At 38.7% G+C, this 144,179-nt stretch overlaps 1 protein-coding gene across 1 annotated transcript; it reads left to right on the forward strand.

The window, feature by feature from the left end:
* Positions 1 to 21,765: 21,765 nt before the first annotated feature.
* SLC26A7 (solute carrier family 26 member 7) lies at positions 21,766 to 91,401 on the forward strand. Its single transcript, XM_074145261.1, has 18 exons — positions 21,766 to 21,958; positions 36,973 to 37,083; positions 41,176 to 41,348; positions 49,713 to 49,877; positions 57,469 to 57,621; positions 58,999 to 59,081; positions 60,701 to 60,848; positions 62,947 to 63,060; positions 66,099 to 66,176; positions 67,668 to 67,763; positions 75,455 to 75,561; positions 77,810 to 77,876; positions 82,515 to 82,652; positions 84,443 to 84,491; positions 87,102 to 87,202; positions 89,013 to 89,067; positions 89,157 to 89,260; positions 91,366 to 91,401. The coding sequence occupies exons 1-18, from the start codon at positions 21,766 to 21,768 to the stop codon at positions 91,399 to 91,401; spliced, it is 1,971 nt and encodes a 656-aa protein (XP_074001362.1).
* The last annotated feature ends 52,778 nt before the right edge of the window (positions 91,402 to 144,179 follow it).

A 144,179-nucleotide genomic window follows, 5' to 3' on the forward strand; every position in this document is an offset into this window, starting at 1 on the left:
CAGATTGCTTTCTGGAATTAGGCGATAATTGAACTGAGACGTTTGGGCGCCACGTGGGTGTATTGAGAAAAATGTGCATTTAAAATCTGTGTGCCAATGTATCTTCTACATTGTAGGTTATGTGTTGACTTGTCCCACATGGTAGCCCCTTTGGAAAAAACTTCTTCGCTACAGAGTTTTGGCGCTGGAGCTGGAAGTCTGTTGGCCATGGCAGATCTAGGGCATCACTGGGAATAGGGAGAAATGTGGAATATCTTGTGTGATTGAAGCGGTACGTTGGATGGATACAGGCTCTTTAGGAAGAGCAGGAGGGGAGGTGAGAGGAGAGGTTTGGTTTAGCGCTCGGCTGTGGGACAGGTGACAGGTCTGTTCATAGCTTAAGGGTCAGGATCAGAGGGGTGGCCTACGTGAGGCACATTGTGGTGGGTGCCTGCCACACACCGACCAACATATTTTTACTAATTTAAATAATGGTGGGGGTTTTGCACAGTTTGAGTTCCCTGGCCAACTCCAGAGCGCTAATCTGAAAATAAGACAATGCAGATTAAATTCAAAAACAATGGCTTAGTAAATACATTTGATTACGAAGTCTCCATTAAATCCTATGTATGAAACTCGGTGTCTTTTCCCTGCAAGATTTATTTATGTATTTTAAGAAGAACACACAAAATAGCCTATTTATGCAGCAGGTGAAACCAAATGTCAGTAGAGGCTTTCTTGCATTCTTGCTTACTTCACCCAATGTATGGTACATATCACAGTGGTGCGTGTAACATCAGAGTTTGTCAGGTGCACAAATTAAGCTGTTGCCTTCAAAGACTGGGCTTTCCAAAACTGGTAACAAATATTACATGATTTAAGAGTCTTGAAATAGTCTTTATAAATTTCAGCTGTACTGGTATCCAACATTATCCAGATCACAGCATGTAGAAAAAGATAATTTCAAGGACTGTCATCACATAAGCATTTTAGTAAGGGGAAAAAAATCCAATCCCGTGCTGTGCACTGTAAAAAGAGGAGAGCAGCTGATTACTATTCTAATAGAAGGTAAGTAAACAGGCCAAGAGAACAAACACGGATATCTGGTAAATGCGTAAGCTTAATTTTTTTTTTTTAGCAGAATTTCTTATGCATAATTACTTATGCATAAGATGCATATGTAAAATACATTTTGTGGGCTAAAATTTAGTTTAGCTAATTAAAGCCATGACCTTAAATAGGAAGGCATAATTAGGATAGAATATTAAATAGAAAAGTAATTAATGAAGTTTCTATAATTAAATTTTAAAAGAAGTTTAGCAAAGATCTCTAAAGCCATTTGCTCGTCTCAGAACTTATTCTTTGCTTCTCACAAAGCACTGGCTGACATAAGATCTTTGATTTCATTTACATCAATAGGTTTAAAAAAAAAAATCAGTACTGACAACAGTATGTTTAAAATTTATACAAAACGCACCCTTAGAATGATGAAAAAATGAACCTTTAGCCAGGTATCTGCACACATCTCTGCTCTATTCGTGGGTGTGTTCCTAGTAATCCAGGTGAGTGAACATCGTTCAAAAAAACGGCACAGAAGTACACCAGTATAAAAGATAATCTGAAGTTTCTTTAAATGCTTTGTGTTATTGAAGAGTTGTTTTAAATAGTTGGGTTTGAATTACTTTAGTTGTAGCATATGGGCTATTTAAATTATCTCATTACTAGTCTTCAGAGGACCAACCTCTGCTTTCAAAATTATACTGATGGGTTGTTTCTAAAGCAGTGTGTTATTCTTAACACTGCAACTCCCTTAACCTAAGGTCCTCTCTTTGTTTCAACAGAAAAGTTTACAACAGTGCATAACTAAGCAGTTTTGCTGCTTCCATTTACATCGTTTTACAAATTAAAAAGTAATTCAAGGATAAAGAAGTACTGCTCCATGCAGTCCTGAAGTTAAAGCTCATCTTCCTTTGAAAAAAAATCAGGAGTACATAGTCCCCTTGTCCTTCTAATAAATAACTCTCATATTTTAATCAGACAGCTAATCCTCATTTGCTCTACTAGATTAATCTTGCCACTTGAGTGACAGTGTACTGGAGAGCTAGAAATTGTCAAACTCAGCCCATTTAAGACCCAGAAAATGATCAGAATATCTGAGATTAACACATAAAAATGTTTTCTACTTGACTGATTTTAGATGTACTTTAATTTTGTTGTCTATTAAGTTTCAGTGCGAATCACAGAGCAGTTTTAATAGTAGACTCTCTTAGTAGTGAAACACTTCTTGCTTTCAATTTTTCAAATGGAATTTTACAAATTATTTATCAAAGCACTGTACTAACTATTTGCTTATTGTTATTATCAAGGACAAAACTGTTAGTAAATCTTAATTGAAGAGCCTTAAAAATTATAGAAGCACATTCACTTCTAATTCTGCATATAGTTCATCTCACAAATGTTTGCTTTTGATGTATAGAAGTTTGGGAACAGATAAATTATGAAACTGTGATTCTGCATGTCGCTCATCTGCCCATGAACATATATCTATATATAAACATATTAAAAAAATATTCCACATATTTGGTACTTCTGGTTTTTGGGGTTTATTTTCTGAAGTAAAACAACAGTTAAACAAATTTCTGGAGTCAGTGCTGAACATATTACTGGTACACAAAACACCTGTTCATTCAATTAATGGCTTCAAGGACAGCACCTTCCAGCAGGTGGTTTGCAAAATGTCAAAATTTGATCATACTTTTCTAAAATGCAGTGATTGCATGATGAGTAAATATCAAGCATGATTTTTGTAGAATATTTCAGTTTTGAAGGGATCTCTGGTGGTCCTCCAGCTGGGTGTTTCCACCTCAAAGCAGCACTGACCAGATAGATCAGATTATTCCATCTTTCGCTTTATGAGCACTGTCCTTCTGTATGTAAAAAAGGGGAGGAAGGGCGACTGAGACGTAGACAGAAGAGAAACGCTTGTACTGTGTGATTGCTTCAGGCTGCTGGGCTGGTCAAAGGGACCACACTTCTCAGAAATTCTTCAGCTGAGGCTTTCCTTGGTTTGAGCTGAGTTTTACAGCCTCTTCAGGTTCAGCCTCCTAGGTCATAGGGAGGGAGATATCTGTTTGGGGGTTTCTGCTCACTTTGTCTCTGATTTGATAGAGCCAGCTGACAGGCTAGAATGGCTTTAAAGGTTAATTTCTGATTATTCAGCTTATTTACGATCCTGGCAGGTTGTATTCAGTAGGATTAACTCACAGAATGATACGGAGTTGGAAGGGACCTCTGGAGATCATCTAGTCCAACCCCCTGCCAGAGCAGGGTCACCCAGAGCAGGTTGCACAGGAACGTGTCCAGGCGGGTTTTGAATGTCTCCAGAGAAGGAGACTCCACCACCTCTCTGGGCAGCCTGTTTCAGGGCTCTGCCACCCTCAAAGTAAAGAAGTTCCTCCTCATGTTTAGATGGAACTTCTTATATTCAAGTTTGTGCCCATTTCCTCTTGTCCTGTCACTGGGCACCACTGAAAAAAGACTGGCCCCATCCTCTTGACACCCACCCTTTAACTCACCTGATGCTTGTTCCTTTAGGCAAGTCTTCCATTCCATTCTTATCCTTAGCTGTGCATTTCTCCTATGAGCTATCATACTTAGGACTTATCAGATAAATCATCTTATTGGACAATAGCATTGTGGTGCCATGCTGTAGTCTCTTTCTGCTGAGGTTGGGGACCATTGAAGTTGTTACTGAAGAACACCCATTTGACCTCAGTCCTTGCTTCAGACTCCTGGAGCTCTCACCTGTATACCACGGAGGCTGTGAACATGTCCCGTGCAAAGAGGTCTTCTTGACACATTTGGGTAGGTGGTGAGTAACGCACCCCTCGTTTTCCACTTGAATTTCAGCTTGTTATTTTGCTTTTGTATTTCCAATGATCTTTCTGTGATTGCACCTCCCTCCAATTTAGCAGCCGCTGTACATCTCATTAAAACATTTCCTACCTCTTGCACCCCATTAAACGAAGGTTTATATAGGACTGGACTCGTCAGGAGTAATGTACTTTGTCACACCGCATTAGCTATCTTACACAGCAGGTGCCTTGTCCTTTTCCAGGGGTTGTTCAGCCTGGAGAAGAGAAGGCTCCGGGGAGACCTCATAGCAGCCTTCCAATATCTGAAGGGAGCCTACAGGAGAGCCGGAGAGGGACTCTTTGTCAGGAAGTGTAGTGACAGGACAAGGGGTAATGGTTTTAAATTGGAAGAGGGGAGATTGAGATTAGATACCAGAAAAAAATTCTTTACTGTGAGGGTGGTGAGGCACTGGAACAGGTTGCCCAGGGAAGCTGTGGATGCCCCATCCCTGGAAGTGTTTAAGGCCAGGCTGGATGGGGCTTTGAGCAACCTGCTCTAGTGGAGGTGTCCCTGCCCATGGCAGGGGGGTTGGAACTGGATGATCTTTAAGGTCCCTTCCAACTCTAACCATTCTATGATTCTATGATTTTGTAACTCGCCCTCCATCTATCTATGTCACGGGGCACCAGTCCCAGCAAATGTGGAGTGTTTCTGGCAGGTTTTGTTAAGTGGTATCAAATATCCTGCTGTCTGTTTGGGCTCAAACTACACCAACTATTACACAGAAGTCACTTTCATATCACATTTCGTGAGCTTTTCACCTCTTTTGAAGGGACTTCTCCATCTCGAAGTAGGTAATGATTTCTCTGCACGTGCAGACCTTGCTGCCTCTGCTGTGACTGCCAGTAAGAGTCCCAACCCTACAATGATTTTTTTTAAAATCTGGACTTCATCCCTGAGTACCTGGATTCAGACCAGGGAGCTAATATCATATAGTTTGTAGTAACAACTCTCAATTATTACTCACAGAGTACATAATGAAAGGAGTGACTTGGACATAGAAGGTCCTAAATTCCGCTGCCATCTCCCTCAGCCATCCAGTCCTCAAGACACACTTTCATATACATTTACTTTCCATAGTGCTGATAGATCCTAGCTTTTCCCTAGATCCTCTTAAAGTTAGGGAGTTTGGGGAGTAAACGATTTGTGTGTTGGATAATGAACTTTCAACCCCATATTAAATGATGTAATGCAGTTAAAAACTGCTTTTGAAAGAGCCGGAGGTGGACATGCCTCCTTCCAAATGTGTGTGAATGTGTGGATCCCATTATGGGAAACTAAATGCAGCTTCATAGCCATAATTACTTTAGCTGACATGTTTAGCTGAGCAGCAGTAAAACATACATCATCTTAATATGGATTGTTAATCTTGCCAATGATTTATACCATGCAAGCTAAAATTACCTCACCAGGTTAGATAGAACGAAGTCAGTGAAAAGCAGCTAAGCTTCGTAATTAAGTAGTAAGTAGGTTTTTTACTGCTTAACATATGTTATTGTAATTTATTTAAGTACTAAAACCTAAATTCCTTTCTTTTAGCTATGACCGGTCCTGTTGTGGATGTGTTCAAACAAAACAGGTATTTCAGATATTTCGTAACAGTAAATACACAGTGTTGGTTTTTTTTTATTTCATTTGGAGAGCTGCATTGGAATGTGTTCAGATTTTAGGTTAAGAAGTACCTCCAGCCTTGAAATTCTTCTGATAACTCAGGGAAGCAAAGCAACAATAAGAGCACTTTGCTGTTTGTCAGGGTTTGTTTTTTTTTTTTAATATGTTCCTGTCTGTACTGCTTGGGAGCGGACATTTTTGTTTAGGTGTTTTTCTTGCTGTCTGCCTGAGGGAAGTCAACATGGTGGTGACAGGTACCAGGGACCTTTGTAATAACAGAAAAATCAGATTATGTATTCATCGCCTTTTCCATTTGAAGTTAATTATTATTTAGATAAAATGCACAGCATTTATACTTATCAGAATATTTTCAAGCACTCCAGTGTAAAATGAGATAATTATAATTCATCATCCAACAATATCTTTCTTTTCAATTTGGCTTTCGGGACAGTTTTTGTAGCATCATTGTGCGAGATGGGCTTCTCAGTTTTGCTGTATGTTTTTAAATTTTGTTGTTGTTGTTGTTGTTGTTGTTGTTGCTTGACATTCTGTAGCAACTTGGAGCAATATCTTAGTCCCAGATCTCAAACAGAACACAATTGGCTTTTTAGTTGTGGCTACACCATCACTTAAGGGCACTAGCACTTGTGTTCTGTGTGCCAATGCAGGCAGGAAAAGACAAATCTCTTCAAAATAAAGGCCTGATTTGATAACCTATTTGCAGTTCCTAAGAGTTTTTGGTTATGACTGAGTTGTAAAGGACGTGCTCTTACGCAAGCCTAATGTTTATGAGGGGTTGGGAATTAATGGTTGCTCTTTCCATGCTATCGGTTGAACACAGGTGCAGCTTGGTGCTCGTTATACAGGCCACCGATTTGCTATGGTAGATAAGGTCATAGAGGTTAAATGGTTTGTCTGTAATACAATGAATCTTACAACAGGAAAGAAAATTGTGTTACAAGGGGATGTGGGATGAGAAATTGAGGTGGAATTGTGTATCTCGAGGAAGCATTCCTGAGAAACAAGCAATCCTGAGCGTGTACTGTTCAGTATAAGCATACATTTCTTTGGAAGTAAATGGATTTTAAAGTGTCTGAAGTATTAGGATTTTAAAGCTCCTTGTTTATCTGGTTCTGGATGATACTAGATAAGATGACTTACAGTACTTTTCATTGGAGGACTTAATATGTGGTTGGTTTTCTTTTACAGCTGCCTAATCAAAGGCTTTATTCTGTTTTATAATTTATAGGTTTATAAAGAAATTTTAAGACCTCCAATATGAATGTCTTTTGGGTCCCATTGTAGGTGATGAGGGTCGAAGATGGTCAACACCTTGGAAAACCAAGTCTCTTAAGAGCCATTTGAAAGTGGAAGTGCTCCCAACCAACTGTTGTGGATTTTACAACTTCAACTTCCCAGCTGGATGTTGCTTCTGCTCCCAGTTCTTTGGACACAGGTAACATTAATTAGAAAGAAAGTGAGAAACTTGAGGATCTGCTTACCACATTTGTATAATGCTTACCTTGTGATTACCAGCAAGTCATCCATTTCATGGAGCTGGAGAATTGCAGAATTGGCTCAGTTGGAATGGATCTCCTGAGACGGTTTAGTGTAACCCCCTGCCTGGGAAATGGAAACCTCTTAGTTTGTTTAGCTATGGATAAAAATGGATTTAGGTTTTTAAAGATCCTAAACTGAATGTTGGATAGAGAGTAATATTAACAGTATCTTGAAGTTTGAAGTGAGGAGTTACAAATCTGCTGGATGCGTCACACAGCTGGACCTCGATGGGGAAAACAGGGCAGAAGGCTGCTGCAGCCCACTGCCAGGAGTCAAGGTGGCCTTTCTCCGTGGCCACTTGGTGTGTCTCTCCATCCTGTCTCTTTAGCCTGTTTAGGATCAAAACCACCCCTCGTATGAGTAGTCAGCCCCTGGCCATGAAGGGGTCATGAAGCCAAGGGGCACAGGCTGGCAGGTGTCTGTGTTGCTCTTCACAACAGCCTGTCCTACGCTGTGTGGCTCAGCAGTTGGCTTTGCCTCTCTGATGGAGCCCACGTGGTGTGCCCGTGGCTCTAGGAAACGGCCAGTACTCTTTGTGCGCTACTCTCGTTTTATAGTCTCTGAAAGAAATTGAGAAGAGTTTGTCCAGCTCAGCAGGGTGATGCTTTTGTAGGATGGAAGTGAAGGTATGGACGCACGTTTTAGGGTGCAGCATGAGGATTTTAAGGGGTTTATGAGGATGGAAAAACTTTTAGGATATAGTGTTGAAGGACTGGGTATGTGGAAAAAGACAGAACTGCTGTAACCTTATCCATACTGCCTTTTGACCACGTCTTTTTGGAGTGAACGCGCCTCCGAACTTTGCTCAGTTACTTGGAGCAGCCCAAAAGATCTCGGGAGTGAGCAAAGCATGAGGCAGTATGGATGCTGAAGAATCCAATGTGTAAGTTCATTTCCTGGCCCTCAGCTATTTAATGGTGGGGATGTTTTCCATGAAGTCCAGTCCCAGTTAACACAGCACTGCCGTACAAATAATAAATTAATTTCTTCTTCCCAAATTAAAAAAAAAAAAAAACCAAACAAACAAACAAAAAAAAACCAACAAAGTAGCTTTTGTGGTCTCAGGAAACATCAGTTTTCTGCGGCAACGTTACTGTTCACTCCTCACTTGGTGTTGCATATGACACAGAAGATAAGAGTGCTCCCTGTCCTAGGGATCTTTACATTTAAATATTAGTCTTGAAGACAAAATTTGGGTTTAAATTGTGCCCTTGGAACCTTTGTGCCTTCTAAACTGTTTGGAGAAAAACTAACACTTTACAGAGCGTTTGACAGAGCAAGAGTTCGGCAGTATTTGTGGTGCAGATTTTTGGAAAGTAATTTTGAAATATTGATGTTACAGCTTTTCCTCAAAAAGTACATACAATGTCTCTAGCTTGCAGAAGAAAATGAAAATAAGCTGAAATGTACATTTGCTACCTATAGGGATGGTGCTGTGCTCCTACCCAGCGTGGTCACGAGCTGCTGCTGTGCCATAGAGCAAGCAAGGAACGCACTCAGTAGATCAATCAGATTGCTCTCTTTGGTATTGTTTACAATAATTGTTAATTAGTTTCCTAGGATAGTACCTCATTTGTGGTCAAAATAAAATGTACACCAGATGGAGGGAAAATTAATTCCGAAGTAGTAATCTATTCATATACGTAATTATTCCTTGTAACTCTGTAATGGTGGTGGTTTTGGCTGTTTAAACTCCAGAAATGGATAGATCAAGCAGATGACATTGCTTAAACATTATTCAGGGTTTTATTAGGTAAAGCATAAACAATTGATATATGATTGCTTTTTGAACTGGCTTCTTCCCTGTGTTGTAATGTGATACTGTGATTAACATTTTTTCATGTAGAGACTTTGAGTTCAAATTTTAAAGTTGCAGAAAATGTTTGGATGTGGATAACGTGATACTTCTAACATATTTCAGCATTTTCATTACAAGTCTTACTCCTTAGTTTTGAATTTGGTCTTTAAAATTTGGTGTATAGATGTCTTAATATAGAAACAGATACATTCTTAACAATGGAGAAAAAATATCAGCTTTTAAATGTTTGGAGGTTCTGTGTTTTGGTTTTTTTTTTTCCTGGAACAACTTTAAACTTAAAGAAGCTCTTATACCTCATGGAAAACATTGAGAAAGCATGAATTACTTTATCTTTAGAAGTTCTATATTTATACTCTGCCTTTGTTTTTATTTCTATGGATGATTTCATATGGAAGCAAGATTATTGTTACTTTTATGCTAAGAATCTGATTATTCATGTCATTTATCTCTCCCCTGAAATTAGTTGTTTGTTATTTCTCACCCTTTTGAAATGATTGTGATGTTACAAAGTTCAGTGGGATTCTCAAGGTGCTTGAATTTAAAGATGTGCTTAGTAAGCTTCTTCAGTCATCCAAAGTTACTTCTTTTAAAATAATTCTACTAAATCTACTATTCCTATAGCAGATACTTATCAGGCTCAAGAATAAGTAAATAAAAGTTCCATAACGAGGTGCAGAGTTTTTTTCTACAGGTTTTCTGTTTGGAATAAAGAATTGCTGGAATGCACACATTTCTGGAGACTTTTGGTTTCGTGACAGAGCCAATGGAGACTTTCGGCATGATCTTTTCACTTTGAACAATGAGAACAGGTTTTATTGTTAGATGGATTCTAATTCACACTGAAATGTTTGTCCCATTTTCTTTTTCAAAACCAGCTTCATTACAGCATCATTTCATAGTGTTTCCTGTGTGATGTTATATTGACATTGTTTTAAGTTGTCGTCTCTTTAAATAGCCCACTTTACAAATAAACATACAAATGCAATCGACAAAATGGTAGGTATTAATTATACATGCAGATAAAATAAGTCTTTGATGGCAGATAGGGCCCTTATTTATCAGACACTGGGGACTAAGATGGCTCGAAGCAGCAGCGGGTAAAAGAATAGTTGGAAAATGAAGTCGTGGTGTGGCCAAGTGGGTACCGGCTCTAACAGCTGCGTAAACCTTTGTTCTCTGAGTGTAGATTCCCTTCACTTCTTTTTAGTTCCTTCCAGCCTGTGCAAAGGAAGGTCATCAGACCTCTCACTGCTTTCCCTTCTCATTAACTTCTCTGTAACATTTCCTCCTTCCCTTTACGGGTGGCCAGAGGGCATCTGAAATGTAGAAGAGGAGCGTGCTCAGAGCTCTTCTGTCTGTGGAGACTGAAATGGGATTCAATGTGGCAAATTGGTGTCAGTACATGTAGGTGAAATTAGTCTTGTTTCTCATTCAAAATGTATAAGTAAGCACACCAGACTTCTTTGAAGTCTGAAAAGACCCCCTCTGAATTAGTCTAAGTTTCTCTCTCATTCCCATAACGAGGTTTTCTGTAGATATTGTCCCAAAATGCGTTTTAAAGCAAGGTATTTTTTTTAAATTATTGTATCTTGGAGAAAGCTTCCCCTCTCTCTAGTGAAATCCTATTGCAATTTTGACTTGGGCAAAACTAACTCAAAGTAATTACAGTTTGAAACAACAAATCTGTGCTATATGCCTTATGCACTGTTCTGTCTAATGTGTAATTTACAAATACTGCAAATTTATGAATAAAAGATTCATTTGAAGGAAGTAATTCTAAGCTGGTAAAGTGCAAAACTGATCTGTGATAAAAAAAAAAAAAACAATTAATAATTGCATCACACACTTGAGCACAAGGGAGAGGTTTTAATGTAGTGGAAGGGAAATGCCTGTACAGAGCATGACAGTCAGAACTTGGAAATCTTGCACAGGAGGAGGAGGAAAATGAATTGTAAACCAGTGGAAGAGAAGGCAAAATCAACACTAGAGCTAAAAAGTCTGCATTTCAAAAGTAGCAATAGAAAAGGAACTATGAGGGGAAAAGGCAAAAGAAAATGGTTTGTGTCATTTGTGAAAATAAGGTACTAAACAAAAGCACCTGAATCAGCAAACTATCCAGCCATATACGCAAGTGCATTTTCATTTAACAAAGCACTCCACAGGCAATTAAGCAATCACTGGGGTCAGTAGCAATCTTTCCTTAACTGCTATGAGAGGTAGTTTAATCTCTTAGAATTCTTTTTTTTTTTTTTTAAACTCAGTAAGACATAGGTTTTGTGTACCCATTTTTTATGGGATTACAGAAAATGAGGCTGAGAAAATGATGGAAATAGATTCTTAAATTTGTATGTAAAATTTTAAATGCATATACAGTGAAAAGCAGTCTTCCTGATTACTGATTACGACTGAAGTTCCGCAACAGTTGTCCAGTAGCAGTGGTGTATTTCTTGCCCTGATAAGCACGTTTCAAACAAACTTTTCAAACATCTTAAAAGCGTGATCTAATTAAAGTTTGCACAATTCAGTCATGATAATGAATCAACCATTTCTCTTTAGCGGACCATGGCTGAAGGTCTTCTCCTTTCTCTCCGCTCCCTCAAACAGGATGGAACGCTGTACACCGCCGCCACGCCAAGCACATAGTCCCCTCTTCATCATCTGTTCTCCATGGTCTAGTTGGTGCCATTTTCATATTCCAAGGAAAAATGAGACATACTGTGTTGTGCAATGTAGATCATTTCCCTGGAACTCCAGGAAAGGGATCATGTTTCAAAGCCATAAGGCATTTATGGATACTACCTAATTTACTAGTAATTTTAAATTGTCTAATCTGAGTAACAGATGATACTTAAGAAAGCAGGAAAATGACAGCCTTTTCTTCATCAATGAGGTCGTTAGCAATCACATAAGAAGAGAACAGGAGTATATTTTAATTAGCTTGCGAAGCAGAGGTATAAAGATAGAATGTGTTGCTCAAGATCACCTGGAAGACATTTCTCTGCAGTAATTATAGACCAGTAACAACTGGGGCAAAAATATCCAGAGTCCGGGCTGTGCAAGTCACATCATACACAGAATTAATTTCTTACATGATGAGTTGTGTAAAATGTACACAGTTGCATAAAATGTGCAAGTAGCTGCATTTGGTTGGGTTGTTATCTCAATTATTCTGTATTTTTTATGCAATTTAAAACGGACTGTGGCTTGGGTATCAGGAAATATGCATCTCTGCAGTGGGAACTCTGAATAAAATATATGGTCTCGTCTGGATGGTGTCTTTGAATGAGCAGTCTCTCTTCTTTTTTTTTTTTTTTTGTGGGTTTTTTTTTGTTTGTTTTTGTTTTATAAATGTTCATGGCTTCTTAAGGACCTGGCATGCAGAGTCACAGCGTTCTGAGCTACCGTACACAGACTGGGTTGTTTTTGTTCCTGGCACTTTGGAAGAAAGTACTGGGCAAATAACAACAAGGTTCCTGATTTCGGAGCAGTTGGCAAGTATATCGGGGGATTTAGTGTGATTTATTCCTAAACTGTTGGAATTTGGAATTTATTATTATGAATTATTTACTTTATAAGCTGTGGGTGCATGTATGGGGTAGTTTAAAATACTTTCTTTCAAATTTAGGCGTTTTGTGTGTGTCTAGTCCACTAGGTCCCAATCAAGGCTGAGACTTTTTATTGAAGTAAGCAAGATAGTTCAGTACAGCTGTTGGTTGTGTGACTTTTCTGAGGTTACTATCCCTTTTAGCAGTAAAGTTGTTTAGAAAAAAATAATGTTCTTATGCCTCTATATATCTTTCAGGCTTATTTCTGGAACCAGTTCAGATTATTAGCAGCACAGAACTTTTTGTCTTCTCTCTAACTTCTTAGCCACAAGGGTAGGATTGTGTACAACACACTGGATTTTTCACATTAGTTGCTGACGGTTATTAAGTCAGTTTGGCAAACAACGATTTTGGGGAGGGAAAGCATTTAAGTCTTTTTGGGCTCATATTTGAAAACTAACCCCTGTTTTATTCAGTACACACTATGCATTCTTTACATGAAACTTTCTGTAAAGTATGCAGACTAGAAGGTAGTAGTCTCATAAAATACTTTTTCAGATATTTTAAATTAAAATAAGGGAAAAAAGGTCTATGCGAATTTTTTAATGCTCTTAGTTCGGGTTTTTCGAGAACTGTTTTAGCTGTCCCACAGGCTTCATGGATTTCACTTGGCTCTGGCCCTGGAATTCTATCAGTTTGCTGTCTCTGAGGGCAGGAAGATACTAGCTATTTAAATACTAAATTTTAATTATTATATTTCACAGACTTTTCGAATGGCTATATTTTCTGTCATATGTTGTAAAATCTATGAGCACTGTGATTCGTACTATGGCAACCTACAGATCTGGATTAATTTGCTGCCTTATAAATACACTTTTAGCTTAGTTTCCTTAGTGAGGTGATTAAGTATCCATTTCAGCTGGTTCAATAAGCCAATGAGTAACGTATATGGACACTTTAAAACAGCGGGGTTTTCTAACTAACAGTAGCGCTGAATGGCGTGACTCTGTAAAATGGTTAGCAGCAGCCCAGTGCATAGTAAGAGGGGGTAGAAACAATGCATTTGGAAGCTTTCACACAGAGGAAATGGGCTATGGTAGGATTATCTTGGGATGCAAAAGAAGGGATTCTATCTGCTGAAGAGTCTGGAGGCAATGTGAGGTGTTGCTGATGATTCAGATAGTGGTATCTTCTCTCTACAACAGAGTGCCAGAGCAAAAACTTACTATTGAAGGAAGGCTACTTTAATTGGGATAATCTTCAATTTTGTACCTGTTCCTCTGTCATAAGATGATGGAACACTCAAGAGAGAATGTGAAAAACTTTCTACGTTGCCTACAGTGTTTAATGTAGTGTATGATTTTGGGAAGAAATGGTAACCCAGAAGATGCTACAGGAAAGTGATTTTTTCTGCCTCACTTTAGAAGCAAAGGGACAGTGATATCACATTCCAGCATTCTTTTCCTCTCACTTGAAATTTGTTTTATTGATCTATTATATGGCTATTAAAGCTATTCATTTTCATGATCTTGATGGTAGCTAAGGTTTTCCTGTTTTCAACATACCCACAGGCAGTAGTTACTGTGGCCCAGGGGCAGCTTTCTTTTTTGAAAAAGAATTTTTCAAAACACATTGCTACCACTCCACCAAAGTGAAGTTTGTTGCGCTTACCTTTAATATACTTCTTGTGTCTGGAGGCTTGGAATCAACCTGTGTTGTCTATTGATAAAAGAGACCATTAGCGTTTTGATTAGCTTTGTGTGTGATCATTTTTGTAATAAGACTGCCTTATTTTTTGAGTCCCCTTGAAAGCAAACTGAAGCAAGGCACTCTCGTGTCTGAGGAAGAAGTAAAGGAAGGTAATGGAGGAGACAGAACCAGCCTGTTGTCAGTTGTGTAGCAGAAGGACAAGAGGCAATGCTCACAAGCAGCAGCAAGGGAAATTCTGATTTGAATACATGGAGGGGGGGAGAGGGGAATGTGGCGGGGGGAGGTAAGCACAAGAACTGTTTGTCCCCAGGGCCTGTGGAATCCCCATCCTTGGAGATTTGCAAAATGCTCCTGAGCAATGTCCCGAGCAACTTGGTCTGGCTTTGATGTTATCCCTTCTTTGAGAAAGTCTTTGGATGAGATGACCTTCAGAGGTCCCTCCTTTTATAAATCGTTCTATGATTCTAAGGATATCTGGAGATAAAATTCTTGAGGAATGCTTGTTTCATGGTAGTTGTTCCCAAACAATTATCTGATTAAACAAACCATAATCAGTGAGCACCTAAATGTTATGTGATTAATGAGAACATTGTGTTAATTTGGGTAAAAAGTAACTGTATGTGTGAACTCTTTGGTGGCTTGGGAACATGGGGTTCCACTTTTTGAACACAGTTACATTTTAGACTTATCTGCTGTTTATCTAACTTGCAAGGCAGTTGCACCTGAATTCCAGGAAAAATAGAGCCCTGTCACGGGTGTTCAGGTTTGGTCTTGCCAGCTGCATCAGCACCTCAATGTCCCACAGCCTTTGGTGGGCCAGGTCTCAGCACCACCATTTACAGATTAGGTCTCAGACTTGCTGATGGATATTTCTCTAAGGTGTATTTAAATGCTCAGTACTCGCCGATTTGAAATCGTGGAGATTTGGAGCAGGCAGAGGTTTTGAACCTAATTCTCCTGTGGTCGAGGCTAAAACCAAAACCAACAAAGAGCTTCTTCAGTGTAGCTGCTCCACAGGCTGCTGAGCACCCACCAGCCCATAAGATACTTGGATCTGTTGGTTGCCAAAGTTAAAATTGTCTCCTTTCGTTGCATGGCTTATAGGCTAGTTTGTGCACTTAATAGTCAGAAAATCTGATTTATGCAGTTTGACAACATTTGGAAAAGCAAAAAAGCAAAATAATACGAAGAAGCCAAAGCTTGTGATTTAAGCATTTTTTTTTCAATATGCATTTTTGATGTTGAGACCTTAAACAGCATCTCCTTTGGACAGATGAGTCTGTGTCAAGGCTAATGGCTGCCACAAAATATTTCCGTGTTTAATGTCAGTGTATCTGTATATATTTTTATGTATTTTGGCTGTGAAGATGCATTCTCAAATGTATGAATTCATAAGTCTCAGTTTCCAGCCCATTCTGTGACACTTATCCTTAGTTTTAAAAGAAAAAAAAAAAAACAACACTTTTTTTTTTTTACTAATTAGAAGGCAAGTTGACTTTTAAACAGTTGCTAGAAACAATCTTAAAAAGAGAATGAAAAATGAGATTTTCTTTACAGATGTTTTCCCTAAGAGACAGACACCATTAGGTTTCCTATGCTCATTTTAGGTGTGGTAAAATAATATAATTTCCCAATAATTTTAATGTTTTTATATTCTTTAGCAACTGTGTGGCTAATAACTTGTGGACAGCTGTAAGTATCACAACAGGAATGGAGTGTAATAAGATGGTTGCATTATCAGATATCTTTTTTGGTCTATTCTGCACTTGTATTTCTCATTCATTGGATGAGCTGAGAGCAGAGTGTACCTGAGCATCAGGAGCTCCCGTGGTTCAGTACCTTGCTAATCTATCAGTCCACCTCCTGTCTTGAATCTCTGACCAGTAAATACATCTGAAATACAGCGAATAAAGCTTTTATTGGCATTACATATCTGCAATAACTGAAGAAAAATACCAAGCTATGCCACTGGATGTCATTGTTGCTTCACACAGTTTTGTGCAGCACAACCTCATCAGTGGCACTGAAAACCCCATTTAAAGAGATGTTAAATTCAAGCCCAAGCCATTTGGGTCAGGGCCTGACTTCTGCGTTGCCCGAGTTTTTCACCTTTATCTTGTGATAATTCTGATTACTCCGTGGCAAAGAAGCTATTAGTGTCAAGCCATAATGGCCCCTAAATGTCCTGTATGATGAAGGGATGGAGATTTTAGCTTAGTCTGTTTTGTGCAGGGCAAGAATCATATCTTGTTCAATTCAGGTCCACACTTAGGTATTTGATGATTGAAATCAGGATTACTTTTGCAGTTGGGTATTACTGAAAATAAATGCAATGCATCCAACTTTGAAAGATGTATTAGGAAGCTTCAGAGTTTGAGAGTTATGTTTGGTTTTGAATTTCAGAATTTCAGAGGGGCAAGTTCCTTCGGTTTCAACAGTAAATAATTTGCATCCTTAAATGTATGCAGCTTCTGTGGTGTAGTTTAATATTTTATGTAATACATGTGTATAATAACTTGCTGTCTTACAAATTCTTGAAATTCGGGAATGTTTTGTTGAAGGTATGGATTTTTGTCACTGTTTTTGCGTTGCTCCATTTTCTGTCACCCTCTTATCATTCTAGTAGCTTGTATAATATTCTCACGTGCTGTGTTCTGTGATGTGTGGACTGAAAAGATTCATCTGTTTGCAGTAGTACCTGGTTCAATGCGACTTTCCTTCCCATTCAGCTGTTTTTTGTCTAACACACTTGGAATTTTTCATATGATTTCTCTTGGAATTTTAGCCATCTTTCCTAAAGACACAATCTTTCTGTGACTAAGTCTTTTGCCTGTCTTTTTTTCTCAAGTCTGTCATCTGGTATCCTCTGAATCCTTTAGCCATTTGTATCTGCATTTGGCAGAAAACAGCAGTATCAAAACCGAGTTCATAGAAATTGTTGGTCAGCATAGAAGACAAGGTTGAATAGAAATTTTTTACACCACTGAAGAAAAGTTGAGAAGAGCTCAATCGTTATATATTCAGTTGTGCAGCAGCCAGTGAGCCAGAAAGATGCAGAAAGCTTTGGATTAATGATGGCATGTGTTTTCCCTTGCCCAGTCAGGGTAGATGAGAGAACATGGGGAAGTGACTTGGATGAACTGGATGTTCTTGGGGAACAAATGATGTAAATCAGCTGGAATACATCAGGATGACTCCAAGCTGAGTGGTGCGGTTGATACTGTAGAGGGGAGGGATGCCATCCAGAGGGGCCTGGACAGGCTTGAGAGATGGCCTGTGCAAAGCTCATGAAGTTCAACTAGGCCAAGTGCAAGGCCCTGCACCTGGGTCAGGGTTATCCCAAGCACAGATACAGGCTGGGCGATGAGCAGATTGAGAGCAGCCCTGCAGAGAAGGATTTTGGGGTGTTGGACAAAAGCTGGACATGAGCTGACAATGTGTGCTGGCAGCCCAGAAAGCCAACCATATCCTGGGCTGCATCAAAAGAAGGGTGGCCAACAGGTCAAGGAAGGTGATTCTCCCCGCTCTACTCTGCTCTTGCGAGACTCCACCTGGAGTACTGCGTCCAACTCCAGGGACCCCAACATGAGAAGGACATGAACCTGTTAGAGTGAGTCCAGAGGAGGGCCATGAAGATGATCAATGAGTTGGAGCACTTCTCCTATGAGGACAGGCTGAGAGAGTTTGGGTTGTTCAGACTGGAGAAGAGAAGGCTCTGGGGAGAGCCTATAGCGGCCCTCCAGTACCTAAAGGGGGCCTACAGGAAAGATGAGGAGGGGCTCTTTATCAGGGAGTGTAGTGATAGGATGAGCGGTAACAATTTAAAACTAAAGGAGGGTAGATTTAGATGAGATATTAGGAAGAAACTCTTTGCTGTGAGGGTGGTGAGACACTAGAACGGGTTGCCCAGAGAAGTTGTGGCTTTGAGCAGTCTGATCTAGTGGAAGGTGTCCCTTCCCATGGCAGAGGGTTGGAACTAGATGACCTTTAAAGATCTTTTCCAACCCAAACCATTCTATGATTCTGTGATTCTATGAATACAGGTTTAGTTAGTCCAAATCGGTTTAATATTGAATGTTTGCAGATCTTTAAGTGATCCGTTTTCTTGAGTAACGTTACAAAGAGCAAGTCACATTATTTCCATCGTGGCATCCATGTCTGCCTAAGGCATGAATAACTTAACCTTAACTGTGAGCATTATTGTTCTTGAACTTTCCTGTCAATTTATGTGAAGTCTAAAAGGAGTTCTCGTGCAAGAGTCCAGTGACTTCCTGCAAAAGCTGCTTCCATATGAAGTGAGGATTAGGACTTCTATCTCAGAGTTTGCCAGAAATTTTTCTTTTTGAGGTCTAGGTTGGAGTAAAATGTTAGATTTATTTATTTTTTTATCCTTTGAGGCCAGAGCCAGAGAATCAAACCTCCTAACTCCATGTATCCAACATGTGTACAAATATCCAATGTATGTCAATGTTAGAGGAGCTGATGAAAACATAGACTGTCCCCACAGAGGTTACCTCATTTTTCAGTGAAGCTATTATAAGCCAAGTTTGAAAAGCCCACCAGATCTGATCTATGATGCAAACATTCTTTCCTTTTATGTACTGTGTTCTAAATTTTTTGACTTACGTTACTAACTTTTTTAGCATCATACTTATGTACACTATTAGAACTATATTATTGGGTATTTTCTGGAAAAAAAAAAAACAACAAACCAACAAATAGGCTTTATTTCTATAAGTTCATCAAAAGAGATAATTTAAGAGATAACATCCAGCTCTGGGTGTGAATACACTGACTTAAATGCATGAAAACTGAGGTTCCTCACACTTATCATTTGTTGTTCCAAAACCAAAGTTTTATACGCTTTTTTCAGGAAAGGAGAGGGTCTGACAGTCCTGGTAGCTTGTGTACATCGTGATACAGTTTGAAGTATGACAAGCCTGCATAGTTTGGGGGGTTTATAGATTGTAGGTTTATAGGCTAATGAAAGCCACCTGATGGGAAAAAGTTTAAACATCAAGTGTGTGATACAGTATGTGTTTCAGTTAGGATACCAATGTGTTTTAGGAAAGTGTTTTCTGGCGTTTCTTTAAGGTTCAAATGTCGGACTACTGCATAGCGAGATGTAGGTTTGCTGTTATGTGTACCTGTACCTCTGTTTTCCCTTAAAATTTTTGGTTTCTTTGTCTGGGGGGCTGTAAATGATATGCTGCTTTGTGTCATTGTTAACTAAGAGTAGTTTATTAATTCCAAAGTCACAACGAGGAACACTGTTTTTCAAGTCTAGTGGCGATCTTTATCAACTCCAGATTTAATGATGATGCGATTTTTTCACTCATCAAAGCAATTATTGGAGTAAAAGATTTCTACACAAATTCCATGTCAGCACGGACATCCCAAGGACTTTGCATGGTGCAGCTCTGTCTGTGTCTAACTAGCAGGGCTTATTTTCAAGTATTAGTTGTAAGATATTTGCATTCATGCATGCACACACCCATAGAGAGAAACCATCCCTTGTTATTCATGGTGGACAAAAGTCTGTTGATACGGATAATCCTAGGAGTTCAGATACTAATCTGGGATTGATGACAACTGTCTCAATTTACTGACTCTGCAAATATGAGGTGGGAAAATCTCAATTACAGACTTTTTCAAAAGCATTTTGGTGCTTGAAGTTTGAAGAATGGAGAGTATGTTCTTGTGTGTTTAGTGATGGTTCTTTGGTTTCATAATGTGTTTTTTTTTTTACTGTTTCAGAATATTCAGAGCTTCTAGTGAACCATGATTTTTTTAAAAGAATTGGGATTAGTCTCTATTACACAAGTACCTGAATTTGGGTACAATTATATATACATACCTATATAGAGAGATGTTTTTTTTCCAGTAATTCCTATTAAAGCTAGAGGTACCGAACACTTTATTGAAACTAAGCAAGCCCTGACATCTGAGTAACTCACTGTAGCTCAAAGGATTCCTGTCCACTTCTGATCATTGAAAGTAGGGAAAGGTCTGTGTCGTGAAAAACTTGGCAGCCATAAAAGCCTTGATTATGAAGTCCTTGAACAGCACTTTCAAGCTAAAAACATGGACACAGACACACACACACAAAACAACACCAAAACAAAAACAGAAAAGAAAGAAGGAATCGATGCTTAGATGTTTATTCCAGTGAGCGGAAGTAAGGTAAACATGTCTTGTGTGTTTCTTCTGTTATTTAAAAGGTGGACATGGTTAAAGGATGAGCAGGGCAAAAAATGAGTATGCCTGGAGTAGCTAAAAGTGAAGGTCTGCCTGAAGCAACCTTTTCTTGCCTTTTTTTTTTTCCTTTGCACTTAGGGTCACAACAGTGGACACCACCGGAGTGAACTGTGGCGCATTTACCCTTGTGCTTTTCTCCCTGTTGCATTTGGAAACAAAGTCTCATTTTTCCAAAGTTGTTTTGAGTGATCAATGCTTCATTTTTGTTCATCTTAATCTAAACAATAATATGTAAATTAATTTATATAAATGAAATGGGAATATGTAAAAACATAATTGTTTATATTGACTAGTGCAGAACAGTGATTGGGAAGACACTTCAGCCATGTGATGGCTCTTACACTTTAACTTAAATTTCTTTGCCACCCAGAGATAAAAAAATCTTAGAGGAATGCCACTGTGTCCTTGTTCCATATCGGACAAGGCATTTAGATGTGTTGACATTTAAGCCTCTTCCATGCTCTTATCACTTTGTGTCTGAGTGCTTTGTATCATGCACAAGGTGCATGAAGTTGTTACAAGATCGGAAGTCACTTGGTGAGCTCTCTTCACTGAGACAGCCTTTGCTGGGTGGACTACTAAGAGCAGAAAGGAGTAGCTTTGGAGAAGAATGATCGTCACGAGCGTTTTTGGCAGTTCCCACGTGGAGCTGATAGCTTGCAGCCATTCGCTGCTCTTTGAGCTTGCTACAATTTAGTCTGAGACTTCTGCCTCCGGAGAAAATCTGTATATGTTTTCAGCAGGATTTATTGCTACCTGATGTTCTGAATTTTCTACATAAATAAGCTTGTAACTGTCATTTAGAAGGCAAAGCAGTGATGGAGTAAAACAAGTTTGCTAGCACCGGGGTTACTGAGGACTTCATGCCCCCTGACCGCGGCCAGACAAGCTTCCCCTGGGAGAGCCAAGGCTGCTCCTCCTGGGCTTGGCAGGGAGATGCCTGCTCCGCTGGGCACTTCCCGCTCCTATTAGCATAGCCCAGCCTATAGTGTACACACACCCAGTAATACCTCATTTTGCCACTGGACCGAGGCCAAAAGCACAAGCATTACAGGGAATATAAAGCGGGAGGTTACTGGAAAGAATCACAAACTAACGTGAGACTTGACCAAATTTTTGCAAAGAGCAGAAAATGTGATCTTTGCATTTCATGTAGCTGTTTATATGATTGAAGCATTTAATAAGTATTTTTATTGAGTATAGTTAGAGAGCAGCTGCAGAAATCTTAAGTGCTTCTGTTAATATTTCTTTTTCTCTGTAGTTTTGAAACTGCAAAAATCTCAGAAGAAAACTGGAGACTGACACAGATCAGGGTGATCCCTCAACTGTTCACTCTTCTGGAAGAAGAACTGCTTCTGGGGAGTAGGGATGATGACAGGGGCAAAAAGGAAAAGAAGTGCAGTCTGGAGGAAGATCCAGGCTGTTCGCTTTGAAGATATCAAACTCTGGTGCATGAGAAGGCTGCCCATCTTGACATGGGTGCCTGTCTATAATTGGAAGGAAAACTTGATTCCTGATATGGTTTCTGGAATGATGCTAGCCATCCAACAGGTGACTCAAGGTACAGTTAACTCATTTCAGATTCATATTTTGAAATCTGGTCATGCTGAATGGGTCTGATCTTCTTTTTCCTTTTTTTTTTTTTTTTAATTTTTATTTTCTTTCTTGTTTAATATTAATCTTAAAGCTTTGGTTAAAACAAAAGACATGCTTGTATATCTACTGTTGATTTAATCTAAATAAAAATATAAGGAAAAAAGTATAGTCTTAACTCTTATGTGTGTACAGTGGATGTGCAAATGTGAATAGAAATGCCCTGTTATTGTAGCTAATTTCTGTGATCTGGAACTTTACTACATATCCCATCCCTTTGACAATTTTTCAAAGACTTAATATAGAAAATAAGAAAGCAGTAACCCTATTCACACAGTGTATGGTTATAGATAATGTTTTATCAGTTAAATGACCACCTCTCCATATTTCAGTGGGAAGCAGAATATATCTACATGATAATTGCATTGTAAGACATAATGTTCTGGAGTAAACATTGGCATTAAACTGTTACCTGTGGAAGCCTGTGAGTGCAGCAGGAAAAATTAACAACTTTCTGTGCATAAAGGGTGCTTCTGTCAGAGACATGCATTGCCCGCGGCGAGAATCTGCCTGCATCTGCAGCTTGCATACTTCAGCTTCTGTGTTGATTTAATGCTGTATCACTTTACCTACCACATCTCTTTTCAGGCAGCAATATAAAGTAGAGGTGGAGCTAGACTCCATTTGGCAACTTAAAAAAAAAAAAAAAAAACAACCACCAAAAAAAAAAAAACCCCTCCTGAAACCAAAAGCCTGCACAATGACCTGAAGAAACCTAAAATCCCAGTAATGCAAGTTTATAAAGTGATTGCTACTGGGAAATACATGATTTTGTTGAGTTTTGATGGGTCTCTGATAGTGTCACCTTCTTTTGGCAATATTTTATATTTGCCTCAGGCAAATCAGCTTCTTATCTGCCTCAGAAGGACTTTAACTCCTTCCCTTATGTGAACTATATATATTAATTCTTAACAATTTCCCATATTAGCTATACTTAACTATCATTCGTGTTGTTAAATTATAAGCATTCCTTTAATTCAATTATGCTTGAGCTGGAAACAACCAGTTTGTGTAAGTATTTGTGCTTTTAAAGTAATTAGGAACATCTGCATTGGCATGATTTAACTTTAAGAACCTTAATACCGTAACGCTGTAAAGTATCTAATTTCACTGATATGTACATATACAACAACAGTAACTAAAATGCTGCTAATAATAGTATGTTGAAATTCATTAAAAATATTAAATTAAACAGAAGTTCTGCACTGCTGGTAGTTTTAGCCAGGATTTTCTTATTTGAGTCTTGTAGCAAGAAGTAATTTAATGTAACACATAAATTTAAGAAAATCCAGTGAAGACAGAAAGTATTTGTTTTGTTTTTGTAGATTATTTTTATGTAATCTAGAAATAATTTTATCTTTATTTTATGCTGTTTAAAAACAAATGCATTGAAACTCCTCCCTCCTGCTGACCTGTTTTTCCTTCCTCTCTCCTCACTACATTTCAAGATTTCAAAAAGATTTTAGGGGATGGAAAAGGAGGAGAGTTAGATACCAAAGCATTTTATCATGTTTGTGGTGCTTTTACTTGAACACAACTAATTTTTTTAGGCTCTGCTTGCATTAGCTCTTTTCCTAGCGTTCAAAGCCTTCCAGTTACCTGGACTATCCTTTAATGTTTTCACAGAGAGAATCATGCAAGAAAGTTAAAAGTCCCATTTGTTATATAGCATGAAGGGAAAAGACCCCAAATTTTCTGAGGTCTTATTTTGTCTGTTTCCTTCCACCCACAAAATAAAACAAGCATTTTTGTAGTAAAATGAAAGGCAGAAATTCTAACAATGGTAGGAAAAAATTAGTAACCAGTGATAATTGACATGCACAGCACAGTGTAATTTGGTGTTCCAGCAACATGTTTAAGTAAATTCAAGTATATGGAAATAAACTTGAGTTATGGAAATATATGGAAAAAACTGCAGTTGTATTCGTAGGTAACAGTTTTCTGAGTGATGAAATGTGCATACTCCAGGGTAGAGAGCAGTCCAGTAGCTTAAGAATAATTAAGAAAGACATTCCAACTGAGCTATGTTTTTCACAATTTCCTACTGTGGGATTTCTTACTCATCTGGCATTGGCCATGTCCAGACTATTCAGGCTGGCAGCTGGTCTCATCTGGTGTAATAAGTCTGTTTTCCAACATCTAATCTAAATTTTAGATGACATAGCTGGATTCCCTTTGTAAAGGAGGGAAGGAAAGAAGAAAGTCACTGTCCTTAATGTGTCGTAGTGAATGCAACAAAGATAATGCTCATAACTATTCCTCACAGAATTTTCAGAAATTGTTTCTGGAGAATTCCTATGCAATAGCAGGTTCTGGTGTCTGCCTTGTAAGGGAGAAAAATAAAAGAGAAAATTTAATAGAAATCCTAACAATCAATGTATGTGGATAACGTTTGCTCGCAAAAAGTCTTTTATAAAGGTATAGGATGGTTCAGAATAGCTGTTCTTACGCCATCTATTATTTTGCATAAGTTTTAAAGATCTACTACCATTAATATTCTGATTTTCAGGTCAAAATTATTAGTTTCTAAATGTGATTTAAGCCTTCAAACTCCTGTAAGATACCTTGGATTCAGGTACTTGAAAACTGAAAAACTTGAGCTCATATATAAGTTTAGGTTTAAGTATCTTCCATCATGACACACACAAACTAGAAACTATGTCCTGTGGTGACAATCTAAGAATGGTGTACTAGAAAATCATGCTACCTGTGTATTTAATTGTCTTTACTTCCTTGAACAGTGTGGAAGAAATGAATGATTAGAAGGTAAGGTGTTACTTTGCCTAACACTGATCTAAGGTAAAACCATATGGCTCTAAGGTGTTATCCTTATTCTCTCACAATGTTACCCAATAAAGAATATAATAATTATCAAATAATCCATAAGAAATTATGTAATAACTTATCCAGAGAGTGAATCTTCTGACTCTGCTTTTCAAATACTTTTGAAAACTGTTTAAAACATGCCCAAGTCATATTTGACCGTCCAGAAGGAATCCATTGATTGATAGCATTCAGTGTAACTGATGGATCCAGTACTGGGGTGGGGGAGAGACGACTGAGGAATGTAGGGAGATGGGAAGGAAAGTCATGGGATTATCATGATGTGCTACTCGGCATTTGTGATGAGTCGTTGCTGAAACCAGTCATTCTCCAAGTGTTCTTATTGTTCTTTCATTGTCTGCTAAATATGCCAAGTTGATCTTAATTCATGAGTCCCAAAATTCCCTGCTGGACTTTTCTGTCCTATTTGCCTACTGAAACAATATTACTTGGTCTCTGTGTATGTCCTCTAATTTTAGAGTCCCTTAGCTAGTTACAACAAGATGGAGAAAGAAGTGCCAAACATATAATTATGTTTCTACAAATTGTATGAAAATGGCCAGTGGAAACAGACCCTACAAGTTCTAAAAACTGCTAATAGAAACTCATATCTCGTTAGGCATTAGATAATCTGCGTAGCACGGGGGTGTGGGGAAATGTCCTTTCAAACACACTGATTGCTGGAAAGATTCAGCTGGAGCTTGCACTGTCTCAGACTGCAAAGTCAGTCCACTGCAAATCAAAACCAGTAAAAGCAACTAGGCTTCATTTGTTCCAGCACAGAAAACTATCATTTAATAATAGCTTAACACTTTATTTTTCAGGCATAGAATCCTTATCCTTACTCTGATACCTAAGATTGAAACATAACCTTTGAATCTAAAATGAACTTTTCCATCCAGTCATGGGGCTTGCCAAATACTTTCGCAGACGGTTAAGACATTTGAGCTTTCATGTTTTGGTAATCACCACCTAATTTTCCCATGTTTATCAGAAATCTGGTTTTTATAGACTAGAGCAAGATGTCTTTAAAGTAACAAAGAAATCCTTAATTTGGTTCTTGAAATAGCACTTAATTCCTCTCTTCCCTTTCCCTTTAAAATTAATTAATGCCCCATCAACAGTCATCATATGAAGGCGTTTCTTTCTGTTTCATTTTGTGTTGCTCACCCAGACACACAAATTCAGTTACTAGGTCCATGCAGATGTCTCTTAAGTGCCTGATCTGGGTTTTTCTCTCCAAATTGAAATTGTTCTAATAAACCAAATGTTCTGCAGTGTAGGTATCTAGTTCTCAGGAAGCTGCCTTTTCATTCTTTACTAGTCAATTGAGACCTATTTGATAAGAGTCAGTGAAATTTTTGGTGTTCAATCTGCTTGTGGGAGGTGGTGAATGACTGCCTTTGCATTGCTATTTTTTTTCTTTTTCTTTTCTTCACTTATTAAACTGTCTTTATCTTGACCCATAAGTTTTCTTGCTTTTGCTTTTCTGATTATCTCTCCTGTCCTTTGAGGGGGGGTGAGTGAGTGGCTGGGTAGGTGCTTAGCTGCTGGCCAGGATCAGCCCACCACAGGTGTGATTCATCTGACTAAATCTAATCTTCTACTTTGTTAAGGTTGATTGGTAAGATTTCCATTGAGTGTAACTGGCTCAGTGTGTAGACACTGATGGTATAGACATCAAAATTTAGGTGAGATGTGTCTTAGCCATTTTATCTGTGGCATTCTGTGTAATAAACAGTTCATGTTCAACATGGTTAAAGGCAGGTCTTACTTGCTTTCCTGTAACTCGTCCATTGACCTGTCACAATAATATCAGAATCCTTTTTGTGGCTTTTTCATGTGACATGGACACTACCTACCTGCATGAGAAGATAATTTGATCATAGAATCATTTAGGTTCAATTGGACCTTTAAGATCATTGAGTCCAACCGTTAACCCAACACTGCCAAATCCACCACTAAACCATGTCCCTCAGCACCACACCTACATGTCTTTTAAATACCTCCAGGGATGACAATTCAACCACTTCCCTGGGCAGCCTGTTCCAATGCTTGACAACCCTTTCAGTGAAGAAATTTTTCCTAATATCTAATCTAAACCTCCCTTGGCACAACTTGAGGCTGTTTCCTCTTGTCCTATCACGTGTTATTTGGGAGAAGAGACCAACCCCCACCTCTCTACAACCTCCTTTCAGATAGTATAGAGACCAATAAAGTCTCCCTTCAGCCGCCTTTTCTCCAGGCTAAATGGCCCCAGTTCCCTCAGCTGCTCCTCACAAGACTTGTGCTCTAGACCCCTCACCAGCTTCAAGCTGTGTCCGAATATTTCTCAGTTTCCTTGCATGATAATATTAAGATGTGTTATGATGCAGTCTTTCCATGTAGCCCATAAAGCTGTCATCGTGTTTTTTCTGTAGCCTTCTGAACATGTGCTATAGCCCCTTCACATCCCTTCAGAATGCAGCTGCTTAGCTCATTTTCACAGTCTGTGGTAACTTTTTATTGCACCAAGCAAATTATTCATCTTTACTTTCAAGGCCTTTCATAAGTGATCTTTCCTGGCATCATTTATTCATTACCAAGCTGTTGATCTGCCTCTGTTTAGTCTATTTTGCTGGCCTCCTCCATCCAGTCATGTCTTTTCAAGCAAATAGCTTTGCACTTCTCTCAGGATTCAAATTATGCAATGTATGTTGGTTGGTACATCACATCTCAATATTTACTTTTGGATTGTTATTTAGAATGTGTTTATTTGTGGTTTGGGTTTTTTGTTTGTTTGTATGTTTTGGTGTGTTTTTTTTCCTGGGCAGAACTATGCGTACTGTCCACAAAGGCTGGCATCTAGAAGCCATGTAGATAATGATGCAACCCATCCATAAGCTTCTCTGACTGTCACGAACTGTAAAAAAAAAAAATAAGTCTGAGTCTGAAAAAGTCTATAAAAATATGCCCTCTGTTGTGCAACTGAGTTCATCACAAGAGAAATTATCCCCAAACTTAGTCTGCTTAAGTATGTATGTTAGTGTACATAACTTATTTATGTACAACAGTTCTCTATGTAGTTAGGAGACACAAATGTATCTGAAGTATTTTGGTTAGGACAATATATGATGTGGAAATTAAGTGCTCTGCTTAACACCTGAAGTTGCCTTACTCTTTATGGATGTAAATTCCTAATGTAGGTACCTAACTTCAGACAATGTCAACCCTTCCCACCAAGCTTCTTCCAAGATCTTGCTTGAGGTTTTCGTAATTATAATCCTCTTCTGCAATTAACGACTGGAGAAACTCCTACTTAGACAAATACATGATTTAATTTCTGTTTTGTCATTCACTGAGTGATCACAATACTTGCACCCTGCTTTTTTCATTATATCATCTTGGAACTCTTTACACTGTCCATAAATAGGAAAGTATATGGGGAGGGAAATTAGAAACACACAAGTGCTTTTGCTTGAAACAGAAATGACTCATGCAATACTGTATTGACAGTTCATGGTGCAAAGAATTACAGGTTCCAATTGTTTGCTATTAATATGAATGTCCAACATTACAACTGAGTTAGATCCTTCCAAAACAACCCAAAATCACAAATGTTTTTTCAACCTTAGGAAAAAAGAGGACAAAACAAAGAGATGGTACTTTCTTCTGAAGTATTTGGTCTAAACTGAAGCCTCAGTACAAAATTAGTTTTCCTGAAGGATGATGACTTTGCCTGTGTGTGGGGTGGTCAATTTGTAACTGACTAATGGTAGTATGTAACTGAGATTAAACACAGCAAATGAAACGCACTTAGATCAAGGACTGAGATGGGTAATCGTCATCTCAGAATTCTTGAAAGAATCGGTAAGTGACACTGCAGATCCGGTAACAAGTACCTTTGACAAATTTGGAATGATATTCCATGATTAGATCATAGTGGGTATAGTGTTGTATCCAAGTTACCAACCAGATGAGGGACAGGACTGGATGCAAGAAATAGAGGTGCATTTCCCTTTAATGATAATAAAATAATATCTACATGTATAACATCAAAGTGATTGACTCTGCTATCCAGTTCTGAAGCGGGGCTCTAGGACAGCTAGTGGGTTGCTTCAGATTTATATATGTATTCTAAAGACAGTTCTGCTGATGCTCTCAGGGATATTTTTAATAATCTGCTGGAAAATAATTAGAAAAAAGTGGGTTGTTAGGTGGATTAGGAGCTGGAAAGAAGCTGATGACCACAGGTAATGCTGACTGTTTGTCCATTATGTGAAATACAGTGTGTAATTTGGGTTGACTGTTCATGGAAGATGTTTTCAAACTTCAGTAGGAGAAGAAAAGGAGAAGGATCAGAAAAACAAAGATTATGTTAGGGAGAAGACTGAAATGAGTTGTACAGGTTAATTGAAACCTGAGAAGGTTTTTCCTTACCGGGAAGAGCATTTAAAGTAAAAGGCAGTTGCAGCATACAAACAGATGACTATAAAGGAGTATGAATATGTTTAGACTTAAAATTGGAAGTAGTTCTGAAAATATTCCATTAAAATATTGGGATAAGAAGATGTATCTCCTTATCACATAATTTCATTCATAGATATATTAAATGACGTGTGCTTGTCATAAAAGGGAACAGAACACAGGGCACAAGGGGGTTCCCTCACAAGATTACGTTTCCTTTCAATATCTGCTGCTGCTCAAAAAAACCTGGGAATTTTTCAACTGAGTGTATCCATAAAAATGTTAAGACAAATATGTGGTTTTTTTCAAACTAAAATTCTGTCACTGTATTTCTGGATTCAATCTTTATCTTGCTAAGTTCCTGGTATTCTTCTGGATTCGTTGTGTTATTTGTTTTGAAATAAACATCTGTCCATGTGCTATACGGCATATACTCAAAAGTTGTCCATGTGGAAGCATGTAAGTATAAGATTTGGACTTTCAAATTTGACAGATTTGGGACTATGAGAGTGTTTGTAATTTTTTTCAAATATATTTTTTGTAGTCCGCTAACACATGGATACACTTCATATAGAATTTATATGTAGTCTTATATATTGCTGCCTTTTCTATGACCTATCATGAACAAGAAATGCTTTGGCTCAAAGGGGTTTTTGTGGGCTGTTTTTGGGGGCGGTGGAGGGCCCTTGAGACATATTTCCTTTAAGACTGAAATATGTAGATGGCATCTGATGAAATCAGTATTGTTATTCCTGCCAACTTCTTTTTTCATTCTGCAAGCCCAATAATAACTCACTGAGGATTGGTGCATTTTGTATGTTTTAATTAAAGCTAATTTAATCTTGGGCTGGATTTATTGCTGAACAACTAATTCCTTAACACTGGCTGGAGACCTTGCCATTAAAAAAAATGAACTATACTGCTTTCATGCATTCCAGAACTGGTGCCCAGTGTTTTGGAAGGCGTGATGCCAAATACGTATATGGTTTTTTTTTTTGCTTTTTTTTTTTTTGCTTTTCACGGAGGAACCCCAGATGTGTCTTCTCAAGAGTGATGGTTGCCGGGGTTTTCTTCAGGCTCTGACCATAAATGTAGACATAAATACACTCTGAGCAGACTAACTGGAGCTAATAATTTTATTAAAGGGTAGATCTGTCTTGTAAATATACATCTGGCATACAAATAGCATGTGTAGATGAAATTGAATAAGCACATTTGGAAACAGAGCCAGAAAAATCTCCTAGAGAATACATTGGAGAATCCATGTAGTTCATAAATGATTTGTGGAAGAGAGTGTCCAGCTGAACTCTGTTATAGTTCTCCCATACAAAGAATAATGATGTAAGCTGATCATGAAATGTAACATGTTAGTAAGTAAATGTAGGGCAATGTTTTGTATTTATACAACTTTCCAGCAGAGGAGAAAAGCACTGATGCTGCTGCGCATGCAATATTTCATTTCTAATGTCTGTTAAAATTCTTCCACCTTACACATGTGCTAATACAGATCTGTCTGGCAGACTACTAGAAATGTGAATTCAGCATCTGAACGACCTCTGACTCCTTTGGAACCAAATATCCAGGTACACTTGTCTCAGTGCGATGAGATAAGCGGCGCGGATGTCCCACCCCTGTGCCTGGGGTGGGGTGGGGCTGAGCACCATGGACAGAGACTGGGAAACCCGGAAAAGGCTGATTCCCTGAAGGAAGAAGGCGAAATGACTTCACCTATAGTCTTCCAGGTTAGGGAAATCAGGAAAACTCTGAGTTCTGACATCCTTGGCCACCAATTTGTCAAAATGGATGCCCTTTTCATGGATTTAAAAAAGTCCAGTTCATCTTGATTAAGGCCTGTCGTCAGTCATGATTGGTCTTTGTTTCTCTACCTCATTGACGCTTCCCCAAAGACTACCTTATAGTTACCTATTTGCCAGAAAACCATTATAGATTTCATTCTCTGTTTATTCTTACTGAGATGCAGAGGAATTTCCCTATCATCCACTTTCAAAATGCCCGTTTAATTTCATTTTGTGCATAGCCAAAATCTTCAGGTGTTATAGCTGAGCAGTGTATAATAGCTCATAGAATTCTCTATATAATAATTTGTAAGATCTCTGTGGTGTTCAGATATTGTGTCAAATTCATCCTAAAGAGGTCTAAACATTTAATCTCTGATTGTCAAGAGTCATGATTTTTTTTTTTCCCAGGATCTCCATGAAAAGAATACAGTAGGTATATTTTTTTTCTGTCTGATTTTAGGTGTATCCAAACTTCTTTATGTACAGTAGGGTCAAGCTATCTCAAATAGAGAATTCATAAACGGGTTATGCCATCTACTTTTTTTTTTTTCTACCATAATACTCACATCTCCTTTATTTGGAACATCGAGATATAAGTGTTATTATCTGGAGATCTGCTATGTGGCAGAGTAGAACAGTGCTTTCTCAAATACACGTTTGATGTAGATGCATTTCAGATATGTGTAATACTATGTACTATGACTAATACAGCTGAGATGCTTAATTCTCATCAGACTGAAGGAGACAGTTACATGGCCACAAAACAGTTAGGGCCATGAAAATGATCAGGGGGTTGGAACACCTCTGCTATGAGGACAGGCTGAGGGAGCTAGCATTGTTCAGCCTGGAGAAGAGGAGGCTCCAGGGAGCCCTCACAGCAGCCTTCCAGTACCTGAAGGGGGCCTACAGGAAGGCTGGGGAGAGTCTGTTTACAAAGGCCGGTGATGACAGAACAAGGGGTAATGGCTTTAAACTGGAAAAAAGCAGATTTAGATTAGACATTAGGAATAAGTTCTTTACTCTGAGGGTGGTGGCACACTGGAACAGGTTGCCCAGGGAGGTGGTTGAGGCCCCTTCCCTGGAGACATTCAAGGTGAGGCTCGACGAGGCCCTGGGCAACCTGGTCTAGTTGGGGGTGTCCCTGCTGACTGCAGGGAGGTCGGACTAGATGACCTTTGGAGGTCCTTTCTGGCCCGGACCATTCTATGATTCTATGGGAAGGAACTGCACTGAAGCATCCTTCAAAAAAGAGAAGGTGGTTGCTAACTCAACATTGTGTGGTCTCTGAAAGATTTACCGTACGCTTTTCAGAATCTGTCCTTCCATCTTGCTTTTACACTCTTCATTTGCCTCAGGGTTTGGCATGACAGAAGAACTAAGGAATTATTTTAAGCTCTTTGTACTTTGTTTTTAAATAAGTCAGAGAGAAGGTACAATCCACATGTGTAGCCCCAGCAAATGGTGTCATTAGGAAACATCTTGCAAGCATGAGGCGTATGTGTGCACCATTGAGAGAACTGGTGCTGAGCTTTCCAGGTTTTGGAGGTATGGAGGTAAATGACACTATTTCCAAAGGATTATTTTGTGTTAATAGCTTTTAACAAGTCAGTGTCAAAGAATCTTCCAGAACTGTAGGTGTGTATAGGAAAATAATTATGAAATATAATATTAGACATGTTTTCTGTGGTTGCGTTGTTTTATTTTTTTTTTCTTCAGTAAAAGTTAGCTATCCTGGAGTTAGGAATTAAAGCCTACGATATGAATCATTGCGTGTCTGTTTTGTTGGTTCTCCAAGAGAGATTAATAGGACACTCATTAAATATGTGTTAATTCTACATTTTAGGGGATCTACGGGAAGTACCTTTCTTACTACCTAATTCAGCTTTGTGAACAAAGGGAGAAATTGTCTTTTTCTGAAGCATCAGGGAGTGACCACAACTGCAGATAGCATTTTGAGTGGGATAAGATCTATTTTGGGTTCCCTAAGCTTGAGGTCTGACCATCTTAATACAGTCACACTTAAGAATAAAAGGTTACAATAACAAAAAAAGATATTTGAATATATACACTACCAGAAAAACTTTTATATTTATAGTTTTTCCCAATAAATAGTAAATGATCCAAATTTTGAAACTTCTCCATTTAATTATAGACTTACTACTTTTCCTGCTTCTTCGTTTAAATTTCTGGTTCGCGTATTATATTTCTAAAAGACATGGTATACCTTTCCTCAGAACATATGCATCTATCATATGCATTTCCAGATTGCATATCCATATGCATCCAGATTTCCAACGTATTTCCAGATGCAGAAAATGGTTAACTGGTTGACCATACACTGATGATTCATAGCTTTTTCTATGGAAAATATTTTTAATTGTTGTAATTTTGGCACTGATCTGATTAGCAGAAAGTATCAGTTTAACAATCGGAGACCTTTCTCCTGTGGTAGGACATGGCCTTGTTTCTGGTTGTATCACGCTTGGTTTTTTTGTAGTCAGCTGCATTTGACATTTACCAACAGTGCTGCAACATGTCCTGCGTTTCAGTGCAGCACGCCAGAGGATTGTTACGTGTCTGGTGCTAGTCAGCGAGCACGGTTTTCAATGAAGCTGTGTCGCACAATGTTATCTCATGATAAGGAGGTAGTTAAAACAAAGAACCACAATATTAATCTACTGTATCTGAACTTACTGTTCATTCTTTGTTTGGTTTTCTTTCCATGGAATTTATATTCTTATTTGAAAACCTTAATGTCACTGCCATGGAGGCTTCTCCATATTACCAGTGAAGATTATGTGGGATCCTTATTTTATGATCTGTTTCTTTTGAGTATTATTACTGTTCGGAATGAAAAAATTAAAATAATGTTTCCTGTCTTTTGACTAGTTCTTGAGCATATGGAATGCATTGTAGTGCAGTTCAATATGAAAATTAATGAAGTGAGCTGAAATATACTACTGATTATATCTTTTAAAGTATTTGAACCTTTAGAACATTATATGCCTAATCAGAAAGCCTGAAGTCTTTAGTAATTCTGTTTTATAATGCCCCTCTGCTCTTGTACAATTGACATGCTTCAGTAATGGGAGCAAAAAGCTAACAAACAGAACCAGAGCTAGAGTCAAAGGCTGGTAATTTTATCTCTGTCCTGACTGCCATGACCTCACCATGAAAAAACACGAGACGTGGTTTCTAAAAACTCAATACAAAAAGACTGTGAAAGGTCTATGTGTGAAAGGGAAAATCAGGGGCTAGATTTATGTTTAGATTATCTGCCTGTAAACAAGAGATATTTCTCAGCAGTAAGTCTATGAGTAAAGCAAAATTCCCATTAAATGTGGGGGTTTATTGGACAAGGTAGCCCTTTTTCCACAGTTTTACAGGCCAGATTTCTGTTAGCCAGTTCTTCTGGCCATGAGAGTTCATTCAGGTTGTGCCACTGTGTTCCCCTCAGCCCTGTTCAGAGAGCTGAACTGAGATGTTGACACAGTTTCTGTGTGCATGACCTAGGGCTGGGTTGAGCTTCTTGTCCTCTACCCACAACATGTACAGTTTATGCTGGATCAAACACAGTCGGGCCATAATTGTCCAATGTTTCAGATTCAGAAAGTCTTAGGAAACATAAAAACAAAGTAAACACATGTAGAGGGGCGAGAATTGGCCAGATGGTGACAGAATATTTTGCGGTAGCTGAATCCTTGTTTTCCATGCAAATGTTGAGAGGAAAGAACAATGTATACTGTTCTTAATCCTGGATTAATTGGAAATATTGAATAGTAAAAGAGCTAGTAGTCCCTCTTCTGGAAATATTTTAACTTAGCCTGTGGTGTATTAGTGTACCCTTCAGTTTTGTTTTGTACGGCTTCTGAGCTGACCTCCTCTTGAACTGAGTGATGAAGTTACTTAGGGTGAAAGCCTATTCAAAGTGAACAGTGCAAATTTTATAAGGAAAACTTCAAGATCCAAAATTAACACAATTCAAACACAAACTTGAGAATAATATGAACATAATGTGTTTTCTGCAAAATGAGCTTGATACTTTTTAAAAAGTATCTTTCAAAACTGTTAACCTTTCCTAGCAAAGAGGGAGTTTTTGTACTTTCCTTGTAACAACTGATGGAGTCCAAACGTTTGAAAAAAAAACATGCGAAGAGGAGAGCATGCAAAGGAACTCACCAAGGTGAGTTCTGCATACATCATGAAGCTGTTCTGTAGTGGGTGAATAGCAGTTGTTGGAAATAGGAATGTTTTCAGATGAAAATGTTCTGTATTTGTAATTTTCTGGTTTAGTGTTAGAGAATTCCTTTCATTTAATGAATGAATCTCTTAAATATAGAAAATTTTGTAGATCATCTTACCCAGGGTCTATAGACCTCTTCCCAATAGTGCCTGTAAAGAACATTCCTGGTTCAGCATTCAGTACTGACTCTTGTGTATTTCCCTTTTGCTTGTCCACACAGAGAGGTCACTTCATTTCATTTATATTGTTATAGTTGAAGCTTGTCTGAAGTTATATTGATTTTGTTGGTTCTTTTACTTTTTAGAGAGCAAAATAAATTATCCTTGCATAATGCTTTTTTGCAAGACTGGAATATCATGTGAGTAGTAGTCTGTTCATGAGTTAATTACAAAGTTTTTGTTTCTTTTTGGTTTTATTCATAAAATGGTTATAATGGAAGAGCTTTCGAGTATTTAACAAGCCTTAAAAACCTCCCTCCTTTTCTGTACCTTTTTTTTTTCCCCCCATGGATTCCCTTTTGGATAGGGTCATGCAGTTCTCTCCTGTGCTGTTTTTATTCTACTCAGGCACATCCTTCTGCGTTGCTCTTTGGTCAGTATCTTCTTTTATATCTATTGATCATGTGAACATGGATGTAGAACTACAATTTCCTTCCAAAGATCTTCTTGGTTCGTGATAATGGTGTGCTAAGAGAACAAAGCAGAAGAAATGATCAGCAGATGCGCTAATTAAAAGGCAAAAGAGCAATGCTGTCCATTTCTGTCTAAAAGAAGGCATCAGAATTTTCAAATAGACATATTTTAAAATCTCTCCTCTTCCCTCTCCCTTTTCCTCCCCTCTGTCTCTGTTGAAAGATGATTTCTTGACATATTCTGAGACTTTCTAAGGAAAAGATGGATGCTGTCTTCTATAGCTAAGCAATAAGGTATCCAGTAAGTCTGTAAAGTTAAATCCTAACCAATTTACTTCATTCTGCATCTCAACATGAAAGTCAAATACTTTCCATTTCTGGCCTGACAGCTTTATGTAACAACAAAAATGTTAATATCTAAAGGATTATAAAACCCAGGCACCTAAAGACAATGAACTCTAGAATATTTTTTTTTGTTTGGTTGAGAAAGTAGAAGAAAGCAGACTGAAGGGGCTCCATCCAAACCAAAATTATAGGTTTTGAGATGCTTGTAAGAAATAACCATCTGATTGCCTGGAGCCGTGGCAATCTCAAACCCATCTTTGTGAGGGTGGGGGTGAAACAGTGGTGCCTCCTCCTGTGAGGACTAGCAATTAAAAATATGTTTGGAACCACTGATGGTAACAACGTGGAAACATGGTAGTTGGTGCCATAGATTGTATCTGTTACCCATTTATTTCTGCTGGTGACCAAGACTCAGAAGAAAGTGTGAGGATTTTCATGCGACAATAGATGAAAAATCTTCCACAGTTCTTCCTGATACTCATTGTACAGTAGTAGGCTTATACTCTAGGTTTTTGTAAATGAAGGTGTTTTTTTCCTTACTCTTAATAAAATTGTAGACTTTTCCTCATAAAAAAAATGAATGCAGAACAGTTTTATCCTCATATAGTGAAGTAATTCCATTTAACTTTCTATAGGGCTGGCCTTTGCGGTTTTATCTTCAGTCCATCCAGTTTTTGGTTTATATGGCTCTTTCTTTCCTGTCATTATTTATGCCATATTTGGAATGGGACATCATGTTGCAACAGGTAAGTGTCTATTTGCTAAAAACATTTTCAGAAATAAGGAATTGGAAGCTGAACCTTTTCTTTTTTGTTATAAGATCAATGGAAGGAAAATGATCTAAGACTAAACAGAAATAAAATGGGTTTGTGCTTCTTTTTACAACTATTTTTTGCGAGTCTAAGCGCTTTAAAGAGCCTCATTAAGAATATATTGGAGTTACTCCTGGCATTATAATTTAATATTGCATTGACACTTCCTTTGTAAATGTAATTTACTAAGGCCTTTTTTATTTTAACTCTAGTTTAGAAATCTGCTTTAGGCTAAGATTTTAACAAAGGGCTCAGCCAGCAAGATACATGCAAACAGGTGTCATGGTTTGGGCCAGGTTGGCCGAGGACACAGGAATGAAAAAGGCTCGACTTCTATAGTGTTAATGCTAGAAATTCTCCTAATGGCTTCAGCACAACTCCTGTCCACTTGCAGAGTAATTAGGTAGGCAGTAAAAGGTGTTCCCTGGCTACAAGGCTAGTAGTTACTTGTTTACCCTTGGCAGGGCCAACAGCAGCTGCAAGAGTTGAATGACTTTGATCTCCTGATAGGTTGGCGAATGCTCTGACTCCAAAGAACCCAAGTTATAGACTAAAGTTGTAAATAATACTCATGAGATTGAACTGCAAACTCATTATTCTGCAGAAGTGGGCACTTGGTGTCCTCTGAAGTTTGCAGGAAGGATGAAACAAGCCCAGTATTAAAGCACACTAGGTCTGGATGAAGGGTAGCAGCATCTGTGGTCATCAGAAGATTTAAGCAGGGAGGAGGTATGTTTTCCTCACGGAGGAGAAAAAATCCTGAAAGGAGGAAAGATGGTTCTGGGTACTCACGCAAAAAATGAACTCTGCAGAATCTGATTGCTCAAGTGTATGCACCGACAAATGTTTTAGTAAGAAGTTAACCACTATTTTGAGCACCTCTTTTGTTCAAAAATATTCAATTAAATTATTAAAAATTGCTGAACAGCTGTAACTTGTCTTACAGCAAAAGGACAGCTGAAAGATTATTTTTCATAAAGGCACAGAAAGTATTGGAGCCTTTTGATGCCTGAGAAGGATCTGTGGATGCTGTTACTGACTTGATGCTGTAATGACCAATGGGGTGTACTCAGCTCATATAAAAAAAACCTGAAAATTTAGAAGTTGGAAAATAATTTTGACACTTGAGTAGAGATAGATTAATACACTTTTTTTGAACTTTTTTGTTAAATGTATTAAAACATGAACCTATATAAAAATTACTAATTTGCCAGTGTATTGTCAGCAGTTTGTTGGTGTAAGATTATTAGGAAGACAAGAATCCATGATATGATCATAAGTAGGAAAGTAAATAAGTAAGTATCTGGCTGACACAAATTCTAGTGATGAAAACAGATGATAAAATGGGTAAGTACAAGCATCTAGGTCTGATGTTTTGTCCTTGGGAGTGAATATTATTCAGAGAACAATTTGCTGGGTGTCCCACAACTACTTGGCCACAGAGTCCTGCACAGTCCCTGGTGTGGAAACCTGTGCCTTTCACAGGTGTCTGTTCCAGAATTTAATCTTAAGAAAAAAAGGAAACAAAGGAGTTCTCTTGCTACTGTGAAGATTTTTTTAAAGAAATGTGTGTGACATGTGCTGTTGATCCTTTCAGTAGAAATCGCTCATGCACTCATCCCACCAGCCTCGGTTAAGGAATTACGGTGTGCGGGCTGAACTGGAGCTATACCACCTGCCACAAATCCCCAAATACTCTCAAATTCCTCACGTACATTGGTGACAATCTCTTCACCTACCAGCATTTAACGGGGAGGGGAGGGGAAGGGGAGAGGTGAGGAGAGAAGAGAAGAGGAGATAATTTTTCAGTTGGAAGGCACCTACAACGGTCATCTAGTCCAACCACCAGACCAATTCAGGGCCAACCAAAATTTAGAGCCTGTTAAGGGCATTGTCCAAATGCCTCTTAAACACTGACAGGCTTGGGGCATTGACCACCTCTCTAGGAAGCCTGTTCCAGTGTTTGACCTGTCTCGCGGTAAAGAAGTGCTTCCTAATGTCCAGTCTAAACCTCCCCTGGTGCAGCTTTGAACTGTTTCCACACATCCTGTCACTGGATACCCGGGAGAAGAGATCAGCACCTCCCTCTCCACTTCCCCGCCTCAGGAAGCTGTAGAAAGCAATGATGTCTCCCCTCAGTCTCTTTGCTCCAAACTAGACAAACCCAAAGTCCTCAGCCATTGCTCATAGGACATTCTTTCCAGCCCTTTCACCAACTTTGCTGCACTCCTCTGGATGCATTCAAGTACCTTCACATCCTTCTTAAGTTGTTGGCCCAGAACTTTAGGCACAGGCAAAATGTGTGTTGTGATTCAAAAAAGAAAAAGTCATCCAAAAAAACCCTTCATGGCTCAACAGGAAAATTAAGGGGACTGTCATAGGGAAGAGTATGGCACTTGAAAAACAGAAAGCTTGACCAAATGAGGTGAGCAGGAAAGCCGTGAAATGTGGTAGGTGAAACACACGCAGGACATTTAGGAGGCTAAAAGAAGGAATTTGAAGAGTGCCATAGAGAGGATAATCAAACTGATAGTTTAAGGTTCTTTAAATACATCAAAATCAGGACACTGGAAAGGAAACTGGTGGACACTTTTCTGACAAAGGTATAACAAGGACATAGGAGTGTCAAGTTATCAGTGTAATTTCACAGTCAGAAGTACTCTGGATGGAATCCTGGGAACTGCAGACCTGTCTTTCACCCCTATTATAGTCTATAATAAAAAATATGAATACTGAAATTATGTTATAATGAGAGTCTGTTGGAGAGAAGTTAATGTGACTCTTATAAAGGAAAATCTTACCTCACTGATGTCCTAGAGTACTGTATGGGTGTCAGTACACACGTGGGAAAAGGAAATACTTTGAATATAAGGTATCAGAATGGTCAAATAGCTACTGATAAGGTTCTACACCAAAGGTTACCAAAGAAACCAAGTTGCCCTTGTGATAAAAGAAAAGTCCTTTAATTAATTATTAGTGAGTTAAAGGAGAAGAAGCCAAAGGTAGGACCTAGTGGTCATTTTTAGAGGCAGAACAGTATTCACTAGGTCCTACAATGGTAGAAATAAGGAGAGCTCAAAGAAACCCGTGAAATGTCACTTTATAAGACTTTTAAAGTATAGATTAAAGAAAATAATACAGCAGATGGTGAACTTCTGGAACCTGTTCCCAGAGGACATTGTGAAGGTAGAAAATACAAGCAGTTTCAAACAGAGATTCAACAAATTCATGAATGCTAGTCTGTAAACAAAATCTAAAAGGACCAGCTAGGATGTACTTGCTAACATTCCTAGTACAACAGCTATGGATGCTGGGGAAATGTCCTGCAGAAAGTGGCCCAGGCTTGTGTGCTTTTCCTGGGTAACACCTCCAATTGCCGCAGCTAGAAGCAGTGTAATGGGCAAGATGGACCATTGGTCTGACATAGTAGGGCATTTCTTGTGCTCTTAGAGCTCTGTATGATGTTTGTGCCTTTTACTATTGCATAATCATCCTTCTTTATCTGTGTGTCATTAAACCTTCTTTACCCCTTTCCTGAAATAAATGTTTCTCTCATATTTTGCCTCTGTTTGTTGGAGTGCACATTGTTTGTTGAGTTTTTGAATGTACACCTCTGCTAACTCTATTGGGCTAGGTACTATGTATATAGTGGGAATTAATTGCCCTAGAAATTTGAACGGTGAACATTTTGGATCCTCAGACAAAAAGCTGTTTCATCACACCCAAGGTGAGTCAAAAGCATTTGTGATAACTTGAAATAATTATGAATTGTTGTGTTCGAACATCTTTTGTGTCTAAATGAGTACGTCCACAAAAGAATTGACATTTAGTTCATCTGTACAAATGGTATTTTACATTAAGAAAAGTGTTATGTAAAAAGATTACCTTAAAAATTATTCTTAGTATAACAGGCATGCACAAAATGGCACTTTCGCTCATAATGGCCAAGTTTTGAAAGAGAATCCAGGAGTGATGGTACAGACAGATACAGAATTATTGGTGACTAACGTGTGGTTCTTTTTATAGGAACTTTTGCTTTAACTTCCTTAATATCTGCCAACGCAGTTGAGCGTCTTGTTCCTTCAGTCAGCACTAATTTCACTACAAACAATAATTCAGGACCCTTGGGCCTATCGGAGTTTGAAATGCAGAGGATTGGAGTTGCAGCAGCAGTTTCATTTCTAGGAGGAATCATTCAGGTGGGTGGTGAACACTTATTCTGTTTGTTACTGATGCATAGCATTTGTGATAGCTATGACTTTTGTAATACTTTTTTTTTTTTTAACTTATCTGAGGAAAACTGACCATGGGTCTGGTCTGATGCTCATGAATGATGAAATTAATGTGTTTTAAGAATTTGCTTCTCCTTTGTCAAGATGTGTTAATTGTCTGTATACATGCTCCTAGGGTGTTGCAATATGAAGTAAAACCACATTCAGTCAGCTCTAATATAATATTCAGTTGCTGTTGATGTTCTCTTTCCTTCTCCTGCAGAAAGAAAACATGAATCAGCTCCTGGTAAGCATTGACGTATTCCTGAGGTTTTCTATTGCTCTTGGCTTGAAGAGAAATACTATACAATATTCAATAATTAAAAACAGTAGGGAAAACATCTTTAAATTCTCTTCAGAGTTCACACACCCACTGTTAAAGTGAAATAAATTAGTAAAACAGATTTATCCAAATGGTCCTCCAAAGCTTATTCAAATTATCAGAGGTCTTTTAAATTTTTTCTCTTTTCCTATTCTGATCACAATCACTGAATTCCTTTATCCCTTGCCAGTTGCTTAGGTCTTCAAAGAAGGTTTCCCTCTTTCCTTGTAAATATTAAAATGGCAGAAATGTTCCAGCACTTGACTGCAACACCTCCTGGGTACCTGGCCTCCCGAAAGAAACTTGGACCCCTGTGCTTTGTGCTTTGAAACCCTCTACCGTGCAGAGGATGAGCAAAGGAGCCCAGAACAGGATCTGCACGCTTGGCAGGAACAGGGGCATACGCTTATGTTAGTCAGTAGGAAATATCAAGAAGCATGGTCATTTCAGTTGCATTTTTTTTCATTCTTTTATTATTTACAGAATTATGACTTGGGGTAGCAGTATGAGGGAAACCCTACGGACAGTGCATGGAGTAGACCTGATGCTGACTGTGCCGGGCTGTTGCACATGCTGCCCCATTGCACCAGTGTGTGCAACACAACACTGCATCATGCGTGAGGTGCCTGTAACAGCAGAATCCTTTGAGCACGCACAGAGCTCTTCACGTGGGAACGCTGTGCTCACAGCCTGACAGTCCCCTCAGCCTGCCTTAAAGGCCAAAATGTCTCAAGCAGGAAGTTGATGCCTGCACTTGACCTAACTTCAAAATCCAATGCAGAAATTTTTTGCTTAGCTGCTGCAGAATCCCATTAGGTGTGTAAATTCTCTGGACCTCTTACTCTTTCATTCCGAAAAGTTCGGCTTTTTCATGTGCCTTCAACCGCAGCAGCTGACTTATCTCAGCCTATGTCCTGCTTAATCCTGATTAGGATGAGAAGAATTAGAAAATCCTCTGCCTGCATCTTCAAAGCAGGTCTGATAGAGAACCATGCCATGTGCATGGGTCCTCTTCCAGGTCAATAATGTCACTTGCATTATAGTCATGCTAATACTGCTGGTGCTTGTAGTGCTGCCACTAGTGTTTCATATGAGTTTCATGGTTAGAGCAGATTAAAATACTTATTTCCCATACCCTAGAGGAGTGCTTTGAAGCTACTGATCCCGTGATATTCAAGTGAAAGTCTGGATCAAGGCTGCGGTTAAACTTTGCCATCATGCCAGGTGCTATTAAGTGTGGGAATCCACATTTCTTATCATCATTCCAGTCTCCCGGCTAACAGTTGCTGCAATTCCCAGATAAGGTAACAGGACACATCTTACTGGTAATGGAGAACTAAGTAAGTGACCTGCTTCTAGTTATCAGACTAAACTAAAAATTAATGAATAGCCTAGATTAGATAAGGTATTCGGGGATAAGAAGAACAATATGACGCGTTTTGGGGCAACAATTTTCTGTTGAAGACATCCTGAAATAGAAAGTAGAATTGTCAGTGTAGTTGGGATGGTACTTCTCTGGGAAGAGAGCAGACCTATGTTATAGTGTCTGCCCATAAAACTGTTTCTTTATACTGAAAAAAAGAAATCAAAATGCAGTGCTCTAGCCTAATTACACAAAAATTACTGGTGCTATGACTGTTCCATACCTTGAGCAGCTTCCACAGCAGGGATGAAATGTCCCTCTCCAAAAACCTGGTTCCTTCTTAGAAAGAGTAGGTAAAGACCTGAGCCTCCTTGGCCAGAAAAGCAATTTGATACTATTTTTCCAGTAGCCTGGCTAAGTACACTAATTAGCAAATAATGTTAAAGAAAAAAAAAGAAAAAAAACATATAAAATAGTGAGTCAGGGAGGGAAGGCAAAGGGAAGAGGTATGTTTTTGAGATGAACTGCTGTTGGCTGCTTTATGTTTTGTGGAGACTATAAAGGTTTTTAGTAATTAATTTCAGATTTCTTAGGGTTCATACAAGAAAGAAGATATTTAGTTGTCTTAAGAGGCATCCTGGTGAAGATAACATAGTATTAAAACAGAAAATAAACAAACATAAAATAAAAACTGTAATTACCAAAAGCATTTAAAATAATGCATTCCCAGAGACTATTTCATTTTTAAAAGCAGAATGGAAAGTATAATGCAGATTTTTTTTTACGTTTATGTAACTTGCTACTCCATAAAGATAAACAGGGCATGGAAAGCTAATCAAGTTAATGGACTTATTCCCTGATAATTAATATCTCGGAGGTAATGATGGGAAGAGGAAATGACAGAATATAACAGACACCTATGGAAAGACTTTGGAATTAGAATTGGATGATGCCTTTACAGCATCAAAAAATCCTCAAAAAAAGCTTTTGGGTAAGATTTTTTTTTTCCTATTAATACATTATATGTGCAAGAATGCTTGCATAAATATATGTGTTTATGAAAAACCCCAACATACTAAACTGAAATTCAACATTAAATTTGCTGAATAGATAGAGGAAAGCTGCTTGCAGTTCAAAGTGAGAAAAAATAATTTTTATCCTAGAAAAAAAGTTGTATTCTCTTAATCTCAGTGCTACAGAATCCAGTTGTGCTACTCCTCTGTAAATGATAAATGGCTGGCTATTACACTCCAGTCTCTACATTTTTACTGGTAAGTTTTTCAGCTACTGTATTTTAAAAACTTACATATAATTAGATACTAATGTACAGCACTGGAGAGAAAAAAATGCTCCTGGTTATCTGGAGAACAAATTTATATGGTCTATTATCGGTTTGCTTAATAACAAAGGAGCACATTTGAATACCAAGTGTGTTTTTGTAAGGCTAATATTCTTGTCCAAAGCTTTATTTCCCCGTGGGGAAAACTGTGCTGCATTATTCTATGTTGTACATAGTTATTCATGAAGTACAAACATGAGTATTATACAGCGATAATCGGGAAAAGAGTTCATTTTTCTTTCACAGTGGAAGTATCATCTTCCAGGCTCATATTCTGTACCTTGAAGAGGACAAGTAGGCTGGATGGGAGTCTTAGTTCCTACAATTACAGCAGAGCATGCTACCTGTTAGTCCGGAAAGACCACAGAAAGAAGTCTTTTTCAGGTCCTGGAGTGAGGAAAGCTCACTCCACATGTCATCAGAAGCTACCAAATACTCTTAAGCCACCCACAATGCACTTAAAAGCTGTAATTCAAAAGACCAAAATCTCCTATACACAATGTCTATTGAAACAGGCCAAAAAATAGTTTTAAATTGGTGACTCAGTCAAGCTGAACTGTCTGTGTCTGACTGTTGGTCTCTAGATGGTCCATAGATGTCTTCACTTTTGCAACCTCTGATTTTGAGGTAACCATTGCAGGGTACTAAATAAAAGGCTCACTCTCTGTACTGTTTCCTTCCAAGAAATATTCCCCATGGCTGACCTTGTCTTCCTAGCCCATGCAGCAAATGATCAGAGAAAGTACCACCACTTCTTTTTTTGGTTTAACAGAGAAAAAAAGCTGCACCTTCCAGAATGTGTAGTTTTGAGGGGTTTAAAGTTCTTTCTCCAAAACTGAATTCATGCAGCAGGTAACATGATATCAGCGTTTCAATTACTGTGGAGAGAAAGCTGGAGATTAGTGATTTCCAAAGTGCCCATTATGTGATAAAAATTTTTACTGGCCATAAAGTTAGATTGACTACACAGTGAGAGTGGAATTTTAACAATAATAAACTGAGCACGTTGTCATGGGAAGAAAGTATTGTAAGTGGACAAGAACCAAAAGGGCTTGAACTGATGAACACGAGGGCTTTGCTTTTCCCAATTATTCATTTCTCTTTTGGCTAAATCCACATTCTCTTCTACTTGTCGGTAAAATTATGGAGCAGTAAAGACAGCTGAATGAAAAGGTTCCCTTTGCATTGTCTTTCTTCCATTCTCATCTTTAGTTTTAATTTTTTTAGAAATATTAGCTGTAATTTTTTTTTTTTTTGAAGTACCACCTTCCACCACTTCTGTCTAATCACTTGGTTTTATAATTTGTTTCCATGGTCTTTTCTCATTTACTGTGCATTAACTCAAGGCTGCTTTCCCTTATATTCCTCCTGTGGTTTTTTTTCCCCTTTCTATGACAGATCTTCATTTCATTCACATGAATTTAATCAAGACTGTATACCTGGTGAAAGCAAAATTCATCTCAAGAATGTTGGTTCTTAAAGAGGCTTTTAACATAGTGTGATGTACTGAAAAAGTTGCACAAAGAAACTGAAGCCATGCACCTTTAAAACCATTTTTTTACTGCAATTGCCCTCTCTCTGAAATACTGCTTCAAACCCTAGGAACTAAATTTCGAAAAATGAAAAATTCTTCAGGCAATCCTAAAATATGGCATTCTCTTTTTTCCTTTTATAGTTTAAGAGAAGCCCAGTATTAGTACAAATAACAAACAGATAAACCTATTTGCATTCTGCTTTTTTTTTGGTACTTTATGTTTTTACTGTTCTGACACTTCGCTGTCAGTTTTCCCTGTAGTTTTTCCTGCATCAAGAAGGAAGAAAAATCATGCAATATATCAGCAAAAAAAGATGGGAAATCTACATCACGACCACAGCAAGGATAAAGTAGATTATTAGAAACTTCTTTAAAAATATTGAACTTTCTACATTTTCTTGCTTACTGGGTGAAAGTTTTTATGACATAACACAAAGTGATGCAGCCATGTGCTGTCAGCTCAGCTTAGTTTCGAGCGGTGTTTATGTAGAAAGCAGTGGCAGCCAAGCTGTGAAACCCCCGTGCAGGGGAGCAGCTATCTGGAGAGTTGATCTGGGCCTGTATAAATGCTAAAAATATGAAGTATATTTGTCAAGAAAACTCACGTGCAACTAGATTTGGGAGGCTTATTTCAAAATAACTTTTTGGACCCTCTTCATCTATCTAAGCAGTTTGTGTACACTACTCATGTTGCAAGACAGCAGGAGTTTCCCATACCAGGTTATGCTGAACATTACACCCTCCTCCTCAGATGTTTTCTGTTCTGTTTGCTTCATTGCTAGGTCTTAACCATGGAAGATATATGAACGCACCTTATATTAATTTAACACTAATGTCAATAAAAAAGTAGGATGCGCATGCTGGTGAAGCATTGCTGTTGTTTCTGGAAGTCCTGAGCTACCCTCTGCAGTACGAGGCAGGGGACAAGCATAGGCTGCTGCTTATTTAACCGAGTGGCTACAGAAATTCTCTACTTGAAACCATAATCATGGTTTGGATGGGTTATTTTACATAACCCACAGTTATAAACAAACAATAAAAAGTATGTTTGAAATATGACCTTCTAGTTACTCCCTGTGAAGCAGGGTCACATCCCCCTAAAACGCTGAAGATTCAAAGTAAAAGAATTAAAGTAAAAAAATATGAGTGATGCTGAAGTTGCTGAATTTCCAATCGTGACACCATTTTCTTGTAATTAACCATAATAATTTTATTGGAAATTCTAATATTAACTAATATTTCTCTGTGATATTATGTACTTCGCAGAATTGTCTCTGTGGTTTTGAATCTGCAGGTAAATAAACATTCATCTCATTCTCCAGAAACTCAGCTATTATACAGTTCAAAATTTTACATCTATAAAATACAAACTGATCTTAGAAAACAAATAAAAATTCACTAGGGAAGGGAGAATTTGTTTCTTATTGAACTTTGCTACTGTGAACGTTGTTTTAAATACATGAATAAGCACACTGTTAGAAAAAACAGCTAAACAAAATATCTGAAGTTAGTAATTATCAGTTTTAGGCTTGACTAAATTACTACTCACTGAGGGTATAACAGTAATTATCATTATTGGGTCCAATCTTGAATGGCAATCAATGTTCTGATTGCTCATAGTACAGAGCCATTCACATGCTATTAGTGGGAAAAAATATCTCAGATTTAATCTCTCAGATGGAAGAGGAAATTGCTCACTAGAGGTTTTTGTGGTAAATTAAAAGCCACTCACTTTGGTATTCTTGTTTCTTTTGTGCTGTTATAGCTCACTGCATACAGGTGAGATTTATGGTGAAAAAATGAATAGTGTTCAAGCATAAAGAATGATAACCTTTGGAAATGATTCTTTTAGATTGAGAACAAAACAAAAGTAAAGCAAAGCAAAGGAGACTGTCATGTATTCCAAATGGGTGATATTTAGTATAGTAAATACAAAATAATCCTCTTAGAAAGTATTGTAACAAACATCTCCGTGCCAAGAGCATGTAACTTTTCAGGCAGAAGAATAGCAAATGCAAAAGATTATGAAGTCAGAAACTGTTTGTGGTTTTTTTTTGTTTTTTTTTTAATCTAATGAATCTGTAGAACTAACCGTAAGGGGAGATGTAACTTAATATCCTGAATACGGATCAGAAAAGGATAAAGTGTTATGCTAACCACAGTAGTATCTGTAGGTATGTAATAACCTTGTTCAAAGAATTAAGAGCTGTCAAATCTCATTCTTCAGAGGAAAAAAGTGATTGCGGTCTGAGATAAGGGGAGAAAGCACAGCAGTAAACATAATACTTTGGGTTTTGTCCTGTATACCTAGGAAGTATCTACAATAGTTGTAGATTCAGCTATAGTCCAGATTCCTGGATTAGGGAGAAATATCATTCTTTCATTATATGCCTGTACTCTGAAATAACTTCTGTAAAAGTTGTAACAAAGCTGAAATAATCTTCAAGGTCAAATATAGCTGAGCCAAAGTCTACTTTTTTTTTCTAGCAGAGAAATCCAGTTTGTATATGGCATTGTGTATGAAATTGGATGTTGAATTTTTCTTCCTGTTTTAAATTTTCTGACTGTATACAAATATTCTACTTAAAGTTAGTTCAAGTGTTTCTCAAATGCACAGGAAGTAGATTTTAAAGGTCTTTAAAGTAGTTTACTTCACTAGAAGTTTATAAAGTTTGTTCGTACAGAACATAACTATATATATCTCTGTTTCTCTGTAAAGAAGGTAAGTATTTTTATATTGTCCATTATCTGAAGCAACTTCTGTTGCTTCTTTACCTGAATACCTGCAAAACCAGAACCCTCAACATATGGTTGCTCAGGGGAGTTGTGGATGCCCCATCCCTAGAAGTGTTCAAGGCCAGGTTGGATGGGGCTTTGAGCAACCTCGTCTAGTGGGAGGTGCCCCCACCCATGGCACGGGAGTTGGAACTAGTTGTTCTTTAAGGTCCCTTCCTACCTAAACCATTCTATGATTCTATGAAGCTGATGTAACTAGAGGTAGTGGACTGGTGATAGTTGACATATTTGATACTATGATATTGTAGCATGAGAGCACCAAGTATAATGTTATATTGAACCCTATGCGTGGGGTCAGTGGGATATCAGGAGGCTACGGCTCTGCTGGAGGAGCAAAGCAGTTGCGTGACTGCGTGGGAAGGGAAATCTGATGGCACAGGAGCCTAGGGCAGGGCAGGGCTCCGCAGGATGATGGAGCTCTTGCCATGAAACTCGTGTTTCTGTAGTTCTAGCACCTAATAAATTTGGTAGCTGTTGTAATTGCTAATATCGGGAAACCTGATATTGTTAAGTTGGCCATCGGTAAACTGGACCAAGATATGGCCCTTTGCTACTCAGGCTGAATATCAGTGGGACAGGTATGAGTCTTTGCACCACCCTCACGTTTTGAGTTGCTTTAATTCATGTTGCTGTGTTGACATGATTTTATTTTTATTGCACTCATGTATTTGAGCAGGAGGCAATAATAAGCATTGCACAAAGACAATTTCTCTGAGCCTGCTAATGTTAGAGTCTGGTAAACTAGTGATGTTAATAAGACAATGCAGGTAAACCCACAGAGCTTCTTCAATGGTTTCTATTTTCAGCTAGGCACATCCTTCAAAGGACTTCTGCTCTTTATCTGATTTAAGTATATTAAAAGGACCCTGGCTCATTGTCCTATCACCAGGAAGCTGCATTTTATTATAATTGCTGATACACATACCTTTCCCTTTCAGGTAGCAATGTTTATGCTGCAGTTGGGCAGTGCCACTTTCTTGTTGACAGAACCAGTGATAAGCGCGATGACAACAGGAGCAGCTACACACGTTGTGACTTCACAAGTGAAGTATCTACTGGGAATGAAAATGCCGTATATATCAGGACCACTGGGATTTTTTCATGTGAGTTCAGTAAAAGAGATGGTTTATTCCATTAGTTAACATCTTCTTAAATAACTACACTATTTGGCTATACATAAGTGTAAGAAATTTGTTATGCGGGCATGTGAATGAATGGAAGATGTAACACCAAAGCATTCATCTTGCTCTATCTGTTTGTAAGAACAGGTTAGGAAAACCTGATGAAGAATTAGCAGGAATTGGTCTTATTTTGAAAGGATACAGTAATCAATTTTAAATACGTATATTACACCATCAGTAATTCCATTCATTAGCCTAAGCAATTACACACTTGTACAGGGAGGGTTAACTCTTTCTGGAGCAGCATGTGGGAAGGATATATCATCATATATTCAACATACCATTCTAAACATATTTTCTTCCTATTTTGCTGAATGAAACCTGATCATCATCGCAGTAAGAGAGACACAACGCATGATTTGTGAATCTCTTATGCAAAAATTACCCTAGATATGTTAATTATTGCTTTATGACACTATATTACCTTGCTGTAAACACAGCAACTATACAGCTTTAAGGTAATTTTTATAAAATGCATACAGTTTTTCATACAGTATCATGGTTACTCCCTTTGGAAAGCAGATAATGTTGGCTAAAACCTTAAAGGGTAAAGTTGTAAAACCTTATTGCATAAAAAAGTATGAGAATGCATTCTTCCAGGTAACTTATTCCAGCAATTTAGGTGCTGTGAGCACAATCTCTTGGCAGAATCATTAGTATTACAATAGTATCTGTTAAAATGATATATTGTTCATAATAAAACTTTATTTACTTGTTGAGATGATATTTACATTGCACTGATAGCAATTAATGAGTTGATTACCAGACGAAGTGAGGTTTCATCTAGTTAACCACTAAACTAGGACAACTTATTTAAAAGCACTGACTATATTTTCTTGCACTGCTCTACTCTTTATTTTTTCATATTATTTTGGGAACTTTGTTAATGTGGACTTTGTGGTAAGATGACGTTGCTTTTCAGAATTTTATTTCATAGTTTTTTATAAATTTGATAACATTTTGTATGGATAATCCATTGGTAAGTTTTTTACAGGACCAATTTATTAATGAGAATTAGGGGCATGTAATAAACACAAGGAATTTGTTTTGTAAGTACATAACTAAAAGTGTCATAGCCATTTTTATGAGTAGTCAGTTGGCCTGTGAGACTATTACAAGTGATTCATCATATATTAAAATATTTTTTAATTCTTTAAAAACCTTTTCATAAATACTACTTAATTTAAAATGTGACTCGCCTCTTTTTCATGGTGTTTCCATGGAGACTATACTTACATATAGGAATATTGTCATCTTGTAGAGATGACTGGTGTTAAGTACCACAGCCAAGACATAATCAAAACATACGTTATGAGCAATAATAAAGAACAGCAGTGATAGGAAGAAATATTTCCACATTGGTGTGCTGATGATATCATAAATGAGGTCATTCAAATGCTTTGAAATAAATCTATTCCCTTATCCCTTGTATTTTTTAATGTATCTGAAAACAGTTCTTTGCCTTTCACTCCACTTTTGAAATCAAACCTCTTTGAACATTTTCCAAAGAAAAATCTTCTTGATTTTTATAAGGTTCTGAATTGCTCTGTAGAAATGTGTGAAAACAAATGAACAAACAAGAAATCCTCTGTACAACTTGAAAGAATAGTAAAAGTCTCCATACTTTGAAGGGACAATTTTACCATACAAGTATTTTAAAAGGTTTCTGGTATCTGTTCAGACTTATGGATTAGTTTAAGAAGGTCCAGTATCTCTGTCAGAAGTACCAGATTTAAATTTTAACAATTTTTTTTTTCTATGGTGGTAGTTTTATGTGAAAATTATACTAATTAGATATATATTAGTGTGTGTAGGTAACTAGAGAGTGAAAGGTAAATTTGGCACATCCCTCTGGACATGTTCTTTCCTCCAAAATCTTGAAACTCAGAGACTGGTATTTTTACTTACTTTTTTTTTCTTTCTCGACTGCAAAACACCTCCCACTCACAAAGCTGATTGCTTTGCCTCGGGCAGCCTTTGGTTGGCAAAGCAAGAGTAAGAATGTTTAATAAAGTGTGATAGGAGAGTTGAAAGTAAAGCAAGCCAGTGAAATGGATTCTTTATAGCAAGTGAGATCATGATTAAATATGTAAAAATGAACTTTATATGGAGAACAAATCTACTACACTGGCATTGAGCCTATGGGACTTTTGTGTTTACACATAGTTCATGTAATTTATTAAATTTCATTTTCCCTGTGCATGGTTTGTAACACTGCAATTGAGCTGAACATTGTAGCATCAATTTGTATTTTACAAATGGGAAAGGCAAGGTAAGGGTGAAAAAGAGAAATGGTGAGGGAAAACTACATGTGAGATCTGATTTTACAACGGACAAAAAAAGCGTCATCAAGATTTAGGTAGTATCTGAAAACAGAAATATCTATATTTGCCCTTTATACATGTGTAGATATATTTATCCTTCCACAAGTTTCTGTGAAAATGCAGCACTGGAAAATGTACTCCTGCAATGTAACAAACCTACTTTGCAAAATGGGGTCTTTTCTGGTTGTTGCAGTAGTTTTCAAGTTTATTGCAAAATCCTTGTGGTTGTGCTGCAATTTGCTGAAAAAAACCTTCCTATTCCCACTATCAGTCCTGGTTTTTTTGTTCCCTATATAGTTCACAATATTTGCCTGTACATTTTTCCCGCAGTGTGTTGTATTTGTCTAGCAAACATCAGAACGAAACATTTTTGAATATGCAATGAGGTCATCTATTGTTAAACTGTATAAAGTGTTTTAACTAATATGTTCCTTTAATTCTATTGTTTGCTTGAACCTCTATACTAATTTTAAAACTAATCTTTTGGGGTTTCATGTATACATTTAAAAAAAACCCCAAAAACCACAACAATGCAGAGGATTTCATTATTACATCAGAATACACATTCTTTGTACAATATAAACCATTACAATGTTCCTTATTACCCTCTGAAAGTATGTGAAAGTATAGTGGAACTCAGTCATTAATTTCCCGTGAGGCTAGGGACATTCAGTATCTGTACATATATGTGTGCAAAGGTAGAATATTGCTTTTTTCATTTATGTGCAAAATTACATCGATTGCCAAAATGTTCACTGGTTCCTCATAATATTGCCAGATCATTTCCATTAAAAATCTTTACACAAAGCTAGCAGTAAAAATAAAAAAGCAAGAGGCAAACAGCTCAATTAATATATTATTGCTGGTTTTTTAAACTTTGTTAATTATATAATGACACACACAATTGTTTTGTACATTGCAATATCAAACTAAATTCTGCTACAGAATTTCTAGATTATTTCAATAAGTGCATCATCAACATATGTAAAATATTGACTTCATAATGATGTTTGTGATGAAAATATTTATAAATACTTCTTTTGAATCAGATGTCAGTGCTACCATAAGCTTGAGCTTTAGGTGCTTACATTTAGGATTTACACATTCACCTCGGGTGACTACAGTAACTGACTGGACAGCACAATGTGTGAACTGTATAGTATAGAGCGATAGCTATAGTACATGTTAACCACACTCATGTTAAGAGCCGCATGCTCTTTTTTTCTGAAGAGCCTGTGAGCGGTTTGTGAAATGGTCTCCCGGCTTTGCCGGTTGTATCACGAAATGGGTGTTTTCAGGTTTTCAGAGAATGGTGACCAAGGAACAGACTAGTCAGTGGAAGCTCTTTACTCTGATGTAGTGATTGATTTAATATTTATGTACTACTGCCGGAATTACTTCAGTGTACTACAGAAGCTTTGGTGATAGGGATGTTGGTGTTGCTGAACTTGTACAAGCTATAACGCATTGGCAATCCCATTCTTTTTCATTTATTGGCTGATGTAGACTACATGCTGAAGGGTATGATTTGAAGAGAAACAGTAAAGAATACACTGGGTAACTCGTATGAAGTGTTTGTTGCAAAGTCTGAAAAAGCTATGACAAAGGTCTACAAGATTTGGCTATATATTTTAAAAATTAAATGGAAGCTTTGTTTTTATATTTATAAAGAAACTTATAAATATATAATTTTATATATTTATAAAGAATTTATAAAGAAAGACAGAAATTCTAAAAGCTTATGCATATTTCTTTGTAATCTTTCATTAAAATTATATTTATTCCCACAACCTTTTGTCTCACCTTGTCTAGGAAAATTAAATTCAACACCATAAACACGGATAGCAAATGTTAACACTTCAAGAGACCATTCGTTTCAAACTAAGCCCATATCTCTTTGATCCCCTTCGACAATTAGGAATCAATCCATTTCTTCCCTTCCCTTATCACTTCACCTTAGATCTAGCTCAGCCATTGGTGAGTCTGTGGGCACAGTTTACAATACAGTTTTCCAGATTGTCTCCTTTTGGCCTAATTAATCGCAGCTTCTGCTTGGGCACTGCGCCGAGTCCCCTGCTCTCTTGAAAATGCATTCTTGGAAAATTACGGTTACAGAAACTTGTCCCAAGCCACTCAAAACACAATCCACATTGTCCGATTACAGTGGGGCAACATGTGGTTAAAAACTGCGGCTTTGTTACCATTCTTCAGATTTATGACATGTATAGTTCATATTATTTAACGAGTATCAACTTGTTTAAAATGTTTTCCTGGGTTCTGAGAAAAGTTTGTGCTGGGTTATACTGTACATCCTTAACCAAAAGTCCAAGGGCTAAATTTCAAAGGACTGGACTAAATTTTCCTCTTTACGAGGAATTTATGAGAAATTTTGTCTCTTTTTTTTCTGCAACCATTTTTAGATATATTTTTTTTTAATTATTTTTTTCCCTTACAGATTATGAAAATATTCTTAGGAAGAGTGAAAGGAAAAATCAGGAAGTCACTAGTAATTTACTCATTCTTCAAAATGAGCATCTTCAAGGAGTGACAGAATCAGAATAGTGGAAAAAAACTGTATCATCATATTGACCACCTTTCTGCTGGAAGAGGGTTCTTTCCTAAGATAATTTTTTTAGTACTTTTTCCTCTCCAATACAAATATATGTACTTAAGCTCCAAAATGTCAAACCTTATTATAATTATACATGTATTTGAGAATAGGTTCTCTGGGGCAGATAATTATAAATCTTTGATAAAACTACTACTAAAATTTTGATAAAACTACAAGTGTCACTTTTAATTTATTTTAGTGGTCATCTTAGTTGTTGCCAGAGAAAAAACTTTTTTTTTTTTTTTTTTAAATATTATTTCAAGCCTCAGTTACTTGATTTTATTATCCTTAATATTGTGGTTTAAAAAAAAAGTTACTTGCGATACAGTCTAAATCTACTTCTTAGATTTTAACCTCTGTTTTCTATATGGTTGACATTTCAGGCTACACAATAATTCCCAGAATACAAATGCAGAGTTCAAGGGACTGAGCCTACCTTGTTTTTCATGTGTATTATATCCATTTTCACGCCTCTTTTTTCCTCCAGGCAATGGACTGTTGCTTTTATGCATGAGGCCTGAAAATAACTTGTGATAGGGATCTGATTATTTCTTTGTTTACTGGGACAGAAGTTCCCTCTAACTTTCTTCAGCCCTTCTAACCATTCCAGTAAACTTGTGAATTTTTCATTACTTTCTGTTATTCTGTTATGATACTGATTTAGGCCTTATTTTCTGGACCCTGAAATTCAGAGTAGAACTGAAATTATAGTTTACTGATAACTGTGTCTTCTGTGCTGGTGTGAAAACAACTGCATTATTCTGAATCTGTAACTTACAGATTCGTATTCTTCATCAGAGACCCCTGTTACTCATCACCATTGGTCATTCTATTCACGGAATTACAGAATTGTCAGAGTTGGAAGGGACCTCTAGAGATCATCTAGTCCAACTCCCCTGCTGAAGCAGGATTGCCCAGAGCACATCACTCAGGACTGCATCCAGGCGGGTCTTGAAGATCTCCAGAGAAGGGGGCTCCACAACCTCCCTGGGCAGCCTGTTCCAGGGCTCTGGCACCCTCACCGGAAAGAAGTTCTTCCTCATATTTGAATGGAACTTCCTATGTTCCAGCTTGTGCCCGTTGCCCCTCGTCCTGTTACTGGGAACCACTGAAAAGAGTCCGGCTCCATCCTCCTTCAACCCAATCTTTAGATACTTATAAGCACTAATAAGGTCTCCCCTCAGCCTTCTCTTCTCCAGGCTAAAGAGTCCCAGCTCTCTCAGCCTTTCCTTATAAGGGAGATGCTCCAATCCCTTAATCACCTTTGTTGCCCTGCATTGGACACTCTCCAGTAGTTCCCTGTCTCTCTTGAACTGGGGAGCCCAGAACTGGATGCAGTATTGCAGTTGTGGTCTCACCAGGGCAGAGTAGGGGGGGGAGGGGAAATATTCCATATTTCTATTCCACATGTTCCTTATATTCAGCACTATATTTCCTTTCTTCATCATAGACCCGACTATATTGTTCTAACCATCTTTTACAGCATGTTGCACCACACCTTAACCTTTGAAAAGCTGAGGGCCTCCCGTCCGCAGCTCCATAACTCTGCTCCAGTCTCCACTTTCTCTTTTAGCACAGCAGTCTGCCCCTCACTTGCAGCGATGTAGCCGTTCCCCAACATCCCAGAGCCCACTGCAGCAGGACTTTGGACTCCGTGGTCCTACGTGCCCCACACCTCACAATTCCCACACCTTGCCATGGAGAGTTTCCCCTGGAAAGCACTTGCCACTGATGTGTGAATCATCCCTTCCTCCCCTACTCTCTTTTTATTTCTTGCTTTTCAGCTTTTAACTTGTAAATTTATGCTAGGGAAAGAAACAGGGCTTAGTAGATAATAGTAATTATTTAACTAACCAATAACATACGTATGCAAAGCTTGACAGCTTTGTGCAACATCTGGACCTGACCCAAGTGTGCTCCATGGAGCATTGCTTGTGTAACGGGCAAGAGCAACCAACTGGGAGAGTGAGCGTGCCCTCGAGAGGATGCCCTGAAGAAGATGACCTTCTGGGAAGATTCCTGTTGCTTGTCTTTCCATCCAGCCACTACTGCATTTTTCTTTCTCTTTTCATTCTTCTCTCTCCTTCTCTTTCCCTCTCCTTTCTATCTTTGAAAATTTTTACTCTGAAGTAACTTTTACTATTAGAATTAATGGATGTTATGAGCTATGGAGGCTGAAAATAAATCTTTGTGTGTGTAGGCTTCTCTCAACATTTTCGGGTAACACTCATTTATCTTACTGAATTTAACGAGACTGAATAAGAAGTTACATATCACATTTACTGGAATTTTCTTGCTTGTTTCTACCAATAGAAATTTGTAAATTCATATATACAGATATTTGCTGCATTTTTTCAGTTTTCAAAAGTCCATAGTATTTTAGCAATAATAAATTGGGGATTTTTTCCTTGCAAAATCTAAAATGTAGGCCAGTTTGTCAGATGACTCAGCTCCTGCAGCGTTGATTCAGCTCTCTCAGATTATTTGAGATGTCTGAAGTTGTGTAAAATATGCCATAGCATGTGACCCAAAATGATACATTTTTTGACCTGTAATTGTTATTTGCCATTCACTGTAGATTTATGCCTACATATTTGAGAATATCAGATCAGTTCAGCTGGAGGCTTTGCTTCTCTCCTTGCTGAGCATTGTGGTGCTGGTTCTTGTTAAAGAACTGAATGAGAAATTTCAGAGAAACATTAAAGTTGTTCTTCCCATCGATCTAGTTTTGGTAAGTACAAAATCAAACATCAGGCTTTTTGCTTTACAAAGCTTCATTGAACCACTAATCTGCTGAATTTTATTGTGTTGTCTATGGTTACCCGCAGCCACACCTGCCACTTATTAAATGGATAGCTAATTTTCATGGCTGGATGTTAAATGTAAGAACAGGAAACAGTTTGGCTAAATAATTAAGAAAGAAGTGACATACGTTCCCAATTTGTATAACATTTTTCATGTGTTTACTGCTTTTTACATAATCACAAGAACATGAAGGCTAGAATGCTAAATTGTTAGAAGTTTGAAATAGAGAATGAGAAGTAACAGGCACACTGTAACCTTGGGCAAGTCTTGTGCTGGGTAGTTGTGGCTTGGATGTTGCTTGCTATTTATCTGCAACTAAGTTAAATACCTAAACTATTGCTTTCTGTAATTTTACTTAACAGTTTTCCTTTCACAGCTTATGCTAAATTGAAATTAGCTATTGCATTGTAAATCCCTACTTTAGGGATTAAACTATAGTCAAATAGCCAGCACCAGGACAGAAGATTTCTGTTTTTCTTTAGACCTCTAAAAGAACATTTAAAAAAATGAAGTGCAGGTGCTTTTCAGAGTGGATCATCACAATTACTCTGCTTTTGCTGGAAAAAGTTATTTACAAAAGAATATTTTTTCTTGGGTAAAATGCTGGAGAAAAAGGTGGTGTGAAGATCTGTTTCTGTGTTGCCTTTTAAACAGTACTAGATAAAACGTACTAGTAAACTGAGGATCACGGACTGGAACCTGTGCCTGTTCTATTGGGATTTGTGTGTCCACCTGATAAAAAGTACAGGAATTGAGTGTAAAAGTCATCAGGGCCAAATTTTCCACTCCCTCAGAAATGTTTATACCTGCAGGAAAATAAATATAAGAGGCAACCACACCTTCTGCTGTGTTTTGTGCCAAAGTTGACACTGCCAGTCTGGATTAGATGTGCTCAGAGAACATCGACTGAATGAGACCACTCAGGAATACCTAAATTATGAATTATTTTAAGGTACTCATGTGAATGGCAGTGGTCTGGGGCACGTGCTGAGTAGAGGCAGTTTGTACACTGATTGGCAAGATGTCTGAGGCTTTACAGAGACTTGTTCAGATCCCTTTCATTACATCATCATTCTTCTTCAGGCATCTTCTCTAAATTCATTATTGTATCCATATCTTAGGGTTTTTTTACTCTATTCCACATTTTTAAAAATATTCATAATAATTTTTCCCTGTCTTACTGGATTGATCTAGGAATAAATGCATGAACACTGTCATGTTCTTAGGTATAGCAATAATGGGGACCATGTGAGAAGCTAAAAACAATAGAAATATAACATCTTTTTCTGTGTTGAATTAATAGATAATTGCTACATCCGTTGCCTGCTACTATGCTGATATGGAATACGTCTATGGGCTAGAAGTTGTGGGACATATTCCTGAAGGGTAATATGTTTTTTATTAGCTTGTGGCTTTTAAATATGTTTACTTTTGAGAACAGTCTCTGAAGAGGTCAAAGTAGTTGTCTGAAATAAGAAATGGCAAAAATCTATTATGTCCATTTCCAGCCTCCTCAAATACTCTTTCACAATTCAATCCCAAGTTAGCAAGGTATATCTGCTTAGATATCATCATAAAAAAAGCAGACTTTCTCGTACATTTTCATAGCCTTTTCATTACTTAATGGAATAAAAAGTAAGTACTAACTACCTGGTGATGGCTGATGGATGTATGACAGGAGGACAGAACACTCTCTATAAGATTATTGCAACCTGCTTTTGAGGGTTGCCTTGGGTTATTGTAGCAGAAAGGATTTATAATGAGGTAAGGCTTGTAGATTACTACACTTAATTCTTCTCTGCTCACTTATGTAGTAATTTTAGAAAATGGGTTTTCTGAGGAAATGTAAAGGAATTAGATATGCCTAATCTAGAAAAGAGTATTCTGACTACAGATAATGATACATTATTCTCCATGACCTTGAAGAGAAGGAAAAAAAATATTCAGTATAATCTAGAAAGAGAAATTAGATGAGATGTTGGAGAGAATGTTTGGACTCTAAGGGTTGGTAAGGAATAGCACAGCTGTTGTGTTCCCCTTTTGGAAATTGCAGGGTTTCCCTAAATTTTACAAAGTACACGTCCAAGAAGCATGAGTGCAGCATGTGTGGCAGCTTGCACTGATAGAAATAAAATAAGGGAAGTCACTGAGAAAGAAAAAAGTATTTGGGGCATGCTATTACATCTTATGTATCTGAGATTAAACAGGGCTAAGTGTACCCTTTCTGTATGTGTTATGAACAGCTAAACTGTACTTGTGCAGCTTTAATCAGGAGCTCATTTTCCATCTAACCTCACAGGAGGAGACTCTGTAGTGTTGAGAAACACAAGCAGAAGCCTGGATCATTCCTGTGTATTTTTAGGCACTTACCTGAAATATTTAAGTGAAACGTCAGTGGGGAGTGCTGGAAACCCTCAGAGTCCAGTTTGGCTCTCAGGCAGTGAGATCTGTGCTCTGGAGAGGCTAAAGTCTTTTCGTGGAGTACAGAAACAATCTGGGGTGATTTGGTTCTTAACTGAGGTGTTTTATTGCAGTTCCTATTAGGTGGTCTCCATTAGATGGAATAAATGTCCATACTGTCCATAACCTACAGGAATACTAAATTGTTTAGAAGGTTTAAACTTCACAGGAAAGCCAAATATAAAAAAGAAAAAAAATATACACCAGAGTTTGGTTTTCTTATTGTGCATTAGAAAATTAGGAAATGGATGTTGGTTTTATCTGTCAGTGGGGGAGCTAATTTGTAAAGATCCCTTTATAATTTTTCAAATTGAAGTTTACAAATAGAATACGCCATCTGACGCTGTTCCATCTTCCTGAACAAATTCTCTCCCGCAGTTCCCCACAGACCTTAGTTATCTAAAATATTGAAAAACATCACTTTAAAGGTATTAAAAAAATAAGCTGTGCATGCAAAGATTGTTTCTCTTATATTTTCATTAATTGCAGGTGCATCAAAGTTATGTTCCAGGCTTTGCAAAAAGGACTGTCTTTATTTTTTATAGGTTACCATCACCGAAAACACCACCCATGAACATCCTGCCTGAAGTAGTCACTGAAGCTTTTGGAGTAGCATTGGTTGGTTATGTAGCATCACTAGCTCTTGCCAAAGCCTCTGCTAAAAAGTTTAAATATACTGTGGATGATAACCAGGTAAGGCTCTTTCTTCTTATTGTCAATAAGCCTTGAAATTCGTTCATCGTTCTGGAAATGTATTACAGATGAATGGCCAGGGAAAGGCTGAGTTCCATATGACATCTTGAGGCCTTCCAATAATCACAGTAAATTGCAAATCTAGTCCAAATCAGCTCTGCAGAACACCCTAGTTGCTTGAGCTGCTCTTTTTGGGGAAACGTGTTCTCCAGAATAATCTCATAGTACTGTATTTGGTGCAGTCAGCAGCCAGTTTGGGTGTTAAGGCATTTTTCCAGTGTTTTAAGACAGACAACTTCTCCTCTGGCAGCTGAGCTCCTAAAGCCCAGCTAAGACGCTAAATCAGCCACTGATTAAAGAAACAAAGCAGTTTTTAAAATAAACTAGGTACTTATAGCCCCAGGACATATCTGATATAAAATGAAGCTTATGCAAAGTAGAAGTCTCATATGAAATAAAGGCTTATTTGTATAAAAGAAGCAGGATGGGTTCAGACAGTGCTGCCAAATTTGCAGCCATAGGACCTTTCTGTGCAGAGTTCCACTTTACAGTGGGCAAGCTTAAATAAGAGTGGGATGTTTTCTGTCTCAACTACCCCACTGCTGGTCATGGCAGGTGGGTAATTCTAAGCCAACTGGAAATCCGTGGAGGCAATTATTCAAACACCGTGGCAAGAAACGCTCCATTTTAGATAACTGGTAATGGTGTGGTGTGGTGAAAATGTTGCCTCAGCCTTTCTCTTAACTGGTTGGTGACAAACAACATAAGGTTGAATGAAGAACAGTTGGTTTTGCAGCTGGAGGTCTGTTTGAACACCCTGTGTAGACAGGTCAGTCTTGTTACATCACTGCATGTCTTCTACCACTCTGTGGCATTGGAAAATGTGGTGGAAACATTCTTGTCTACTCAGGGATCTAAAATTTTTTCAGAATAAATTATTTGCCATGAATTTCTGTTGATACTTCAGAGCCATGTTTTGTAGGGAGCAGAAGGAAAACGTTTTGACCTTAATGCAAGTCAGGCTTCGGGGCAATATGCTGTCTTGTCTCAAGAGCACTACATGGAGCACAGCAACCTGTATGTCTTTCTGCACCTTTGGAAAACTTGTAGCTTACACAGCTTAATTACTGAGTCAGTGGAAACTATGTGTATGTGTGCCTCAAATAATGGAGAAAAAGAGCAAAACCTCCATGAGAACAGAGGCGACAGTGGCAGTGGGTTGGTGTGGTTGTGCTGCATTCAGGGGCCACGCAAAGGGCTCTGTGGGTGTGCAAGGCTGTCTGGGGAGTTTCAAGGTGGTGTTGTCCTGTGCTGTGAAGACGAACTTACGATCAGGTGTTGCCCTGGCTGGATGCAGTACCATTTGTGTCCTAAGCACTTCTAGCAGTCTTGAGGTCTTTTCTTACCCGTTGCCCTCAGGAGATGAATGAGCTCCTTATAGTCTGGGGAAGAAGACCGATTCTGGGTAACCAAGTTGGAGTGCTTTCTTAGAAAACACCGTTCAGCTCAGGCTGCAGATACAAGGTGGCTTCTCCGCTTTTTCTTCTATAAATCTTTGTTCAGACATGTCTGCATTTTGACTGTGAATCAACACCAAATATATTTGTAATGAAAGACAGCACACAGATAATATTGCTACCATACTTCACTTTCACTAAAGTGTACTCTAAAAGAATAAAAATCAGTGGCTGTCTTTTTCCAATAGAATCATAAGCCAGAAACAACCTGGACACTGTCCAGATCCCACTACTTGAGAATCTGGCCTGTTAAAAAGCAGATGTGGATCAAGACATAAATATTTTGGATTAATTTCATCTTCAGAACTGAGCAATACCATTTATTCTGTGAACAAAATGTGCCTGCTGCTTTTGATGAACCTGGTTCAGCAGCTTTATCATTCAAATTAGTTCTGAGTTGTGAGAAGATGTATTATATTGAGAGATCTTTTTTGTACATATGTGATTTTTTCCCCTCAAAAATATGACCCTCCTTTGTTATTGCTAATATTTACATGCATAATGTTTACTCTTAAAGAACAAGAAACATTGAAATGACAAAACAATAGGAAAAAAACATATTCTATTTAACAACTTTGCAGGAATTTTTGGCTCATGGTCTCAGCAACGTGATTCCTTCATTTTTCTTTTGCATACCAAGCGCTGCAGCGATGGGACGGACGGCACTATTATACAGTACAGGTGCCAAAACACAGGTAATGGGTTAGAGGGAAATATGTAAGAGAGTTAAGGCTATGATACAGCTCACTGGAACTTGTACTGTTTTATCCATAGCATTTCCTTATTATCCCTTTTCCTCTGTCCTGGGAAATGACTCTGCCCTGTCATTTTTAACAATTTTCATGGAATTGCACCTGATCATCAACTGTCTTACTAGAAAAGCTAATGGTTCCACTTATTCATTTTTACCTGATTAATTCAATATAAAGTCTATGGCAGTAAGGAGGTTAGGAGCTGTGCTTTCAGACTGCAGGAAACCACACACAAGTCCTTTCAGTTTCATGTGAATTTGCCAGCACTGTAACAAAAGTGCCCTCTAATGGTGTTTAATAGATTTAGTGGTACAGGCTAAGCTGAAGTTTTAGGAAAAAATCAGATTTAATTTAGTACTTCTACCTTATCTGCAAAATAAAGTGAAACTAACCTTAAGAGCTGTTTCGTAAAAAACCCCAAGTAATCTCTCAACTTCTGCCTAGTGACATGGTGTACTTGTCCAGTCCCTCAATATTCATTGAGCCCATAGAGATGACACTGGTTTTTGAGGATTTTTTGGGCTATTTCCTGCTGCTGGAAATTAAACCCACAAGTTCTTATGGCAGTAGCTCAGAAAAGAGGGAACTGCAATTGATGAAAATGATAGTTGTGACCTGTAAGGCTGCTACCCATCCAAACCATGCCCATGAACAAGAGAAGTGGCAAACTGTTCATCTGTGACCTTTGCATATGGTGGCACCACATGGGCCACTGCAGCAGGGACACCCCTGGGGCAGCCCCTAAGTGCTGCCTCTCCCTCCTTCCTCTGAAACTCAAGGGTCCCTCGGTGGCATCCTATTATATAAATGTGATGTCCTCTGGAGTTTCTTGCTGTTGTCTTTTTACAGCTGTTGCTCTTGTCTGTGTAAAGGTCATTAATTACAAGGAAAAGGGTAACGAGGTACAAATGATAAGGCTAACCAGCAGCCTATAGGTGCTGTTTTTTCTTGACCATGTCCTGCAATTTTTTCTAGACTGTCCCCTGCAAATTTTTCTCATGCAGATACCACAATACCAAGAAATGATACAGGGCTTTATTTCAAAACTCTGCATGTAAATTACTTGCAAATTAGCCAAGTACTGTGAAGTCGATTAATCATAATGAATAATTTATCTAATAGTCATCTTTACAATCATTTATACGCAAATAGTTTAGCTACCACTTTGCTATTAGTTATTTCAGATCTTTGAGTTGGATTCAATGTCATACCAGGTGCCCCCATCCTCACAGACATCCTCTTCTGTAACTTGTTCACATATTGCCTGTACAATTTGCAGTTCTACTGCATCATGCCTTTTCCAAGGAAGCTTTAGGGTAACCCGAAGACCTACATGGGTAACCTGAAGGCATATAGGCTATTTGAGCACTTCAGCTCTGGTACATGTAGGCAAAGGCCCCAACAGAAGGTTATTCAATATATGAAATGGAAAAAGAAACCACCAAGGTTTGATGTCAAGGTAGGAAGTACATGGTAAAAATAACAAGCGTCTGCTTGGTTTTATCCACCAGTTTCACGGTATAGCACAGCGTGCAACCAAAAATTAGAGCGTGGCCATGCATTAGCACTATGACAATCCTTTGATAAACATAAAATTCTCTCTCCTGCCTTCTTTCTGGAAAGCAGCATGTCCACTCAAGCCTCTACTTTTGGGGCTGTCTAGGCAGAATGAAGAGATGAGAAGAACATCTTTGATAAGTGTTGGTCAGATCACAAGAAAAAGAAGAGTGAGGGGTTGCTTTGACTACATAGACAGAAGTCAGTTTAATTTGACATACATCATGAAAGAAATGTGAAGAACCTTTCAGGGGCTCAGAGCTGCCTTTTTTTTTCTCCAACGGCTTTGCCTGGGTTTCAGTGATGTCATTTATTCTTCAGTGATAGCTTTTCCTGGGAGAAAAGAGAAGTGATGGGCAAGAAGTGTCCTTCAAATAGAATCAACACTTCTTTTTTGCTTTTTGGGAAGGCAGAAAGAGGGAAAAGTTCCTTGTGACTTTACCAGCAGATTTTGTGTCCCTTTTTCTGTAAACACTCTGTCTATCCTTCTTGATGGTATTTTTAAGTACACCATGGCTTTAATTCTCTAGTGTTTTAACAACTTGTCTGGTTTTGTTTTTAACAACTTGTCTCTTAAAATGAAACCTAATTATTTTAGTAAAGAAACATATTATCAATATAAAAATAAAGTGAGCATCTGCCTACTTATCATCAAAAACCTTCTGCGAATCTGGACTGTATGTTAATGAGACCAGAAGTACTCCATTTCGTACACAGAGTGGAGTAGGAGACTGCAACTTCAGTGTAGTTTCCATCAGATTAACACCATATGATACTGTGAAGCAATATATAATTCTTAGATCATATATTTGTCTGGATTCATGTCACATGCATTAATTATAATTTTTAAGGTATGTTACAAAAATTGTTCCTACATTTTCTAAAGTCATGTCCACTGATATTAACATAAAATCGTTGGTGGTTTCTGGCTTAACACAATAGTTTCCTTTTAGCGTTCATCCCAGTAAAAGAAGTTAAGTCTTCTGTTGTGCAAAAATGACAATACAATTTTCCATATATAAGTTTTGCCCAGTGCTATGGCAGATCTGTGATTCAGTGCAACACAGGGTGCGTGGCTATAAGTATGACACAGAATGACAGTGAGTGCTGTGAAACTTCTGGGATGACATATTGCACACACACGCTCCACTTAATAACCAAGTGTGTAAGTGCTGCTGTGGTCTCTCTCTCTGTGGGTCAGGGTCAAGCACAGACACTGAGATCTCTTTACTAGGTTTTCACTGTAGTTGGCTGAAGGTAATCACCAGAGATTAAAACTGAAATTATATGCAACACCAATCCATAGATTAGCTAACATCTTCAACATCCCATTCTTGACTTTGCAATATTTAATAATTAGTCCTTTTCACACCTGTTGTTGTTGTTAGACTGAATGATCTGCTTTTCTTTTTTATTTGTTTTAGGTGGCTTGCCTTATCTCTTGTGCATTAATTCTTGTGGTGATCTATACAATTGGACCTATGCTGTACTGGCTGCCTATGGTATGGTACTTACCTTCTTTTTTAAAGATACTGTCAAACATCTTCTAATGATATAATTTATTTCAGGGAAAGACAGTACTACCTCTAAAACAGTTCTGTTTAATTTCAATGGAAGAAAGAATGGTCAAGGCACAGCAAGTCTCAAAATCATAAAATACAGAGGTGACGACATAATACATGTAGACTTTACACATATATAATTGCGTATATAGACTATCATGCAGGTATATAACGAAGCGTTTCTCTTTTACTTGCTTTTGGCATGTAGTTTATGAAAAATATACATCCAGATTGCTGTGGATTTATAAGTTGACAAAGTGTGGTAGAAATTAATGAAGATCCACAATTTTTCTCCAGTTATGTGTATGATGTATGACTTTGCTTTTCAAATAAATTTGACACAAATGATTGTAGATAGTGATCTGAGCTTAATTACAGAAAGATTATGAGATATTCTTATATCTCTGTCATGAAATACATCTTCTACACTAAGACTCTGTAAAGCAACATGGTGTATTCTCACATAGGCTATATCTAGTTTTTGGTATTACAAATTAATAGCTAATTTTAACCAGAGGCATGCCAAAGACACAACGTACAGCTCCAAAATTATCCGTAGTTCTGCCATGTTTGTATATGAAATTCTAGCTCAACTGTATTTTAAATTTATTTTGTTTACAGTGCTATTGTTTACAGTGTCACATGAAGGTTCTCACTTTTCAAACACAGATCCTTTTATAGCTTATTTTACCCATGCAGAGTAAGGACACTTGAAGAGGGATGCACAATATGTCTTTTTCTTACTATATTGCTTTCCTCCCTATTTTTTTTTTTTATCAGTTATATGTAAATTTTGACTGTTTTCCTATAGGCCTTTTTTGCCATATTTACAAAAAAAAGAAAAAAACACAACATTTTTGTATGTGGCTTTCTTGATATTTTCTTTTCTACTATGCTTTTTCAGCCCTCCCCACCCATGCACTGCAAGGCCATTGCTTTGTACTCCATCCTTTTTTGCTCCAGATGATTTCTCCATCCCTTTTCCAATTTGGAGAAAAATAAATTATTTTGTTTGCCTCAAAGTTAATGGATTTTTTGCTCTCTAGAGCCTTCTCTTGGTAATAAAGAAGCGGGATTAAAATTATTCACTATGTAGAAGCTGGGTGCTGACTTGCTCTCTAGTCTCCCAAGATATGGCAGAACGTCATTGATCTGGTGATGTATGGAGAGTCTTTTGTGTCATTTTCTGAATTTTGAATTTTGTGTCATTTTCGCACAATCAACTGGCCTATAAACAGCCTTCAGGAAAGAAAAATTGGGTTTGACACTGTTATGTTTGTGTCACAAGGATACCTGTGCATATGCCATTTTTGAAACACTAACTTCAGTTTTTTGATAATTCATTTATTATATTGACTGCAAAATTGAAGAAAGTGCATTTGTTTTCACTACCAATTCTACAAATGGCTTTCAGTTTTTATTTCTTTGCAGTGTGTGCTGGCAAGCATTATCATTGTGGGTCTGAAGGGGATGCTAATGCAGTTTCGTGACTTAAAAAAGTATTGGAATATGGATAAAATAGACTGGGTAAGTGAAACTTAATCTAAGGAAGTTTTCCTGAAACCCCTTAACAAATGCCTACTAAATAACCTTCAACAGTTCTGTGGCCCTAGAAAATATAAGTGCAAGCCATTATTATTAGGGGTTTTGTGTACTATCAGCTTATTGTCTGTCTCAGAATACCAGCATTTGTAATGTCAATTGTATTAAAAAATTAAATTCTAGCAAATGATAAAAGAATCAAACCTAACCTAATTCTAAATATGTGTATACAGACTGTTGTGGTTTGGGCTGGGTTGGCCAGTGACAAGACAATGGGTTCTCTCCCCCACCTTGCGCTCCAAGGAGAGGAACAAGAGAGATTAAAGAGAGTTACAAATTTAGGAAAAACTAAACTACTTTAATGAAATATTAATAATATAATAAAATAAGGAAATAATGAAATAGAATAGATATAAAAATATATACAAAACTGCATTGAGCTGCCAGGGAGATATTACTAGCAGGCACTAGGAAAGTTCCAGACCGGTCTCAGTGACAAATGGGAACTGGATTCCAGAACACTCTGATGGGGGTCAAAGGTAAATGAACTCACATGGTCTTCCTCATTGAAGAACCACCCTTGAAGAGGACGCAACATGCCTGCCTTTGATCCTTCAGTTTTTATACTGAGCATGATAGATGGGATAGAATACCCTATTGGTCAGTTTGGATCAACTGACCTGTCCACACCTCCCCAGAACTGCAACCCCTCCACAGGGTAAACAACCAAGTGAACTGACCTTGCTACAGCAACAAGGAAGAGCAAGAGCCACTCTCACTGAACAGAAAGTTGGCTCTGCTCCACCCCAAACCAGGACAACATACAGATTAGGTTAGTCTGAGTGGGTGTGTGTCTGATTTTGTATTCCTTCTCTGGCTGGTTAGCGTACTTTTGCTATTGTAGTATTATTGAAGAGATCCTGGTATCTTTGTTCTCTGGGGATATGGAATGACCATAGAGGACAAACAGAACTGGAAACATTAGAGATGCAGAAAGATACACATCCTAGGGTGCTGCAGGTAAATTGCTATAACTCTAAGATTTTACAAACAGAATATTTATTGTTTGATCATAATGAAAGATTCTGCTGTATGAGAGGAGGAATACATCAGAAAAAGCAGATAGATGGAAAGAGGCATCGTACGAAACCTAATTTAATGCAAAGTCTGAATAGTCTAGCATACGTTTGCACAGGATTCCTAGCAAGTATTAAGGATGATTCATGTTTAGAAAGACTCGTAGATTTCTCTTCCAAGGGAGTTTTTGAATGTATTGGCCAATTAGTGGAACCAAAACCTATCACCGCTTACATAAATACATAGTGACATCCCATAAAGCTTTTACCACTTCTGTTTGTGCAGTTTCAGTTAACAAATATTCAGAAAGGTATTTTGGCGATATCCTCCTCCTCATGGTGGAAGACTACTGGAGGTAATACTGAACTTTGTTTAACTCACCAGTGACTTAGTATTCTACAGCAGTAATGATCTAGACTGAATAAACCTTTTTTCTTTTTCTTTTTAAAATAGGGTACTGGAATTTAGTATGGAAAGCAAAGCCGAGTAAACAACATGAAGTTTTGCTATGTGAGATTTTTCACATTCCATCACAATATTAGAGTAGGGGTATTTTTTTTGTATCATCCAGAAGAAAACATCTATCTTTCATGAAATCCTATGTTCCTCAAGCAGAAAAATTCTGAAAATATTTTCTAGCACTTGTACTGTATTTGGTCTTCAGCTTAACCCATATTGCCAGTGACCCAACTGGTGAATGACGTGGATCCAGAATTATTTTGGGGACAGTGGACTTAAGAAAATTGGTGTTTATGGGAGAGAGAGATAGCTTCTCTTATCAGTGTGTTGAGATAACAAGTAGTTAAGTTTTCCAGCTGGATATTCTGAAATCTCACTAGACTTGATGTGTCTTTGCAGATAGACTAGGCTGATGGATTTTTGCTTTTGTGGTTTTGGCAGAAAAGGATGAGTGAGTAGTTAGCTATTACTTCTCTGACATCTGTCATTATTTCTGAGAGAGGTTATAGAGAGGGAGAGTTTGTTGGGTTTATCTTTTTTGACTGAACATACTTGAACAATGATTTGTCTTCAAGTAGTTGCATCATGAGTCCTTAGCCTGACAGAGTAAATCATCTTGCTTTAAATAGCATAATCTGAAGTAAGGCTATAAACGTTGATCTTAACGTTGCTGCCTGGTCTGAGGAGCCCCACCAAGCCCAGTGATTTGAGTAACTACACTGGTGTTGATTTTGGCCAGAAAGGATTCACCCCAGCAATTGACAGCACATTGGAAATGATTAAGTTCCATTACCCAGGTTATCCAAAGTGTCTTGAAGATAGAAACTCTAACAAAACATTTGGAAATAATTAGCAGCTGTCCTTTCTGGAACTGATTCTTTGAAGGGCGTGTGTCATGTAACATAGAAGTCAGGTTTGTTATGCTCATAAGTCTGGCAAATGAGAGTGTGGGGAAACAGAATATTATGGCTTTTGTTACCTTGTTCCTTTGCACTTCTTTAAGCTTCGCATTGAACACAAAAAGGATAAGTAATATTTATTTGTTGATTGGTTCTTTATAAAATATAATCCTGTTACATGTAAAAGGTACAGCTTGAAATGTACAGCTCAGGAGCTGAACTCAGGAGCCTAGTTTATTGGTCTCTTCCAACTCAGGATATTCTGTGAATCTATGAAATCTCTCCTTTCAGCCATGGATTGCTTTTGCTTGCAGTTTTAATGTTTAGGAGCAGCTGAGTTCAAAGAAGCAGATAGGCTGACAGACCTAAGCAGTTAATACTAAATATTATCAGCTGAATATTATTACATTTATTGCTTCAGTTTTCTTTCAACTTGTTTTTTATCAGCCCTCAGGAATGTTCTGTTTTTACATGCCACTTCTCAAATCACGTTCAATTTCTTTTCGGCTAGAACTCTATTGCCCTTACCTGCCATTCACAACACTCATGAGCTTCAAAGGCCTCTTGCTTCAGTTAAGGTCCTCTGTCAGTCCCTACACCTTCTTGGATGACTTCAATAATTTTAGCTCAATAATTGCCCTATTTCACTATATATGTTAAATACATAACTGTACCCATAACAGTATTTGTCCTTCATCTGCTGTCTTCATCTTTTGGCTGTTTCCAAGATGTTGATTCCTATGTTATCTGTGTTTTGTAAGTTAACCTGAGAATGATTCGTCTTGAATTTTTGCCTATTTTTAGGGAACTACCAGGAAGTTGCTCTGGAATTCTTCTGTAAGTGTATCTCACTTTTCAGGTCCTTACATCAACAATTGATTTCCATACCCTACCTGCAAGGCTAATTCCTTATGCAGGCCTACTTCTTGACTAACTTCCCTTTTTTATTCTCCAGCTCGACAGTGCAATTTCCTAGTATCAACAAAAGGGCCAGTGAAGTTCTTGTTAACTCTTGTTTTTAAGGCTAAGCATCCCAGATGAGCTGGAGCCATTTAAACTAGGCAAAGACTACTGCCTGGTAATGGACTTCTGAAAAAAAAATGTTGTTCTTGCTGTTAACAGTTGGACTTGAAAGTGACAAAAGATGGGGGGAAAGTATTTCAGAACGTCACCCTCTAAGTCAAAAATGCCAATAGAATTAGGATTATTTTCATGACAATTATATAATGGGGATTTGGGGTATTTAGCAGAGAAATACTATGGCATTTAAAGAGAAAAAAAAGTTAAAAATTGTACAAATTACTTCACCAGGAAATGGCTACAGCTGAGGCAGAGCTAAATTGTATACCTGATTTGTAAAGCAGAAAGAATGGCAACAATTTATGGTAAAAATTAGACATTCCCTGCATGGTGCTGTGATGGGAGAGGTAGTTATGGACGTATGAATTGTAAATGTATGCACATATCTTAATATATAAGGATGTAAAGAATACTACCAATTCAGCAATTAAAGTAGATCCAACAAGGAGGGTCTCACTTTCGATGTGTCCTCCAAGATCTTGCCAGTTGGAGTTTCTAAGACATGGACCCACCACCCACCACCCTGTCGATCAAATAGACTGGAGTAGAGGGCCCAGGGAGAGCTCCATGTAACTTTGGAGCTCACTGGTGCAATTTCATGTTTTTAGAACTTTTTAACAGGAGGGAGATGAACTCTTAGATTTGGTCAGGTATTCATCACATAGGGGCCTTGATTCATGAGAGATCACTGAGGGCTTTACTATATAAACAATTTTCCAAAGAGCAGGAAGCCATCTCTTCTATGATAATAATTTTACACAAATGCTTCCAGCATATGACATCCTAGGGAGATTTTCTACCTTTCCCATATTAGTGAATATGCTACCCTGGGTTAAATTAGTTTTGCTGTAGTTAGTCTCAGTGGGGAGGGAAGGAATTTACAAATGCTTAATCCATTGAAAGTGTGATTGCCATATAAATTCTTTTTAAAGAATAATATTTGTATCAGTTCATCCATCTCCAAGGGAGTCTATGCAAACAAATACCTTCTCAATCATTGTATATGAAATGCTTGTGAAAAATTATATTAAAGAACTGCCATACTGCTTTACTCGTAAGCAGTTCCTGGTTTATGGCTATGGTGGTCTTCACTTCAACACTTGAATCGTAAGTTTTGATGAAGGGTGCCCTGAGGACGTGTGCACACATCAGTCATTTGTCTGCAGAAGGACGTGGGAGCATGGGCATGCTACACAACCTCCCTGGCGCCAGGGTGTCCTCCTGGACACCAGCATCTTCTCGGCCAAGGCACCCCCTGAATGAACAGGAGTTTAGTAGGATTTTTCTGGCTTCGTGCTGGTGACTGCAGCAAGGGCCTCTAAGTCATCACAGCCTTGTGTTACAGACAGCACAGAGCTGGTCAGTCAAGTCATGTTGATTCATAATTCAAGATTCATCTCTTCCTGAAGTAGGCAGCAGCATAATCAGATAGCAGTCAGGTGAACTGCATCCTAAATTCCCCTAAATTCAATAACCAGGTCTCTATTGATTATGGTGGGAATCTGGACAGCTCATGCAGCTGTAGGCATCTGTACAGTAGATAGTTAATGCCAAGTGAAATGAACCCTACCCATACAGGCCATAGCTGATCATTTCCTCAGTTTGCAACAAAAAGGGTAGTTCATATTCTGGTTTCAAAGTGATACAGAAACATTTAGTCTCACAGTATCTTAGTATTGCATTGTTTAGCCATTGGCGCAGAGAGTATTCTCTCACTTCACCTATTTATATGGGCTTTTTCCTCACCCAGTTCCCATTTCAGACTCCCCTCAGTGGTAGATGGGTAGACCTCATTAAATGAAAAGGTCTACAGGGAAAAACACCATCCACTGAGTTTAAGAGGCAGCTGCTATATGTACAGTCACAGGATCTCTCAATGCTTCTGATACTTTCTGATATATGCAGAATTCAACATAAATCCATATCTCCTATTTATTTATTTTCTCCCTCTTCAAAATTTTTTTTAAATTAATACAATGCAAGCATATTTTGAAGTTGGATTTTATTTTGGATTTTGAGAATAACGTGTCTATAATACATTATTGCTAAAATTTGAAGAATGATGAGGTTCTATCTGTCCTGGAATATACAATAACCATCTTGAAGTTCAAGTTGCCAAAGAAAACTTTGATATTTTTATGACTTCTTTGCTGAACCTTGTGACAACCCATGAATTAAAAAAATGTCTATCAGATTAACATAACTTCTTTCTACAAGTTTGATGCCACCCTACCTAAAAAAGTACTGACTGCAGGCCAATACAAAGAACTGAAAGGAAGATTGACAGATGATAATATGATTGTTTTGGCTCATCCTCTACAACAATGGCAGTCTCTGGTTACAGTTAAGATGGGAGATACCAGGCTGCTTAGTACTCAGCAGTACTTAAACATGTTTGGCTTTGATTCTTCCTATGTAGACTTCATACTGGGTTTTCATACTTCCTGTTTTCTTCTGAAACAAGAATTTTGCAGGTCTTGCAGCAGGGATTTAGTTAGATGTGATGAGGTTCAGGTCTGCAGCTGAAGTGGATCGCTTGATCTCAGGTGTTGTCAAGGGTTCAGCCTTATCAGGATGGGCCAAATCTTGATCCCACCTGAATTTCAGGTTTGTAGTGCTTCCTTTAGCCCTTCCGTGTCCAGTGAACTTCTTCATAAATATATATTGGATTTGTAAATCTTAGAATTACTTTCTCACTGATTAATCAGAACTCAATGTTTGTTGCTCATAAAGGTATTCTTTGCTAATATGTGTTACAATTTGTATAAGATGTCATAAAATGTAACTGGAGGTTGAGCCGTGTTTCAAAGAATGAGCGACCTCTTAGCAGCCAAGCCGTTGAAGAGACTGCAAAACTTTTTGCAGTAGTTTAAAATTTTAAAGATGAGGGAGGAAAAGGTGTCTCAGTAGACTCACGTAACACTCCATTTTCTGTGAAGCACAAATTAGTACGGTATGACTTACATTTTATAATTCATTAAAAAATAGTTCTGAAATCTGCTCAAGCAAAATTCCTGTGGTTAGGCTGAAAGTATTCTATTGTCTCTGGCTTTCCTGATCTAAGTGAAAGCATCAGAAAGGATAATTTTAAACTGGATTTTGCCGTTGTAATGTGATCTCTTCCTCTGAAAACATTAACAAGAAGCACTATAATTATTGAAACAGGCACCTGTGGAGATCAGTATATCCAGAGGAGTGAAAATACTTTCCGTTCTTCTATAACACTCTTTATATAAAGATTAGGTGACAGTCTTTGCTTAAGACATCTCTTGAGGAAAGAAATATGTGCTGACATTAGGTTGGTATAAGAAATCAAGTAATTTGTACTTTTCTCCTTTTAATTGTAAAATCTGGATATCTCTCAGCCATACACATCATTGTAGCACAGAAATATATGTGATTATTTCTGTTCAGAAAAGAATTAAGAAAAAAATTTGAAATGTTAAAATCTTTTGGTTTTAAAAATATTTTTATGTCATTTTCAAAGGTGAAACCTGTTTAAGATATGCTTCTTTGTTGTTTTTTTTTTAAAATTGTATTTAAAATTAATCTAAAGTTTTATTAATCAAATATTGAAAGATGGGGAAGTAATCTGAAATCTCACAATTTCCATGTGAAGAAATTAATTCCCCAATAATTTTTATTTGCTATAGAGTTGATTTAGTCAGTTGTACTCTGATAAATGCCACTTTTAATTAACCTCCTTGCGAATTATAATTCCCACTTATACTATTAGTGGGAGAAGAGCTCTGTCTGTGACCTTTAGGGTACCTCATTGTGTAGAAGGAAAGGAGGATTTAAAATGTGTGCAGTGAAGAAGGTGACAAAAATTTGCTATGGAAAAAATAAAATACAGGTTTTGGAAAACAACTGAGTTCATTCTGAATTATGCTGTTAGTGTAACTACATGTGCTGTTTTAAGTAACTCTGAAAGGAACTTCTGTGAGTGTTGGGATGAGCAGTGCTGTGTCATATGTGTACTCCCATGGGTAAACTTTATTTTGGTACTTAATTCAGTCTTCAGTATTTGCCAGATCAAAGATCCAAATGTTCACTTATGAAAAACTATCTTAATTTAAAAAATCTCTGTTTCTGATTCATAGAATGTGCATTGTTAGAAAAATTAAAACTAATCACCTTTTTCTATTTCCTTCCTTAAAGAGCATATGGATTAGTACCTATGTGTTTACAATATGCTTTGCTGCTAACGTGGGACTATTGTATGGCGTCGTCTGCACTATAGTAATTGTGATTTTCCGCTTTCCCAGGTGAGAAATAATTTATTGAAATGTTCTAGTAGCATGTTGTTATGTCTTCTCTCTGGCATGTTGCTTCACTGCCAGGGTAGACATACAGTACACTATATTTCACAATGAAACTTCAGGTTTTTAGTTGCAGAAAATTACAAGATAAGACAATTCAAAAGGAAAAGTCACACCTGTGCATTTACTGTCAGCTAAGGATCTCCAAAACATTTCATACTATTTCTTTATTTCGTGATTTCTTTTAGTATTATACATCTCCGTGACTCATTAGGTGAAGGTAGCAAAAGATCAACAGAAAGATCAATAAATTTTTTTTTTCCCTTAGATATTTATTTGTTCCTTAAGGAGAAAGTATGCCTGGCAAGGCTTCCTAACAAAGCCCCTTTATAAACTGCTAGATACTACGTTGCACAGGAGTTGATAGTTGCCATTGGACTGCAAATATTGTGCAAGATTCTGTGAAATATATATTAATGAAATGTAACTGCACAACTGTTATCTAGTGAAAAGTTCATTATAAATTTTATGTATAAATTAGAGAAGCCAGGACAAAGAAACTATAGCTAATACAAATTTGTATATTCTTTTTCATATAATACAGTTGCTACTTTGGATCATAAGTAAAGGAAAATAGCAGTTGATGTTCATGATCCTTTTGTGCTACAAAGTTAATCCATAACTCACCGGTCCTGCAAATGACTTCCTGCTTGCAGGCAGTTGTTCGCACAAACATTGAATCCCACTGAAATTAAGCAGATACAGACAGTTTGATTTAATGCTTGTTCAAGTTAATGGTGTTAACCATTTGAGCATAGCTCTGTTCTCATAGAATAAGTTGCAGAACCAGCGTGAAAAGAGCTCAAAATTGCAAGGCAATTACAAATCATGGAAGATGGTTTCTGCTTGAATCAATCAGTACCTTTTGGGTAACCTTCTGCTACTCAGCAAACTAAACTTTTGGTAAATTCTTCTAGTAAAGGAAAAGATAAGTTTTCATGTTGTTTACACCCTGTGCCTGGATGTCTGAGGTTCTGCTGCAGCAGAGAGGGAGAGATACCTGGCACAAAAGAGTACCATCTTCTGTCCTCTGATCTAACAGAAGCATGAGTCTGAACCTGCACTAATTAAAGTAAATAAGACTCTTCCCAGTGATTTCTGTGCTCTTCAGCCAGGTTGCAGGTGATTGTCCATGCAGTCTAAAGGCACCGAACAAGTTAATGGACTTAAAAACTGTACTGTGCAGGTGAGGTTAGCAAGAGAACACGCAGTAAGCCATCCAGTCATGGGCAAAAGTGTCAGGAAAAGTAAAGTAAGACAAGTACCCTAGATGATTTATTGTGAAGCTTCAGTTCAGATGCCACAGTATTGGATGTGGTACATGTTATGTATCAGAATGTACTAAAACCAGCAACAACTACAGCTCGATTTATGCAAACGGGGGAGAACAACTGACTTCTGCAAGTCTCATTTAGCCAGTACCAGTACCTGCAAACACACCCTGCACTTCAATGCATCTATTAAATGTTTGTATTCTGGGATTATTTCCATTGCCTAGCTTTAGGCACAGACCTCAGATGATAGCTAGTTTCATAGTCTTCTCGTTCTGCAGTTAAATGCATTCCTGCAAGTGATGTCTTGAAGCAGAAGGTCGTACACCGAGCTGCCTTTTCAAGGAAACTTTCTGTGTAGAAAGCCTAGGGATACTGGCTTTTCCGGTTAAGTTCCCCACTTTGACAGCTAGAGTGCAACTTTCTGCTTCATCATACAGAGATACATCAAATTTAGTGACAAATAAAACATCTTTAGTTTTCATGACCCATAGCTATTCAATAACTTTTTTTCCCCCTTTCCTTACAATATAATTTTGCAGGTAAAAAATATTAATTAAACCTCTGTACTTTTGAAGTTGTAGATTATATGTTAGCTACTTTGACTTGAGAACAGCTCTCTGGCCAGCTATAAAAAAGCAATGAAACTTTAAGGTTTTATTTACCAGAAATTTTTGTTATTCATATTTGAATAAAAAATAATTCTATCGAATTTTCAAAGTGATATACTGTAATTTTAATATGTGCTTTTTACTCTTTTAACTGGACCCTTATCACAAAAAATAAGCTTCACATACACAAAAACATGTATGGATTGCATCATTGCCATTTCTATGCTGTAGTTTTGGGATGTGTCTCTTCCTATTTCTGTTCAAGATTACTGATTATTTGCCTTATAGATTTTCTCTGTGTATTGATTACAGAGCAAAGACACTGAATTTGAAAAATGTGAAAGAAGTGGAATATAAATACAAAACCGAAGATAATTGTGTAAGTTAAATTATCTGTGTGTGTGTGTGTGTGTGTGTGTTCCACTAATTCAGACTTGTTTATTTTCTCTAGTTCGTTACCAGATTGTAACCAGTGAGTCAAGGGAACATTTTTATGAAATGACCACTTGAAATCTAAACCCAGTATGATGTAGTAAATTCAAAACTAATCTGGGCATCAGAAATTGGAATATTTTCCTGGTTGTGCTTCTAGTCTGCAAAGTTAGGCAAGTCCTCTTAGATCTCTTTCTTTATTTGTTACTTTTAAATTAGGAATTGCTGTTTGTCGAAGTTTCCTATTACCTAAGTCTAAGGAAATCTCTTGGCAACAAGGGCAAGGGCCACCTGAGCAGACAATAGCTGTCTCTGTATTCTTAACCAGTTTCCTCATTTCCTGAAAGTCCGTTGGTACTCTCATCATCCACAGCCCCCTTTCAGATCCCATTTCTGCCACCAGCCCCTTCTGATCGGACTGTTGCAGAGGACAGCCACCATGTGTGGCTGGCAAAGGAGGGACAGCAGTATGAAGTTGTCACAGACTACTTACCCTGTACTCAAATAACGGTACCCTCACATGAAAAATGGATGGAAGAATCTTTCTGAAAGACTGTGTTTTTAAAATTTGGCTTCTTCCAAACTCGAACCTACCAGTCAGAGATTTTAAATGCTTTCGGTTATGTTCATTGCAATTATCATGAAAGTTGCTTGTGGTCAGGCCTATGGTAAGAAGAGAATGGTAATGACCCAGAGAGGTGACCTCCCTCCTCTGAGATGAAATAGTAGGTCAGCAGCCAAGAGACAAGTAGAACCATGTGTCCTTTCATCAAAGAGTCCCATCACTAGGGCATCTTGCCTTCTCCACCGTGGCAGTTTCTGCTATGTTCTTTTTCCTTTCCTAATGCTTATGAAGGGTCTTACGTATCAGTAAGCAACATGCTCAGCAGTTATTACCTCACTACTAAGAAGCCTGCCTCAAAAGAATTTATTTTTTTCTGGCAAATGTTTTCCATCAGAGCTATCTTGGGCTCAGAATCTGAACTTGGCTCAGGGGGGTTTACTGTTTTGGCATGCTGAACAGTGCTGGAATGTGAAAGATACATGAGTATGGGGAGGGCTCTGAAATGTGAATTAAAAATGCTGTTGTTGAGGCTGGCCCAGCTGTCAATTATTATATCACTTCTCATTCTTAAGGAAATGTTGGAGTAACTTTGTCAGGGATGGGTAACCAAAATTTGTTTTGCCTGCTTTGTTTTTTTTCATATATTCAAAAATATTTTGTGCAAATCCGTATGCATCTTTTTTTTTTTTTCTTAAGCTAATTGCTCCCCTGCTTTTTTTTTCTTTAATCATTAAGATTAATGCCAGTAACCAAGTAATAACAATCTAGTGTCTGCAGACAGTGAGGAAAATAACATTTTGTTAAGAAAGCAAATTGCTCAAGAGCTTATTACACAAAACAAAGAAGGAAAATATTTTTAAGATTCAGAAAAATGCCCTTAATTGAATTTCGAGTCATTGGGTTGCAGCAGGCATTTAGGGTAATTTTTAATGTACAAATGTTAGACTGATCCAAGTTCTCCTGGTAAATAACAGCTTAGACATAAACAGCAGGACTTTTAAACATGAAAATATGCAAGCTTAATGATCTACCCTGCCATTAAGGTCTGTGGATTTATAGGGGTTATTTCATCAATAGGAGAAAATACACTTTAATGTGGAAAAATCAAGAGGGTACTTAGAAGCTTATGTGAAACACATTGTATTGCAGGCCTTCCCTGAACTGAATTCTTACCCATGTGTACAGTACCATGTAGAGTGCACAGGGCAACTGCTGGTATCCTTCTAAGTGACAGCGGGGATAGGCCACCTGAGATAATTTTCTTTCTTTCTTGGCAAGGGCATGACAAAGAGGAAGTCCATTTTTCTTGATACATTTCATAGGAGCTGGAACCAAACCAGAACCAGGAATAACTGGGCCAATTTTGGCACAATTGTCCTTGCCCACCCTGGACAAGAGATTGTATCTAAGTCTGCCGTCTGCTTCATTTGGCCTTAACGATTTGAGCCCTTCAGATTTTCCACCTTGTATTTTTGGAAGCTTATTAGCTTGTTGATCATCACAGACTTTGATCGTTGCACCTCAGCCTTCCTTTTTCTTAGTTTTCACCTTCTACTTTGCTCCTTCTGGTGGTATGGCACCAAAGTGCTCACTTGTCTCCACACCAAGCTCAGTATGGCATCATTTTTAAAGAAATTTGTGGGATGTAGGAGTATTTCTTCATTCAAGCATATATTGCCCTCTGTTTTACCCTTATTTTAGAGCTTTCTTTCATACAATCTTAGCCATTTTAATTGGTAGTTAGGCTTTGCCACTTGACTGACTGAAGTATGTGGGTGATGTGATATTTGCCACAATCACATTCATAGGTAAATTGCGCAAAGTCCCTATACATAGTCTGGGGTTCATTGCCTCAGTTTTGGATGTTTAAAATGTTTCCTTAGTCTGTATGATGGTCGCTGTGGTGGTGTCTTGAGAGATCATCTGGTTCCCAGAAGTCTGAATAGCAGTCTACAAAAAGGAGGTAGTTTGTGTGGTTTGTGGTGAAGATTTCCATTCCTGTTCTGCTTGAAGGTCTGTTGGGAAAACCACATATCTTCAATGCAATCCCACACTTTTCTGAGCTACTTAAAAAATTGTCTGTGTTTGAGTGTGACCTTGTTACATGTCTCTGACTTCTGTTAGGAAGAATAGAAGCTTTTTGAACCTATATTCTCTTGTGAATTCTTGGTTTTCACTTCCTGTCACCCATCGTCACAAGTAGTTCATTTTTGAGAGCTAATACTCACATAAATCAGATACTTTATTTCAGTAGTAAATGGATATTTTCTCTATCCAGACCCCTTTTTGCACTTTGTGATAGGATAGTCTATTGCATATAGCACTTCTGTGGTCTGCAATCCTTTTGGAGAACTTCTTGGAATCAGATCTGTTATCTGCCCTTATGGTCTGCTGCTGACCTGCTGAGGTGTTGTCAGCTGCAGTGGTTGCCCGTTAAAATCAGCAGAATGGTGTCTCTCATCCTATTTTCATTCTTCCATAGTGGGCAATTTTTTTTTTTTATGAGACTTTTATGACACTCAGCAATACCGTGTTTTGCATGTGAAAATACCTAGTGGGTGTTGTGTGATGTTCAGGTGGTGCATTCAAGGATCCTCTTTTCCTCTCACCTGGAAGGAGAATGCTCTGAACTTCCACATGTAACCTAGAGATCCCTAGCTTCCATAAAAGACGTGCCTGAAAGGCAAATTAATCCTATTACTTTTTTGGCAACTAGTGCTTATGAGCAGTGTTATTGTGGTTATTCAAGATTCTCTAGTTACATGTGTGCTTGTCAGGTAGAAAAAGTAGAAAATGCTACTGAAAATATTGGTAACTTTTACTTGCCACACATGATCCTGTTAGTTCCTGTTTACAACACTAGATGCATAAAAGCTCGATACAGTTATTTGTTGGAATGTACATAAAGAATTTTATAAATGGATGTAATATCTTTTACTAGGTCAAATAGTACAACTGGAAAAAGTAGAAGACCCTAACGGCTGACAGACTTGTCCTCAAGTCTGAAATAGATGAAGCAGAAATCAAAGCAGCTGTAGTCCATATTGAATTTGGTCTCTCGGACCTAATTTTCCTAAGAAAAAGAGAGACATGGTTCACAACCTAAGAAAAATGAAGATTTCTGTAGAATTAGATTAATTCTACCTACCTACAAAACCAGTATTTCAACTGAGCTTGTGATTGATGGTATTCAATATATTTGTATATAGATATTAATTTTCTTACTGACTTTTAAATGAAAGAAACAGTGCTTGTTTTGTGGGATACATTCCCTGCTGGTACCTGGGGGTTTCTGATCTTTACCTGATGTCCTTCAGAAATCGTTCTGCTATGTAACGTCTGTGTATGGGGTTACACAGTTTCATTTAAGGTACCTGGTAAACGGGTTGAAACTTATTCACGTAAGTATAGATACAGGATTGGGGGCGGCTGATGGCTCTTGTGTGGATTATTTGTTGTGTTGGTTATACGTGGTAGATGCATGCTGGCAACATTTTAAATGTGTCGCTCAAGCTTGGTCTGGATCCACGAAGTATTTCCACGGAGACATATCCCTGCTCTACTAAGGTCATCTTCAGATGACCAAGATGAACATTTTCAGTGTTCCCAAAACCTTGTGTACTTTCTCCAGTACATGTGTTCGTCTAATAAAAGATATTCCCTGTCTGCAAACCTTGTCTTGCCTATGTTTGGGGATCATACCAACTGAAACAGTGTCATTAATAGTGTCTAGCAGTGCCAGATAATAACTCTTAGTATTATGCATTGTAATGAATATGATTATTCCTTCACACTAACTCAAATTTAGGATAATTTTACTTCAGGTTACTTATATTTCCTTTTTTTATTTCAGTTCCGTGTGAAGACTGATCAAGACAGATACATATTAAATCATTCTCACAATCCAAAGCTCCTTCTAGCTTGATTTACAGGAATTTTGGGGATTTTTAAGTAAATTCTTTGGTTTTTAGTCTCCAAACCCAAGATAATCTTTTCAGCATTGTTTATTTCATTCCACAGGAATCGCTAAAACAAGTAAAGATAGTTTCAGTCAACAACCCGCTAGTCTTTCTGAATGCCAAGAAATTTCATGCTGACCTGATAAAGATAATCCAGAAGGATAGCACAAGCAGCCAGGCATGTGAAGATGTAAACAAGGTAGGATGTGCTACATGTTTCAGTAATCATGGTGAGTGTTGAAGATCATGATTGCTTTCCTTGCATTTCTGAGAGAATGCCATCAGATATTGAAGCAGATATAAAAAGGTAATATTGCAAATGATTAATTTAGAATAGAATAATGCTCATCCTTATCTTAATCAGATTCAGTACGGATTATTTTCTTATTATTACTTGAAAAGAATATCTCTGCTATTTCTGTAAATGATCCTGTACGAGACATTAAAGTACTGATCCAAAACTCTTCAAAATTTCTGGCAGAACTTACATAACCTCAGCTAATATAAGGTTGTGATTTTAAAAAGACAATGAGTAACTACAAATCTACTTGAATAAATTGTGATTTATTTTTTTTCTGGAGATGAGTCCATAAAAGATAGACACCTCATTTCTGTTTCTAACTATAATAATTCCAGGAGAATTAGGAAGAAGGTAAAGAAGGTACAAAATGGCTAAAATTTTTCTTAAAGGTAGTGTTTCTTATTAATATTTTGCACTGATTGTACTGGAAAAGTAAACAGTATGAAAATTATGTATAACTCTGTTTTGGAGAAAATCTCCATAAGTATAGTATTTTTCAAGTTTATCTGCACATAACTACTGCAACTTCCTACAATGGTCCCTAAAAGGGAAAAAAAAAACACCAACCAACCCACCCAAATTTGTTATTTTTCTGTCATTACAATGAAGACATTCCAATAACATACAATTCTTGCTGTAGGCAATTTCATCCAGTTTGGCAAACTGGGCTGAGAAAATCACAGCCATTTCTTAGATGGGTTATTAAGACAATGTTTAGCAATGTGTGTCTACCACCTCTGCTGTCTCTTGCCAAAGAGCTGTGCTACTCGTACCTACTTTGATGGGTGGCTTCTCCTCGTTCTTCAGAAAGTCAGCTCAGAAATTGTACTGCTTTTTTTCCCTTGGTTCTGCTAGGCTAACTGATTTGGATTAGTATGATAACAAACCCCCAAACAGTGAGAAATTACTTAGGATTTGCATGGAATTAATTTATGAGTTAATTTAATAAGTGTAATATGTTAGTAAGTTAATTTAATAAGTTAATTTTTAAGTTACTTAGGAAGGAGATTTTATCCTTTCTCTCTTTAGTAAGGTACTTGGCAGTACAACTGCCTGAAACACTGTGTATAATTTTTTTTGGTGGAATAAAGGTCCTTCTATAGTCCATAATGGTAGTGAAAAAACTTGTACTTTGGATTTTGTTTCTATGCTGTATTTCTGGTCTAACTCATATTGAAATCATTATAAAAAAATTTCTCGAGATAAAGGTAATTCTTTAATAAATTTACATGTCAAAAATGTTCTCACTAAAATGTTAGCATAGCAGATGAGATTACAGCAAGTAGAAAATGAATCAAAAGTTAATCTTATAAAATCAAAGACTAGAATTTGTCCTTTCAAGATTATCTTTCCCATCTTTTGACCACTTATTTTCCAACCTCTGCTTTCCCAAAAGCGTAGTGTTCATAATGTGCTTTCTAGAGGATCCAAACACGACAAAGGTTGAGTCATCAAAAAAGACTAGCAAGATATCAGTTTGGTATGCAACTTTAGAAGAATACTGAGAGACATACTCAGCAAATATTATAGATCCAATAGGCCGCTGCATGCAACATGATTTCGGAGAGAAGGAGTTAACTTCGATACTGAGAAGCAGAATTCTTATGTATTGCATTGATTTTTCTCTGGTTACTATGCATTGGACTAGTTTTCTCTGGTATGTTAATAGTTTGCTGCTTTTATTTCAGTGTGAGCAGAACACATTGCTCTGTTCATCTCCTAATGGAAGTTGTCATGGTGAGTTTATTATCTATAAACAATATTAAAACCCAGATGGATGTAAGTATGCAAAATGGTTCCACGCTTTTCTATTTATTTCTAGGTGAACTCAAATTGTCTGGAAACTAACGTTTTCAGTTAGACCATGCATTCAGCAAAGCATGAGTGCTAAACACTGTTAAACTCTGTTAACCTTGGCCTAACAGGTCTTACTTATTTTGTTCTTGACTGACATTTTAAGAATGAAAATACCTTTTCCGTAGGCATCCCTGCTTATTTCTCATGAACCACTGTGTGCATACTGGGGACAGGTACGCGATCCGGGGAACCACTTCCTGCATCACTGCCTGGATTGGTCTTCAGACGGAGGCCTAAGAGGCTGTTCTGCTAAGCCCTGGTCTTGGTTTTTTGCATTGACAGCAGGACTTGAATATTCGTATGGAAAAGTAAAAATAGGATAAGATCAGAGCCATGTTAAATCTTTGGGCTTTTTAAAGCCACTTAGGAGAAAATCTCACAAAGCATCAACCGATTCATCAGTGACACAGTGGCCACCAATATTGTGCAGTATATCAATGCCTGATAGAATAAAGAAAAAACCTAAGGGTTTGCTTTCAATTAAGGATTAGCTGGATAATTCCACTCGTCCCACATTTTATAACACTTAAATCAAACCAGAGCACATAAGTTCCCATGGGACAGCTGCAGCAGCCTTTTGCAGAAGATACTTTATACAGATGACTTCATTGTGGATGGAATTAAAATATTCTGTTTATTTAAAACACTTATAAGCACTAAGGCCACAGTAGAGAATCTGATTTGGGGGCTGTTTTCTGAATGTTTACATTTATTAACTAGACTCATGACATTTTTATGATACTACAGTGTTTAGTTTACTTGGGGGTGACAGAGTACTCTGCTGTAACATGTAGCAGCACAACGATAATGGCTACCGAAGACATCCAGGGCTACACTGTAAAATACTAAAAGACTGTAAAGCACTTTATACGTGAGGAGATTTTTTGGAAGGTCTTGGCAGTGCATGTTTCAGTCTTCTTTTAGATGACCTGGTTTCTTATGTTACAGAAGTGACAGACAGCAAAAGACCTCCTTTCTGATTGCTTAAGTCCTGCCTTGAGGACTTAAACACTCTGTTGTTCCTTGTACCAACCAGTCTATGGTTAGTCTTCATGAGCTTTAAAATAAAAAGCCACTATAAAAAGGAAAAAAAAATATGGGGCTTAAATTTTTAGGAAGGAGGCGAGCAGGAAAACATAAACCTTAATCCTTACAGCAGTTGTCCTGGAGGGCGCAGCAATGTACATCTTCATCAAAATCTTTCTCCTCCTGGGGAATACCGTTGGTCTGTATCGGCGCCAAATTAAATAGCTGCTGTTGCCCTTGTCCACTGGTTCAGAGGGGGAGCAGGTCTGCACCTACCTACCCCCCCCATTCAGAAGCCAGGCAGCCTCTCCAGCAGTGCAGGATGCCAGCTGGGTGGGAAGGTGGCACGAATAAGAAATAGGGAGAAAGACTAAGTTTTTTTGTTTCAGAGGTGGAGGAGGTGCGTAGAAAAGATTACGGTGAGCAGCCTAGCAGATCTCATAAATCCTTTCTTGGTTTCCATCACAGTAATATCAGGCAGGAGGTTTCCTTTTAAATCCTGTATTTTTGTTTGTTATTTATCTGTTAATGTACATTGGACAGTACAAAGGCAGTAAATCTCTGGAGGTGCAAGTCCAAAAGGCTCTGTCTCTCATGCTACTGTCAGAAAGGAATTAGCACCATGATAAATCTACACCATGGGGAAATTCTAAGTCCCCTCAAGAGTTTAAAATCTTTTCCTCTGCTCTGTCAAAACCATTTAGCTTAACCCATCTTTACATTCAGAATTCCTCACTTCATCTTTTTTTTTTTTTAGTTTTGTGCATTATGATAACTAACATTTGTTCACAGAGCAATGTAAATAAGATGTGCATTATTTTCTGGTTTTCCCTTTATGAAAGCCAGGAATCATTTATCTATGTGTTCAGGAAGCATTTAGTACAGAGTCTGCTTAGTTTAATCATGAGATGCCCTGAAGTTGAAGAATGAGTATAAGACCTTTTTTTCTCCAGCATCAATATATGATAGTATATAAAAAATTAACCAAATAAAAACTTGCAGAGTAAAATCTTTAACATATTTTTCTTCCCTGTAGGAGGATATTAGTTAAGCGATAGGAAAGCATTTAGGTACTACAGAAATTAATGTCCTATCAGAATTTAAGAGAAAGATATATTCTCTGTGTATCCCATGTAAACTCTTCCAAATAAGTCAAGATATTATCCTGACTCATTTAGAAATTCAGATCTGAAGAAGCAATTGTTTAATTCTTGAGAGACTATTCCTGTTGAAAACATCTCACTAATAATATGTTCTGCCAGTCAACACTTCGTCCCATTGCTCTGAACGTCCTTCATTTGTGTTTCTAAAATGTGCCATTTACTTGATTGATACCCCAGTACATAATAGTAAAATTTTTATTGTGATAGTTTGGACTTATTTTGTTGAACTGTCATTATTCTTATATGCGTTCCTTGGCTATTCTCCCTTATAATTAAAGTTTTTCATTTATCAAATGTGCAGGGGAATCGTTGCAGACATGTCACAGTGAGCCGCGTGTTTTGATATTAGACTGCAGTGGGCTGAACTTCTTTGACTACACTGGAGTCTCAGTGCTGCTTCAGGTATTCGTGACGTCAGACAAATTCTGTACATAGAAATATAATTACATATACAAGTTACTGGAGCCAGCTACTAGTCACCTCACCTATATCAGTGGATAACCATGTCGCTTGTGGAAACGCTGAACACATTTGGTATTAAACTGCACTGTGTTTATATATAAAATTATATAAAAAATAATTCTAAAAATTTTAGGTGACATTCAGTGCAAATGTAAGTATTGGTATGTAATAGAGATGAGTTCCTGAACTTTTTTTTTTTTTTTCTTTATTTTAAAGCCTTTTTAGGTCATATTTGACCCTGCCATGTCAGTTACAACAGCTGGAGTGCAGCCATCTGTGGATTTACCCCTTTACAATTTCAGCTTTTAATTCTGTGATTTTATCCGCATGTCCAGCTTTCTGCTAAACCAGAGGTCTTAATGATCTCCATGATTTCTCCTGTGGGTTACATACCTAGCAGGCTGGGTTCTTCAGGCATTGCAGAAGCTCCCAGAAGACTAAAACCAGTAACCACATAATGAACAGTTCTATATAGTGGGTGAAAAAATATGTTCAAATGCGATTTCTTACATTTCCATTGGGTTTGACATTTAATAGTTGTGTAGTGGGTACAGATTTAAGTGGGTATGCAAGCTTGGTTCATATAATTTTTCTGAGTAAGATAAAGACTAGATTTGAGCTTGGGTCTCAGCCCAGGACTTTTCTCACCCTAACCATTTTCTCAATTTACTGCAGTGGTTATGTAGTGAAGTAAATCCTGCCTTAAAAATGTTAAATCAAAGCTACATATATAGGTGGGGATGTTATCAAAAAGAAAATTGGAAAAATAAGGTTAGTGGGAGTTTGTCTTTATTACATCTCCCCTCAAAATACAGGGCATTCAATAAAGCATTAATTAAAAACAGTAATTGTGAAACTGTTTTCCAAAAGATCTTAGAGACCTCAGAACTACAAATTATATTGAAAAAGTGTTTGACAAGTTTGTAAGAGGTATGTCCGTTGGTGGGCTGCAAAGTGCACAGGTTGGGAGCGCAGCCTCTGAGCGAGTGGCTAGTCCAAAACTGAGTTACTCGGAACAGGAGCACACTCAATATTGTTACACTCCTTCCCGAAATGTCATCACTGCTGCTAGAGTTGGAGGGGTTTTTAGACTGAGTAAACCTTTTCATTTACCTTTAAAAATAGGGTATTCTGATGTGTTTGTCATTGACTCTCTTCTCCCAGAGTTGTCCCACTTTACATGGATTATTTAAACATTTTTTGAAGCAGGGACTGCTTTGGAAGTTCCTCATCTTCCAGAAAAAAGCCCTACTCTTTACTTTCTACCTTATTGACTATTTAGTCTCCATGAAGTTGAACATTTTTGAAGACAGAATAAAGAACAACTTACCGCGGAATGTAGCATGATGGTTATGGTGATTTTCTGATAGACTGCTGGAAATCTCAAAGTTCCCTAGGTCCGATTCATCCCTTTATGTGCTGGTAGATAAGTGTATGGTGAGGAAATGGGGAAATGTGCTGAAAAATGAGGAGTGGAAAAAAACCCCCAACTGAAAATACAGTAAAAAGTGCAAAATTTTTAATCAAATTCAGATTTAATTCTCAGGTACTTTGAGGAGGGGGGAGGAAATTAGTCTGGGTTTATGGTGTTTCCATTATAGAAGGGCTCGCTCTGGTGGCTGCTGGCAGTATAGCTGCAACAGCAGCGCTTCATGCTCCCTGCTGGCTTTGAATATGTTATTTTTGCGTATTTTATTCTTTGTTGATATTTTAAACAGTTTTTTTTAATTTCATGTTTTCACACGTATAGATTTACATGGACTGTAAAAACAGGCACATCGATGTGTTGCTAGCACACTGCAAAGGCAAGTATCAGCTTACAGCAAAATTTTTAACATGACGGTTTATATATCCTCACTGCCTTATCAGTGCTCATATGTTTGTTTTATTGCAGCTTCCTTGATAAAAGCAATGCAGTACGGTGGAAATCTTGAATCTGAAAATCCCGTCTTCTTTGAATCTATTTCTTCAGCAATTGATGCCGTTCAAATTCACAGGGTGAGATGTACAGCGGGGGTAGGGTAGAGTCTGGAGGGCTTCTTGGATGCTGACAACCATTTGTTAAAGGCCAGGGAAATCTTAGTTACTCAGTGAGCCTTTTGTGCAGAAAGCCTTTGTCTGTCTATTCTCTACATCCAGTCCTCAGCCTCTGGACTGCAGTTATCAAGTTTTTCCTGCTGGCTCTCTCTTCCCATCACCTTTTCCCCTTTAGCAACTACTTCTTGGGTCTTCTACACAAGATCCAGAAGCAATATGTTGTGGTGCGTTAATCTGGGTGTGTTCTCCACTGGACAGGGTAATATCATCTAGAAACACCTCATGTAGCTTCTAGGTGAGGCAAATTAACTCGCACCCAGTTCTGCATTACTGAAACTACACTCCGTTCCTCAGCCTGGGCTGCTTAAAGCTGCTTCACACAGCGCTGCACTGTTCTGACCAAAATGCTTTTGGATCCTTAGCACATTTTTTTAGCTAATAAGCTTGTCTGTACCCTGTAGCACTGTAGTGCGCTGTGTTGACTCACCAGCGGAAAGGGGGGAGAGGAATTGCATGAGGTGGAAGAGAGAGCTAGAGGGAGAAGTAAGGCTTGGCTCAGAAACTGAGGCTTGAGGCTTGAACATGTATTTTCTTGCTCAATAATAATCCTTGCTTTCCTTGTTAAAAGGCTATAAACCTGGGCCTTCCTCATAAACCATGTGAGCCTTTTCCATTGCAATCCCAGCGTAACTGAGCATGCATTACAAGTAGTGTGCTTTCCCGTGGTTTTATTTATGATTCCAAACATGCCTAGAGCTTGGCTCAGAGCCTTCTCCAAGAGACATTAAACTCATCATGGTCTGTGGTTTTGGTTGGGTTTTTTTTCCTCCACTTTATATTTTGCTAATTAAATTACAGTTGCCTGTGGACAAAATCACTTTCCACTGATTTATCCAGATAAGGTGAGTTGGCACAGTTGGTCTAGTGGATTGACCAGAAAAACATGTTCTCGTCAGAGCTTTTCAACATTTTTCATTTTGTTGCCCTGAAAAATAAAATAAAATAAAATATAAAATAAAATAAAATAAAATTTACTAAATGATAACTACAGGGCAAAAATAATGGGGATGACTATTGTATACTTTGTCTGGGTCTGATTAGATGAATTAGGATGATCGTTGTATTATAAAATGCCTGCATTCTTTATAGACATTAATTAACCTTCTTAACATTCTTGTACGATAGTTATGTACGAGCATTTCCCATTTTATGGAAATGGGACATGGGAAAACCAGGACAAATGTTCTAAGTGAAAAGGGAGAGTTAAAGGTCAGAAGCCCACTTTTCTGGGAACTTATCCCATGTTTCTACCAGAGATGCTAAGCAAATCAAAACTCTGAATAGTGGCTTAGCAGATTAGTCCAAAAGGCTTGCACACAGCTTCTAATTTTAAATGTAGTTACGTACAGTATATATATGCTGCTGATGCCTCTTCAGAGTATTAAAAGTATGTGATTTGGGGGTTTTTATGTGTTCCTTGTGTTTAACACCTGGAGATAAGAGAAGATGGACAGGAGCGTGAGAGCAATAACAGCACCACACTGTGACAAACACTGTGAATGTACTCTTCCTGTGCCTTTTTAAGATGCTGAGGTCAGCAGGAATTTTGTGTGTTTACGTGAAGTAAAAATGGCAGGATAGGATGGGATGGAATGGAATAGGATAGGAAAGAACAGAAGGAAGGAGTTGGAGATTTATGGAAAGTGATTAATTCCAATTTACATTTCAGCTTCTGCCCACAGCAAGAAATAATCTTCCACTGGCAGAAAGGTAGAGTCACAAGGGCTTCATGGTTTCTTTTCATCTCTGCCATTGTTTGGAAATGCAAAGATGCTCTTATCCACGTCCTCCAAGGATAATGTCATGTAATTCTGATTTTTATGTTGATAAGTTGATAAGAGACTCATCTGTTCCTTTATGCGGTTCGTCCTCATCATAAATAACTTTCTGATTTATAGTCTTTATAACGGTGTCATTTCCAAACTAGCACTGCTTCATCTGCTAATTGTATGTGGCATTCTAGGAAAACATTATAATACATATTTTTTCTGTTTCTCCCAATTTAGAATTACAGCAAGTTCAGTGAGCAGAGTGAAGTGTGATGTCGACCCATTGAATATGACGAATTTGATCTGCTCATATTCAGAATGAACTACACCACAGTTTCTCCTTAGCTTTTTTCTCCAGGGGGTGTCATAGATGATCTTTTATATGCCAGATATATATTTATAGCATTCAATAATGACAGATCTGCCACTCAGAAAAAAAATCTTTCAGCTGCCATCACTCAAAGAATGTTCATACAATTGTTCTGTAGTGGTTTTTTATAATATTTTTATATGCATTTAGGTACAAATTATTAGGAAGCAGACATGAGGTACTGACTGTGTTTACCATTCTTTGGTAACTGTGTTTACTATTCTTTTAGATATCTTCTATTGTAACATTAGTTGTAATACACATCTGTAGTTTTGTGCATGGAATAGTGAGACATTATGGATTCTTAAAAACAGTGTGTTATAATTGATACATTATATTCAGGAAGCCGTATACCAGTGCATACTGTTTCTAATGGCTTTACTTATGCTTTTTTTCTGTTCAAGATAGCCATTTGCAATAATAGCATCATATCAGAGCTATCATATTCTTCCATTTTTCATACTTTGTTTTGTATGCTTTTTAATGCCTGCCAAGGTCAGTGAGAGCACCGTATATTCAGAGAAGGCAGATGTGTGTTGGCTAAGTGCACTGGATTGTCTCTCCCTCTAGTACTTGTCATGAGTTATTATTATGGTTTGCAACATTTTCAAAGCCACAGGTATCCTTTAGCTCAGATCGAAGAGGAACAATTGGTAATATTCTTCCAAAACTTGTTCTTGTTTCCAGTATAGAGTAGTCTGCTTTTCCAGTTTGAGCTGTGATTCATTTGGTGTTGAAATCTTCCTCTGTGGCAACTGGGTGATGACATGGGAGAGACACGTAAGGTGTGTGCCACATTTGAGCCCCAATTCGGGTGTGCAGTACGGTGTGAGAGCACACAGATGGGGTAGAGGAATTGATGGGTTGAGTATTTGACTTGTAATTAGATATTGCCATCAATCGTGTCAGATTACGCTGTCATATCAGTATCAAGTTATGTGGCAACACGTATGACTTTTTTCTTCTATCTTTGTTGCCATACATGAACATTAGCAGCAACATGTAAGAGTTGAGCAAAGACCAATCAAAGAATTAGAAAGCACAAGGAGTAGGATTTTTCCTTACTGACTTAAATCAGCTATAGAAGCTAAAAGGTAGATGAATATGGCACAGCCATAAAGGCCATCTTAGTGCTAGAGAGAGGAGAGAAGTACAAGGGTGCCTGGTGCAGCTGGAGCATATAGGCAAAATCTAATGCTAAGCATCCTGTTTTCAGCAGCAGTTACATACATATGTTTGCCTGGACTCTCCTTGTCTCTCTGCCCAAAGCAGCTGCCTGGAGCAGATGAGGTGGCTCATGGAGTGATTTTTATATCTCTGCATACTTGTATTAAGACGTCGATAGGCTTTTCTTCTGGTCTTGGTCATTCCACACTACCAGAAGACAACGGGAGAGAGACATGGGGGGCGTTTATCCTTTCAGTTATGGGTGACACCTGGACTTATTTGCCACTTTGTCCTACAGATGACCAGAAGTGTTCTGTACATGTTCTGCTGAGACTGCTTTTGTAAATGCCTTGTAAAGGGTTGATTAGTAACTGTGAGAAGCTTGTTATGCACAGGAGAAATAAGTTCTGTACATTGTCCCAAGCGCATTCATTTCAGACGGTGTAGTTGATTGCAAATTACTCATTACATCCGCAGACTAAGTAACAGGCTATAACATTTGATTAATAAATTCTTCAAACAGTTTTAGTAACTTATTAACACTTTAGAAACTATTTACATTGTACTTTAATTGTAGAAGCATCAATTGTATGTCGCAGCTGAATGGAGATCTCTAGTTAACTGCAAACTGAATAAATAGTATCTTTTCTACTAAGTTTGGTATTTATTCTTTGGTGGCTAAACGTTTTTTCTGAATGTTTGCAGATAAGTTGATTAATGAAATTGTTACAAATAGGGTCTTCAGCAAAGATAGCATCTACCGGGAGACTTTCGGGTTTTTTCTGAATGTTCTTGTAAATGGAACAGCACAGATGCTTTTTAGATTCTTTGTAATGTTAGCCCTTGATGAAATCCTCTGCATCAAATTAACAATTTTGTGGTGCTGATCAAAATGGCTTCCACTTTCTACTGCTTTCAATAGAAATAACTTTTCCACACCTAAATGGCTGTTTTGAGATGGACATTTATGTACCATTAGCTCAAAGACCTTCAGTGCCATTTTAAAAAGTGTCAATTTAAAAAATCAAAATGTCTTAATGCTGTGATTACTGCTTGATTGTCTCTCAGGGCAGAATCAGGGATGAAATACATTTCTTCCCTTAAAACATTTAATCATAAATCTAAATTTCCTAACCATCCAACACTGGGCTTTGGGATACTTGTAATATTCCTGTAAGGTATTTTACCTTATATTATTAGGCTAAATTTCTTTCTATTTTGGAGAATATACATTTTTAATTAGATTCCCTTTCTGACAAGTGGCACCACTTAGGATAGTTGTTTCTCAGCAGAACGGAGCGTTCAAGGGACCCATGAACATAGCTGCCCTTTCTGCTTCTAGAACACGTGTCGGCGGTCTGTCAGACCAGAACTGCTTTACAGAACCAGGGTTCGTGGGTGAAGGAGGGTCATTTCTTTTTTACTATTGGCCTAGGAGGGCACATTACTTCACTGTTGATACAGTTATTTTTCTCCACCACTCCTCTGAGATATTGACGTTTACTAAAACTGGTGATTGCTTGTTGCCTGTCTTCAAGTGACTGGGATGACATGCCATCAGATCTCATGCCCTGGCGACTGACTGCCAGGAGATGACCAGTCACTCTGCTGGTGGGCTGGGCATTGCTTAGAGTCTTGCCTGAGTTGCTCTCTGCAAATCACTGGTGGTGGTGTGTTTGCTTCAACTGCAGAGTCAACTGACAAACAGCTGCTCAATTCTTTGTTGAAAATGTAAGGAAACACCCTAAACCTTCTAGATAAAGTTTTGGAGTTTGCTATAAATTTCAACTCTTTGCTCCGTGCTTCTTTGACTGTGCCCTGGCTTCCCTCTGGCTCTGAGGAAGAATTACTATGAAAATATATAGGAGCTTAACCCAAACCATCCCAACTAGCTTTACCAGAACAGAATAGAGTAGAATAGAATAACATAGTTCAGTTAAAAGGGACCTACAATGACCACCTAGCCCAACTACCATTATTATAAAATAATAGAACAGTATAGAATAGAATAAGCCATATTTATTCTTCCGAAGGGCAAAGTGAGCCAAACTCACCCCGTAGCAAAGAGACTGCACAAAGTCTGTGTCTCTTCACAGCGGCACAAGCCCTGGTCTCACGGTCCCCGCGGAGGTGAATTACAGCCAGGAAGAATAAGGGTTTGAGTTATTGTGCCCTCCTGAGGCAGACATTCATCTTTGTGCCTTCCAGCTTTATTTACCTGAACATCCCTAGGGAGTTTTCAGAGCGATGTGAAGTTTTATTAATTAACTGGGCTTGCAGCGATATTCTTGTGCGGTGTTAGCAATGGGGGCAGAGTCCTGCGAAGTGCTGAGCTCCCTCCCTTCCCATCCATGTCAAAGGTGTGAGAAACACCGCACTCACCAACTGAGGCTCAAGGAAGCGTCTCATTTACTAACAGCTTTCAATCAGTGAAAACAACTAAGAGTTTACTACTCTTAGTCAGCAATTGTGAAAATCTAACCATTCACTTTGGTTCCTATATGTATGCTTAGATGCTCAGATTTTGCATTCCTGAATTCACAATGTATGAAACATCTAGCTTATGACAATCAATGCTTCAACTTTGCACATTTTGGTGTACTCTGCACTTCATAGGAAAATACCCATATAAGATTGTTTTCAAGAGTTGGCCCTGTATTTTCAGAGATGTTGTATTTGCTTGATGCGTTTAGGAATTTTTAGCCATTTTTAGGAATTAATTCAAATTGTTAGATAGTACATTATATGAATGAAGAATTTTCCACAAAATTTAAGATGTGCTAATCAGAGTATGTTAAAATGGGGATCTGATCGTATGCTTCTTACAGAATTTGTGTTTCACACGTTCCAAAACAAAGTGAGCAATACGGAAAAAGTAATAGAGTGCAAACTGATGTTAGGAAATGAATATAGTGACAATTATAAATTAGGCATAAAATATGTAGTAAGGAAAAGACTGTTAACATTACATTTATGCAAATTAAATGTTCCTAATTCTCATCATATGTCTTTCATTTTAAAGGTTATTTGCTCTGATTCTATGATTCAAGTGTCACAAGGTCTGAGTTTAGCTGTTTTGACATAATTTATTTGACAGCTGTGTGTGTCATAAATATATAATGTAACAAGGAAAGGTATCTTCACTGTTGAATGAAAACATTAATGTGTCAATACTGTGTATGAATACTGTTTGACATTTACTAGTTACAAAAATAAAATATACAGTATGCCTTGAAAATATGGCACTCCTATTTTTGGAAGATACTTTCTTTGTCTACAGAAAGTAGTGGCTCATAAATAAATGAACAAGTGCAGTTCTTGAGTTGATGCTAAATGGTGCTTTCATCATTAAGATGGATTTTTAGTAAAGATCACATAATCTGTATGTTTCCATATGTTTTACAATGCATTTAATTATTTTTTTCTTGTTTCAATCCTGTGTGTTAGCATATGCAACAATAAATTTATACAGAAATGAACTGGAATATGAGACAAATTACACGTGGAAGGATGAAAGTGCTCTCATTATTTCAATACTTAGCAGATTTTTTTTTTTACATTCTGTACTAACCAGTCTGTAATGAGATATGTTGCCTTCTCCAACCTCAAAATGTATTAAATCTTAATAATGAAAGAGGAGAAATTGCATTACATTCAGAAGTTTGGTTTCCTCACAGTTCTTAGGGGAGTATGGTACCGAATGGAAGTTTTTACCTCAGTAAGAGGTATAGAAATCTTGGGCCAATTTTCCCAATACTACCTTTATGCATGCATAGTTGTTTGAATATGTCTTTTTTAATTGTCATTTGCATCTACAGATGGTGCACCTCATGCATACTGATGGTATTGCTTACGTATAGTCTCTGATTTACTCCAGTAGAGGGGAAATTATAGGTAAACCCTTCCACCCACCTCCCAATAAATGAAGGCATTAATGGAAAATAGATTGACATCCCTTTAAAAATTTGGCCTTGAAAGTAGCAGCTTAATTTTTCAAGCCTGGTAGTTTATGAAAGCATTTGCCTCTTCCAAACTTAATGCAACCTCTACATTTTTGATTTTACAGTGATTTGCAAAAGTATAAAAAATTTGCAGTGCCATAAACTCCTAGCTGCTATACAGCTTAACATTCTTAATGACAAAGGCTATTTTCTAGAGCTATGCTTCTTGATTACACTCACACAATGGCAAGGAAACTACTTTGGAGTGGATGGCTGAGTAGCCTCATTCCTTTTGTTACTGGATCTGGAGTACAGAAGTCCAAGATCAGCTCTCACCAGGGACTTGAAAGGTAGCTCAGGGAGCAACTCCTTCCCTAAGGGTAATTTCAGGTGAGCATGACATGCAAAACCAGAGAAATGGCTGTTTGGTTGTATTATTTTATTCTAACATGTTTTCCAGTAATAAAGAGACCTTTTGTACTGGATACATTCAGGTGATTAAGGATTTGAGGAAAACTGAGAGAGTGGCTCATAGTGATGCACGGGTTGTCATAAAAGTCCATGCTATCGCTTTGACTGATGTGATGGTAAGTACTTTTTATCCCCATTGTGCTTTGACTGTGATGCTGTCAGAGTTTAAAAATGCAGCCAAATCTTAACAATTCATTAAAACTCCACAATGTTGAATTAAGCTGCACCCTTTACATTCATTTAAATCCCACAAAGTACGTCCCACTTATTGGACACACTGCCCTATATTCTATTTGAGAGACAAAATTATTTGATCCCTTAATTGTTATTTACAATTAATAGTTATAAGTTTTTGGTGAAGGTACTCTTTGAACATTTTTTGCTTTGTTGAGTAAATCACAGACTTTATATAAACAAAACCATCAGCAAATATGAAACTTAGGCTGTCATTTATAGACCCAGGTAGTACAGTTAAAAATGCTTGCTGCTCATCAGTTCACGAAATGAGGTCTCTATTAGTCCACAGGCAAAGTGCTGGAATGCAAAGTGATATATAACATCCCTTGGATTGCTTCAGATTTGTACCCCTGGCAGTTTCTGGGGTGATCGAACCATTAAACTGATAGAAAAAAGTGTGTGATTTTAGAAACAAAGGACTGAAAAGGACCTGTTCCATCACTGAGTTGCATTTTCTTTGTGATCTGGTAATCGTGCTTCATAATCTCCAAGAATGATTTTTAAACTCATGATCGCTTAGGACATGACTTGCTATTTCAAACATTTGAACCCTGAACAGGCTATAGTAATTATAGCAACAATTCATTGTGGTAGTCTGTGGCTGGAGAGAGTTTTCAGAAATGAAAATTAGTGTTACCCAAGGAACAGTTGCACATCTCCACCCTAAAGTACTTCACACGTCTCCACTCCCAATTACCTGCCCTATTCCTGACTGACTTTCATGCACATATCTTCTCTCACAACTTCTTCAATCCGTAAACTGCTGGGACAGATTGTAAATCCGCCTATGAGATAAGGGAACAAGACCTCTGTCGTTTGTTCTCCTGAATAGAAGCAGGAAGGAGCAGATGATATTTGCTAATTCAGTCCTGAGAATGAAGTAATTGGTAGATCAAATCCATCCTGCATGGTCCCTATAACAAAGGAAGAAGTGCAGCATCTTGTTAGTCCTGTCATTATGAGGAGAACTGTCTATTTTTATACATCATGCACCAGACACCAAACATCACGCCTGCCTCAGGATCCATCTCATCTGTGGTCATTAGAGTATTTTACTGCAACGTCTATAGCTGATTTTCTGCTCTGTCTCTGTGAACCTGCTGTGTTTACATCTCTATCAGGAAAGTCCTTCTGAAATATGTTTTAAAATAGCATCATGACATTTCCTATCCAAGAGGGTTTAGTAGGCACAGTACTGGAATTGTTAGTTGATACGCCAGTGTAGTTAGCTCATATCTCAGTATAAACTAATAATTTCAAACATTCAATTTCAGACACGTTTTGCTTCCTTTTCCTCTTTGCTCTCTCTGTGACTGTTTTTAAATCTCTGGAACTTATTCCTTTCTGTTTTAGCTTGGTTCATACAGCCAAATTCTTAATTCAGAGTACCTCCATAAAGGAAGACATGTTTTGAAAGAATGAGAGCAATCCTAGCTGATAAGAAAAAAAGTGCACTTTTTTTGGTCTTGGAGTGTTTCCAGATTTGAAACAGGTTTTGGAATATTACATTTGCAATCTGCAATTTGTGATCATTGCCATTTTATTTTCAGGAGTAAAATTGTGTTTAAATCTGCCAATCATAGCTCAGGTTCAGTGCTGGCCTGGCTCTGCTGTTGCTCTCATTTCACATGTCCCCTGTATGCCTCTTCTCTTCAGTTTCCAATCCCATGAAAAAGAGACGGTGACCTGTAGGGGACCAGCGATGCTCTGCAGTCCCGGGGATTGCTTGCTTCACTCCTTCATCCTTCCTATCTCTCCCATCAGGAGACAGTCTGTTCTACAGGCTGCATAGCACAAGTTCTGGTTTGTGCAGTACTGACCAAACTACACGTCAGGGTGCAGATGTGGAGCTGGAGACCAGGGCTAAGATGCTGGTGGGGTGTGAGGCTGTGGTGCAGAGGGAGGAAGGCACTGGGAAGGGCAGCGGGGCATGGGAAGAGAGGACACGTGGGAAGAAACCTCAAGGGAATGAGACTGTGTGATATTGTGCATGGATGAAAAAGCTGAAGAGCACACGGTGCAGCTGGGATGTCAGGCTGTGTGGGGATGCTGGAGACAGGAGAGACAGACCATAAAAATTTGAACCAATTGCTATTGGCAGGCCTTGGTCAGCATGTAAGGTCATTTTCTTCAGAAGTGCAGTTTGCCTCACACAAGGAGAGTTTCCCGACACTGCTGTTGATCCTGCTAATGTGGTTTTAACAGCATTTCAATTACTTCATATCAATAAAAGAAGAGGGTTGGCTGTTTTTTCTGGAGTAAGGCTTCTTTTTCAGACAAAACGCAGCATTTATAGGTGTTTCATCCATATAAGTAGAAAGTACATGTATAAGCAAGCTCACATCTGCCTCTGTTCAGCCTCACAGACTACACCTTTTCAGAGAGACAGGTGGTCCATAAGGATGAACAGGTGTATCCTGAGCGTTACCACCTTCATGTTATGGACAGTCACTGCAAACACTGCACTCAAAGCACTTCAATCATTTCTCCGTCAATGTCACCGCTCAGATACTTCATCAGGAACCAGCAGGGGTGGTGGCAGCTCTGTTCATGGCATGCATCCAAGGAAATTTAGGGTAGGACTAGAAGTGTGTTAACCAAAAGGAAGAGTGGTAAAGGGGAAATACTTTCAGTCAGAAGATTAACTTGAGGCTAGGATAATAGTTTTAGAATAACCAGTCATTTAGGACTAGTCAACAGTTAGCCATGAACGATGTTGATGGAGTTTCATAGGGACACGACACCCCGTGCCTTGGTGTGTGTCCCCACTCTGCCCATGAAAAGGAGTGCCAAACCAGGCGGTGCAGTAGAGAGACATCTTTAGTACCCTCTGTGCACCCTCACAGCTGCACTGAGGTACCCCTGGAGATGTGCAGGCACTACACAGAGGACTACTGCCACCCACTTATTACAGGCCAAACAGGCGTTAGTGTAGCCAGAGGCATTATTGCACTATCAAGAGAGAGACATCCATGTGGGTTTGGACAGCTGCTAAATCTGTCTTTGACGTGGTCCTCAGCTTAGAAAGGCAACATTCTGCCTACCTGTGCTGTGTGCACCAAGCTGTGGCCCGAGAGCTTAAACTGAGTATTTCCAGATCACCAAAATTTACTGTGCCCAGGTCTGGGCTTCCCAGTAGAAGATATGGCCGTATTGAAGAGCATCCAGCAAAAGCCATGAAGCCTGTCATAGGAGGAGAGGCTGGTTGAGCTGGGGCTGTTCATTCTGGAGAACACAAGGCTCAGGGGGATCTTATCCATGTGTATAAATACCTGATGGGGGAGTAAAGACGGCAGAGTCAGACCCTTCTCAGTGGTGCCCAGGAACAGGACAAGAGGCAATAGGAAAAAATTAAAGTACAGAAAATTCCATTCAAACATACTTTTAATGTGAGGGTGGTCAAACACCGGAGCACGTTGCTCAGAGAGGCTGTTGAATGTCCATCCTTGGAGATATTCAAAACCCAACTGAACATGGCCCTGAGCAACCTGAGCTGTAGCTGACCCTGGTCTGAGCATGGATGTTGGACAAGAGACCTCCAGAGGTACGTTCCAGTCTCAGCAACTCTCTGTGCGCCTGGGGGTCCACAATGACTTTAGTGAATTAAAGGGTGCCTTTCTGCTACGTGTGCTGGCTGGCACCCTGCCTCTCACCAGCTCTTGTAGAGGGGCCTGTATGGCAACACTTTCCCCTCACCAGACAGTCAGCAAAGGCTGATGCTGCTGATGCCATGTTCTTAAACACTGACTATCAGTCAATATGGAAACAAGCACTAAGGCAAGTGGTGTCTGGACCATGGGGTTATGTGAATATTGCTCAAATATAAAACACATCTTGGGTTGTGGAAGCCATGGTGTAATACCCTGCGTTTCCCAGCCCTGACTTCACCAAGGTAGGTACTGAGGACTTTTCTGCTAACAAAGTAAAAAGGGCTTACTCTTTCCTTTTCAAAACACAGCTGGAGAAGGGCTTAGGCTTTCTGAGCCCTTTTACGTGTAATCATGGTTCAAACAACCTCCTGAGAGCTGAGATGTCCAGATTTAATCAGTTTCTGGATGGATATTTTTAGCCACGTATTTCCTGTTCCTCCCTTGGGAAGGTGCCTTAATTCTTCTATGATTTCTCCTTCCTATGGACATTATGGACATATCCTACGAAAAGAGCGCAACAGGATTCTCTGGGGCCAAGGGCAAAGGCAACAGCGGGCATGAGCTGGCAATCTAAAGTGAAGTTCCTGGGGTCTGGTCTTTGTAATGGTCTTTCAACATTAAATATATAAATTGTCCTGGGAAGATGGATTGGTGCACAGGAGCTCCCCACTCATAGGACTTCCAAAGGAACTAGAACGGAGTCTCTCCTTTTCCTAGACTACACAATTCAGGCTTAAACTCTTCTTGGTATAGCTTTGGTGGAAGGTATCCTCGCTCACCAGTGGGAAGGGTGTTCCCCTGAAGGTGAAATGGTAGATTTGAATCTTTCTAGCCTGAGAAGGAGGTTGTTTCTGGATTTCTCATCTTGTGTGGCAAAAACTGGGCTATTGCTTTGAAGGAGCTGCCCTAGCTTATGTCTGAAATGAGAGCCACTGCTATGTTTTGTTAGCTCTCTGCTGTCAAAACGGTGGAAACACTGAGAGATTGATGGGGAGCATCTTTATATTTCTGCAAGGAGTAAGAAATTTTTAATTTTGTGGTACGTGAAGTGAGTCTGCACCAGTGGTTTCTTCCCCATGGAAAACAGCAGGTAGGTTTTGGTGACAGTCAAGCTTAGGCTTTTTTTCCCCCCTCTAATTTCCTAGCATTCGTAAATTTAAGATAGGTCCTTAATGTTATATTAACATAGATTTTTATGTGTCAATTAACAGATAAATTCATTATGAAAACTCATTTAGGAAAGGGCTGACACCAGACAAAGCCTTGAGGCAGCTGTGGAGTGCTGGGATGCAACATCTGCTCCATCAAATTGCACTCAGATGCTCTCATTCCTCGGCTGTTTGCCGCTGCTCCGTGGCATCTCAAGCAGCTACTTACCTCCCCGGGACATACAAGTTCGGACACAGATCCGCAAAGGCCAAATGTCTCTGTTGATTCTCCCAGGCATAACCAGCTAAAGAAAGTTGTCAAGATACACATCGTGAAAGAAAAAAATCTGAACAAACTGCATGCCATGTTGATTTATCACATGAGATTTGCTTTCATTGATTTATTTACTAAGTATTGAATTTGACATCCATCTGAAATATTGAATTTACCTTTGGAGCCCATCTATTTTCTGTGTTATGAACCTCATTTGATAATTTAGCTAATGTAAAAAAGCCTTCCGTTACTAGTGATGGTGCTTCTCATGACATAACAGAAACTGACTCAGAAAGTAGCATATGCTGTTATCACCCATAATAGATCAGCCACATCTCAAAGACTGGAAGCCAAAATTACCATTTGGCATGTCTGTAAATTCAAATATACCTTCTGTCCCAAGTTGAAAATTAATGGAATTTTATCTATTTTATATATATATATCAAAGGCTCTGCTTTCGCTACTGCCATAGAAGATTTTTCATTTAGTATTTGTATTATAGTAACTCTCCATGGGTGTTTAATGTTGTTGCAGAGCTCATCAGGCTGCAATTTGTAAAACATATCCTCTTCTGCCTCTCTGCAGATTGTTTCCTCCACATTGAGGTTCAGTGCTTCTAGAAACACAGAGCTGGGAGAAGGACCCTTAAAGGCTGTTTGACCATCTCCCTGTCCTGAGGCAGGACCTTCTAAACCATTCCCAATAGGTATTTATTAACAAAATGAAAGGTAATACTGAAATATTATACATATATACATACACACATCTTTCCACATGTGTAGTGTATGTCAAAAATTCTTCCATATGGCCTGGCATTATTTACCTTTAGTTTTGAAGGGCCTATAATTCGGGAAAGGACAATTACTGAGGAGGAACCTTATCGGCACACTTTCTAAACAGAAGACTCCCCAACAGCAGGCAGATTTCCATGCATACACATGGCAGGATCAGACCTTTCACGGGTAGCTCATTTCTACACCTGTAGTTGCGGTGCATTTTCAGCCAGCACACAAACTCTTTTTGGAGGGTATGTATGTGGTGAGGTTTTTTTGCCCAATTGAATTCATAGACTTTTTTTTTTTTCAGGCAGCCTCTGCCACTCAAGTGTTTTTGATGAAGGCTTCTTTTCGACAGCTACAGTTTCTAAAAAGGACAAATTATGCGTCCAGTCCTGCAAGCCTGCCTGCAATGAACGCCTTTAGAAATCAGTGGAGCTTTCACATGGCAGATGGCTCCCTAGGATTGAGCTCTACATAATTTTGCGATATTTTAGCTGGGGATATTTTAGTGGCTTTTTCCCTATGCATGACAGCATGATTTTCTGGCTGCTAGAAAATGTCATCAGACCCTTTCTCATTCCACAGTGAAACGTTTGAATTTTTTTTTTTAAAGAGCAAAAATGTTTTCTTTCCCTGTTGTACAGGACACTCCTATCTGATAAAAAATATTTACAGATAAAATCAGTGACAGTAGAAGGGCAGAAGGGCAAAATAGCCATGTTATGTTTCAAAATAGACCTAAAGCCAAGAGAAGGGGGGAGAGGTTTTTCTAAAACCCTTTAAACCAATGTCCTACTATTGAAAATACTTTTGTCCCTTAAAATCCTGGTGGAGGATTCTCTCATGTTTTCATATGTGGTGTCACCTGATTTCTCCTACAATGCAATAAATGCAAAAATGTGCTAAATTCACCAGGTTGAGCTTTTTTGCATTCTCTCAAAAAGGGTATTTGCTTAAGTGTAAATTCAGTGGTTACTACAGATCGGTCCACAGCCAGCCTGCCTCCTACAAAAGCACAGCAAAAGAATAAAAATCAGTGTAAATTCTCTCTGCTTTGCCAGCATTTGTCTCGGTCCCAGAGAGAATTAATTCATTATCCCTGGTCAGGCATATGTCTGCATGCAGAAATTGCAGCCAATTACTTTGCACTAGTTTTGTCCATAGACTTTGCAGTGTAGATACTTCTCTCTGAAGCTGGTCACACGACTGGCTAGTGGTAACAAGGCATATACTGACTGGCTACTATAGAGTTTAAAATGGACTTGTACACCCAAAAGATGTTTAATGTCAAGATACCAGTTAGCGGGTAAAGCAAAGGTTGCCTGCCTCCCTGACCAGTCTATAGAATGACATAGGAGCTGTATTCAGATGGTTGACATTTCCCAGCATGTCATTGCCATTGAATGTATATGTAGCTATGATTTACTGGCTCTGGCTAGTAAGATTGATTATGCCATCATTATTTTTTTTTGAAGGTAGGTGTAGTTCTAAGCATCTATGTCTGTGTTGTTGACCAAAAGAGGTAGTCTGAATACATCTCACTCCTCCCTAGATTTATTATTCTGTAACATCTTTTACAGCACACAAAAATGCTAACGTCCTTTGTAGTTTTTTAATTCTTATCTTTGTGAGTAAATATTCCCTTCCAATGTTTCCACTTGTTTTCATTAGGCATTAATTTTTCTTTGACCCTTCTCTGTGATGAGTATTCAACATAACTAAAATTAATGTGGCTTCCTCATTTCCTTCTTTATACAGCAGCATAATCATCAATGCCATCAACTGATCTCTGGAGACAAGAACTACTAGTTAACCTCCTTGCCGCTCTTGGCTGAACAGTTGCCTGGTTTTGCATGGTGTAAGACATTGTAAACTACAGAAAAATAGTGGCTATCCTTAAAAATATGGCAATACAACAGTCATATTAACAGCAGGATGTTTTGATTCATTGTTCACATAATAAACACTTCAGAATTTGAGTCTGGGCTATTTAAGAGGGAAGTTTTGTCCAAAATAATTCTTAACCATTGGATCAACGATACTCTCAGACAGAGAATGATCTGGAGGCTTGAGGAAATTATTCAGAATCCCACCTGTGGTCTCCATATGAATTTTATGTGCTGCCCTACCTGACCCTGGAAATACAAATGGGTAAAAACTTCCACAAAAATACAGTACTAGGCATGATATAGGATCAGACTTTCCTTTGGAGGATGAAGGGAAAGTTATAAGAAAGCAGAATGGATAACAAAGAATTTGCCTTGGCAGTTGAGAATCATGAAAATTTTTTTGCATGTGGTAACCAGCACAGCCAGGGAGAAAAAGTGCTTATTACTGCACCAGTGACAGTGAGTCAGTACGTGAAGAGTTAATAACTCCACATTTAGAAAATTAGGGAAATGGAACCTTGAGGAAGCACTCTAAGGCATAACATGCAAAGCCATTTTTGCTAATCAAAGAGGCATTGCAAACTTGGCTGACATTTGCTTTAATGAAAGGCTTTCATTGCTGTCCAGCTCCTCCACAGAGTTCAAAACTGTGTAGCTGAACTCCACATTGTCTAATATTTTGTGTTGAAGGACTGAACTTCTTTTGCCAACAAAGAAATCAATGGATTATGAATTCTCATTTTCCAAACTCTGTCCAGCCAGCATGGGTGACCTCTTTGCTTACGTCCCTAGACTTGTAGAACCTAACTTAGCTCATGAGGATAAAAAGAGAATTCATTTTTCTATAGGTCAAATTCATCAGAATTAGCATTCTTTGCAAAACCTACTAAAGCAGACCAGTAAGATCCTCTATACGTGTCCCTTCAAATTGCTCACCATTTCCTAAAAACACAAACACTTGTCTTCATGTTTTGGAGGAGCCTATGGTTTTTGAGAGCTTAACATAATGCCTTCTCAGTAGTAACTTTCACATACACATGTGCTAAGCAATAGTCCAGAAAAGAGGCAGTTGCTTAGTCTCTTTTTATATTCTGAAACCTAAGTTCCATATTGAATTATAACCTTGAAACTGATATATCCATTAACAATTCTCTCCACCAGGAGTTCTTGAAAAGTTTTGTTAGTATAACTTACATCAAAATTCAGTCACAAAGAAGAGAAAATAGAGAATATTCATTATCCAAGGTAACATTTTTCTGGAATTGTAAGAATTTTTCAAAATGGTTTTGTGGGGTCACATCTGGAATAAACACAATAGTGTTGCCTTCACCAGTCTGGGATTTGAAGAGACCTAGTCCTTGCAGTGACAGAAAAGGCAGAGCGTACCTGAGACACTAGGAAACAGTTCATTGGTCATCAAAAAATATCATTGAAGAAGTGTCGGATTCATGGATTGACCCCTGAAGAAGAGTTGTTGTGCCTGAGATATTCCCTGACCTGCCTGGAAGGTGAATTTTGACACTACCCAGCACCATAAAAAAATATAGATCATTAAAGAGAGGATAAGTATGTCAGAATAAGTTAATTCTTAAATTTTATTCTGAAAAAAAAAAACCAAACCCACTTTATTTTCATTCTTTTAGAAGGGACTGGAGAGAGGAAAGAAGCTGTTTTGATGAAAAGACCCTTGTTCCACCAGTTACATTGATTTTGTGCTTAAAATATATAAATATATAAATATATATATAAATATATATAAATATATAATATATAAATAAAAAAGTAAAGTGCTTTTTGTCTGCCAGTGACAGAAAATATATTTAGATTTTCCATTTGAGTTTTTGTACCATTAATTAAAATGATCGACATTCTTGAATTCTTTTAGTAAAACTTCATGTTAATTGCAAAAATCATTTTTCACAGGGGAAAATATTTCGATGGAAAATTGTCAATTTAGCCTGTTGTAAATGAGAATTAAATCCTTCCATGTTGGTGGAGAATAACAATGATGTAAATGAAATTATAATCTGCTGGGGAAAAAGAAGTTTAATTTATGGGAGGCAAGAGCCTCAGTAGCTGTTCGGCTGAAAATCCTTAACATCCTTCCAAAGGTTCAGTCTGAGTTGCGTCTGATGTTTTAGCTGCCTATGAGATCCAAATTTTAATTCAGAAGATGGAGCTGTCTTGACCAAAACTTCTGTGGTGTTGTGTTTCCAAGCTGATACCCATTCAAGCAGATGCCAACACAGGCAGATTGTGAAGGGCTGACACCTTCCAATACTTTGATGCTGTTCCATGAACATTAACTGAGCTAAGATTATTTTATTTTTTTCATCTTTGCAACCATAATAAACCCATCTAATTAATCCATGTATTTTATGGATGGTCAATATTGAAAAAAATATGAGGTTTGGTCAATATTTTGCATTTAATTCTTACTAACATTTAAACAACAGACCTGTACAGATGCTCTACTTCACTGACAGTGAGTTTGAAGTATACACAGCTATGCCTGGACACTATTTCCAAGAATTAAATTAAAAATAAAAGTGCTCCTAATCTAAGAACAGAAACAATGTCATTTGATTCCTCTGACTACTTACACTAGATGCTTATAACAATAATATTGATTATACAATTCATGCATTATTATACATAATACTATTGATTCCATTAATTTGTTAGTATTATGTAAACTCCTGCTGAAAACTGTTTGGGCTTGTGTTTGAAAATGTTTATAAAAAGCTGAACTAAAACTGAATAACAAACTCTATGGGAATTTCACTGTCTAACCAGACTCGTGACTTGCTATCTAAGAGTAGCAGTGCCTGAAATCAAATTTATGGAATAGCTTCCTTATAAAAGTGCAGTTTCATTATTTTCAAAATACTTAATCTACTGATTTTGATAAAATATACCATGAAAAAATTAAAACCGAGATGTATTGCTTCTTTACTTGGTTTAGTTAACTATCCTGTCCAAACGAATTGAATGTTGTATTATATGCAATGAACGTTTTAATACAATATAAATTCCAAACAAAATATCTAAAACGATAACCAGAAACTCTGAATTTTTACAATCTTAAGTTGAGGGATTTTTATGTTGTTAGAATGATGTTACTGAGCTCAGAAAAAAATAACACTAGATATATTGCTGAAATATTTTGCTTCAATGAGCATGTACTGAAATTTTCTGGAATTTTATTCCATGAGAAATTTTGGAAATTCAGCTCACCATTTCAGTTAATTCAGAGCAGAGAAAAAGGAAAATATTACTCAAAAATGAAAGGCATTACACAATAAATTGAATTAAAAACTGTGAACGAAGAAGATGTAAAATCTTGGTCTGTGAGGTTGCACTTACATGCATAAGGACTGGCATTGTTTATTATATGAACAAATCTACATATCTGCATATGTTAAAAGAAATCAAGGATTTCGACATGACAGTTAAAATATTCAGAGGTTCATCCTCTGTCTTGCCTTACATCGTAGTATATATCTATCACTTTTATGAGGACACATAATTTATAGGTACTCGTCACTTGACCCGAGCCACTAAAGCAAGTGGATTACCATCAGTTCAAGTCAGTTTGTACAAAGACCCTTTTCACTGGCAATGCGCTGCTCCAGCACAATAACCTAACAAAAGCCCCACATAAAAGACTTTGTAGTATATTTTTAGAACACTTTGTATAATTTTGATCTACTTCAGTATACTTTGCATACCTTCTCTGTGCTGATATTGAGTTCTAACTACAATGGACTTTGTATAACACTACAGAGGAACCAAACAGGGAATTAAAGGAAAAAAAAAAAAAAAAAAAAAGAAGAATCCCTTCTATGCTTTCATTTGTGGTCAGTCACCACTGTATTCCTTTTCATTTCTTTTGAGATTTGTAGCCAAGAGCAGATCTATGGCCATCTGTTTCTAATCTGCTATTCAGGATGATAGTCTGTGGATCAATGAACTCTAGCCATAGTCTATAGCGAAACTGCAAATCTTTTGGGGATAATTTCCAGAGGATAATAATATTCACAAGAGACTTCTTTTGCCTTCCTTATCTCAAACTACAGTTTTTCATAAAGGAATGGTATCATAGCTGTCTGTTTCAACAATTGCTTCTGTCATGATGCATTATTGCCAGCGAGCTAAACAATTGAAGTCATAAATCTTTGAGCCTTTAACTATGCTACCACTGCCCAAAGGAGATTTTGTGAGACAGCAGTGAGCTAAAGAGAGTCAAGTGACTAAATGCAAGAGGGTAAAATGGGACAGACAAGCTCTCCTTCTAAAATATTGTTTGGATTTTCTTGCAAGAATAATACAGCATGAAATAAAGTTCTTTGGCAAGTCTGAAATTAAACAGGGTGGACTTGTTTCAGTTGATGCCCAATAGACACTAACCATACTGACATAAATGAGTAATTCTACTGACTGTACATTACGCTGAGAAAAACATTTCAGCAGGAAATAAAAACTACTGCTTGCTGTCCTGGTGCCCATTGACTTGGCATCTGCTGAGAATAAAACGCACAAACGCGTACGCTAAAAAGTGCTAATCTCCCTGGCTATCGTACAGCTCACCCCGTTAGCACTCCCCTACATGCACACTTCTGTGCATGACCTGCAGCCATCCTGCCAAAGCCAAAAAATGTGTGGCTTAGTAAACCCCTGAGAGGGATCTGCAAGGAGGCTGCTTGTTCTCCCTTCCCAGTCTTGAAAAAAAATAGTGGGGAGAGTATTTTGAACTGAGGGAGATGCAGGTTCTTCATTCCCCAGATGACTTCAGTGCAATACTGCTGGACAACACAGCACCCTGCCCAGAGCTGGCTGAAATCCCTTCACCCTTAAGGATGCTCATTGCCACATATGCATTGCCATTCCTTGCAGAGGGGTGCGAAGGCAGGACAAGTCAGCCTACCGAGCTGCTCCAAATAAATATAAATATGCAGCAATCCTTAACTGCATATTAATCCTTAACTTAATTCTCCCAACACACTTTGTTACTTCTTTCAGAAATCTGCCCGAAACGAAACCAATGTAAACTCAAGCACACTTTCTGATCTGAAATGCAGGCCTACTATCCGAAGCGCATCTCTGCCCTGAAAAATCCTCATTGATGTGAATACCTACCTTTTAAAATTATTGTTATATACCCCAGGTAAGCTGCAGCATCCTCATGTCTCTTGAGAAAAAACTAAGCTGCCCATTCTTTGAGATTCTTGCAACATTATTTAAGTATGTTGAATTCTGCATTTTAAATATGAACAGCTGAATTCTCCCCTTAGATACATAAACGCAATTCCCATGGAAATCAATTAAAGCTGTCTTGAAATCTCCCAGAGTACCTTAAGCTTTATATCCATTTATACCTTGGAAGTAATTGGAGATATATCATATGAATTGTCTAATGGAATGATGAATCGCCCCCATTTCACTATCTGGAAGGAGAGTTTGGATACTTGATCCACAGCTTTTCATTTGCTGTAATTTTCAGAACTGAAGCTTCTCTGTACACCTCCATTTGTATAAATTATTTCAATTTCATGGTGTTAATCCTCTTTTTTTTTTTTTTTTTTTTTTTTTGAACCTTATATGGATTTCCTGCCAAGAAAGAAAGAACTATGGGGAAAAAATTGTATTTTAAGTTTTAACTGAGTCTACTCTTATATAAAATATTTCTACTCTATAACATTATGGAGAACATTTAAAAAAAAATATTTCATAAGAAAACAGAAAGGCTGTGGTATTAACCTGGGAAGTATTTGCCAGGGAAATTACTACAGTGATGGGAATTCAGGTTGTTGGAGAGTAATTCTTGGCCCATCCAGTCAATAGGGTTTTTGCCACTGATTTTTGTGCTGGGCAGGATTTAACTCTGCTCAAGGGGTAGTACTTCTCTCTTGCCAGAAGAATCTTTAAGGCATCTCAGAAAAAAAATGGAACAGAAATTTCTTTCAAAATATTATTTCAAGAACACCTAGAAACACTGATAAGCATGTTGCTGATTCTAAAATGACTTTTTAATTCCAAGCTGTCTCTATTTTCTATTAAAAATAGTAAGGATTCTAGGCTTAGACAAAATATTCCAAATTAATTACAAAATATTTTATCTGAAGCAATTTCTGAGATACTACATTCATTGTTTTAATGAAAAATGCTTTCTTGGTTTTTACAGTTTTAATTTAGATTGAAGTGAACCTAGGTTGGGGCGGGAAATCCATTTTTAAAGACATATCTGGCTAGGAGATATGAGTACAGGTCAGAATTTTTCTGTAGCCCTAGAAGGGCTAGTGTGAAGCCAGTGTGAAGCGTCGTTGTTGAGAATGGGAGTGTGAGGAACAGTATAACCAGGAGGCAGCACCTAGAGCCAAGGGCCGGGGAAAGCATCTTTTCCATCTTCCTTTCATTTCTACCACAGAGTTAGTTAGCTTCAACTTTACATAAGAAATTGCCTTCCCGACCATACCTTTAATAGAACAGCCATAAACCTTTAATTAAGAGATAATCTGAATGAAACAGAATATTTTCGTAGAGTAATAGTCTCCTGCTGTCAGGAAGGCAAGGCATTTACTGAAATGAGATTTATCTTCAAAGCAGAAGATATTGATCGTGTGCTATTATGATAACATTATTTCTTTTACCAGGTGATTGATGGTCACGCAATGATTTTGATTGATGGATGTCAGTACACAGGAGAGACAGTGGCTTAATGCAAAGTTACTCAGTTGAAAATTTCTGAATAGTTCCAAACATAATTGCACCTCGTGGGGTTCAGAAAACTAGGAAATTTTTAGAAAACAGTGGATATTTCTTCCATAGAACAGTTTTTCCATTTAAAATACCATATGATTAGGATACTTCTTAATCAATGGCCTCATAAGTACTTAATTACAATAATTTTAAATTCTTTCAATAAATGTTTCCTAGCAATAAAACAATTTTACTAATAAAGTATAATAAAGAATATTTTTTTTACATTCATCCTCAGAATTTCATCCAAGATTCATGAAATGTTTCTACGAATACAGAATGCACCTGTTGCAGTCACCCAGTTGTGTATTTTTGGGTGTGACTTTATTTGTCCACAAATTTCCTACTGGGGTTTCTGATGCCCCTCTCCCAGGGGTGCGAGAATCTGCATTATCTCTTAAGACGAGTGAGGAACTGTGTGTGCGTGTCTGACTAACCCAATAGCCTTCTACGATGGCATGACTGGATGGATAGATGAGGGGAGGGCGGTGGATGTTGTCTACCTTGACTTCAGCAAGGCTTTTGACACAGTCTCCAACAGCATCCTCATAGGTAAGCTTAGGAAGTGTGGATTAGATGAATGCACAGCGGGGTGAATTGAAAACCGGCTGAAAGACAGTGCTCAGAGGGTCGTGATCAGTGGCACAGAATCTAGTTGGAGGTCCGTAATAAGTGGGGTCCCCCAGTTTGTTTCCTGTAGCCTGTTGGATATTATGGAGGGTTGGGAGAAATGAAAAATGAGAAATGGTGTTCATCTCTGTTTTCACAAGTTTATTTGGTTGACTCCAAGTCCTCTATGCTTTCAAAGAAAAATAGATATAAATAGGAATAAAACATTTTTAAAAGATTGAAAAGAGTATTTTGCAAAAAAATAGAACTTAATAGGTCTGGCACTGCCTGCCAAATATAGATCTATGCTGTGGGTTCCTAGTGAAACAGTTCTGCTAAACTCAGTGCTTGTATTCCCTAAACTGGTGACTGAGAGGTAAGGGACTTTGAAGATCTCCAGAGGCAGATTTTTTCTGGCAAGACATCTAATGAGAAACAGCCTCCCCCTCTGGGGGCCTTAAAGGGAATCTAGGGTTTCCTATTGATTATACAAGATATTGCTTTAGCCAGACAGACTATGACAAAGTTCAGGTGCCCATCTTTGGTGATGCTTTTGACCAAATGTTGCATCCCTCCTGCTCCTCATGCATGAAAGGAAGGACAGGGACAGGGTGTATGAACTGGTGTTTTGGCTTTCACCAAGTGTTTTCTTGGCACAGGTTGTGCTCTCTGTGTCTACTCTGGTATGGACCTAGCAAGGGTGGGATTGCATTGTCACATAATACTGTGCTATAGTGAGGTAGAGGGATGTACTGAGGTTTGGGCATGAAATGAGGAGCTAGGCTACAAGTAAGGATGAATACAAGACCTCCTTTCTATTTTTACACCTATCTTTGACCTCTTGCTAGGTAGGACTGAACAATCCTGGTGTTTCAGAGCCTGGAAGAGCTGCATGTTTTACCTGCCCCCATGTCCAGCTCACCAAGCTCTCCCCTGCAGCATCGGTAAGGACGCTGCTCGCCTGCGATGGGGCTTGGGCAGCTGCCAGTCCCCTGAAATCCCACAGCCATCAGCCCTGTCTTGCTCCTTCTGTCCACAGGGGAAAGGCAAAGCCGACAGCTCTGCGTCCTCGGGGGGGGGTGGTGGTGAAGATGAGCCCCCTCCCCACTCCTTGGCTCCTGCCCGGCCAGGGGCCCTGGCTGCTCCTGCCACCCTCCGCGCTCGCCTGGAGCCTGGGAGCTACCCTGGCTCTGGGGGCCTGCTGGGCTCTGTGTGGGGGCACAAATCCTTCCTGGCACCCTGGCGTTCCCATCTCCATTGGTGCCGCCGCCGGGGAGGCTGCCTCTCCCTCCCCAGCCCCTCCGCTGCTTGCACTGCAGGCGCAGCTTGTCCTTCATTTGAATAAAACCATCATCAAAACCATTCGGTTGAGTCAGCTATTAAACCACTTAATTCCAAAATCCATACCATGGGTGATTTAGAAAGGACAATTAAAAAGCCAGAGAATGGTCTCTATGGTTTTTTTATTGTGAACTTCATCAGCCCGGAGTGCCGCCTGCCATCCGCTTTGCTAATAAAAGTCTTGATACACAAATTGAAATAGTGTTTTATAGGTGCCTGCTTTGCTTCCCCTCCTCTACCCCAGTCTGTCAGAAAACACTTTCTTGGATGTAAATCACTCTTTTATTTTATTTTATTTTGTTCTGACTGCAGATTTAGGGCTAGACATAACCAACAGAGAGAGAAAAGCAATGAAACAATCACCCAGTGGGAGCTGTGTGGCTCTTCACAGCTGGGTGCAAGGCCAGCCCTGGCTGCGCTGTGAGCTTAACACCCTTCTCCCGGTCAAAGTAAAGGAGCAGCAGGGCTTGGGAATGAGCCAGCTCCAACACAGCTCTGCTACTGCCACAACAACCCCTGAGCACAACCCCTCCTCAGGACCGGGACCAAGGGTTCAATCTCACCCTTGCCAGTCAAAGGCAAAGAAGATAGGACTTATATCTGCAATTAAACTGGGAAAAAAGTCTGTTTTAATATCTATCAATTCCAGAGTAACCAAGCTGAGATGAGAGTGACTAAAACAAGAGTCACAGCAGGATTAATCCAAAATTGATTTTTTGCTCTCATGTTGTCTTCCTGGCTGCTCAAAAAAAAGCTAATATCATGCTAATGTTCCTTTTCACAGACACTGCATGAAACCTGCCTGTTCACATCCTGCAGTGTCTGCAGGCCCAGATCGTATGTTCTGCATCTCCATCTGTGCTGGTGGGTCAAACTGCTCTGTGAAAAGAACCCTCCCATAGCTCCTCATATTCAGCTAAACTGGCGAGAATCTGAAGTGCCGGGGATTTGGAATGAACTCAGCTTTCCTTCTGATCAAAAAAATCCAGAGAAACACGCAACTGAAAACCTTCCCCTCTTTCCCCAGGTGAAGAGGAGGGTGAGTTGGAGCGGTACATGGGAAGGACTCTGCCCTCACTGCTGGAGCGGAGATGGGGGACGGTGCTAAAGCAGCGGGAACGGGAACGGCTTCTCAGGCCTGGAGTGAAACTTGGCAGACAGAAGTCCCCCAAAAGAGTTAATCTAGCCCATGACAGAGACCCTTGACTGCGCTGCATCCGGTGTGTGGGCCTTTGTGAAGACTCTTTCTCTCGTGTCCTTCTCTTTGACAATTTGCCATCCCGGACAATTGACAAGGCAGCGCTCCTCGCTGGATCACATTAATGGAGGTGTGCTTCCTCGCAGTTTCTACAACTGCCTGGTTTTCTGCTTCTCTCCCCCCTTCCGTTTCCTGTTGGCACTGCATCCTAAACTCCTAACCTCTTACACACATGCACATTCTGGTTTTTTTTCACTTGCTGGGGGAGGTGCCGCACAATGAGATCCGTGTAGTGAGCCTCCAGTTGCTATATGTCGGAGCAACACATATGCTAGCCAGTTTTCTCACCCACACCCTTCTCCGTGGGATTTCTCAGCACACTTGCTTCCCAGCTCCTGCACTCAACATGTGGTGCAAAGCGTAGTGGAATATCCGGGTCTGAGGCCCTGCAGTGTACAGGAGGACTCTTCCTGACTCGTATTAATATCGCTGCCAGTGAAATCTGTGGCATTTTGATTGCTTTGGAGCTCCAGTGCCGAAACGCGTTTCTCTCTGCTAACCCATATGACTCTCCTTTCAGCTTTTCGTCTTCACATGAAAGAGGGGACAAAAAAATTCTTTTGATGTTTTTGAGAATATTGCAAGATATTCTCAAGAAAACACCATTTCATTTGCTCAGGCTCTTGTTCATACAGGCTTTCATGACTTCCAGGATTGACTATTTTAATTTGTTCCTGGTGGTGTTCCAGATTGTTTGCTAAACTGGCTGCAGATGGTTTTGAATGTTGCCGCTGCCAGAATTGTTACTAGGACTTGATCTACAGATCATATTTCTCCAGTCTCACGTTCCCTCTACCCTGGTGCCTGTTAAGCAGCATATGGCTTTAAAATTCTTTTACTGACTTATAAAGCTTGCACTGGCCCTGATTCTCTTTGCCTTCCTGACCTTTTAACTCTTTAGACTTTGGCTTAGGCTCATGGCTTATATGATGAAATGGCCACTGACAGCTCAGACCCAGCATCCAGAAACCAGACCTGAGTATGGCTTTGGGTTTTGCTCCTTGTCATGCTTTTCTGTAACTTCAGTGAAGTGAAGGAAGTGGGTTGGGTTTTTTTTTTTGCTTCTGTTGCCTAATATTGTAACCATTATCCCAAACATTATCCCACACAGAAACCGGCATACAAGAAGTCATCATAAAAACAGTACACTGCTCCTTTAAAATCAAAAAGTGCAAACAAAAGCAATTTGATTCCCAGCTGAGGTACAAGAGAACTGGTCTAACAAATTCTGGAGAGCCACTTCCTGGCTAGCCTGGGTGAAGATGGAGAGCTCCTTGTATGTGCATGGCGTGAAAAAATCATGACCATCACCTTTTATTTGCATGCCCTTCAAGTAGTTTGATTACTGGAAGCTCAGGAGTGTCACTTTTAGCTTTCTATCAACTTTGTGTCTCCTCAGCTGAAAAGCAGATATGCAAAAACACTACCTTGCCTGGGTATATCTCGTCACACAGCGTTTTGTTCCCTCCTAACTAGCTAGACCCTGGTGCTGGTTTTTATCCCTTTAGATGCAGAACTAAGAACAACAGAAGGGAACTGGGTTCTTTTCACCTGTAACTGGATGTGTTCGTAGAGCTTTTATTAACAGTAGTACAGCACAAAAGCATAACGGGTGAAATTTTGTATTTACTGAAATCTATGGGAATTTTGTTGGTGGCTTTGTTACAACCGAGGCTTTAAGGAGAGAGGTTTGGAAGCAGCTTGAATTGCTAAGGTTGGCAAGTTCATGGAAAGAGCTTTTGCTCCTCTGGGGGCCATGGCGATACAGTCAGAGGGTGCCATAGTTTTAGAGCCCCCTTCCAGAGAAGAACAACTCTGCAAGCCTAACACTGGTATTTATTCTTCAAGGGTTAGTTCAGAGCGGATTCCTGTCCTCTTGCTAGCTTTGAGCCCCTCTGGAGCACTGAGATGTTTGTCTCCATCTGGAAGGAATCCAAAGTCCTCCTTCTGCTCCCACCTCAGTCCGCAAGACCAGACTAGGACCCCAGTGCATTACACTCCTCTGCCTTCACTGTTATTTCTGAGAAGATACATACGTTTGAGTAGCTCTGACTTTACAGATCTCTTTTAATTCTTAGTCTCTCCGAGCTGATTCTCTTGGTGAGCTCCTATATCTTTTGTACTTATTCCTTTTTATTCTGTCTTTCTACAAAGTATAAGGTAGAACAGAAGTTCTACTTTCCCTATGGAAAAACATCCCAGACTTTGTTTTCTTCTTTCACTTCTTCCAGAGTTGATCATAGTTGCATATTATATTAATCTGTAGAAATAAAAAAAAAATTTTAAAAAAATTGGACTAGGAAACAAAAAGGGAAAAAAAGAAAAAAAAAGAAAAAAAATTAAGAATTTGAAAACTTATGTCCATTGCCCATTAATCTGAATGTATTGTGGCTGTTTTGCTTTTGTATTGTTCTGTCAAAAAAAAAAAAATGGGGAGGAGAAGGAAGAAAGAACAGACACATCATCACTTCTTCATAAAAATCTTTCTCTCAAAACAATTGTATATTTTATGGAAAAAGAAGTCAAAGTTCAGATTACTTTTTGGAGCATAGAATGTATTAAGTTTATTCCTGTATGATAAATTCCTCAAGGGAGAATTGTAGTACTCTATAAAAAGTTAGAATGCCCTAGTAGAGTTTATGAAGTATATGGAAAGGAACTGTAGCTATAAGGCAGGGAACGAAAGACATAGGACATGGAAACTCACTAAATTTCATGACAATTTACTGCTCTGATATTGAGGCCACATGACTTATGAAGTCCCCAGATATACAAGCAGGTCAGCGATAAGTAGAAATTAGAAGTTACTTTTCTCCTCTGTGTGCACTGTAAGACTAATATGAGACCACAGCACATGGGTCTACAGTCAGCTTTTTAAACAAGATGTTGAGCAAGTGGAAAAAAAGAGTAAAGGAAAACGAGGAAAAAAGAGTAAACAAAATTATTTGAGAGCTAGATAAGTTACTTTGCCTTCACAAACTTGAAGCTCAGTGTGTTTATTCGATTGAAAAGATGGATGTTGAAGTAATCTTTAATTAAACAGATATGGCCACAACAAGAGTTATGGCTGGAAGCTCTGTCCAGATGAAGTCAGAAGAAAACATGAAACATACTCTGAGCAGCAAGGGCAAGTAACTGCTGCAACACCATACCAAAAAACCAGTGATATTGCCTAAACAAGTCTGGATGCTTTTCTGGAAGACTTGTGTTTACTCAACACAAGTTTTACTTTAGTCACACATATTACTGAGCTCACTCAGTATGTGAAGACTGAATAAAACATTGTACTTTGGGATGTGCAGGAAAACAGACTAAAAGAGATGTTGGTCCATCCTGACCTTAAACTTTAGTAACCTGGGAGATGACTTTCTGGGTCAGGCCAGGTTTCTGTCACCCCTTGCTTCACACATAAAGATGGATCAACAGCCCCAAGAGATAATTTGTCTTTGCTTTTAAAAGGAGGAAAACAATGAATATCAATCTTTTTACAGAACTAGTAAAAAGCATTTCAGCAGATCCTTTCAATTCATTTGACTGAAGTTAAATGCCTTAACATTTCCAAATAAAAATGCCTAATTTTGGTTTGTTGACTTGAACTTCTTAGTTCAGGAGTCACAGGGACTCTGATTCCTCGTGGGAACTGTAGTTCAAATGCAGCATTTTCGTTTTTGCACTGTGATTTGGGGTCTCCAGCTCAACTGGATCTTGCCTGATGTTTCAGCTTCAAGAATTTCTATGGTGTAACTCAGATAAGGAAGCTTTTGCAAAAAGAACTGGGCCACATGTTATCTGAACTAAACTCTTGTGAAGCATTGCTATGACTTTTGTGACCATGAGGTAAAGTCTAACTGATCTGATCTGAAGTGTTTTAACTAACCAAAATGTTTCCCTTGGAGTCAGTGTTGCTCAATGAAGATTCAGAAACTTCAAGGAATATTATTAATATTTCCTCGCAGTAAGTTCAGTTTTGCAGAAAATGCACTTTCTGTGAGAAAACATTCATGGAAATTTCCTGACTAGTTTTATTTAAGAACCAGAGAACCAGCTCTTAATTGAAAGAGGGAGAGTGCCAAATATTAACACCCCCAGGGACAGCAAAACTGATTAAATACGTGTCTAATGTTCTGTTTTTAATCCAAGGGAAACTTCAACCACGGCATACATGTTGTTTTAAGTTTTTTTCATTTTCCTGAAAAGACTTCTAAGTAAAACAGCATGTTCTTTATGCTGGGGTCCCATTCCCTTGGGTTACTCTCATCGTGCTCACTGCGCATATAAGCACTGCTCTTTTCTCTGAGTGAGCAGACGTGCCAGCAACGTGAGGGCTAGAAGCAACAATGAAGAAAACACTGAAGAGGTCCTTGTTTGTGCCTAACTGCTAGGTTGTGAGCCACAGTGATCTAAAGACCTGAGCCTGCTTACAAAGCATGGTTACAGTTTCCGTTGACTTCTCACACGGTGCTTGCTTTTACCCTCTTACAGTGCTGGCTGTGGCAGTGAAACAACCAGGCCATGGCGAGGCGACAAAAAGACAATCATCCTTAGTCAACTTGTCCCTTCCAGAAGCTACGGCTACTATGAACAGCCCCACTCAATGGCTAAAATGAATCATGTGTGTTGCCATTAAAAATGACAGCATTATGCTGCTGAAAAATCCAGCTCTTTTCAGAATCATGGAATCACAGATTGGCTGAGGTTGGCAGGGACCTCTAGAACTCATCCGGTCCAACCTTTTCTGCTCAAGCAGGGCCACCTAGAACCGGTTGCCCAGGACCATGTCTAGTCAGCTTTTGAATATCTCCAGAGATGGAGACTCCACAGCCTCTCTGGGAAATCTGTGCCAGTGCTTGGTCACCCTCACAGTAAAAAAGTGTTTCCTGATGTTCAGAGGGAGCCTCCCGTGTTTCACTTTGTGCAAGACTCTGGTCTTGTCATTAGACACCACTGAAAAAAGCCTGGCTCCATCCTCTTTGCACTCACCTTGCAGGTATTTGTACACATTGAGGAGGTCCCCTCCAAGCCTTCTCTTCTCCAGGCTGAACAGTCCCGGCTCTCTCAGCCATTCCTCATAGGAAAGATGCTCCAGTTGCTTAATCATCTTCATGGCCCTTCATTGAACTCTGTTGAGCATGTGCATGTCTCTCTTGTACTGGGGAGCCCAGAAATGGACACAGAACTCCAGGTGAAGCCTCACCAGTACTGAGTAGAGGGGAAGGACCACCTCCCTTGATCTGGCAGTAACAGTTTACCTAATACAGCCCAGGACACTATTAGCCTTCTTTGTCACAAGGGTACATTGTTGGCTTATGTTCAACTTGGTGTTCACGAGGACCCCAGGCCCCTTTATGAAACACTGTTTTCTGGCTGGATGGCTCCAAGTATATATTGGTGCATGGGGTTGTTCTTCCCCAGGTGCAGGACTTTGCACTTGTCCTTGCTGAACTTCATGAGGACTTCCTTATAAAACTAGGTGTTACCAGATAATAATATCTGCTGGACAGACACAAATTACATTAAAATATAGTAGATAATGTAAAGAGAATCATTCTGATCTTCTATCAACACTTACTGCTTATGTATCCACCAACAGTGCTATCAGTCATTGAAATATCTTAACATCCTGCTTTACCAGAGCCACCTTTTCCAGAAAATGTGCATGTCATTGATCAATATACTCTAACAATGATGAAAATCTAAAAATGTGGAGCTATTGAGACTATCCTCAATGCCGAAATAACATTACCAAGACTTTCAAATCTCTGCTGCCAAGAGGAGAAAGCAAACATCTCAGGTTTTATCTCTTGACTGACTACCATGCTGCACATGCTGAGAAGCCCAATGTACCATCTCTGAAAGCAAATCCACATCTCTGTAGCACAAACCTTTAACTTACTGGCAGTGACCAGATGGTTTATTGCAATACAGACAGGTGACTAAAGGAGATATGGATCAGAGTCAAGATTGCCTTGGTAACTCTAGCTTCTCAATGGTTTAAAATTTGTAAGATGAGAAACAGCAAAGTTATTGTAATGCTATAATACCACCTGTCCTAATGCTCATTAAACTACATAAAGCTGCATGTTTTTTCTTAAAATATATTGCATATTTATATATGTGTGCATATACAGATTTTAAAACTAAATTCATAAGATGCCAGCTGACATAAACCTAAGTACAGTGCCACACTCTTCACTGGTACTTATTTCCTGGAAAGGCTGGTGGATAACTGTAACTCTGACAAAGATATTTGCTTAGGTGACTCTAAGGCTGAAAGCCATCTTTACAATCTGAGTGTTGAATAACTTTTAAGAAAAAAAATTCTCATCCAAAATCACATGTAAGTGTAAGCAAAGGTTAAATCAAATCTGAATCTCTTTTACAGTACAGAAGTGCAGAGCTGAGGTCACATTAAAACCACAATCCAGTTCTGTAGACAACACCCTGAGAAAAAGAAGAAATTCTGAGAAAAACTCATTCATCCATAACAAGCAGGTTCTTCTCATCAGTGAGCACAGAACCAGAGAAGCAGAAAAGACCGGCAAAGCACTAGTGTACTTTTTCCAGTAATTTGTGGATGACTAATTGGAGAGCACTGTGTGACAGCAAGCAACAAATGTTCAGTGTTTATATCAAGTAATCCAGTGAAATGGTCCAAGACAAGCCAAATCATTTACAGGAGGCTTTCAGTGTGGCAAAGGGTTTCAGAGTGGCTTTGCCAATACACAGCCAGGCTCTGTTGGAGTCATTGTGTGTAACTGATTCTCAGCAACTGACCCTGGTCTCCGCATACAACAGTAGTGACCATGTCTGTCTGCATAAAAGCACTAGGTTTCTCACTGCTGCTATCTCTCAAATGGTTAGGAACAAGGAGTTGGAAAGCCTCTTTCGGAATGCCAAATACACTCTCTATTATCAAGTAGTTCCTTTCATAAAGACACCTTTAAAATACGAGACAGAGCTAATAAATCTTGAAGTCACTATAAATTGAAAAAATGGGAAAAGGAGGGAAACCTCTTGAATAGCAACATTAGAAAAAAGGTGAAGGTAGCAGTTCAGTGTGATGTGAACAGGTAGTATATCTCTGATCTGCAATGCAGAAGACATACCTAAGGGAGGAAGCGGAAGAGCTGCAGTGATTGGCACTTGTTTCCAGACCTGCTCCTGGACTAGATTAGGACTGCCGTATTTGTGACAGGGGTTTCCTGGCCAGAAGTATGTGTGCATGCACCACGCAGATGGCCTACACATGGACTGGAAGTTCATCCCAACCTCAGCATGTCTGATGTACTGTACATGTGCTATGCAGCTGTGCACACATAGTCAGTCAGATGGATCCCGTACACATTGCATTTACACTGTCATCTGTGCAGTCTATAAACTACCGGGGGAATCAGGCATATGGCACATGTGCACAATGTAGGATTTCTGGTTGCTTTTGGACTTCCTACATCCTAAGATTCATCATAAGGGTAAAAAGAGGACATGCCTGGGACAACCCAGACAAATGGGGAACATTCCTTCTTACATATGATTTACCCAAAAGGTGATTTTGTAGAAGTTGGAAGATAACCTGTTGTGCATTTAGGGACTGGGACACAGACAGTATGCGCAAAACCAATGCTTTGTTCATCCAGTGAAAGAAAGTAAGTGTTTAATACATGACTCCTGGACCAAGCTGAGAATGAAATCATATCAAAGCAAAAATGCACCATTCAAGCAATGCAACGTATCTCCCAGATGCATAAACCTTTGGAGTAAAATAAAACCACATGATCCCCATTCATAAAAGCAGCCTTTGGTGGCATTTGCTCTGCCTTTGACTTGCAAACATTCAACTGTGAAAGCTTTTGTTCATGAGGATATCTGCAGGGCTGTGAATACTCCTACATGTACATGGCTGGTGTTAAAAAGTACATATGTATGCAAACCTCTGTGTAAATAGGCATCTACTATAGTGATTATCTTGAATGCTTCTCTTCATTTTGGGAGTTGGGAAGGAGACAGTATATGGTTTTGATGAGCAAATGCAGAGTTGGAAGAACAGAGCAGATAAACAGCTATCATATAAATTGCTATTATACAGAACTATTTGAAGAAATGTGTGAAAATCAATTCTGTACTTTGGTAAAGCACTGTCTAGGAAAGAGAATGTAATGAAGATGATACATTGCTTATAGTGATAGGTGTGCACAGTTTTCAGCTGTGTGTAAGTTAAAATTTTATTGTACACAGGGAGAGAGGCTTGAAAGATTTAGAGAAAGGAAATTCACAATAAAAATGCAGTGAGCGTTTTTGCCAATAACAGAACCTCTTGCAGAACGCTTCTTTCCCTTGTCATTTCAATTCAAGACCTAAATGTTATTCACTGACACGCAAACTAACAATGACATTTTAAAGCTTGCAGAGTGCACATGCATCCAGCTCCCCCAGGAAAAGCCAGGCAAACACCTGACGCCTGCTGGGAATTTCGCTGTGGGTGCCAGACAGCTGCTGCCCATCAGTGTTTCCAGGTGTGCTTATTCGGTTGGGAGGTCGCTCCAGCTGCAGACACAATCATAGCAGGGACCCAGGCAGGCTGGAGAGACAGAGGACATGCTCAGATTTTGCTGCTTGGGCTGCCTTGGTTTTGCCCTGATTTAGAGCACCTGGCTTCTTGCAGGATGCAGATGTTTGCTCTGTTGCCCAAGAACCAGCACTTCATTCCCTTTATAATGAGCACTGTGACCTGGGGGAGTTATTAAATCTCTGGTTCAAAAGAGTCTAGTTTTCCTCTCTTTTTGTTTCTCAGCTGACAGTCTGAGGTTCACAAACAGATTAGTGGAAGGAGTATATAGAAATTAAAAACTTAATTTTCAAACTCCTTTGAGTCAAATCTAATTGACAATTTGAATTATAGCCTGCGCTGTTCTTCGTTTCATTTTTCTTTGGGGAAATCCCTGGTTATAGTTTTGCTTTGTCCTTTACTATAATTTTACAAGCCTATATTTAAAAATTATTCTGAAGCAACTTCTAGAGTCTGAAGCAATTTTAGGACTACTGCAGTGCTGGTGTGAGACCAAGCAATATTCAAAATTGAAGAGATTATACCTTACTCAGGAGACCAGGTACCTTTTTTAAGACCATCACTTTAATTAAAAAACACAGGCACTATATTAACAGCAAGCTTATGGATCACCATATGCCAGTCAAACGTAATGAAATACATGCAAATGTTAGATGGCATATTCTTTTGTCTCTGAAATTAGCAATCTCAGTGAACGCTCTCCACACTGTGTGTGGGGATTTACTGATTTATTTGGCTTTATATTAAAAAAAAAAAAAAAGTGCCTATCCAAGTGTGTACATTTTGAAGGATAAGAAAGGTTATAAATAATCCATTGGCAACAATGCTTTTTTAGAGCTTATGGTTTGGCATTCTCATCTTCCATCAAGGGATGTCTGCATCCTGCACAGCATTGACATCCAGTCGAAGTGCCCCCTTTTCTATAAACATGCTTTTGCCTTTGGAGTTTATTTGCATTGAAGGGGAAAAAAAGTCATGAAATTGAAGCCCTGGAGAAAATCACTTATGCTCAAGAAACACATTTCAACCTTTCTGTCTGAACAAGTTTGTTTTCTTTTCCAACTTCATTCTTCATCATTGTCACCCATCCACTCGGCCATTTGTATTTGGGAAGTCAGGGGACAGAAGAACATTTGCTCTTTGTATTGCTGCCACCATCAAGAGCTGCAGCAGAAACTGGAGAGTCATGATGTAACAGTTCCTGTGACTATGTGTCTCTGAGAATCTTAATAAAAACAAACTAAATTTAAGTAAGGGATGACCTCACAATTGAGAAATACACAAATAGACACTGGGAAAATAATCCAGAGTGTGAATCTGATATGAGGAAAACTGCAGAAATAATCTTTTTGATTTATACATCCAAAAGAAAATAGAGTCTTAAGACAAGTTCTTAAGGATATCACCAGCATATGACATTAGGTTTATGCCAAGGGGAAGGAATTCTGCAGCTCTTTTCTCCTAGAGAAATATGATTTTGATACTATTGCAAGGTCTTTGTGGAGTTCTGTTCGCATCATTTTTGGTACATTATTTTAAATTGTTACAGCTCTGTCTAAAGATGTTATTTCTATCAGTACACGATCATCAGAAGTTCCATAATGACCAAAGCAATATAGTTTAAAAGGGTCTTATGTGAAGAAATTACCTTCAATCAATACACCAGAATAATTTGCCTTTTTTTTTTTCTTTTGTTCATGAATATGACCATTCTTCACTAAATTATTACGTTTGCTGATGCTCTTAGCTTGCCCTGGAGATACGGCATCATATTCTGATTAAGGTCTATTCCTTCAAATACATTCTGGTAACAGTGGTAATCAAAGTATTTCCAAAGATGGTAAATCCTAAAGGTGCTTATGACAGAAAAGGGCTAGATCCTGGGCCTGATGTTTTTTTTTTTTAAAGCCACCTGTCACACCTATTTTAAAATTATTATGATCTAAATTATTTTCTTTTATTACTATCTATTTTAAAATAGCCCTAATCTATTTTGATGAGCATGAAGCTAAAAATAAAATGTCACATTTATTAAATGTCTTCACTTTCCTGACACCTATAATCCTACATATACAGAAAGATAAAGTGCTATTTGAGACTATCTAGTCAACAATGTTTTTCATAGCCAAAATTTGGATTGTTCTTGTTAAGTTATATAGAAAAAGATAAATTACATTTGAGAAAAGGGTAATGACAAAATATGCACTTTTCCTACAGTTGAACCACAGGATGTCACTGTTTCTCTTTCACAAGAAACAAGCTTCAGATGTGAAAGTAGACCAGATTCCTCTTAAAATGACAGAAATGCACAGAAATGACATAAAAAGCACAGAAATTAAGTCAGACGTTTCCTTTTGTATGTGTGAGTCAACCTAGGCAATGTGTTGCCTATGTAGAATAACAATTTAATATTCAATTCAGTCTCATAATGTACCAAGATTGATGTATTTTTGGTACATCCCTCCAGACAGAACTGACACATATCAATATGTCCCATATTGCATAAAGAGTCAGGCAGAGCTGAACAGAGTTCAAGAGAAAGTTAATGCAAGACATTAAAACTTCTTGTAGCCTTCCCGATTTAGCACTGAATTTCTAAAATTTAGCACCCTTCGCTACCACAAAGATGGATCTTGACAAACACATGCTGTTTCTTGAGATTTAATATGATCCCTCTACAAGATCCTTGGTTGCCTTCATACGTAGGGTTGTCCCACTCTAGATACCCCAATGGGATGCTGGAAACTAACTTAGAGAGGCTTTAAGAGGTTGGTGCTCTTCAGGCAGTATTTTTCAGGAGTTTCTGAGGGCAGTGCAGAATAAAGTCCCTTTCACACAGTCGTCTGGACGCTTCCTTTTACACATGGAAGTCTTTCCTCATTGCAGTAAATGAGGGAACTCCCTTACCCTGTCCAAATTTCCTTCCAAAGTACCTTGTCCAGCACTCCAGTAATATCAATCTGACAGTTCACACAACCCGAAATGCTGTTTATTTACTTGCTGTCGGCTGGTGGTTCCACTTTTAGCTTTTTGGGGCTTTCCTGGGGAGCGGTCTTGTTCTTTCTGAATTTTTTCTCTATCCTGAGCACACTGCTTGCACAAAATAAATAATGAAGGCATTGTATTAGTGTCACAGATTTTTCTCATGCTCTAAGATCTAGTGACATAGGTTTAAAGAAATACTGTGGCGGGGGGTGAAAAATGCTCCCTGGTTTTTCTGGAATGGCTTGTGTAAAATGGAGGCCTTCTGGCACACTTTACTCACCTCTCTGATTCCTAGCCTCTTGTCACAGCTTCAGTAAAAGGGACTCTTCTATTTTCATTTCTTTTGTGGGATGGCATGTGAAATATATGGAAAACGTGTGGGAAGATTTTTCACAATCGCCAATTTCATCCCTGCAGCCCACTGAGATCTCGAACTGAATCACACCCTATCTTCTACATGTCTGAAATAATTCCCATGCTATTCTTTAAAACGGCAGCCAGGAGTCAGTGAGAGGCGGGTGCAGTGACATGAAACAGAAGAGAATGCTGTACCTGCAGAAATCTTTTTTCTGAAGTCAAGGACTAGATCATCTGGCATCTCTCTCTGAAGTCTAAAATTTCCTATCACTGAGGAGCTCCTAAAAATAATTATGCTTTTAATCTTCATTATAAACAATGAGGGTACTTTGCATGAATCAGTCTCACTAGTTCTCCTTCCAAAAAAGAGAGGAGCTAGCAGTTTGGGGTGAGGGATTGTGTGGTGGTTAGCGAGACATATGGTGTGCAGCAGAAGGACCATACTGGTTGCAACTGAAGGCAGTAGCAAAATTCCCACCCACATCAGCAGATCTGAACCTGGTCCACAAACACTTTCTTTATTTGACAAACCATAGTATAAATGACTTTCTATTTTATAAATGGACTTTAAAAAGGAATTATAAATGCCATTGAGCTCTCCCATGCCAATGGCATACTTACTGCCATAGGAGATTGGAGATTAAGAAGGGTTTGTAGGACAGGTACCTAAAAGAAATACATGGTGACATGCATTTCTTAGAAAAATTTTCACTGTTTGGGGGAATATTTAGCTGAATCAGGCAGAGGTGTCGATAGCCTGGAGGACAGGGATGTGGTATTTTATCTATTGATATGAGCTGACTGGATGACACATTTGTTCCTTGAGTTTCCTGTTTCCACAAACTGCAATGAAAACTGCTTCCAAAGACTAAATCTGTGCTCCCACTGGGTCTGCTTGTGCTACTCTTGCAGAGTAACTGGGGGTCTGACTGCGGTGTGGACAGTCACATCATCAATAGCCTCAGTAAGGCTAAACCATGAAGCAGCAGAAAGGAAGATGCAGCAGCACGGACAGCTGCAGAGGCTACCTGCTAAACACTCTTCTTGTACGACTAAATGTAACCCCTGGTCTTCCCTGTAATATTGCTGGGGCTGGTTAAAACACAGCATCTTTGCTACAGTCACACCTTTGGGTGTAGTAGCAAGTCGGTCTGTGACAGCACTTTCATTGGAGCTTTTCTCCCTATACACTGCTGGCAGAATATGCAAACAAACACACCAACAGCCCTAATTCACACCAGACAGTGGAGTTATGGCAGTAATATTTTCTGCTGTTTCCGGACCATGTGTCGAATTTTACTTTGCTCTGAACGAAAGGAGAATTTTCTCCAGGAGACAAGACAAGGGAGATCCTATTAGATAGAAGATAGAACGCTATAGGGAAAGTGAGGGGGCTACAAAGCTCTCCAGTGTCTTTTTTTTAGCTGTATTGAATTTTTTTTTCTAATTTCTATTTCATTTTAAATGAATAAAAATAATTTGTAGGTCTTAGGACCCTCAGGGATACTGAAGCCTGCAGCAAATTTAAGCATACTTACCACTTCAAAGTGAACTGGGCTTTCTCTTACAGCAGAGTAGTTAGCATTTCAGGGGGAAAATTCCAGGGTGTTTCTCACCGGAGATGAGTGTGGAGGAAATGTACTTGGCTTCCAGCAGAAATAAGGTGGCTTTGAAATGTTACCTTTTTTTTATAGGGCTGTTCCTTTTAATATCTTCTCAATCCTCTGTTGTACAGACAGTCACAGCTTCAGTCAATAGTGGGCTGCAACATTCAAAATTTCTCCAAATTTGCGCAGATGGACACTCCAAAGACTTTCAGATCCAATGAGTTCTGATTTTGGTAATCTTAAGGATCTGTGGAAAGCTGTTCTGATTTGAAGGGACAATTACTATAGGTTTTTTTGACGTGTTGCGGCTGCACTAGCAGATCCCAGAATAGATCCGTGCCCAGCTGTGCCATGTATCTCTCTGGCAGGGTCAGATGATAGTAGATGTGAAGTCTTCATCAGTACGGGAGTATCTGAAGCTCTGTACTTAGTGCTTTCTGCATTGTTTACATGTTGTTCTGGTGGTGGAGCAAATTAAGAGCTTGGATGGAAAATCCTAAATTTAACTCATATCCTAGCTGAGAGTGATGACTGAAAAAAAGATTTCATGAGGTTTTAAGTGGCAGAAATTGGAGGGCCAAACCCCTTTTTGTTCAGCTGGAGCAGTGGTACTGACCCATGGTGGCCACAGGTGCTTGATTGCTGCCTCCTTGGGGAGTTCTGCCAGAAATTCAGAGACAGAAAATTGGTTTGGCGCTTACGGAATGACAGCAGTTCCCAGCATCAGACACTTTGTAGCCTCAGTACCTCAGACCTCTTCAGGATAAAGCAGTAAATGAGGGGAGTAAAAGTCTAAAGGAGTAGAGATAAGTGCCAAGTCCCTTCATGACTCTACCTATAACTGAAAATGTCACAAATAATTTTTCCCAGTTCCTTTTTCTCCAGTATCAAGGCTACATTGGATCAGTAACTGATGTCCCAAAGAAACCTGATTCTGTTTAAATTTGTCTGAATAGCTGAAAAATGTCATTTCTATTGTGCTGAATGAGGTCAGCTCTAAACTGGGGACAATTAGCAATGAGAACACAGTGAACACCTTGGTTCGCTTCAAAACCCATGGTGAAGCCACGTCAACAGTTTCTCCTATTTCTCTCCACAGGCTACATTTTTGAAGATCAGAACTTCACAGGCTTCCTGAAATAAACAGGGTGCAGAAGAGAAGAGGAGAAAACGGGTGGCTGGAGACTAATGTCCTTCTTGCTTAAGCTAGCAGGTCTCGTTATGATTTTGCATAACTTTCAGCTAACTCTGAACAAAGTCCAGCACTCAGTGATATTGTGCTCATTTATTTTATGGGCTAGATCTCTATGGGCTCATAAAACAAGGACTGGATAATGCTTATTCTTGGATTTATTATATTTCATTTTCTAGTACAAATGTACAAGAAAATACGTTTAGTACTCCAGGCTTCTTTGTCATAAATCTAAAATAAAATCAACCTAAACCCCAACTAATTTCAACCACCAGCAAAAAATATCTTTCATTCATTCTTTCAAGGCCTTCCCTGCAACAACCGCCAAGTCTTTAATAGCAAGCACTGCAGTGGGAAGATCATTAAACTGTCTTTTTTGGGTTTTTTTTGACCAAGTGGAGGAAGCAGGTTCAAAGGAGAAGGCTTCCCACAGAGAAGAAATTATTCTGTGCACATCTGAACTACTAGAGTCAGAGTTTCTACTAAGCTGTGTCTTGAGGTTGACTTTGGTGTCTGAAAAGGTGTTATTTTATTCACATTTTGGGGAAAATTGTTTCTGGTTTGTTGAGGGGGTTTTTCCTCTCTTTTTACCCCTGTAGTAAGAGAATCATGAAATCTCTCTCCAGAGTAGATCCTTTGGGTGCTTTACATGAGTGTCTTGTAGGGTCTCCTTAACTGTTTATATTCTTTGAAGATGTTAAATATCTCTGAAACCTCTGCATCTTGGTCAAATTTGATTGAATCAGTCCAGAAGGGTCAGAAACCTTTGTGTCCATGTGGCAAGCTGGACTTGCAAAACACCTGCAGACTCTAACCCAGGAACCCTGATTCTTTAATAATTCCCCTTTCTAAATGATAAGGTCTGACCAGCTGATCGTGGCTATGGCAGTATCCCACAGGTGTGGGTTCCCTCCTGTACAACAAGTGTAGTGTGACTGTTCCACAGTTTGATGAGCTGTCCAGGTGCAGAATGAGAGGTAACTTGCAGGTAGGGTCATTTTACACAGGAAGTCAAGTTTGCTGTCACTCACATTCACTCCCATTGCCTGGTTGCGGTACCAAAGGTGGCTCTGTCAGGGATCCCATCTCCAGTGCTTCCCTGGACTAAATGGTTTCCTTTCCCACAGGGTAAACTGCTGAGTGACTCAGACTGTGCAAGATACTTCCTTGTCACCTACAGATGTTGCCTTCCACACTTGTCTCAAGACCACCTTTTCGAAAAAAACTACTGACTTCCCAAACAGCCAAGCAGAAGTCTTCTTTCCACTTTTGAACTTCCTCTGCCCAAACGTCTGTTTTAGAAATCTAGCAGTAAGGTTGGCCCAGAGACAGGTACCAGCACCTGGCTTCCCTCATGGTGTAGCACCAGCTTATGACTGGTGCCTAGAATTCGACAACACCTTGTGAGATCTGACCATTAATTTTTGTGTGGAAAACAGAAAAAAAAAGAAAAAGTGGGAAATGGGCAAATAGAAGGAGGTGAACTCCAGGAGGATCACCTCAGGGCTGAGCATAACAATTCCCTGCTCTTAAAACCACATCCAACCCAGAGTGACTTGTTTTGAAGCACTTAAAAATGCAAGTGAGTGGAAATTGCAGAACAAAATGTTATAATGAGCAGGGGTGTTTCACTGAAGTGAGAGCCATGTTGCACTCTGTTTTGTCTACTGACTAATGCCACATTCTAAGGGACACGCGTCACATCAAACATATGAGAACAAGAAAACTCAGTGGCAACCCCCACTCACCCCAGCTGTGCTCTCTTGGCTCCGTACTGAACATGGTGATCATAAGCTGGCAGAGCTGTTGTAGAAAATGAGGTCTGGAACATTTAAAAACATTTTTGAGTGAATTCTGTTTATTAAACACCACTGAGACCTTTTATATTAATTTTCAATCCTTTCAATAACTTGTTTTCCAACAGCACTAAATCACCCACCTCTTCTTCAGATCTTAATTAGGCCATCAATTAGGAAAATCACATCTGCTTGTCCTTTTCACCATGGTTCCCCATGTACAGTAGCTCTGGATATTTCAGAGTATACATCCACATTGGCAAGGCAAGATTGGCATTGCTCCCACTGCTATTGCCACCCACCCCCTGTTTTCGCAAGGGTGCACACAGATGTAGCAGGGATGAGGATCACTTCTGCTGCAAATGAGTTGGGTTTGAACAAGGGAGTTACTCTTGGCTGAAAACCCCTTAGTATACGCAAGTATAAACAAAATCAGCAATAAACGTGATCAGTCTGCATGACTGTGTACTTAGACTAACGATGAAATAGTTGCCTGCGCTTAAACGGCTGCCAACTGCTGTCACTCTGCATACTCCATGTTGTGTACAACTTTTCCATAGCATGGAGAAGCAGGCACTGCTTCAAAGAGGATGCAGGTGTGGACTCACACCTGGCATTTACCCCCTTCACCCTGCAGGCCCACCATGATGCTGGCAGATGGAGCATCATGAACAACTCCCCTTGGCTTCTCAGTCACAGGTGCTGTGTTCAGGATGCTGGGGACATCCCTGCAGAGCAAGCACTCGGTCCTGCCTGCAGCCCTGATGCAACTTGCTCTTGCTGTTGTGGCAGGCACCCAACCATTTACCTCCCTCGTTTACTATGAGGTTGAGCCCACCCAGGGTTCTTCATCAGTTTATTAGTCTGGACCAGCCTTACATTGTCTGTCTTTAACTCTTGTTGGTGTAGATGATATCAAGAAAGCCTGAATCCTCCTGGGCTGAATCTCTCTCACCCATCAGATGGCTTCACTTCAGTACCTCACAAATTGAGGTTTCTTATGTTACTGGACACAGCTGAAGAAAGAACATTTCAGTGCATGGAGGCTGTAAAATCTGGTTTTGAGATTATAGGTCCTGATTCTTCTCTTCTGTGCTCCTTACAGAGGCATTGCCACTGAGAAAATACAAGTACGGAGTGGATGCAAAACACTATTACTCAAAACTCCCCCCTCCGAAAGAAATGTACTTATTACACTTCCCACACTTGGAAATTACTCACCTAACATGAAAGGCAGTATATAATTGGTCCCTCATAATTAATTTGCTTGTGGAACATAATAATAGCGTGCATATTACTGCAGAAGGCAGATTTTACAAGTATTCCTTTAAAAACTTAAAAGTCAGATGAGACATTTAAAATTATACTACACTTTTCAAAATAAAAAAATAGATTTCAAATTTTAGCCTTCAAAAGTTAAAAAATTACTATATTAAGATTGCATCTAAGACTATTTTGCTACTGTGTGTGTTTACTTTGAAGCAGACTACCTTTATGAACTTACAACTTCTCTGCTAGATCCATCTCTTTTGATGAATGAGGATCAGATGCTGTAGTGTAGAGTTATGATGTTGTCATGAAGGAGGATGCCATCACCTGGAGGAAGCTTGTTAAACAATTTTGTAACCTGCTTCAATGGATTGCAGGCAAAGAAATTATTTCATCATTAGTTTAATGATTTGCAAGTTTAGAGAGGTGGATCCTGAATCTATGGCACAGGATTCCTCTGTGATGCTAGGCAAGTTGTCTAAAACCTTATTTTCCTTTTCTGTTCCTTGTTTTCTGGACTTCCAGTGCAAGTTTCTGAAGGCCAGGTTAACAGAAATGCCAAGAATCATGAAGGTAGGACTGGTGGATTGGAACCCTGAGAGACCATGCTATGGGTTAAAATTTGCTGAATCATCTGAAATATCAGGACCTCATCATCTCTAGTGTTCATCCAAAGGAAGGACTTTGGGCTTGTCTGTGATTCAGTGTCCCAAGGGTTAAATAGCTGGTGCAGCAGAAATGCCATATAGCCGGGATTGGTAATGTCTGTGGAAGAAACAGAAAGAAGACCTCCATGAGAATGAAAACGTTATTCAATGTCTAATTTGAATGGTGTCTGCTAAAATAGTCCTGGGAGTGTGTGGCTATGTGTTGTATGGGGAACACTGAAGGTACTGAATTGGATTCTCTGGAGTGAAAACCATGTGACTGCTTCATTAGAGTGCTATACCCGTGCAGTGGGTGTGCAGAGGGGAATGTCACACCTTCACAGGCATGATACACATCCTCCATGTTCTACAATCGGGCAAGACCCACACCTGGCCCTGAGTAAATTAGGGATTATCGAAGGCATTACCCAATTTCTCTTTCTGAGGTAAAAGAATGTCACAAGTATGACATATGCCAATCACATCACTCCATCATCTTTTGGAAAGCAGCAGGAGATACCGTGATAAGGGAATGAGGACCACTGGGAACTGCAGTACACCGATGGTCCCAGAGCTCATGGCAGCACAACTTTGACAATTAACTGATCTCTCATTTTCTTCCATGTTTTCTGCCTTATTGATTACCACCCTCCAATCTTCCCACTCTTCTTTTGAGATGGAATGGATCACAGGAACAAAAATCACATACAACAGGAAAGTTACCACCAGGTGATATGCCATCAAAAGTGCTTTTCCTTCCTCTCCTTTTAGCAAAATAAACACATTCCCAGCAATTGTTACCTGTCTTGCGAGGAGCTGTGAGGACTCTGGGAGCATCCCCCTCCCAGAGTCCAGGAGGTCTGGCTGGGCTGCCTCAGAGGCAGGGCAGCCTTGTGTGGTCCATTCCTTTGGTGACATGGGGAGATGCTCCCAGACAGCCTGACCTCCTCTCCCAGCCCTGTACCCAGGGAGGTGCCTGATGCCCAGGGCTGGGGCCCTCCTGGCTGCCCCATGTCCTGCCCTGCTCCTGGCTGGGGGCTGGGACAGAGCAGGCTGCGAGGGAGCCCCCAGCCCATGCAGTGTCCTGACAGGAGGAGAGAAAATTTTCATCAAAAATATCTTGCTCATTATTTCTTTTGATTTTTTTTTAAATTAGATTTCCATTTTAAAATCCCAGCAAGAAAATGTTCTGAGAGGGTTCTACCGATATATGTAACATACAGCTTGGAGTTAAATGTGAGGGAGAAAATAATTTGCAATAGCATTGCCTCAGCCTCATTTTCTGCACCCATATATAAAACCAGTGCACAAATGTTGACTTTTTCTGATAAAATTAAGTCTTTTTTCCACTCTGAATCAATTCATTGGGCTCTCTTGACCACAGCTGTGTCTGGCTGAACTCCTGTTTGCAAGGCTGGACACCCTGAGACTATTTATTATTCTGGTGAGGACAGAGTTCCCCAAATCTGTGGATTGCCACAAAAGTTCATAATTTTGCTACAAGGATCAGTCAAGCCACAGCCTCTCCAAATTAAGCCTGGGCTGCTGCACTTTTCTTGGAAGGGGCCACAGAGTTCTTCTGTCCCCAGATGAGGTATCCACCAGTGCTGTTTAACACAGCGTTTTTAAGGAAGCCCAACTAGTTTTAAAGGTCTCCACCTTCTTCCCACCAGCTTCTCATCCTCACCAAACATCCTGTTTGTCCCCTTGCACTTATTTTGCTGGTGCAATGGACTGTGACGGGGAGTGGGAGAGTGATGTGAAACAAATCAGGAGAAGGCTTCAGGACAAAACACACACATACACAACTTACCTGAAAAATTTTTTACTTTTTTCTAAACTCAAATTCTTCCTGTGGGCCCCAAGCTGGGAGCACTGGCTTCAGCATAATCTGTGTCACAACCACAGAGATGTTGCCTTCTATATTGCCATAAATTAGTCACTGCTATCCTCAACCATTAATTGCCTTCTTGTGGTCATGTAAGTGACAAGATCCTCTAAGAATTATCACTTCCATCTAGTATTAAAAAACTCTACAGTAATAACAGGAAAAATCAGGGCTATAGATAATATTCACAGAAGTGCTACAGTCTGCTGTAACACTCTTCCTTCACTAACTGGTTATGTAGAATCATAGAATGGTAAGAGTTGGAAGGGACCTTAAAGATCATCTAGTTCCAACCCCCCTGCCATGGGCAGGGACACCTCCACTAGACCAGGTTGCTCAAAGCCCCATCCAGCCTGGCCTTGAACACTCCCAGGGATGGGACATCCACAGCTTCTCTGGGCAACCTGTTCCAGTGTCTCACCACCCTCACAGGAAAGAATTTTTTTCTGGTATCTAATCTCAATCTCCCCTCTTCCAATTTAAAACCATTACGCCTTGTCCTGTCACTACATCTCCTGACAAAGAGTCCCTCTCCGGCTCTCCTGTAGGCTCCCTTCAGATATTGGAAGGCTGCTATGAGGTCTCCCCGGAGCCTTCTCTTCTCCAGGCTGAACAACCCCAGCTCTCTCAGCCTGTCTTCATAGGGGAGGTGCTCCATCCCTCTGACCATCTTCGTGGCCCTTTGCTGGACCCGTTCCAACAGGTCCATGTCCTTCCTGTGTTGAGGACTCCAAAGCTGGACACAGTACTCCAGGTGGGGTCTCACGAGCGCAGAGTAGAGGGATAGAATCACCTCCCACGACCTGCTGGCCACGCTTCTTTTGATGCAGCCCAGGATGTAGTTGGCTTTCTGGGCTGTCAGTGCACATTGCCAGATCATGTTGAGCTTCTCATCCATATGACCAAGTCTTTTTTGTCCCTTGCCTCAGTATTTACTGTACTTTCCAAATGTTAGAAGTTATGAGTTGCACAAAACCAAAATGTTTCTCCAGCCCAGCTGCTTGAATCCTCCAGAGGTTTTTTTCCTGGCCTTTCTCAGCTGCAGAAGGGAAGACTGCCTCTTCTTTAAATTCCCAGATGAGCCTTGATAAAAATAGTGTGGCACTTGTATTCATACTAATGCACCTGCAGTATCATCTGCCTCCCAGCTATGAGGCTGCAAATTTCTGCACTTATCTGTGCAGTTAAATAAGTTAAAATGCTTAAAACTCTCTGCTGGCATAAAACGTGCCTGCAACTCTGCAAGCTCTGCAGAAACGTTGCAGAGAGATGGGAGAAAGTGTATGTCCTGAAGAGTCTTGAGTGATGGGAAACAAATATAACACTATATAACTTATTTTGATTCACATGATTAGATTTAGATTTAAAATCACATGATTTAAAACTTTTTAGGTCAGTTTCCAAAATGTTTTTATGCTCATACAATGTTATTTCTACAGTAATGAATTAGTTTCGGTTATTCTTTTTTTGGTCTGGATCTCATTTGTTAGTGCTAGGTCTAGTTTGACCTCCAGTAAAAATATTTAATTATCATTTTTATAACATTTTAAGTATTTTTTCAGTCTGCTGTGCCACAGTAAGGCATCAGCCTTGAACATGTTTATTTTAAATTAATAAATACATAATTGCTGAATTTTGTGTTTGGTTTGACTCTGAGTGACGCCACTCAACGTCATTCTTGTTCTCTGCCCATCCCCGCAGGGCTCAACCTGCTGCTTGCGGTTCTGCTCCAGTTCTGGCAGCTCTGTGCAACTCTCTCCCTGGGCCCATTGGCAAACTGCATAGCTTTCATTTCTAATACACAGCTTTTGTTTCTAGTGCTGCTTCTTGCTAACTTAAATGACATGCTGGTTCTGGGACATATTCTGAGGACATTTTCAAAACAACCCTAAGTTACTTTGGAGCCTAAACCTAATGAAAAAAAAGTTGGACAATTTTGAAAATTTATTTCCTCCTTTGTCTTCTAGGTAATCTTACTGCTTGCTTTTATGTTTTTGATGTTCAGTTATTGAATCTTGATGAATGCAGCATAGGTGGATGTGAAGATACTCGACTGGTGGATTTGGCAAGTGGAGATCTTGCTTACATAAACAAAGACTCAGGAGGGGAAAAAAACAATCAAAAGCAGCTCTGAGGGCATTTTAAATGTATGTCACGATCTCACAATCTCCTCCAAGTTAACAAATTGCATTTTAGAACTGTGTTTGGTAATTATTGCATTCATACCTCAGAAGTAAGACCCAGGCATTATGGTTGGTTGGAATTCATCTGAATAAATAGCAGTTTGCCACATTCTTAACAAAAACATTATTCATTAGAACTATTACGTATTAACAGCACTGAATAACATTTGGCAATTGCTTTGGGTATACATTACTAAAAGGTCCATAGACGCATACAAATTGCTCAGCGCGCTAATATAAAACAGGGACAGTAATGAAACAGTAGAGTGAGTATTAAGCTCCAGGACTGCAGTTTTATTCTGCAAAACGTTCCTCTTGCAATTTGTAAACATCTTAGAAACTTGAATGTTTTTAAGCTATTTAATGATTGTTAGTCGTAGGACTGGATTTGTATTTGCTGCAGGACCTGTCTGCCACTTTCCTTCTGCAAAGGGCACTAGTCGCAGGCTGAATTGGTCAAATGGTTTTCAGGCTTGACAGCAATAGCTCTTAAGGTCTTTAGAGTTTCTTGAACACAGATTTCTGCAGGCAGCTATCATATAAAGATGCTTTGAAGCAAGTAGCCAAATGGGTGCTATGGCTAGTAGTGCTGACTGGTAGAGCAGTAGGAAGAGCATAGATATGATGGGAGACTTATTTGGCAGCTCCTTAAAAAGAAATGGCATCTCTTCAAATCATATGTGACCTGCCTCTGCCCCTGTGCATGGCTCCGGATTGCATGAAATGGAGAATACACCTCTAATGAACCAGTAAATGACTAGTCTTACATGACGCTTTTGTTTTATTCTGCTCAGAAGAGGTGTAGCCAGGAAGAAAGCAGTTTTTCTGTACATGCAAAATTTCCTTTATCATACACAAACACAATTTCACAAGAAAAAAAGAAAGGCAGCTCTAACAAAAGAATTTCTGGGATCTTGTTATAGTATCTGGACACTTCTGGACCTCTAAAGAATCTAACTATGAGCACTGAGTTGATTCTACTGTCCTAAAGAACAGAAAAAGCTGGACACATGTTCTCAAAGGTATTTGAAATGCTTAATTTCCATATCAGTCTAAATTACTTGCTCAAGATCTTGCAGAAAGTCTCTGAACAAGCAAGAAGCTGAATTTTGTTACCTCAAGTTCTAGTTTTACAGCTTATGACTCCAGTCCAACCACTGAAATCTGCACATAATCTATTAACCAAATAAAGGCTCCTTCCTTTATTGAAATCCAAATAGTTTCCAAAGCATCTGCTTCCATTTCTGTCGGCAATCTGGAGGATACACTGCAGCTACTTTAAGGTAGAAATAAGGTTCAAGAGTCATAGATTTGTATACATGTTACCCATCACTGCGACAATGTATAGGAAATGAATCTGTAATGGAGCCAACTTTAAAAGTTGGAAGGAACGATATATTTTCTATAAGGGGAGAGGACTAGAGCGCTTCTTCTGGTGGTATCAATTTCAAAATGTTTTATAGAAAGTTAAAACAGCAAGCCTTAACCTGATTTCTGATTCATTGATATGAGATGATACTTTGAGTGAAAGGAAGGACTAAAGGAAGGGAATGTGGAAGGAAAGCATAACCACAGCCAATTGTTTCTTGTCTTCTCTGTGATAATGGTCTATGGGTACAGACTTGTGGAAATGCATTTGGGAAAACAAAAAAGCCAAGAAAGAAATCTGAACAAAGAGTGCTTTTCCTCTGGTGTTTGTAACAGTCTTTCTAATATCTGATAGGATGCTTTCAGAACAGCCAGGATTTTCCCATTCTTAAAGGCAGTGTGCCACCAGGTCTTTGGTGTCTCCAGACCAGTCCAGAAGTAGTCAGGCATCAGAAAGCTGACATTTATCACAAAGACTTTCTCCTTTATCTTGGAAGTTACAATTTCCTCTTACAATCAGTAGAATACACGGCAAATGAAATGTGTCTGTGTGCATTGCCGTAATTCCTTGATACAACTGTCTTGTTTGCTTGCCATCAGCATTTTAGGAGAGTGTCTAACAGAATACAGAAATTCACATTTCACAACCAACACTTGATTTCTGTTAGGCTTAAGAAAGATTTTTATAAGGTTGTGGTAACACAAGACACTTAACTTAGCCTTGAGAGAAAACATACTAGTTCCACAACAGAATAGTAACCATAAAAGGGATGGCGGTGTGATAGATGCAATTTATTAGCTTTGAGCATCTACTGTGAACTGAAATTAGCACATTCTTATTATGATTTCCAGTGATGAAGTATTTAATTACTGGGAATAGCATCACCTAACTATATATTAGAAATGGACATAAACTTGCCTTCTGTGTTTAAATTATTTGAAAGGCTTTTTGCTTTCTAGCAGCCAATTTAAATAGGAAGAAGAATGTACAGTTAAAGGCTGGACTGCTCAGCCCTTCATGGGAAGTCAGTGGCTTCACCTGAACTTTTGCACTAACATAATTCAGCTCTATGTCACACGTACAGTACTATTCACTCTTTTATAGCTAGGTCATAGAACAAATTTTAAATGCAACCAGGAACAGAGTAACCTCACTGATTCCTGAAAAGGGGAGAGAAAGGGAAATTTTTTGATCAGATGAGATTTCCCTTTGGGGTGCTCTTTGGAAAATGGGTACGCAAGGCAAATACGTGGCACACAGAGCTCAGCTCTCTGTAGTCTTGGGTGAGCAGGCTGGGAGAAGCACAGGTCAGAGCTGCTTCCAACAACAGCTAGCAAAATCACTGCTTATGTTTTCTTAGCGGGAGCTAGCAGGCTGCTCTGAGCAGCAGTTTGTCCCTCCAAGCCTCTCTCTGCTCCTTCAGTAGAACAACACGTGGGAAAACGGGAGCCCTCCCTTCTTCTTGGTAGGTGTAGAAGTATGGTTAGAAAGGAGAGACCTTGGGTTACATGGGCAGTAAAAATGGCAAAAGGAGTGCGCAGTATTTCTGTCTGGTGAAGACTGATAATTATTGCTTTGGAATCCCTTTTTATTTAAGGAATAAAAAAATACCGAGGAGAAATGCTGTTTTGATATAGTTATTGTTTCTTTATTATGCAACCTTGTTAAAATGTTGGCATTGGAATTCATTTAACTGAAGTGTGGTCCTTTAGAAAATGCTGCGAAACCTGAGGTTCTGCTTAAATAGTGTTAGTTACATGCATCCATACACGGCAAAGTTGCTGGTAGGCAATTTCATGGTATATATAGCATATCACCACTGAAAGACTGGCAACGATATAGGGTGCACGAACAAGCCCATCAGTCTATTTTCTCTCACTGTACTGTGAAGCTAAACAAAGAGCATTGTGCTGCATTGCCTAATGTTTGAAAAGACTCTGGGTTGTATAATAAAAACTATATTTACTGAGTTGCAGGTTAACGTGGAGCACCTGAAGAAAAGGATGATCACAGGCTTGCCTGTCTTTTATCTGTAGGTAAGAAGGCAGTAGAGAAGGAACTATTCATGCTTTTAGCTTGAGTATCATTGAATTTAATGAGAGATGAGTGGCTAAAACCTCATGCAACACTTTGAAGGTACAGGGGTCACTCTGTCTTCTTCTCCGTTGAAATGACTGATAAACCAGTCAGGAACTATATATAGATTTTTGAAACAAGTAAATGAGTCAGCATTACAGTAACACGGACAGGTTTGGCCAAATAAATCAAAATGTTAGGGGAAATTAATTATGCAAAAATAAGGCAAGATATAACTGATTACATGACAGCTGAATTGGGCTGCTATGGAACACTTTCAAAGATATCTCCATCAATTTACAAGATGACAATTAATAAAATGGCATAATTTAGCAAGACAACAGAGGTAGCCTTTAATTAATTTTATTTACTGTGTTTGTTTAGGTGTAAATATGATATGAGAAAGCACCTATCTGCAGTATCCTTTGATATTCCACTCACAGCACAGTGAACAAAGCTACAGCAGGGGAGGACTCAGACCTTGGCAACCACATAATGGTGCTGACCAACAAATAATTACAGAACAAAATGTTTTGCCCACAGATTAGAGCTAACCAGTTACCAGAGTCTGCCCTTACCTTCTCATCTCCCATCTCCGACCAGCTTGGCTTTGCCTGGAAGCATTCCCAGAGGCCAAGAGACTCAAGATACTAAGTGCTTACCTTTGTGAACAATGATAGCGTCAGCTGCTGTATTTAGACTGATTTTGCCAGGAGTAGGAGCTCAAGGCAGGAAAGATAGAACAGACTTTAAATACATATTTTCTAGGAAATAATATTCATAACACACCTGTAAAGTGAAAGAGGAATTGGGAAGGTTGTTGGGCACTCTTATCTGGCAGAAAATTTTTGCTTTGTCATTTTCTCCTAAGAATGTTGCTGTAGGTATTATTGCCACATAGAAAAGCCGTCCAGTCTTGGACTTCTGGTTGGATGGCAGAATTCACTGTCCTTCACCCCAAATCAAGGATTTTTATGGCTGTCACTCACTGAGGCTTTATTAGAACTCGCCTCTCCAGATGAGTCCTTGAGCAAAGGAGTGGAAGTGTTCCTGCATCCATGACAGTCCAAGGGAAGCAGATATCTTTCTTTAGACAAACTGCTAGAGGTGGAAAGATGAGACACTTTTGGTGCACCAAAGTTCTTCTGCTCCAAAGGAAACTTTTTTGGTCATTTGAGTGTATTGAGCTTGACAGTTTTTATACAAAACCTCGTTGAGTCTTGCCATTAACTACTGTCCTGGTTATGCAGAAGTAGCCATCAGCATCTTAGTCCTGCATTAGTGTTCACATGAGCATGTTCTTTACTATAAAAAGGGTGGTGAGGGATTCACATTTATTGTGCCTGAGTGACTTGAATGACATTTTCTCCGTTTAGAAGCATCTCCACTTGCAGACTCAGCTTGGGATCTGAAAGTCAAGCTGTGCGTTTTCTGGCTCATACAGCTTTGTCATTAAAACTTCATTACATCAAATTCTGCTCACAATTAAACCTTTGCAAATAAATTGTCCTCTGAGTTTGCAAAGGAATAGTTGAGGAGGCAGTTGGTCCTGGAATTGGAAAACATTTAACAAATCTTTTGGTGATACATGAGCCAGAACGGAAAATGACTTTCTCTGTCATACCTTTGTCAACACTAAGAAATGAAAGAAAAAAATGTTACAAAAATTTATTTTAGTACTAAATACACTGGATAAAAATACAGACAGGGAATAGATCAATTGAGTGAAAGGATGTAATTTTTTTACAGTCGCTTTTCAGAATAAAGACACGTTTTAAGAAAGATACAGGTGTGTGTTGGAATAAAGAATTTTCTTTTATATATGAAGGTGAGTCAGACTGTCTTGGGACTTCATTTGCTTAACTGACAGGCAGAAAATAGGATTCTGACTCGTACTGCAGCTCCTCTAGCTTCATATGGGACTTGAAATTGAAAGTAATAATAAACTGTAATGTTAATCACTCCTTTATTAGAGCAGGGACTGAGAATCAAGGGGCTTAGGTTCTTTCTTTGACTCTTTCATTGAATCCTTAGCTGATCTGAAAAATATTAACTTAAATATCAATTTGATGTTCACAGATTGGTACTATTTGGTCCTGACCCACAGTCCCCAGCTGTTTCGGCTCCCAGACTAGCAGCCCAACACAGCCAGTAAAACCAGCACGCATGCCCATACACAAACAGGGCACCTCTTCATATTATTTCTCACATATGCACAGTGCCAAGACATAAGGCTACTGTATAGAAAGTGCAAAGCAGCATTTCAAAGCACCTCCTAGGGTCTGAGAAAATCAACAGGCTCAGCCAGTTCCAACATTTTTATTTTTTCTGTTTCCTCAAGAAATATTTTCCAGAGCAAACGTGATAGCCAGGGCAAATGGCTGCATTGTGCAGGACACATCTCCCACATTGCAAAGGAAGTCTAACTTTGTTAGAAATGAAAGGGCTTTGTTCTCCTGGGATCTCGGGGACTGCGAGGCGACCCTCATCACTGGGGACAGTGGTGACTGAGAAAAGTCTCTTTCCATCGCTCTTGTTTCCTGAGGCTGCAGCAGCAGACGCCGCACATCGTGACTGCTTTCAGAACAAATCTTTCAGCCAGGCACGAGTCCTAACGTTATTCATCCCTCTCAAAACTCTTTCCTAGCACCAACAGCTAAGTCGGATATCCTGTGCCTGTGCCTCTGAACAAGAAGCAGTGGGTCTACTCGGCACAGCTGTGGTGTGACTCCTGGAAAGCTGAGTGTGACACTGCAAAATATGTCTGCTCATGCATTTTTTCAAACTTGTGCAATGGGTAGGCTGACCCACATGATAATAAGGTTTATAATGAAAGGAAAGAAAACAAAAACATTTCAGAGGAACAACACAATTCTTTGTGCACTCAGCACTTATAAGCAATCTTTTCACTTATTCAGGCCTCCAAATTGGACCTTAAAATGCTCTCCAGGCATGATCTGAACTAAGACTTCAGAGGGTGCTCATGTTTTGATCCTGTTTCAACTCACTTGCAATCACATGTCAGCCACCTGCCTTCCTTGAGTCTCTATTAACCCAGCTGGTCTCTCTCTTTTTTTTTTTTTTTTTTTTTTTTGGTGAAATTGAGGATTTCAATGAAAACCAGATGTTCCATCTGATCCAAACTTTCCTGGGTAAATAAATGCTCACTTTGTTCCGTCCACTTAGTTATAATATACCAAACCACCTCTAATGGAAATGCTTTCA

This window comes from Numenius arquata, chromosome 3 (genome assembly GCF_964106895.1).
Source record: "Numenius arquata chromosome 3, bNumArq3.hap1.1, whole genome shotgun sequence".
In the NCBI taxonomy this organism is placed as follows: Eukaryota; Metazoa; Chordata; class Aves; order Charadriiformes; family Scolopacidae; genus Numenius; species Numenius arquata.

What these genes read in the sequence shown, in the direction of transcription:
- SLC26A7 (XM_074145261.1), top strand. Translation starts at nt 21,766, where the DNA reads ATGATGACAGGGGCAAAAAGGAAAAGAAGTGCAGTCTGGAGGAAGATC. An exon ending in ACAAAACCGAAGATAATTGT is followed by an intron (nt 77,877 to 82,514) that starts GTAAGTTAAATT and finishes TTCATTCCACAG; the next exon opens with GAATCGCTAAAACAAGTAAA. An exon ending in GTTGCTAGCACACTGCAAAG is followed by an intron (nt 89,068 to 89,156) that starts GCAAGTATCAGC and finishes GTTTTATTGCAG; the next exon opens with CTTCCTTGATAAAAGCAATG.